We start from the raw sequence: 144,179 nt of genomic DNA, 5'->3' as shown, positions 1-144,179 counted from the left end.
GTAACCCTAACCGGATCTCTAACCCTAGCCCTCAACATAACCCTAACCCTAGGTCCAATCGTAACCCTAACCAGATCTCTAACCCTAGCCCTCAACATAACCCTAACCCTAGGTCCAATCGCGACCCTAACCGGATCTCTAAACCTAGCCCTCAACATAACCCTAACCCTAGGTCCAATCGCGACCCTAACCGGATCTCTAACCCTAGCCCTCAACATAACCCTAACCCTAGGTCCAATCGTAACCCTAACCGGATCTCTAACCCTAGCCCTCAACATAACCCTAACCCTAGGTCCAATTGTAACCCTAACCGGATCTCTAACCCTAGCCCTCAACATAACCCTAACCCTAGGTCCAATCGTAACCCTAACCGGATCTCTAACCCTAGCCCTCAACATAACCCTAACCCGAGGTCCAATCGCGACCCTAACCGGATCTCTAACCCTAGCCCTCAACATAACCCTAACCCTAGGTCCAATCGTAACCCTAACCGGATCTCTAACACTAGCCCTCAACAAAACCCTAACCCTAGGTCAAATCGTAACCCTAACCGGATCTCTAACCCTAGCCCTCAACATAACCCTAACCCTAGATCCAATCGTAACCCTAACCAGATCTCTAACCCTAGCCCTCAACATAACCCTAACCCTAGGTCCAATTGCGACCCTAACCGGATCTCTAAACCTAGCCCTCAACATAACCCTAACCCTAGGTCCAATCGCGACCCTAACCGGATCTCTAACCCTAGCCCTCAACATAACCCTAACCCTCGGTCCAATCGCGACCCTAACCGGGTCTCTAACCCTAGCCCTCAACATAACCCTAACCCTAGGTCCAATCGTAACCCTAACCGGATCTCTAACACTAGCCCTCAACAAAACCCTAACCCTAGGTCCAATCGTAACCCTAACCGGATATCTAACCCTAGCCCTCAACATAACCCTAACCCTAGGTCCAATCGTGACCCTAACCGGATCTCTAACCCTAGCCCTCAACATAACCCTAACCCTAGGTCCAATCGTGACCCTAACCGGATCTCTAACCCTAGCCCTCAACATAACCCTAACACTAGGTCCAATCGTGACCCTAACCGGATCTCTAACCCTAGCCCTCAACATAACCCTAACCCTAGGTCCAATCGTAACCCTAACCGGATCTCTAACCCTAGCCCTCACCATACCCCTAACCCTAGGTCCAATCGTGACCCTAACCGGATGTCTAACCCTAGCCCTCAACATAACCCTAACCCTAGGTTCAATCGTGACCCTAACCGGATGTCGAACCCTAGCCCTCAACATAACCCTAACCCTAGGTCCAATCGTGACCCTAACCGGATGTCTAACCCTAGCCCTCAACATAACCCTAACCCTAGGTCCAATCGTAACCCCAACCGTATCTCTAAACCTAGCCCTCAACATAACCCTAACCCTAGTTCCAATCGTAACCCTAACCGGATCTCTAACCCTAGGCCTCAACATAACCCTAACCCTAGGTCCAATCGTAACCCTAAACGGATCTCTAACCCTAGCCCTCAACATAACCCTAACCCTAGTTCCAATCGTGACCCTAACCGGATCTCTAACCCTAGCATTCAACATAACCCTAACCCTAGGTCCAATCGTGACCCTAACCGGATGTCTAACCCTAGCCCTCAACATAACCCTAACCCTAGGTTCAATCGTGACCCTAACCGGATGTCGAACCCTAGCCCTCAATATAACCCTAACCCTAGGTCCAATCGTGACCCTAACCGGATCTCTAACCCTAGCCCTCAACATAACCCTAACCCTAGGTCCAATCGTGACCCTAACCGGATCTCTAACCCTAGCCCTCAACATAACCCTAACCCTACGTCCAATCGTAACCCCAAGCGCATGTCTAACCCTAGCCCTCAACATAACCCTAACCCTAGTTCCAATCGTAACCCTAACCGGATCTCTAACCCTAGCCCTCAACATAACCCTAACCCTAGGTACAATCGTAACCCTAACCGGATCTCTAACCCTAGCCCTCAACATAACCCTAACCCTAGGTCCAATCGTAACCCTAACCGGATCTCTAACCCTAGCCCTCAACAAAACCCTATCCCTAGGTCCAATCGTAACCCTAACCGGATCTCTAACCCTAGCCCTCAACATAACCCTAACCCTAGGTCCAATCGTAACCCTAACGGGATCTCTAACTCTAGCCCTCAACAGAACCCTAACCTTAGGTCCAATCGTAACCCTCACCGGATCTCTAACCCTAGCCCTCAACATAACCCTAACCCTAGTTCCAATCGTGACCCTAACCGGATCTCTAACCCTAGCCCTCAACATAACCCTAAGCCTAGGTCCAATCGTCACCCTAACCGGATCTCTAACCCTAGCCCTCAACATAACCCTAACCCTAGGTCCAATCGTGACCCTAACCGGATCTCTAACCCTAGCCCTCAACATAACCCTAACCCTAGGTCCAATCGTGACCCTAACCGGTCTCTAACCCTAGCCCTCAACATAACCCTAACACTAGGTCCAATCGTGACCCTAACCGGATCTCTAACCCTAGCCCTCAACATAACCCTAACCCTAGGTCCAATCGTAACCCTAACCGGATCTCTAACCCTAGCCCTCAACATAACCCTAACCCTAGGTCCAATCGTGACCCTAACCGGATGTCTAACCCTAGCCCTCAACATAACCCTAACCCTAGGTTCAATCGTGACCCTAACCGGATGTCGAACCCTAGCCCTCAACATAACCCTAACCCTAGGTCCAATCGTGACCCTAACCGGATCTCTAACCCTAGCCCTCAACATAACCCTAACCCTAGGTCCAATCGTGACCCTAAACGGATCTCTAACCCTAGCCCTCAACATAACCCTAACCCTACGTACAATCGTAACCCCAACCGGATCTCTAACCCTAGCCCTCAACATAACCCTAACCCTAGTTCCAATCGTAACCCTAACCGGATCTCTAACCCTAGCCCTCAACATAACCCTAACCCTAGGTCCAATCGTAACCCTAACCGGCTCTCTAACCCTAGCCCTCAACATAACCCTAACCCTAGGTCCAATCGTAACCCTAACCGGATCTCTAACCCTAGCCCTCAACATAACCCTAACCCTAGGTCCAATCGTAACCCTAACCGGGTCTCTAACCCTAGCCCTCAACATAACCCTAACCCTAGGTCCAATCGTAACCCTAACCGGGTCTCTAACCCTAGCCCTCAACATAACCCTAACCCTAGGTCCAATCGTAACCCTAACCGGATCTCTAACCCTAGCCCTCAACATAACCCTAACCCTAGGTCCATTCGTAACCCTAACCGGATCTCTAATCCTAGCCCTCAACATAACCCTAACCCTAGGTCCAATCGTAACCCTAACCGGATCTCTAACCCTAGCCCTCAACATAACCCTAACCCTAGGTCCTATCATAACCCTAACCGGATCTCTAACCCTAGCCCTCAACATAACCCTAACCCTAGGTCCAATCGCGACCCTAACCGGATCTCTAACCCTAGCCCTCAACATAACCCTAACCCTAGGTCCAATCGTAACTCTAACCGGATCTCTAACCCTAGCCCTCAACATAACCCTAACCCTAGGTCCAATCGTAACCCCAACCGGATCTCTAACCCTAGCCCTCAACATAACCCTAACCCTAGGTCCAATCGTAACCCTAACCGGGTCTCTAACCCTAGCCTTCAACATAACCCTAACCCTAGGTCCAATCGTAACCCTAACCGGATCTCTAACCCTAGCCCTCAACATAACCCTAACCCTAGGTCCAATCGTAACCCTAACCGGGTCTCTAACCCTAGCCCTCAACATAACCCTAACCCTAGGTCCAATCGTAACCCTAACCGGATCTCTAACCCTAGCCCTCAACATAACCCTAACCCTAGGTCCAATCGTAACCCTAACCGGATCTCTAACCCTAGCCCTCAACATAACATTAACCCTAGGTCCAATCGTAACCCTAACCGGATCTCTAACCCTAGCCCTCAACATAACCCTAACCCTAGGTCCAATCGTAACCCTAACCGGATCTCTAACCCTAGCCCTCAACATAACCCTAACCCTAGGTCCAATCGCGGCCCTAACCGGATCTCTAACCCTAGCCCTCAACATAACCCTAACCCTAGGTCCAATCGTAACCCTAACCGGATCTCTAACCCTAGCCCTCAACATAACCCTAACCCTAGGTCCAATCGTAACCCTAACAGGATCTCTAACCCTAGCTCTCAACATAACCCTAACCCTAGGTCCAATCGTAACCCTAAGCGGATCTCTAACCCTAGCCCTGAACATAACCCTAACCCTAGGTCCAATCGTAACCCTAACCGGATCTCTAACCCTAGCCCTCAACATAACCCTAACCCTAGGTCCAATCGTAACCCTCACCGGATCTCTAACCCTAGCCCTCAACATAACCCTAACCCTAGGTCCAATCGTAACCCTAACCGGATCTCTAACCCTAGCCCTCAACATAACCCTAACCCTAGGTCCAATCGTAAACCTAACCGGATCTCTAACCCTAGCCCTCAACATAACCCTAACCCTAGGTCCAATCGTAACCCTACACGGATCTCTAACCCTAGCCCTCAACATAACCCTAACCCTAGGTCCAATTGTAACCCTAACCGGATCTCTAACCCTAGCGCTCAACATAACCCTAACCCTAGGTCCAATCGTAACCCTAACCGGATCTCTAACCCTAGCCCTCAACATAACCCTAACCCTAGGTCCAATCCTAACCCTAACCGGATCTCTAACCCTAGCCCTCAACATAACCCTAACCCAAGGTCCAATCGTAACCCTAACCGGATCTCTAACCCTAGCCCTCAACATAACCCTAACCCTAGTTCCAATCGTAACCCTAACCGGGTCTCTAACCCTAGCCCTCAACATAACCCTAACCCTAGGTCCAATCGTAACCCTAACCGGATCTCTAACCCTAGCCCTCAACATAACCCTAACCCTAGGTCCAATCGTAACCCTAACCGGATCTCTAACCCTAGCCCTCAACATAACCCTAACCCTAGTTCCAATCGTAACCCTAACCGGGTCTCTAACCCTAGCCCTCAACATAACCCTAACCCTAGGTCCAATCGTAACCCTAACCGGATCTCTAACCCTAGCCCTCAACATAACCCTAACCCTAGGTCCAATCGTAACCCTAACCGGATCTCTAACCCTAGCCCTCAATATAACCCTAACCCTAGGTCCAATCGTAACCCTAACCGGATCTCTAACCCTAGCCCTCAACATAACCCTAACCCTAGGTCCAATCGTAACCCTAACCGGATCTCTAACCCTAGCCCTCAACATAACCCTAACCCTAGGTCCAATCGTAACCCTAAGCAGATCTCTAACCCTAGCCCTCAACATAACCCTAACCCTAGGTCCAATCGCGACCCTAACCGGATCTCTAAACCTAGCCCTCAACATAACCCTTACCCTAGGTCCAAAAGCTACCCTAACCGGATCTCTAACCCTAGCCCTCAACATAACCCTAACCCTATGTCCAATCGTAACCCTAACCGGATCTCTAACCCTAGCCATAAACATAACCCTAACCCTAGGTCCAACCGTAACCCTAACCGGATCTCTAACCCTAGCCCTCAACATAACCCTAACCCTAGGTCCAATCGTAACCCTAACCGGATCTCTAACCCTAGCCCTCAACATAACCCTAACCCTAGGTCCAATCGTAACCCTAACCGGATCTCTAACCCTAGCGCTCAACATAACCCTAACCCTAGGTCCAATCTTAACCCTAACCGGATCTCTAACCCTAGCCCTCAACATAACCCTAACCCTAGGTCCAATCGTAACCCTAACCGGATCTCTAACCCTAGCCCTCAACATAACCCTAACCCTAGGTCCAATCGTAACCCTAACCGGGTCTCTAACCCTAGCCCTCAACATAACCCTAACCCTAGGTCCAATCGTAACCCTAACCGGATCTCTAACCCTAGCCCTCAACATAACCCTAACCCTAGGTCCAATCGTAACCCTAACCGGATCTCTAACCCTAGCCCTCAACATAACATTAACCCTAGGTCCAATCGTAACCCTAACCGGATCTCTAACCCTAGCCCTCAACATAACCCTAACCCTAGGTCCAATCGTAACCCTAACCGGATCTCTAACCCTAGCCCTCAACATAACCCTAACCCTAGGTCCAATCGCGGCCCTAACCGGATCTCTAACCCTAGCCCTCAACATAACCCTAACCCTAGGTCCAATCGTAACCCTAACCGGATCTCTAACCCTAGCCCTCAACATAACCCTAACCCTAGGTCCAATCGTAACCCTAACCGGATCTCTAACCCTAGCCCTCAACATAACCCTAACCCTAGGTCCAATCGTAACCCTAAGCGGATCTCTAACCCTAGCCCTGAACATAACCCTAACCCTAGGTCCAATCGTAACCCTAACCGGATCTCTAACCCTAGCCCTCAACATAACCCTAACCCTAGGTCCAATCGTAACCCTCACCGGATCTCTAACCCTAGCCCTCAACATAACCCTAACCCTAGGTCCAATCGTAACCCTAACCGGATCTCTAACCCTAGCCCTCAACATAACCCTAACCCTAGGTCCAATCGTAAACCTAACCGGATCTCTAACCCTAGCCCTCAACATAACCCTAACCCTAGGTCCAATCGTAACCCTAACCGGATCTCTAACCCTAGCCCTCAACATAACCCTAACCCTAGGTCCAATTGTAACCCTAACCGGATCTCTAACCCTAGCGCTCAACATAACCCTAACCCTAGGTCCAATCGTAACCCTAACCGGATCTCTAACCCTAGCCCTCAACATAACCCTAACCCTAGGTCCAATCCTAACCCTAACCGGATCTCTAACCCTAGCCCTCAACATAACCCTAACCCAAGGTCCAATCGTAACCCTAACCGGATCTCTAACCCTAGCCCTCAACATAACCCTAACCCTAGTTCCAATCGTAACCCTAACCGGGTCTCTAACCCTAGCCCTCAACATAACCCTAACCCTAGGTCCAATCGTAACCCTAACCGGATCTCTAACCCTAGCCCTCAACATAACCCTAACCCTAGGTCCAATCGTAACCCTAACCGGATCTCTAACCCTAGCCCTCAACATAACCCTAACCCTAGTTCCAATCGTAACCCTAACCGGGTCTCTAACCCTAGCCCTCAACATAACCCTAACCCTAGGTCCAATCGTAACCCTAACCGGATCTCTAACCCTAGCCCTCAACATAACCCTAACCCTAGGTCCAATCGTAACCCTAACCGGATCTCTAACCCTAGCCCTCAATATAACCCTAACCCTAGGTCCAATCGTAACCCTAACCGGATCTCTAACCCTAGCCCTCAACATAACCCTAACCCTAGGTCCAATCGTAACCCTAACCGGATCTCTAACCCTAGCCCTCAACATAACCCTAACCCTAGGTCCAATCGTAACCCTAAGCAGATCTCTAACCCTAGCCCTCAACATAACCCTAACCCTAGGTCCAATCGCGACCCTAACCGGATCTCTAAACCTAGCCCTCAACATAACCCTTACCCTAGGTCCAAAAGCTACCCTAACCGGATCTCTAACCCTAGCCCTCAACATAACCCTAACCCTATGTCCAATCGTAACCCTAACCGGATCTCTAACCCTAGCCATAAACATAACCCTAACCCTAGGTCCAACCGTAACCCTAACCGGATCTCTAACCCTAGCCCTCAACATAACCCTAACCCTAGGTCCAATCGTAACCCTAACCGGATCTCTAACCCTAGCCCTCAACATAACCCTAACCCTAGGTCCAATCGTAACCCTAACCGGATCTCTAACCCTAGCGCTCAACATAACCCTAACCCTAGGTCCAATCTTAACCCTAACCGGATCTCTAACCCTAGCCCTCAACATAACCCTAACCCTAGGTCCAATCGTAACCCTAACCGGATCTCTAACCCTAGCCCTCAACATAACCCTAACCCTGGGTCCAATCGTAACCCTAACCGGATCTCTAACCCTAGCCCTCAACATAACCCTAACCCTAGGTCCAATCGCAACCCTAAACGGATCTCTAACCCTAGCCCTCAACATAACCCTAACCCTAGGTCCAATCGTAACCCTAACCGGATCTCTAACCCTAGCCCTCAACATAACCCTAACCCTAACCCTAACCCTAACCCTAACCGGATCTCTAACCCTAGCCCTCAACATAACCCTAACCCTAGGTCCAATCGTAACCCTAACCAGATCTCTAACCCTAGCCCTCAACATAACCCTAACCCTAGGTCCAATCGCGACCCTAACCGGATCTCTAACCCTAGCCCTCAACATAACCCTAACCCTAGGTCCAATCGTAACCCTAACCGGATCTCTAACCCTAGCCCTCAACATAACCCTAACCCTAGGTCCAATCGTAACCCTAACCGGATCTCTAACCCTAGCCCTCAACATAACCCTAACCCTAGGTCCAATCGTGACCCTAACCGGATCTCTTTGCCTAGCCCTCAACATAACCCTAACCCTAGGTCCAATCGTGACCCTAACCGGATCTCTAACCCTGCCCTCAACATAACCCTAACCCTAGGTCCAATCGTGACCCTAACCGGATCTCTAACCCTAGCCCTCAACATAACCCTAACCCTAGGTCCAATCATAACCCTAACCGGATCTCTAACCCTAGCCCTCAACATAACCCTAACCCTAGGTCCAATCGTGACCCTAATCGGATCTCTAACCCTAGCCCTCAACATAACCCTAACCCTAGGTCCAATCGTGACCCTAACCGGATCTCTAACCCTAGCCCTCAACATAACCCTAACCCTAGGTCCAATCGTAACCCTAACCGGATCTCTAACCCTAGCCCTCAACATAACCCTAACCCTAGGTCCAATCGTGACCCTAACTGGATCTCTAACCCTAGCCCTCAACATAACCCTAACCCTAGGTCCAATCGTGACCCTAACCGGATCTCTAACCCTAGCCCTAACATAACCCTAACCCTAGGTCCAATCGTAACCCTAACGGGATCTCTAACCGTAGCCCTCAACATAACCCTAACCCTAGGTCCAATCGTAACGCTAACGGGATCTCTAACCCTAGCCCTCAACATAACCCTAACCCTAGGTCCAATCGTAACCCTAACCGGATCTCTAACCCTAGCCCTCAACATAACCCTAACCCTAGGTCCAATCGTAACCCTAACCGGATCTCTAACCCTAGCCCTCAACATAACCCTAACCCTAGGTCCAATCGTAACCCTAACCGGATCTCTAACCCTAGCCCTCAACATAACCCTAACCCTAGGTCCAATCGTAACCCTAACCGGATCTCTAACCCTAGCCCTCAACATAACCCTAACCCTAGGTCCAATCGTAACCCTAACCGGATCTCTAACCCTAGCCCTCAACATAACCCTAACCCTAGGTCCAATCGTAACCCTAACCGGATCTCTAACCCTAGCGCTCAACATAACCCTAACCCTAGGTCCAATCGTAACCCTAACCGGATCCCTAACCCTAGCCCTCAACATAACCCTAACCCTATGTCCAATCGTAACCCTAACCGGATCTCTAACCCTAGCCCTCAACATAACCCTAACCCTAGGTCCAATCGTAACCCTAACCGGGTCTCTAACCCTAGCCCTCAACATAACCCTAACCCTAGGTCCAATCGTAACCCTAACCGGATCTCTAACCCTAGCTCTCAACATAACCCTAACCCTAGGTCCAATTGTAACCCTAACCGGATCTCTAACCCTAGCCCTCAACATAACATTAACCCTAGGTCCAATCGTAACCCTAACCGCATCTCTAACCCTAGCCCTCAACATAACCCTAACCCTAGGTCCAATCGTAACCCTAACCGGATCTCTAACCCTAGCCCTCAACATAACCCTAACCCTAGGTCCAATCGCGACCCTAACCGGATCTCTAACCCTAGCCCTCAACATAACCCTAACCCTAGGTCCAATCGTAACCCTAACCGGATCTCTAACCCTAGCCCTCAACATAACCCTAACCCTAGGTCCAATCGTAACCCTAACCGGATCTCTAACCCTAGCCCTCAACATAACCCTAACCCTAGGTCCAATCGTAACCCTCACCGGATCTCTAACCCTAGCCCTCAACATAACCCTAACCCTAGGTCCAATCGTAACCCTAACCGGATCTCTAACCCTAGCCCTCAACATAACCCTAACCCTAGGTCCAATCGTAACCCTAACCGGATCTCTAACCCTAGCCCTCAACATAACCCTAACCCTAGGTCCAATCGTAACCCTAACCGGATCTCTAACCCTAGCCCTCAACATAACCCTAACCCTAGGTCCAATCGTAACCCTAACCGGATCTCTAACCCTAGCGCTCAACATAACCCTAACGCTAGGTCCAATCGTAACCCTAACCGGATCTCTAACCCTAGCCCTCAACATAACCCTAACCCTAGGTCCAATCCTAACCCTAACCGGATCTCTAACCCTAGCCCTCAACATAACCCTAACCCTAGGTCCAATCGTAACCCTAACCGGATCTCTAACCCTAGCCCTCAACATAACCCTAACCCTAGGTCCAATCGTAACCCTAACCGCATCTCTAACCCTAGCCCTCAACATAACCCTAACCCTAGGTCCAATCGTAACCCTAACCGGATCTCTAAACCTAGCGCTCAACATAACCCTAACCCTAGGTCCAATCGTAACCCTAACCGGATCTCTAACCCTAGCCCTCAACATAACCCTAACCCTCGGTCCAATCGTAACCCTAACCGGATCTCTAACCCTAGCCCTCAACATAACCCTAACCCTAGGTCCAATCGTAACCCTAACCGGATCTCTAACCCTAGCCCTCAACATAACCCTAACCCTAGGTCCAATCGTAACCCTAACCGGATCTCTAACCCTAGCCCTCAACATAACCCTAACCCTGGGTCCAATCGTAACCCTAACCGGATATCTAACCATAGCCCTCAACATAACCCTAACCCTAGGTCCAATCGTAACCCTAACCGGGTCTCTAACCCTAGCCCTCAACATAACCCTAACCCTAGGTCCAATCGTAACCCTAACCGGATCTCTAACCCTAGCCCTCAACATAACCCTAACCCTAGGTCCAATCGTAACCCTAACCGGATCTCTAACCCTAGCCCTCAAAATAACCCTAACCCTAGGTCCAATCGTAACCCTAACCGGATCTCTAACCCTAGCCCAAAACATAACCCTAACCCTAGGTCCAATCGTAACCCTAACCGGATCTCTAACCCTAGCCCTCAACATGACCCTAACCCTAGGTCCAATCGTAACCCTAACCGGGTCTCTAACCCTAGCCCTCAACATAACCCTAACCCTAGGTCCAATCGTAACCCTAACCGGATCTCTAACCCTAGCCCTCAACATAACCCTAACCCTAGGTCCAATCGTAACCTTAACCGGATCTCTAACCCTAGCCCTCAACATAACCCTAACCCTAGGTCCAATCGTAACCCTATCCGGATCTCTAACCCTAGCCCTCAACATAACCCTAACCAAGGTCCAATCGTAACCCTAACCGGATCTCTAACCCTAGCCCTCAACATAACCCTAACCGTAGGTCCTATCGTAACCCTAACCGGATCTCTAACCCTAGCCCTCAACATAACCCTAACCCTAGGTCCAATCGCGACCCTAACCGGATCTCTAACCCTAGCCCTCAACATAACCCTAACCCTAGGTCCAATCGTAACCCTAACCGGATCTCTAACCCTAGCCCTCAACATAACCCTAACCCTAGGTCCAATCGTAACCCTAACCGGATCTCTAACCCTAGCCCTCAACATAACCCTAACCCTAGGTCCAATCGTAACCCTAACCGGATCTCTAACCCTAGCCCAAAACATAACCCTAACCCTAGGTCCAATCGTAACCCTAACCGGATCTCTAACCCTAGCCCTCAACATAACCCTAACCCTAGGTCCAATCGTAACCCTAACCGGGTCTCTAACCCTAGCTCTCAACATAACCCTAACCCTAGGTCCAATTGTAACCCTAACCGGATCTCTAACCCTAGCCCTCAACATAACATTAACCCTAGGTCCAATCGTAACCCTAACCGGATCTCTAACCCTAGCCCTCAACATAACCCTAACCCTAGGTCCAATCGTAACCCTAACCGGATATCTAACCATAGCCCTCAACATAACCCTAACCCTAGGTCCAATCGTAACCCTAACCGGGTCTCTAACCCTAGCCCTCAACATAACCCTAACCCTAGGTCCAATCGTAACCCTAACCGGATCTCTAACCCTAGCCCTCAACATAACCCTAACCCTAGGTCCAATCGTAACCCTAAACGGATCTCTAACCCTAGCCCTCAACATAACCCTAACCCTAGGTCCAATCGTAACCCTAACCGGATCTCTAACCCTAGCCCAAAACATAACCCTAACCCTAGGTCCAATCGTAACCCTAACCGGATCTCTAACCCTAGCCCTCAACATAACCCTAACCCTAGGTCCAATCGTAACCCTAACCGGGTCTCTAACCCTAGCCCTCAACATAACCCTAACCCTAGGTCCAATCGTAACCCTAACCGGATCTCTAACCCTAGCCCTCAACATAACCCTAACCCTAGGTCCAATCGTAACCCTAACCGGATCTCTAACCCTAGCCCTCAACATAACCCTAACCCTAGGTCCATTCGTAACCCTAACCGGATCTCTAACCCTAGCCCTCAACATAACCCTAACCAAGGTCCAATCGTAACCCTAACCGGATCTCTAACCCTAGCCCTCAACATAACCCTAACCCTAGGTCCAATCTTAACCCTAACCAGATCTCTAACCCTAGCCCTCAACATAACCCTAACCCTAGGTCCAATCGCGACCCTAACCGGATCTCTAAACCTAGCCCTCAACATAACCCTAAACCTAGGTCCAATCGCGACCCTAACCGGATCTCTAACCCTAGCCCTCAACATAACCCTAACCCTAGGTCCAATCGTAACCCTAACCGGATCTCTAACCCTAGCCCTAAACATAACCCTAACCCTAGGTCCAATCGTAACCCTAACCGGATCTCTAACCCTAGCCCAAAACATAACCCTAACCCTAGGTCCAATCGTAACCCTAACCGGATCTCTAACCCTAGCCCTCAACATAACCCTAACCCTAGGTCCAATCGTAACCCTAACCGGGTCTCTAACCCTAGCTCTCAACATAACCCTAACCCTAGGTCCAATTGTAACCCTAACCGGATCTCTAACCCTAGCCCTCAACATAACATTAACCCTAGGTCCAATCGTAACCCTAACCGGATCTCTAACCCTAGCCCTCAACATAACCCTAACCCTAGGTCCAATCGTAACCCTAACCGGATATCTAACCATAGCCCTCAACATAACCCTAACCCTAGGTCCAATCGTAACCCTAACCGGGTCTCTAACCCTAGCCCTCAACATAACCCTAACCCTAGGTCCAATCGTAACCCTAACCGGATCTCTAACCCTAGCCCTCAACATAACCCTAACCCTAGGTCCAATCGTAACCCTAAACGGATCTCTAACCCTAGCCCTCAACATAACCCTAACCCTAGGTCCAATCGTAACCCTAACCGGATCTCTAACCCTAGCCCAAAACATAACCCTAACCCTAGGTCCAATCGTAACCCTAACCGGATCTCTAACCCTAGCCCTCAACATAACCCTAACCCTAGGTCCAATCGTAACCCTAACCGGGTCTCTAACCCTAGCCCTCAACATAACCCTAACCCTAGGTCCAATCGTAACCCTAACCGGATCTCTAACCCTAGCCCTCAACATAACCCTAACCCTAGGTCCAATCGTAACCCTAACCGGATCTCTAACCCTAGCCCTCAACATAACCCTAACCCTAGGTCCATTCGTAACCCTAACCGGATCTCTAACCCTAGCCCTCAACATAACCCTAACCAAGGTCCAATCGTAACCCTAACCGGATCTCTAACCCTAGCCCTCAACATAACCCTAACCCTAGGTCCAATCTTAACCCTAACCAGATCTCTAACCCTAGCCCTCAACATAACCCTAACCCTAGGTCCAATCGCGACCCTAACCGGATCTCTAAACCTAGCCCTCAACATAACCCTAAACCTAGGTCCAATCGCGACCCTAACCGGATCTCTAACCCTAGCCCTCAACATAACCCTAACCCTAGGTCCAATCGTAACCCTAACCGGATCTCTAACCCTAGCCCTAAACATAACCCTAACCCTAGGTCCAATCGTAACCCTAACCGGATCTCTAACCCTAGCCCTCAACATAACCCTAACCCTAGGTCCAATCGTAACCCTAACCGCATCTCTAACCTTAGCCCTCAACATAACCCTAACCCTAGGTCCAATCGTAACCCTAACCGGATCTCTAACCCTAGCGCTCAACATAACCCTAACCCTAGGTCCAATCGTAACCCTAACCGGATCTCTAACCCTAGCCCTCAACATAACCCTAACCCTAGGTCCAATCGTAACCCTAACCGGATCTCTAACCCTAGCCCTCAACATAACCCTAACCCTAGGTCCAATCGTAACCCTAACCGGATCTCTAACCCTAGCCCTCAACATAACCCTAACCCTAGGTCCAATCGTAACCCTAACCGGATCTCTAACCCTAGCCCTCAACATAACCCTAACCCTGGGTCCAATCGTAACCCTAACCGGATCTCTAACCCTAGCCCTCAACATAACCCTAACCCTAGGTCCAATCGTAACCCTAACCGGGTCTCTAACCCTAGCTCTCAACATAACCCTAACCCTAGGTCCAATTGTAACCCTAACCGGATCTCTAACCCTAGCCCTCAACATAACATTAACCCTAGGTCCAATCGTAACCCTAACCGGATCTCTAACCCTAGCCCTCAACATAACCCTAACCCTAGGTCCAATCGTAACCCAAACCTATCTCTAACCCTAGCCCTCAACATAACCCTAACCCTAGGTCCAATCGCGACCCTAACCGGATCTCTAACCCTAGCCCTCAACATAACCCTAACCCTAGGTCCAATCGTAACCCTAACCGGATCTCTAACCCTAGCCCTAAACATAACCCTAACCCTAGGTCCAATCGTAACCCTAACCGGATCTCTAACCCTAGCCCTCAACATAACCCTAACCCTAGGTCCAATCGTAACCCTAACCGCATCTCTAACCCTAGCCCTCAACATAACCCTAACCCTAGGTCCAATCGTAACCCTAACCGGATCTCTAACCCTAGCGCTCAACATAACCCTAACCCTAGGTCCAATCGTAACCCTAACCGGATCTCTAACCCTAGCCCTCAACATAACCCTAACCCTAGGTCCAATCGTAACCCTAACCGGATCTCTAACCCTAGCCCTCAACATAACCCTAACCCTAGGTCCAATCGTAACCCTAACCGGATCTCTAACCCTAGCCCTCAACATAAACCTAACCCTAGGTCAAATCGTAACCCTAACCGGATCTCTAACCCTAGCCCTCAACATAACCCTAACCCTAGGTCCAATCGTAACCCTAACCGGATCTCTAACCCTAGCCCTCAACATAACCCTAACCCTAGGTCCAATCGTAACCCTAACCGGGTCTCTAACCCTAGCCCTCAACATAACCCTAACCCTAGGTCCAATCGTAACCCTAACCGGATCTCTAACCCTAGCCCTCAACATAACCCTAACCCTAGGTCCAATCGTAACCCTAACCGGATCTCTAACCCTAGCCCTCAACATAACCCTAACCCTAGGTCCAATCGTAACCCTAACCGGATCTCTAACCCTAGCCCTCAACATAACCCTAACCCTAGGTCCAATCGTAACCCTAACCGGATCTCTAACCCTAGCCCTCAACATAACCCTAACCCTGGGTCCAATCGTAACCCTAACCGGATATCTAACCATAGCCCTCAACATAACCCTAACCCTAGGTCCAATCGTAACCCTAACCGGGTCTCTAACCTTGGCCCTCAACATAACCCTAACCCTAGGTCCAATCGTAACCCTAACCGGATCTCTAACCCTAGCCCTCAACATAACCCTAACCCTAGGTCCAATCGTAACCCTAACCGGATCTCTAACCCTAGCCCTCAACATAACCCTAACCCTAGGTCCAATCGTAACCCTAACCGGATCTCTAACCCTAGCCCAAAACATAACCCTAACCCTAGGTCCAATCGTAACCCTAACCGGATCTCTAACCCTAGCCCTCAACATAACCCTAACCCTAGGTCCAATCGTAACCCTAACCGGGTCTCTAACCCTAGCCCTCAACATAACCCTAACCCTAGGTCCAATCGTAACCCTAACCGGATCTCTAACCCTAGCCCTCAACATAACCCTAACCCTAGGTCCAATCGTAACCCTAACCGGATCTCTAACCCTAGCCCTCAACATAACCCTAACCCTAGGTCCAATAGTAACCCTAACCGGATCTCTAACCCTAGCCCTCAACATAACCCTAACCAAGGTCCAATCGTAACCCTAACCGGATCTCTAACCCTAGCCCTCAACATAACCCTAACCGTAGGTCCTATCGTAACCCTAACCGGATCTCTAACCCTAGCCCTCAACATAACCCTAACCCTAGGTCCAATCGCGACCCTAACCGGATCTCTAAACCTAGCCCTCAACATAACCCTAAACCTAGGTCCAATCGCGACCCTAACCGGATCTCTAACCCTAGCCCTCAACATAACCCTAACCCTAGGTCCAATCGTAACCCTAACCGGATCTCTAACCCTAGCCCTAAACATAACCCTAACCCTAGGTCCAATCGTAACCCTAACCGGATCTCTAACCCTAGCCCTCAACATAACCCTAACCCTAGGTCCAATCGTAACCCTAACCGCATCTCTAACCCTAGCCCTCAACATAACCCTAACCCTAGGTCCAATCGTAACCCTAACCGGATCTCTAACCCTAGCGCTCAACATAACCCTAACCCTAGGTCCAATCGTAACCCTAACCGGATCTCTAACCCTAGCCCTCAACATAACCCTAACCCTAGGTCCAATCGTAACCCTAACCGGATCTCTAACCCTAGCCCTCAACATAACCCTAACCCTAGGTCCAATCGTAACCCTAACCGGATCTCTAACCCTCGCCCTCAACATAACCCTAACCCTAGGTCCAATCGTAACCCTAACCGGATCTCTAACCCTAGCCCTCAACATAACCCTAACCCTGGGTCCAATCGTAACCCTAACCGGATATCTAACCATAGCCCTCAACATAACCCTAACCCTAGGTCCAATCGTAACCCTAACCGGGTCTCTAACCCTAGCCCTCAACATAACCCTAACCCTAGGTCCAATCGTAACCCTAACCGGATCTCTAACCCTAGCCCTCAACATAACCCTAACCCTAGGTCCAATCGTAACCCTAACCGGATCTCTAACCCTAGCCCTCAACATAACCCTAACCCTAGGTCCAATCGTAACCCTAACCGGATCTCTAACCCTAGCCCAAAACATAACCCTAACCCTAGGTCCAATCGTAACCCTAACCGGATCTCTAACCCTAGCCCTCAACATAACCCTAACCCTAGGTCCAATCGTAACCCTAACCGGGTCTCTAACCCTAGCCCTCAACATAACCCTAACCCTAGGTCCAATCGTAACCCTAACCGGATCTCTAACCCTAGCCCTCAACATAACCCTAACCCTAGGTCCAATCGTAACCCTAACCGGATCTCTAACCCTAGCCCTCAACATAACCCTAACCCTAGGTCCAATCGTAACCCTAACCGGATCTCTAACCCTAGCCCTCAACATAACCCTAACCAAGGTCCAATCGTAACCCTAACCGGATCTCTAACCCTAGCCCTCAACATAACCCTAACCGTAGGTCCTATCGTAACCCTAACCGGATCTCAAACCCTAGCCCTCAACATAACCCTAACCCTAGGTCCAATCGCGACCCTAACCGGATCTCTAACCCTAGCCCTCAACATAACCCTAACCCTAGGTCCAATCGTAACCCTAACCGGATCTCTAACCCTAGCCCTCAACATAACCCTAACCCTAGGTCCAATCGTAACCCTAACCGGATCTCTAACCCTAGCCCTCAACATAACCCTAACCCTAGGTCCAATCGTAACCCTAACCGGATCTCTAATCCTAGCCCTCAACATAACCCTAACCCTAGGTCCAATCGTAACCCTAACCGGATCTCTAACCCTAGCCCTCAACATAACCCTAACCCTAGGTCCAATCGTAACCCTAACCGGGTCTCTAACCCTAGCTCTCAACATAACCCTAACCCTAGGTCCAATTGTAACCCTAACCGGATCTCTAACCCTAGCCCTCAACATAACATTAACCCTAGGTCCAATCGTAACCCTAACCGGATCTCTAACCCTAGCCCTCAACATAACCCTAACCCTAGGTCCAATCGTAACCCAAACCTATCTCTAACCCTAGCCCTCAACATAACCCTAACCCTAGGTCCAATCGCGACCCTAACCGCATCTCTAACCCTAGCCCTCAACATAACCCTAACCCTAGGTCCAATCGCGACCCTAACCGGATCTCTAACCCTAGCCCTCAACATAACCCTAACCCTAGGTCCAATCGTAACCCTAACCGGATCTCTAACCCTAGCTCTCAACATAACCCTAACCCTAGGTCCAATTGTAACCCTAACCGGATCTCTAACCCTAGCCCTCAACATAACATTAACCCTAGGTCCAATCGTAACCCTAACCGGATCTCTAACCCTAGCGCTCAACATAACCCTAACCCTAGGTCCAATCGTAAACCTAACCGGATCTCTAACCCTAGCCCTCAACATAACCCTAACCCTAGGTCCAATCGTAACCCTAACCGGATCTCTAACCCTAGCCCTCAACATAAACCTAACCCTAGGTCCAATCGTAACCCTAACCGGATCTCTAACCCTAGCTCTCAACATAACCCTAACCCTAGGTCCAATTGTAACCCTAACCGGATCTCTAACCATAGCCCTCAACATAATCCTAACCCTAGGTCCAATCGTAACCCTAACCGGGTCTCTAACCCTAGCCCTCAACATAACCCTAACCCTAGGTCCAATCGTAACCCTAACCGGATCTCTAACCCTAGCCCTCAACATAACCCTAACCCTAGGTCCAATCGTAACCCTAACCGGGTCTCTAACCCTAGCCCTCAACATAACCCTAACCCTAGGTCCAATCGTAACCCTAACCGGATCTCTAACCCTAGCCCTCAACATAACCCTAACCCTAGGTCCAATCGTAACCCTAACCGGATCTCTAACCCTAGCCCTCAACATAACCCTAACCCTAGGTCCAATCGTAACCCTAACCGGATCTCTAACCCTAGCCCAAAACATAACCCTAACCCTAGGTCCAATCGTAACCCTAACCGGATCTCTAACCCTAGCCCTCAACATAACCCTAACCCTAGGTCCAATCGTAACCCTAACCGGATCTCTAACCCTAGCCCTCAACATAACCCTAACCCTAGGTCCAATCGTAACCCTAACCGGATCTCTAACCCTAGGCCTCAACATAACCCTAACCCTAGGTCCAATCGTAACCCTAACCGGATCTCTAACCCTAGCCCAAAACATAACCCTAACCCTAGGTCCAATCGTAACCCTAACCGGATCTCTAACCCTAGCCCTCAACATAACCCTAACCCTAGGTCCAATCGTAACCCTAACCGGATCTCTAACCCTAGCCCTCAACATAACCCTAACCAAGGTCCAATCGTAACCCTAACCGGATCTCTAACCCTAGCCCTCAACATAACCCTAACCCTAGGTCCTATCGTAACCCTAACCGGATCTCTAACCCTAGCCCTCAACATAACCCTAACCCTAGGTCCAATCGCGACCCTAACCGGATCTCTAACCCTAGCCCTCAACATAACCCTAACCCTAGGTCCAATCGTAACTCTAACCGGATCTCTAACCCTAGCCCTCAACATAACCCTAACCCTAGGTCCAATCGTAACCCTAACCGGATCTCTAACCCTAGCCCTCAACATAACCCTAACCCTAGGTCCAATCGTAACCCTAACCGGATCTCTAACCCTAGCCCTCAACATAACCCTAACCCTAGGTCCAATCTTAACCCTAACCAGATCTCTAACCCTAGCCCTCAACATAACCCTAACCCTAGGTCCAATCGCGACCCTAACCGGATCTCTAAACCTAGCCCTCAACATAACCCTAAACCTAGGTCCAATCGCGACCCTAACCGGATCTCTAACCCTAGCCCTCAACATAACCCTAACCCTAGGTCCAATCCTAACCCTAACCCTAACCCTAACCCTAGCCCTCAACATAACCCTAACCCTGGGTCCAATCGTAACCCTAACCGGGTCTCTAACCCTAGCCCTCAACATAACCCTAACCCTAGGTCCAATCGTAACCCTAACCGGATCTCTAACCCTAGCCCTCAACATAACCCTAACCAAGGTCCAATCGTAACCCTAACCGGATCTCTAACCCTAGCCCTCAACATAACCCTAACCCTAGGTCCTATCGTAACCCTAACCGGATCTCTAACCCTAGCCCTCAACATAACCCTAACCCTAGGTCCAATCGCGACCCTAACCGGATCTCTAACCCTAGCCCTCAACATAACCCTAACCCTAGGTCCAATCGTAACTCTAACCGGATCCCTAACCCTAGCCCTCAACATAACCCTAACCCTAGGTCCAATCGTAACCCTAACCGGATCTCTAACCCTAGCCCTCAACATAACCCTAACCCTAGGTCCAATCGTAACCCTAACCGGATCTCTAACCCTAGCCCTCAACATAACCCTAACCCTAGGTCCAATCTTAACCCTAACCAGATCTCTAACCCTAGCCCTCAACATAACCCTAACCCTAGGTCCAATCGCGACCCTAACCGGATCTCTAAACCTAGCCCTCAACATAACCCTAAACCTAGGTCCAATCGCGACCCTAACCGGATCTCTAACCCTAGCCCTCAACATAACCCTAACCCTAGGTCCAATCGTAACCCTAACCGGATCTCTAACCCTAGCCCTAAACATAACCCTAACCCTAGGTCCAATCGTAACCCTAACCGGATCTCTAACCCTAGCCCTCAACATAACCCTAAGCCTAGGTCCAATCGTAACCCTAACCGCATCTCTAACCCTAGCCCTCAACATAACCCTAACCCTAGGTCCAATCGTAACCCTAACCGGATCTCTAACCCTAGCGCTCAACATAACCCTAACCCTAGGTCCAATCGTAACCCTAACCGGATCTCTAACCCTAGCCCTCAACATAACCCTAACCCTAGGTCCAATCGTAACCCTAACCGGATCTCTAACCCTAGCCCTCAACATAACCCTAACCCTAGGTCCAATCGTAACCCTAACCGGATCTCTAACCCTAGCCCTCAACATAACCCTAACCCTAGGTCCAATCGTAACCCTAACCGGATCTCTAACCCTAGCCCTCAACATAACCCTAACCCTAGGTCCAATCGTAACCCTAACCGGATCTCTAACCCTAGGCCTCAACATAACCCTAACCCTAGGTCCAATCGTAACCCTAACCGGATCTCTAACCCTAGCCCAAAACATAACCCTAACCCTAGGTCCAATCGTAACCCTAACCGGATCTCTAACCCTAGCCCTCAACATAACCCTAACCCTAGGTCCAATCGTAACCCTAACCGGATCTCTAACCCTAGCCCTCAACATAACCCTAACCAAGGTCCAATCGTAACCCTAACCGGATCTCTAACCCTAGCCCTCAACATAACCCTAACCCTAGGTCCTATCGTAACCCTAACCGGATCTCTAACCCTAGCCCTCAACATAACCCTAACCCTAGGTCCAATCGCGACCCTAACCGGATCTCTAACCCTAGCCCTCAACATAACCCTAACCCTAGGTCCAATCGTAACTCTAACCGGATCTCTAACCCTAGCCCTCAACATAACCCTAACCCTAGGTCCAATCGTAACCCTAACCGGATCTCTAACCCTAGCCCTCAACATAACCCTAACCCTAGGTCCAATCGTAACCCTAACCGGATCTCTAACCCTAGCCCTCAACATAACCCTAACCCTAGGTCCAATCTTAACCCTAACCAGATCTCTAACCCTAGCCCTCAACATAACCCTAACCCTAGGTCCAATCGCGACCCTAACCGGATCTCTAAACCTAGCCCTCAACATAACCCTAAACCTAGGTCCAATCGCGACCCTAACCGGATCTCTAACCCTAGCCCTCAACATAACCCTAACCCTAGGTCCAATCCTAACCCTAACCCTAACCCTAACCCTAGCCCTCAACATAACCCTAACCCTGGGTCCAATCGTAACCCTAACCGGGTCTCTAACCCTAGCCCTCAACATAACCCTAACCCTAGGTCCAATCGTAACCCTAACCGGATCTCTAACCCTAGCCCTCAACATAACCCTAACCAAGGTCCAATCGTAACCCTAACCGGATCTCTAACCCTAGCCCTCAACATAACCCTAACCCTAGGTCCTATCGTAACCCTAACCGGATCTCTAACCCTAGCCCTCAACATAACCCTAACCCTAGGTCCAATCGCGACCCTAACCGGATCTCTAACCCTAGCCCTCAACATAACCCTAACCCTAGGTCCAATCGTAACTCTAACCGGATCCCTAACCCTAGCCCTCAACATAACCCTAACCCTAGGTCCAATCGTAACCCTAACCGGATCTCTAACCCTAGCCCTCAACATAACCCTAACCCTAGGTCCAATCGTAACCCTAACCGGATCTCTAACCCTAGCCCTCAACATAACCCTAACCCTAGGTCCAATCTTAACCCTAACCAGATCTCTAACCCTAGCCCTCAACATAACCCTAACCCTAGGTCCAATCGCGACCCTAACCGGATCTCTAAACCTAGCCCTCAACATAACCCTAAACCTAGGTCCAATCGCGACCCTAACCGGATCTCTAACCCTAGCCCTCAACATAACCCTAACCCTAGGTCCAATCGTAACCCTAACCGGATCTCTAACCCTAGCCCTAAACATAACCCTAACCCTAGGTCCAATCGTAACCCTAACCGGATCTCTAACCCTAGCCCTCAACATAACCCTAAGCCTAGGTCCAATCGTAACCCTAACCGCATCTCTAACCCTAGCCCTCAACATAACCCTAACCCTAGGTCCAATCGTAACCCTAACCGGATCTCTAACCCTAGCGCTCAACATAACCCTAACCCTAGGTCCAATCGTAACCCTAACCGGATCTCTAACCCTAGCCCTCAACATAACCCTAACCCTAGGTCCAATCGTAACCCTAACCGGATCTCTAACCCTAGCCCTCAACATAACCCTAACCCTAGGTCCAATCGTAACCCTAACCGGATCTCTAACCCTAGCCCTCAACATAACCCTAACCCTAGGTCCAATCGTAACCCTAACCGGATCTCTAACCCTAGCCCAAAACATAACCCTAACCCTAGGTCCAATCGTAACCCTAACCGGATCTCTAACCCTAGCCCTCAACATAACCCTAACCCTAGGTCCAATCGTAACCCTAAACGGATCTCTAACCCTAGCCCTCAACATAACCCTAACCCTAGGTCCAATCGTAACCCTAACCGGATCTCTAACCCTAGCCCTCAACATAACCCTAACCCTAGGTCCAATCGTAACCCTAACCGGATCTCTAACCCTAGCCCTCAACATAACCCTAACCCTAGGTCCAATCGTAACCCTAACCGGGTCTCTAACCCTAGCCCTCAACATAACCCTAACCCTAGGTCCAATTGTAACCCTAACCGGATCTCTAACCCTAGCCCTCAACATAACCCTAACCCTAGGTCCAATCGTAACCCTAACCGGATCTCTAACCCTAGCCCTCAACATAACCCTAACCCTAGGTCCAATCGTAACCCTAACCGGATCTCTAACCCTAGCCCTCAACATAACCCTAACCCTAGGTCCAATCGTAACCCTAACCGGATCTCTAACCCTAGCCCTCAACATAACCCTAACCCTAGGTCCAATCGTAACCCTAACCGGATCTCTAACCCTAGCCCTCAACATAACCCTAACCCTAGGTCCAATCGTAACCCTAACCGGATCTCTAACCCTAGCCCTCAACATAACCCTAACCCTGGGTCCAATCGTAACCCTAACCGGATATCTAACCATAGCCCTCAACATAACCCTAACCCTAGGTCCAATCGTAACCCTAACCGGGTCTCTAACCCTAGCCCTCAACATAACCCTAACCCTAGGTCCAATCGTAACCCTAACCGGATCTCTAACCCTAGCCCTCAACATAACCCTAACCCTAGGTCCAATCGTAACCCTAACCGGATCTCTAACCCTAGCCCTCAACATAACCCTAACCCTAGGTCCAATCTTAACCCTAACCAGATCTCTAACCCTAGCCCTCAACATAACCCTAACCCTAGGTCCAATCGCGACCCTAACCGGATCTCTAAACCTAGCCCTCAACATAACCCTAAACCTAGGTCCAATCGCGACCCTAACCGGATCTCTAACCCTAGCCCTCAACATAACCCTAACCCTAGGTCCAATCGTAACCCTAACCGGATCTCTAACCCTAGCCCTAAACATAACCCTAACCCTAGGTCCAATCGTAACCCTAACCGGATCTCTAACCCTAGCCCTCAACATAACCCTAAGCCTAGGTCCAATCGTAACCCTAACCGCATCTCTAACCCTAGCCCTCAACATAACCCTAACCCTAGGTCCAATCGTAACCCTAACCGGATCTCTAACCCTAGCGCTCAACATAACCCTAACCCTAGGTCCAATCGTAACCCTAACCGGATCTCTAACCCTAGCCCTCAACATAACCCTAACCCTAGGTCCAATCGTAACCCTAACCGGATCTCTAACCCTAGCCCTCAACATAACCCTAACCCTAGGTCCAATCGTAACCCTAACCGGATCTCTAACCCTAGCCCTCAACATAACCCTAACCCTAGGTCCAATCGTAACCCTAACCGGATCTCTAACCCTAGCCCTCATCATAACCCTAACCCTGGGTCCAATCGTAACCCTAACCGGATATCTAACCATAGCCCTCAACATAACCCTAACCCTAGGTCCAATCGTAACCCTAACCGGGTCTCTAACCCTAGCCCTCAACATAACCCTAACCCTAGGTCCAATCGTAACCCTAACCGGATCTCTAACCCTAGCCCTCAACATAACCCTAACCCTAGGTCCAATCGTAACCCTAACCGGATCTCTAACCCTAGCCCTCAACATAACCCTAACCCTAGGTCCAATCGTAACCCTAACCGGATCTCTAACCCTAGCCCAAAACATAACCCTAACCCTAGGTCCAATCGTAACCCTAACCGGATCTCTAACCCTAGCCCTCAACATAACCCTAACCCTAGGTCCAATCGTAACCCTAACCGGATCTCTAACCCTAGCCCTCAACATAACCCTAACCCTAGGTCCAATCGTAACCCTAACCGGATCTCTAACCCTAGCCCTCAACATAACCCTAACCCTAGGTCCAATCGTAACCCTAACCGGATCTCTAACCCTAGCCCTCAACATAACCCTAACCCTAGGTCCAATCGTAACCCTAACCGGATCTCTAACCCTAGCCCTCAACATAACCCTAACCCTAGGTCCAATCCTAACCCTAACCGGATCTCTAACCCTAGCCCTCAACATAACCCTAACCCTAGGTCCAATCGTAACCCTAACCGGATCTCTAACCCTAGCCCTCAACATAACCCTAACCCTGGGTCCAATCGTAACCCTAACCGGATATCTAACCATAGCCCTCAACATAACCCTAACCCTAGGTCCAATCGTAACCCTAACCGGGTCTCTAACCCTAGCCCTCAACATAACCCTAACCCTAGGTCCAATCGTAACCCTAACCGGATCTCTAACCCTAGCCCTCAACATAACCCTAACCCTAGGTCCAATCGTAACCCTAACCGGATCTCTAACCCTAGCCCTCAACATAACCCTAACCCTAGGTCCAATCTTAACCCTAACCAGATCTCTAACCCTAGCCCTCAACATAACCCTAACCCTAGGTCCAATCGCGACCCTAACCGGATCTCTAAACCTAGCCCTCAACATAACCCTAAACCTAGGTCCAATCGCGACCCTAACCGGATCTCTAACCCTAGCCCTCAACATACCCCTAACCCTAGGTCCAATCGTAACCCTAACCGGATCTCTAACCCTAGCCCTAAACATAACCCTAACCCTAGGTCCAATCGTAACCCTAACCGGATCTCTAACCCTAGCCCTCAACATAACCCTAAGCCTAGGTCCAATCGTAACCCTAACCGCATCTCTAACCCTAGCCCTCAACATAACCCTAACCCTAGGTCCAATCGTAACCCTAACCGGATCTCTAACCCTAGCGCTCAACATAACCCTAACCCTAGGTCCAATCGTAACCCTAAACGGATCTCTAACCCTAGCCCTCAACATAACCCTAACCCTAGGTCCAATCGTAACCCTAACCGGATCTCTAACCCTAGCCCTCAACATAACCCTAACCCTAGGTCCAATCGTAACCCTAACCGGATCTCTAACCCTAGCCCTCAACATAACCCTAACCCTAGGTCCAATCGTAACCCTAACCGGATCTCTAACCCTAGCCCTCATCATAACCCTAACCCTGGGTCCAATCGTAACCCTAACCGGATATCTAACCATAGCCCTCAACATAACCCTAACCCTGGGTCCAATCGTAACCCTAACCGGGTCTCTAACCCTAGCCCTCAACATAACCCTAACCCTAGGTCCAATCGTAACCCTAACCGGATCTCTAACCCTAGCCCTCAACATAACCCTAACCCTAGGTCCAATCGTAACCCTAACCGGATCTCTAACCCTAGCCCTCAACATAACCCTAACCCTAGGTCCAATCGTAACCCTAACCGGATCTCTAACCCTAGCCCAAAACATAACCCTAACCCTAGGTCCAATCGTAACCCTAACCGGATCTCTAACCCTAGCCCTCAACATAACCCTAACCCTAGGTCCAATCGTAACCCTAACCGGATCTCTAACCCTAGCCCTCAACATAACCCTAACCCTAGGTCCAATCGTAACCCTAACCGGATCTCTAACCCTAGCCCTCAACATAACCCTAACCCTAGGTCCAATCGTAACCCTAACCGGATCTCTAACCCTAGCCCTCAACATAACCCTAACCCTAGGTCCAATCGTAACCCTAACCGGATCTCTAACCCTAGCCCTCAACATAACCCTAACCCTAGGTCCAATCGTAACCCTAACCGGGTCTCTAACCCTAGCTCTCAACATAACCCTAACCCTAGGTCCAATTGTAACCCTAACCGGATCTCTAACCCTAGCCCTCAACATAACATTAACCCTAGGTCCAATCGTAACCCTAACCGGATCTCTAACCCTAGCCCTCAACATAAACCTAACCCTAGGTCCAATCGTAACCCAAACCTATCTCTAACCCTAGCCCTCAACATAACCCTAACCCTAGGTCCAATCGCGACCCTAACCGGATCTCTAACCCTAGCCCTCAACATAACCCTAACCTTAGGTCCAATCGTAACCCTAACCGGATCTCTAACCCTAGCTCTCAACATAACCCTAACCCTAGGTCCAATTGTAACCCTAACCGGATCTCTAACCCTAGCCCTCAACATAACATTAACCCTAGGTCCAATCGTAACCCTAACCGGATCTCTAACCCTAGCCCTCAACATAACCCTAACCCTAGGTCCAATCGTAACCCTAACCGGATCTCTAACCCTAGCCCTCAACATAACCCTAACCCTAGGTCCAATAGTAACCCTAACCGGATCTCTAACCCTAGCCCTCAACATAACCCTAACCCTAGGTCCAATCGTAACCCTAACCGGGTCTCTAACCCTAGCTCTCAACATAACCCTAACCCTAGGTCCAATTGTAACCCTAACCGGATCTCTAACCCTAGCCCTCAACATAACATTAACCCTAGGTCCAATCGTAACCCTAAACGGATCTCTAACCCTAGCCCTCAACATAACCCTAACCCTAGGTCCAATCGTAACCCTAACCGGATCTCTAACCATAGCCCTCAACATAACCCTAACCCTAGGTCCAATCGTAACCCTAACCGGGTCTCTAACCCTAGCCCTCAACATAACCCTAACCCTAGGTCCAATCGCGACCCTAACCGGATCTCTAACCCTAGCCCAAAACATAACCCTAACCCTAGGTCCAATCGTAACCCTAACCGGATCTCTAACCCTAGCCCTCAACATAACCCTAACCCTAGGTCCAATCGTAACCCTAACCGGATCTCTAACCCTAGCCCTCAACATAACCCTAACCCTAGGTCCAATCGTAACCCTAACCGGATCTCTAACCCTAGCCCTCAACATAACCCTAACCCTAGGTCCAATCGTAACCCTAACCGGATCTCTAACCCTAGCCCTCAACATAACCCTAACCCTAGGTCCAATCGTAACCCTAACCGGATCTCTAACCCTAGCCCTCAACATAACCCTAACCCTAGGTCCAATCGTAACCCTAACCGGATCTCTAACCCTAGCCCTCAACATAACCCTAACCAAGGTCCAATCGTAACCCTAACCGGATCTCTAACCCTAGCCCTCAACATAACCCTAACCCTAGGTCCTATCGTAACCCTAACCGGATCTCTAACCCTAGCCCTCAACATAACCCTAACCCTAGGTCCAATCGCGACCCTAACCGGATCTCTAACCCTAGCCCTCAACATAACCCTAACCCTAGGTCCAATCGTAACTCTAACCGGATCTCTAACCCTAGCCCTCAACATAACCCTAACCCTAGGTCCAATCGTAACCCTAACCGGATCTCTAACCCTAGCCCTCAACATAACCCTAACCCTAGGTCCAATCGTAACCCTAACCGGATCTCTAACCCTAGCCCTCAACATAACCCTAACCCTAGGTCCAATCTTAACCCTAACCAGATCTCTAACCCTAGCCCTCAACATAACCCTAACCCTAGGTCCAATCGCGACCCTAACCGGATCTCTAAACCTAGCCCTCAACATAACCCTAAACCTAGGTCCAATCGCGACCCTAACCGGATCTCTAACCCTAGCCCTCAACATAACCCTAACCCTAGGTCCAATCGTAACCCTAACCGGATCTCTAACCCTAGCCCTAAACATAACCCTAACCCTAGGTCCAATCGTAACCCTAACCGGATCTCTAACCCTAGCCCTCAACATAACCCTAAGCCTAGGTCCAATCGTAACCCTAACCGCATCTCTAACCCTAGCCCTCAACATAACCCTAACCCTAGGTCCAATCGTAACCCTAACCGGATCTCTAACCCTAGCGCTCAACATAACCCTAACCCTAGGTCCAATCGTAACCCTAACCGGATCTCTAACCCTAGCCCTCAACATAACCCTAACCCTAGGTCCAATCGTAACCCTAACCGGATCTCTAACCCTAGCCCTCAACATAACCCTAACCCTAGGTCCAATCGTAACCCTAACCGGATCTCTAACCCTAGCCCTCAACATAACCCTAACCCTAGGTCCAATCGTAACCCTAACCGGATCTCTAACCCTAGCCCTCAACATAACCCTAACCCTGGGTCCAATCGTAACCCTAACCGGATATCTAACCATAGCCCTCAACATAACCCTAACCCTAGGTCCAATCGTAACCCTAACCGGGTCTCTAACCCTAGCCCTCAACATAACCCTAACCCTAGGTCCAATCGTAACCCTAACCGGATCTCTAACCCTAGCCCTCAACATAACCCTAACCCTAGGTCCAATCGTAACCCTAACCGGATCTCTAACCCTAGCCCTCAACATAACCCTAACCCTAGGTCCAATCGTAACTCTAACCGGATCTCTAACCCTAGCCCAAAACATAACCCTAACCCTAGGTCCAATCGTAACCCTAACCGGATCTCTAACCCTAGCCCTCAACATAACCCTAACCCTAGGTCCAATCGTAACCCTAACCGGATCTCTAACCCTAGCCCTCAACATAACCCTAACCCTAGGTCCAATCGTAACCCTAACCGGATCTCTAACCCTAGCCCTCAACATAACCCTAACCCTAGGTCCAATCGTAACCCTAACCGGATCTCTAACCCTAGCCCTCAACATAACCCTAACCCTAGGTCCAATCGTAACCCTAACCGGGTCTCTAACCCTAGCTCTCAACATAACCCTAACCCTAGGTCCAATTATAACCCTAACCGGATCTCTAACCCTAGCCCTCAACATAACATTAACCCTAGGTCCAATCGTAACCCTAACCGGATCTCTAACCCTAGCCCTCAACATAAACCTAACCCTAGGTCCAATCGTAACCCAAACCTATCTCTAACCCTAGCCCTCAACATAACCCTAACCCTAGGTCCAATCGCGACCCTAACCGGATCTCTAACCCTAGCCCTCAACATAACCCTAACCCTAGGTCCAATCGTAACCCTAACCGGATCTCTAACCCTAGCTCTCAACATAACCCTAACCCTAGGTCCAATTGTAACCCTAACCGGATCTCTAACCCTAGCCCTCAACATAACATTAACCCTAGGTCCAATCGTAACCCTAACCGGATCTCTAACCCTAGCCCTCAACATAACCCTAACCCTAGGTCCAATCGTAACCCTAACCGGATCTCTAACACTAGCCCTCAACATAACCCTAACCCTAGGTCCAATCGTAACCCTAACCGGATCTCTAACCCTAGCCCTCAACATAACCCTAACCCTAGGTCCAATCGTAACCCTAACCGGGTCTCTAACCCTAGCTCTCAACATAACCCTAACCCTAGGTCCAATTGTAACCCTAACCGGATCTCTAACCCTAGCCCTCAACATAACATTAACCCTAGGTCCAATCGTAACCCTAACCGGATCTCTAACCCTAGCCCTCAACATAACCCTAAGCCTAGGTCCAATCGTAACCCTAACCGCATCTCTAACCCTAGCCCTCAACATAACCCTAACCCTAGGTCCAATCGTAACCCTAACCGGATCTCTAACCCTAGCGCTCAACATAACCCTAACCCTAGGTCCAATCGTAACCCTAACCGGATCTCTAACCCTAGCCCTCAACATAACCCTAACCCTAGGTCCAATCGTAACCCTAACCGGATCTCTAACCCTAGCCCTCAACATAACCCTAACCCTAGGTCCAATCGTAACCCTAACCGGATCTCTAACCCTAGCCCTCAACATAACCCTAACCCTAGGTCCAATCGTAACCCTAACCGGATCTCTAACCCTAGCCCTCAACATAACCCTAACCCTGGGTCCAATCGTAACCCTAACCGGATATCTAACCATAGCCCTCAACATAACCCTAACCCTAGGTCCAATCGTAACCCTAACCGGGTCTCTAACCCTAGCCCTCAACATAACCCTAACCCTAGGTCCAATCGTAACCCTAACCGGATCTCTAACCCTAGCCCTCAACATAACCCTAACCCTAGGTCCAATCGTAACCCTAACCGGATCTCTAACCCTAGCCCTCAACATAACCCTAACCCTAGGTCCAATCGTAACCCTAACCGGATCTCTAACCCTAGCCCAAAACATAACCCTAACCCTAGGTCCAATCGTAACCCTAACCGGATCTCTAACCCTAGCCCTCAACATAACCCTAACCCTAGGTCCAATCGTAACCCTAACCGGATCTCTAACCCTAGCCCTCAACATAACCCTAACCCTAGGTCCAATCGTAACCCTAACCGGATCTCTAACCCTAGCCCTCAACATAACCCTAACCCTAGGTCCAATCGTAACCCTAACCGGATCTCTAACCCTAGCCCTCAACATAACGCTAACCCTAGGTCCAATCGTAACCCTAACCGGGTCTCTAACCCTAGCTCTCAACATAACCCTAACCCTAGGTCCAATTGTAACCCTAACCGGATCTCTAACCCTAGCCCTCAACATAACATTAACCCTAGGTCCAATCGTAACCCTAACCGGATCTCTAACCCTAGCCCTCAACATAAACCTAACCCTAGGTCCAATCGTAACCCAAACCTATCTCTAACCCTAGCCCTCAACATAACCCTAACCCTAGGTCCAATCGCGACCCTAACCGGATCTCTAACCCTAGCCCTCAACATAACCCTAACCCTAGGTCCAATCGTAACCCTAACCGGATCTCTAACCCTAGCTCTCAACATAACCCTAACCCTAGGTCCAATTGTAACCCTAACCGGATCTCTAACCCTAGCCCTCAACATAACATTAACCCTAGGTCCAATCGTAACCCTAACCGGATCTCTAACCCTAGCCCTCAACATAACCCTAACCCTAGGTCCAATCGTAACCCTAACCGGATCTCTAACCCTAGCCCTCAACATAACCCTAACCCTAGGTCCAATCGTAACCCTAACCGGATCTCTAACCCTAGCCCTCAACATAACCCTAACCCTAGGTCCAATCGTAACCCTAACCGGGTCTCTAACCCTAGCTCTCAACATAACCCTAACCCTAGGTCCAATTGTAACCCTAACCGGATCTCTAACCCTAGCCCTCAACATAACATTAACCCTAGGTCCAATCGTAACCCTAACCGGATCTCTAACCCTAGCCCTCAACATAACCCTAACCCTAGGTCCAATCGTAACCCTAACCGGATCTCTAACCATAGCCCTCAACATAACCCTAACCCTAGGTCCAATCGTAACCCTAACCGGGTCTCTAACCCTAGCCCTCAACATAACCCTAACCCTAGGTCCAATCGTAACCCTAACCGGATCTCTAACCCTAGCCCTCAACATAACCCTAACCCTAGGTCCAATCGTAACCCTAAACGGATCTCTAACCCTAGCCCTCAACATAACCCTAACCCTAGGTCCAATCGTAACCCTAACCGGATCTCTAACCCTAGCCCAAAACATAACCCTAACCCTAGGTCCAATCGTAACCCTAACCGGATCTCTAACCCTAGCCCTCAACATAACCCTAAACCTAGGTCCAATCGTAACCCTAACCGGATCTCTAACCCTAGCCCTCAACATAACCCTAACCCTAGGTCCAATCGTAACCCTAACCGGATCTCTAACCCTAGCCCTCAACATAACCCTAACCCTAGGTCCAATCGTAACCCTAACCGGATCTCTAACCCTAGCCCTCAACATAACCCTAACCCTAGGTCCAATCGTAACCCTAACCGGATCTCTAACCCTAGCCCTCAACATAACCCTAACCCTAGGTCCAATCGTAACCCTAACCGGATCTCTAACCCTAGCCCTCAACATAACCCTAACCAAGGTCCAATCGTAACCCTAACCGGATCTCTAACCCTAGCCCTCAACATAACCCTAACCCTAGGTCCTATCGTAACCCTAACCGGATCTCTAACCCTAGCCCTCAACATAACCCTAACCCTAGGTCCAATCGCGACCCTAACCGGATCTCTAACCCTAGCCCTCAACATAACCCTAACCCTAGGTCGAATCGTAACTCTAACCGGATCTCTAACCCTAGCCCTCAACATAACCCTAACCCTAGGTCCAATCGTAACCCTAACCGGATCTCTAACCCTAGCCCTCAACATAACCCTAACCCTAGGTCCAATCGTAACCCTAACCGGATCTCTAACCCTAGCCCTCAACATAACCCTAACCCTAGGTCCAATCTTAACCCTAACCAGATCTCTAACCCTAGCCCTCAACATAACCCTAACCCTAGGTCCAATCGCGACCCTAACCGGATCTCTAAACCTAGCCCTCAACATAACCCTAAACCTAGGTCCAATCGCGACCCTAACCGGATCTCTAACCCTAGCCCTCAACATAACCCTAACCCTAGGTCCAATCGTAACCCTAACCGGATCTCTAACCCTAGCCCTAAACATAACCCTAACCCTAGGTCCAATCGTAACCCTAACCGGATCTCTAACCCTAGCCCTCAACATAACCCTAAGCCTAGGTCCAATCGTAACCCTAACCGCATCTCTAACCCTAGCCCTCAACATAACCCTAACCCTAGGTCCAATCGTAACCCTAACCGGATCTCTAACCCTAGCGCTCAACATAACCCTAACCCTAGGTCCAATCGTAACCCTAACCGGATCTCTAACCCTAGCCCTCAACATAACCCTAACCCTAGGTCCAATCGTAACCCTAACCGGATCTCTAACCCTAGCCCTCAACATAACCCTAACCCTAGGTCCAATCGTAACCCTAACCGGATCTCTAACCCTAGCCCTCAACATAACCCTAACCCTAGGTCCAATCGTAACCCTAACCGGATCTCTAACCCTAGCCCTCAACATAACCCTAACCCTGGGTCCAATCGTAACCCTAACCGGATATCTAACCATAGCCCTCAACATAACCCTAACCCTAGGTCCAATCGTAACCCTAACCGGGTCTCTAACCCTAGCCCTCAACATAACCCTAACCCTAGGTCCAATCGTAACCCTAACCGGAACTCTAACCCTAGCCCTCAACATAACCCTAACCCTAGGTCCAATCGTAACCCTAACCGGATCTCTAACCCTAGCCCTCAACATAACCCTAACCCTAGGTCCAATCGTAACCCTAACCGGATCTCTAACCCTAGCCCAAAACATAACCCTAACCCTAGGTCCAATCGTAACCCTAACCGGATCTCTAACCCTAGCCCTCAACATAACCCTAACCCTAGGTCCAATCGTAACCCTAACCGGATCTCTAACCCTAGCCCTCAACATACCCCTAACCCTAGGTCCAATCGTAACCCTAACCGGATCTCTAACCCTAGCCCTCAACATAACCCTAACCCTAGGTCCAATCGTAACCCTAACCGGATCTCTAACCCTAGCCCTCAACATAACCCTAACCCTAGGTCCAATCGTAACCCTAACCGGATCTCTAACCCTAGCCCTCAACATAACCCTAACCCTAGGTCCAATCGTAACCCTAACCGGATCTCTAACCCTAGCCCTCAACATAACCCTAACCCTAGGTCCAATCGTAACCCTAACCGGATCTCTAACCCTAGCCCTCAACATAACCCTAACCCTGGGTCCAATCGTAACCCTAACCGGATATCTAACCATAGCCCTCAACATAACCCTAACCCTAGGTCCAATCGTAACCCTAACCGGGTCTCTAACCCTAGCCCTCAACATAACCCTAACCCTAGGTCCAATCGTAACCCTAACCGGATCTCTAACCCTAGCCCTCAACATAACCCTAACCCTAGGTCCAATCGTAACCCTAACCGGATCTCTAACCCTAGCCCTCAACATAACCCTAACCCTAGGTCCAATCGTAACCCTAACCGGATCTCTAACCCTAGCCCAAAACATAACCCTAACCCTAGGTCCAATCGTAACCCTAACCGGATCTCTAACCCTAGCCCTCAACATAACCCTAACCCTAGGTCCAATCGTAACCCTAACCGGATCTCTAACCCTAGCCCTCAACATAACCCTAACCCTAGGTCCAATCGTAACCCTAACCGGATCTCTAACCCTAGCCCTCAACATAACCCTAACCCTAGGTCCAATCGTAACCCTAACCGGATCTCTAACCCTAGCCCTCAACATAACGCTAACCCTAGGTCCAATCGTAACCCTAACCGGGTCTCTAACCCTAGCTCTCAACATAACCCTAACCCTAGGTCCAATTGTAACCCTAACCGGATCTCTAACCCTAGCCCTCAACATAACATTAACCCTAGGTCCAATCGTAACCCTAACCGGATCTCTAACCCTAGCCCTCAACATAAACCTAACCCTAGGTCCAATCGTAACCCAAACCTATCTCTAACCCTAGCCCTCAACATAACCCTAACCCTAGGTCCAATCGCGACCCTAACCGGATCTCTAACCCTAGCCCTCAACATAACCCTAACCCTAGGTCCAATCGTAACCCTAACCGGATCTCTAACCCTAGCTCTCAACATAACCCTAACCCTAGGTCCAATTGTAACCCTAACCGGATCTCTAACCCTAGCCCTCAACATAACATTAACCCTAGGTCCAATCGTAACCCTAACCGGATCTCTAACCCTAGCCCTCAACATAACCCTAACCCTAGGTCCAATCGTAACCCTAACCGGATCTCTAACCCTAGCCCTCAACATAACCCTAACCCTAGGTCCAATCGTAACCCTAACCGGATCTCTAACCCTAGCCCTCAACATAACCCTAACCCTAGGTCCAATCGTAACCCTAACCGGGTCTCTAACCCTAGCTCTCAACATAACCCTAACCCTAGGTCCAATTGTAACCCTAACCGGATCTCTAACCCTAGCCCTCAACATAACATTAACCCTAGGTCCAATCGTAACCCTAACCGGATCTCTAACCCTAGCCCTCAACATAACCCTAACCCTAGGTCCAATCGTAACCCTAACCGGATCTCTAACCATAGCCCTCAACATAACCCTAACCCTAGGTCCAATCGTAACCCTAACCGGGTCTCTAACCCTAGCCCTCAACATAACCCTAACCCTAGGTCCAATCGTAACCCTAACCGGATCTCTAACCCTAGCCCTCAACATAACCCTAACCCTAGGTCCAATCGTAACCCTAAACGGATCTCTAACCCTAGCCCTCAACATAACCCTAACCCTAGGTCCAATCGTAACCCTAACCGGATCTCTAACCCTAGCCCAAAACATAACCCTAACCCTAGGTCCAATCGTAACCCTAACCGGATCTCTAACCCTAGCCCTCAACATAACCCTAAACCTAGGTCCAATCGTAACCCTAACCGGATCTCTAACCCTAGCCCTCAACATAACCCTAACCCTAGGTCCAATCGTAACCCTAACCGGATCTCTAACCCTAGCCCTCAACATAACCCTAACCCTAGGTCCAATCGTAACCCTAACCGGATCTCTAACCCTAGCCCTCAACATAACCCTAACCCTAGGTCCAATCGTAACCCTAACCGGATCTCTAACCCTAGCCCTCAACATAACCCTAACCCTAGGTCCAATCGTAACCCTAACCGGATCTCTAACCCTAGCCCTCAACATAACCCTAACCAAGGTCCAATCGTAACCCTAACCGGATCTCTAACCCTAGCCCTCAACATAACCCTAACCCTAGGTCCTATCGTAACCCTAACCGGATCTCTAACCCTAGCCCTCAACATAACCCTAACCCTAGGTCCAATCGCGACCCTAACCGGATCTCTAACCCTAGCCCTCAACATAACCCTAACCCTAGGTCCAATCGTAACTCTAACCGGATCTCTAACCCTAGCCCTCAACATAACCCTAACCCTAGGTCCAATCGTAACCCTAACCGGATCTCTAACCCTAGCCCTCAACATAACCCTAACCCTAGGTCCAATCGTAACCCTAACCGGATCTCTAACCCTAGCCCTCAACATAACCCTAACCCTAGGTCCAATCTTAACCCTAACCAGATCTCTAACCCTAGCCCTCAACATAACCCTAACCCTAGGTCCAATCGCGACCCTAACCGGATCTCTAAACCTAGCCCTCAACATAACCCTAAACCTAGGTCCAATCGCGACCCTAACCGGATCTCTAACCCTAGCCCTCAACATAACCCTAACCCTAGGTCCAATCGTAACCCTAACCGGATCTCTAACCCTAGCCCTAAACATAACCCTAACCCTAGGTCCAATCGTACCCCTAACCGGATCTCTAACCCTAGCCCTCAACATAACCCTAAGCCTAGGTCCAATCGTAACCCTAACCGCATCTCTAACCCTAGCCCTCAACATAACCCTAACCCTAGGTCCAATCGTAACCCTAACCGGATCTCTAACCCTAGCGCTCAACATAACCCTAACCCTAGGTCCAATCGTAACCCTAACCGGATCTCTAACCCTAGCCCTCAACATAACCCTAACCCTAGGTCCAATCGTAACCCTAACCGGATCTCTAACCCTAGCCCTCAACATAACCCTAACCCTAGGTCCAATCGTAACCCTAACCGGATCTCTAACCCTAGCCCTCAACATAACCCTAACCCTAGGTCCAATCGTAACCCTAACCGGATCTCTAACCCTAGCCCTCAACATAACCCTAACCCTGGGTCCAATCGTAACCCTAACCGGATATCTAACCATAGCCCTCAACATAACCCTAACCCTAGGTCCAATCGTAACCCTAACCGGGTCTCTAACCCTAGCCCTCAACATAACCCTAACCCTAGGTCCAATCGTAACCCTAACCGGATCTCTAACCCTAGCCCTCAACATAACCCTAACCCTAGGTCCAATCGTAACCCTAACCGGATCTCTAACCCTAGCCCTCAACATAACCCTAACCCTAGGTCCAATCGTAACCCTAACCGGATCTCTAACCCTAGCCCAAAACATAACCCTAACCCTAGGTCCAATCGTAACCCTAACCGGATCTCTAACCCTAGCCCTCAACATAACCCTAACCCTAGGTCCAATCGTAACCCTAACCGGATCTCTAACCCTAGCCCTCAACATACCCCTAACCCTAGGTCCAATCGTAACCCTAACCGGATCTCTAACCCTAGCCCTCAACATAACCCTAACCCTAGGTCCAATCGTAACCCTAACCGGATCTCTAACCCTAGCCCTCAACATAACCCTAACCCTAGGTCCAATCGTAACCCTAACCGGATCTCTAACCCTAGCCCTCAACATAACCCTAACCCTAGGTCCAATCGTAACCCTAACCGGGTCTCTAACCCTAGCTCTCAACATAACACTAACCCTAGGTCCAATTGTAACCCTAACCGGATCTCTAACCCTAGCCCTCAACATAACATTAACCCTAGGTCCAATCGTAACCCTAACCGGATCTCTAACCCTAGCCCTCAACATAAACCTAACCCTAGGTCCAATCGTAACCCAAACCTATCTCTAACCCTAGCCCTCAACATAACCCTAACCCTAGGTCCAATCGCGACCCTAACCGGATCTCTAACCCTAGCCCTCAACATAACCCTAACCCTAGGTCCAATCGTAACCCTAACCGGATCTCTAACCCTAGCTCTCAACATAACCCTAACCCTAGGTCCAATTGTAACCCTAACCGGATCTCTAACCCTAGCCCTCAACATAACATTAACCCTAGGTCCAATCGTAACCCTAACCGGATCTCTAACCCTAGCCCTCAACATAACCCTAACCCTAGGTCCAATCGTAACCCAAACCTATCTCTAACCCTAGCCCTCAACATAACCCTAACCCTAGGTCCAATCGCGACCCTAACCGGATCTCTAACCCTAGCCCTCAACATAACCCTAACCCTAGGTCCAATTGTAACCCTAACCGGATCTCTAACCCTAGCGCTCAACATAACCCTAACCCTAGGTCCAATCGTAACCCTAACCGGATCTCTAACCCTTGCCCTCAACATAACCCTAACCCTAGGTCCAATCGTAACCCTAACCGGATCTCTAACCCTAGCCCTCAACATAACCCTAACCCTAGGTCCAATCGTAACCCTAACCGGATCTCTAACCCTAGCCCTCAACATAAACCTAACCCTAGGTCCAATCGTAACCCTAACCGGATCTCTAACCCTAGCCCTCAACATAACCCTAACCCTAGGTCCAATCGTAACCCTAACCGGATCTCTAACCATAGCCCTCAACATAACCCTAACCCTAGGTCCAATCGTAACCCTAACCGGGTCTCTAACCCTAGCCCTCAACATAACCCTAACCCTAGGTCCAATCGTAACCCTAACCGGATCTCTAACCCTAGCCCTCAACATAACCCTAACCCTAGGTCCAATCGTAACCCTAACCGGATCTCTAACCCTAGCCCTCAACATAACCCTAACCCTAGGTCCAATCGTAACCCTAACCGGATCTCTAACCCTAGCCCTCAACATAACCCTAACCCTAGGTCCAATCGTAACCCTCACCGGATCTCTAACCCTAGCGCTCAACATAACCCTAACCCTAGGTCCAATCGTAACCCTAACCGGATCTCTAACCCTAGCCCTCAACATAACCCTAACCCTAGGTCCAATCCTAACCCTAACCGGATCTCTAACCCTAGCCCTCAACATAACCCTAACCCTAGGTCCAATCGTAACCTTAACCGGGTCTCTAACCCTAGCCCTCAACATAACCCTAACCCTAGGTCCAATCGTAACCCTAACCGGATCTCTAACCCTAGCCCTCAACATAACCCTAACCCTAGGTCCAATCGTAACCCTAACCGGATCTCTAACCCTAGCCCTCAACATAACCCTAACCCTAGGTCCAATCGTAACCCTAACCGGATCTCTAACCATAGCCCTCAACATAACCCTAACCCTAGGTCCAATCGTAACCCTAACCGGGTCTCTAACCCTAGCCCTCAACATAACCCTAACCCTAGGTCCAATCGTAACCCTAACCGGATCTCTAACACTAGCCCTCAACAAAACCCTAACCCTAGGTCAAATCGTAACCCTAACCGGATCTCTAACCCTAGCCCTCAACATAACCCTAACCCTAGGTCCAATCGTAACCCTAACCAGATCTCTAACCCTAGCCCTCAACATAACCCTAACCCTAGGTCCAATCGCGACCCTAACCGGATCTCTAAACCTAGCCCTCAACATAACCCTAACCCTAGGTCCAATCGCGACCCTAACCGGATCTCTAACCCTAGCCCTCAACATAACCCTAACCCTAGGTCCAATCGTAACCCTAACCGGATCTCTAACCCTAGCCCTAAACATAACCCTAACCCTAGGTCCAATCGTAACCCTAACCGGATCTCTAACCCTAGCCCTCAACATAACCCTAACCCTAGGTCCAATCGTAACCCTAACCGCATCTCTAACCCTAGCCCTCAACATAACCCTAACCCTAGGTCCAATCGTAACCCTAACCGGATCTCTAACCCTAGCGCTCAACATAACCCTAACCCTAGGTCCAATCGTAACCCTAACCGGATCTCTAACCCTAGCCCTCAACATAACCCTAACCCTAGGTCCAATCGTAACCCTAACCGGATCTCTAACCCTAGCCCTCAACATAACCCTAACCCTAGGTCCAATCGTAACCCTAACCGGATCTCTAACCCTAGCCCTCAACATAAACCTAACCCTAGGTCCAATCGTAACCCTAACCGGATCTCTAACCCTAGCCCTCAACATAACCCTAACCCTAGGTCCAATCGTAACCCTAACCGGATCTCTAACCATAGCCCTCAACATAACCCTAACCCTAGGTCCAATCGTAACCCTAACCGGGTCTCTAACCCTAGCCCTCAACATAACCCTAACCCTAGGTCCAATCGTAACCCTCACCGGATCTCTAACCCTAGCCCTCAACATAACCCTAACCCTAGGTCCAATCGTAACTCTAACCGGATCTCTAACCCTAGCCCTCAACATAACCCTAACCCTAGGTCCAATCGTAACCCTAACCGGATCTCTAACCCTAGCCCTCAACATAACCCTAACCCTAGGTCCAATCGTAACCCTAACCGGATCTCTAACCCTAGCCCTCAACATAACCCTAACCCTAGGTCCAATCGTAACCCTAACCGGATCTCTAACCCTCGCCCTCAACATAACCCTAAGCCTAGGTCCAATCGTAACCCTAACCGGGTCTCTAACCCTAGCCCTCAACATAACCCTAACCCTAGGTCCAATCGTAACCCTAACCGGATCTCTAACCCTAGCTCTCAACATAACCCTAACCCTAGGTCCAATTGTAACCCTAACCGGATCTCTAACCCTAGCCCTCAACATAACATTAACCCTAGGTCCAATTGTAACCCTAACGGGATCTCTAACCCTAGCCCTCAACATAACCCTAACCCTAGGTCCAATCGTAACCCTAACCGGATCTCTAACCCTAGCCCTCAACATAACCCTAACCCTAGGTCCAATCGCGACCCTAACCGGATCTCTAACCCTAGCCCTCAACATAACCCTAACCCTAGGTCCAATCGTAACCCTAACAGGATCTCTAACCCTAGCCCTCAACATAACCCTAACCCTAGGTCCAATCGTAACCCTAACCGGATCTCTAACCCTAGCCCTCAACATAACCCTAACCCTAGGTCCAATCGTAACCCTAACCGGATCTCTAACCCTAGCCCTCAACATAACCCTAACCCTAGGTCCAATCGTAACCCTAACCGGATCTCTAAACCTAGCCCTCAACATAACCCTAACCCTAGGTCCAATCGTAACCCTCACCGGATCTCTAACCCTAGCCCTCAACATAACCCTAACCCTAGGTCCAATCGTAACCCTAACCGGATCTCTAACCCTAGCCCTCAACATAACCCTAACCCTAGGTCCAATCGTAACCCTAACCGGATCTCTAACCCTAGCCCTCAACATAACCTTAACCCTAGGTCCAATCGTAACCCTAACCGGATCTCTAACCCTAGCCCTCAACATAACCCTAACCCTAGGTCCAATCGTAACCCTAACCGGATCTCTAACCCTAGCGCTCAACATAACCCTAACCCTAGGTCCAATCGTAACCCTAACCGGATCTCTAACCCTAGCCCTCAACATAACCCTAACCCTAGGTCCAATCGTAACCCTAAACGGATCTCTAACCCTAGCCCTCAACATAACCCTAACCCTAGGTCCAATCGTAACCCTAACCGGATCTCTAACCCTAGCCCTCAACATAACCCTAACCCTGGTTCCAATCGTAACCCTAACCGGATCTCTAACCATAGCCCTCAACATAACCCTAACCCTAGGTCCAATCGTAACCCTAACCGGGTCTCTAACCCTAGCCCTCAACATAACCCTAACCCTAGGTCCAATCGTAACCCTAACCGGATCTCTAACCCTAGCCCTCAACATAACCCTAACCCTAGGTCCAATCGTAACCCTAACCGGATCTCTAACCCTAGCCCTCAACATAACCCTAACCCTAGGTCCAATCGTAACCCTAACCGGATCTCTAACCCTAGCCCAAAACATAACCCTAACCCTAGGTCCAATTGTAACCCTAACCGGATCTCTAACCCTAGCCCTCAACATAACCCTAACCCTAGGTCCAATCGTAACCCTAACCGGGTCTCTAACCCTAGCCCTCAACATAACCCTAACCCTAGGTCCAATCGTAACCCTAACCGGATCTCTAACCCTAGCCCTCAACATAACCCTAACCCTAGGTCCAATCGTAACCCTAACCGGATCTCTAACCCTAGGCCTCTACATAACCCTAACCCTAGGTCCAATCGTAACCCTAACCGGATCTCTAACCCTAGCCCTCAACATAACCCTAACCAAGGTCCAATCGTAACCCTAACCGGATCTCTAACCCTAGCCCTCAACATAACCCTAACCCTAGGTCCTATCGTAACCCTAACCGGATCTCTAACCCTAGCCCTCAACATAACCCTAACCCTAGGTCCAATCGCGACCCTAACCGGATCTCTAACCCTAGCCCTCAACATAACCCTAACCCTAGGTCCAATCGTAACTCTAACCGGATCTCTAACCCTAGCCCTCAACATAACCCTAACCCTAGGTCCAATCGTAACCCTAACCGGATCTCTAACCCTAGCCCTCAACATAACCCTAACCCTAGGTCCAATCGTAACCCTAACCGGATCTCTAACCCTAGCCCTCAACATAACCCTAACCCTAGGTCCAATCGTAACCCTAACCGGATCTCTAACCCTAGCCCTCAACATAACCCTAACCCTAGGTCCAATCGTAACCCTAACCGGGTCTCTAACCCTAGCCCTCAACATAACCCTAACCCTAGGTCCAATCGTAACCCTAACCGGATCTCTAACCCTAGCTCTCAACATAACCCTAACCCTAGGTCCAATTGTAACCCTAACCGGATCTCTAACCCTAGCCCTCAACATAACATTAACCCTAGGTCCAATCGTAACCCTAACCGCATCTCTAACCCTAGCCCTCAACATAACCCTAACCCTAGGTCCAATCGTAACCCAAACCGGATCTCTAACCCTAGCCCTCAACATAACCCTAACCCTAGGTCCAATCGCGACCCTAACCGGATCTCTAACCCTAGCCCTCAACATAACCCTAACCCTAGGTCCAATCGTAACCCTAACCGGATCTCTAACCCTAGCCCTCAACATAACCCTAACCCTAGGTCCAATCGTAACCCTAACCGGATCTCTAACCCTAGCCCTCAACATAACCCTAACCCTAGGTCCAATCGTAACCCTAACCGGATCTCTAACCCTAGTCCTCAACATAACCCTAACCCTAGGACCTATCGTAACCCTAACCGGATCTCTAACCCTAGCCCTCAACATAACCCTAACCCTAGGTCCAATCGTAACCCTCACCGGATCTCTAACCCTAGCCCTCAACATAACCCTAACCCTAGGTCCAATCGTAACCCTCACCGGATCTCTAACCCTAGCCCTCAACATAACCCTAACCCTAGGTCCAATCGTAACCCTAACCGGATCTCTAACCCTAGCCCTCAACATAACCCTAACCCTAGGTCCAATCGTAACCCTAACCGGATCTCTAACCCTAGCCCTCAACATAACCCTAACCCTAGGTCCAATCGTAACCCTAACCGGATCTCTAACCCTAGCCCTCAACATAACCCTAACCCTAGGTCCAATCCTAACCCTAACCGGATCTCTAACCCTAGCCCTCAACATAACCCTAACCCTAGGTCCAATCGTAACCCTAACCGGATCTCTAACCCTAGCCCTCAACATAACCCTAACCCTAGGTCCAATCGTAACCCTAACCGGGTCTCTAACCCTAGCCCTCAACATAACCCTAACCCTAGGTCCAATCGTAACCCTAACCGGATCTCTAACCCTAGCCCTCAACATAACCCTAACCCTAGGTCCAATCGTAACCCTAACCGGATCTCTAACCCTAGCCCTCAACATAACCCTAACCCTAGGTCCAATCGTAACCCTAACCGGGTCTCTAACCCTAGCCCTCAACATAACCCTAACCCTAGGTCCAATCGTAACCCTAACCGGATCTCTAACACTAGCCCTCAACAAAACCCTAACCCTAGGTCCAATCGTAACCCTAACCGGATCTCTAACCCTAGCCCTCAACATAACCTTAACCCTAGGTCCAATCGTAACCCTAACCAGATCTCTAACCCTAGCCCTCAACATAACCCTAACCCTAGGTCCAATCGCGACCCTAACCGGATCTCTAAACCTAGCCCTCAACATAACCCTAACCCTAGGTCCAATCGCGACCCTAACCGGATCTCTAACCCTAGCCCTCAACATAACCCTAACCCTAGGTCCAATCGTAACCCTAACCGGATCTCTAACCCTAGCCCTAAACATAACCCTAACCCTAGGTCCAATCGTAACCCTAACCGGATCTCTAACCCTAGCCCTCAACATAACCCTAACCCTAGGTCCAATCGTAACCCTAACCGCATCTCTAACCCTAGCCCTCAACATAACCCTAACCCTAGGTCCAATCGTAACCCTAACCGGATCTCTAACCATAGCCCTCAACATAACCCTAACCCTAGGTCCAATCGTAACCCTAACCGGGTCTCTAACCCTAGGCCTCAACATAACCCTAACCCTAGGTCCAATCGTAACCCTAACCGGATCTCTAACCCTAGCCCTCAACATAACCCTAACCCTAGGTCCAATCGTAACCCTAACCGGATCTCTAACCCTAGCCCTCAACATAACCCTAACCCTAGGTCCAATCGTAACCCTAACCGGATCTCTAACCCTAGCCCTCTACATAACCCTAACCCTAGGTCCAATCGTAACCCTAACCGGATCTCTAACCCTAGCCCTCAACATAACCCTAACCAAGGTCCAATCGTAACCCTAACCGGATCTCTAACCCTAGCCCTCAACATAACCCTAACCCTAGGTCCTATCGTAACCCTAACCGGATCTCTAACCCTAGCCCTCAACATAACCCTAACCCTAGGTCCAATCGCGACCCTAACCGGATCTCTAACCCTAGCCCTCAACATAACCCTAACCCTAGGTCCAATCGTAACTCTAACCGGATCTCTAACCCTAGCCCTCAACATAACCCTAACCCTAGGTCCAATCGTAACCCTAACCGGATCTCTAACCCTAGCCCTCAACATAACCCTAACCCTAGGTCCAATCGTAACCCTAACCGGATCTCTAACCCTAGCCCTCAACATAACCCTAACCCTAGGTCCAATCGTAACCCTAACCGGATCTCTAACCCTAGCCCTCAACATAACCCTAACCCTAGGTCCAATCGTAACCCTAACCGGGTCTCTAACCCTAGCCCTCAACATAACCCTAACCCTAGGTCCAATCGTAACCCTAACCGGATCTCTAACCCTAGCTCTCAACATAACCCTAACCCTAGGTCCAATCGTAACCCTAACCGGATCTCTAACCCTAGCCCTCAACATAACATTAACCCTAGGTCCAATCGTAACCCTAACCGCATCTCTAACCCTAGCCCTCAACATAACCCTAACCCTAGGTCCAATCGTAACCCAAACCGGATCTCTAACCCTAGCCCTCAACATAACCCTAACCCTAGGTCCAATCGCGACCCTAACCGGATCTCTAACCCTAGCCCTCAACATAACCCTAACCCTAGGTCCAATCGTAACCCTAACCGGATCTCTAACCCTAGCCCTCAACATAACCCTAACCCTAGGTCCAATCGTAACCCTAACCGGATCTCTAACCCTAGCCCTCAACATAACCCTAACCCTAGGTCCAATCGTAACCCTAACCGGATCTCTAACCCTAGTCCTCAACATAACCCTAACCCTAGGTCCTATCGTAACCCTAACCGGATCTCTAACCCTAGCCCTCAACATAACCCTAACCCTAGGTCCAATCGTAACCCTCACCGGATCTCTAACCCTAGCCCTCAACATAACCCTAACCCTAGGTCCAATCGTAACCCTCACCGGATCTCTAACCCTAGCCCTCAACATAACCCTAACCCTAGGTCCAATCGTAACCCTAACCGGATCTCTAACCCTAGCCCTCAACATAACCCTAACCCTAGGTCCAATCGTAACCCTAACTGGATCTCTAACCCTAGCCCTCAACATAACCCTAACCCTAGGTCCAATCGTAACCCTAACCGGATCTCTAACCCTAGCGCTCAACATAACCCTAACCCTAGGTCCAATCGTAACCCTAACCGGATCTCTAACCCTAGCCCTCAACATAACCCTAACCCTAGGTCCAATCCTAACCCTAACCGGATCTCTAACCCTAGCCCTCAACATAACCCTAACCCTAGGTCCAATCGTAACCCTAACCGGATCTCTAACCCTAGCCCTCAACATAACCCTAACCCTAGGTCCAATCGTAACCCTAACCGGGTCTCTAACCCTAGCCCTCAACATAACCCTAACCCTAGGTCCAATCGTAACCCTAACCGGATCTCTAACCCTAGCCCTCAACATAACCCTAACCCTAGGTCCAATCGTAACCCTATCCGGATCTCTAACCCTAGCCCTCAACATAACCCTAACCCTAGGTCCAATCGTAACCCTAACCGGGTCTCTAACCCTAGCCCTCAACATAACCCTAACCCTAGGTCCAATCGTAACCCTAACCGGATCTCTAACACTAGCCCTCAACAAAACCCTAACCCTAGGTCAAATCGTAACCCTAACCGGATCTCTAACCCTAGCCCTCAACATAACCCTAACCCTAGGTCCAATCGTAACCCTAACCAGATCTCTAACCCTAGCCCTCAACATAACCCTAACCCTAGGTCCAATCGCGACCCTAACCGGATCTCTAAACCTAGCCCTCAACATAACCCTAACCCTAGGTCCAATCGCGACCCTAACCGGATCTCTAACCCTAGCCCTCAACATAACCCTAACCCTAGGTCCAATCGTAACCCTAACCGGATCTCTAACCCTAGCCCTAAACATAACCCTAACCCTAGGTCCAATCGTAACCCTAACCGGATCTCTAACCCTAGCCCTCAACATAACCCTAACCCTAGGTCCAATCGTAACCCTAACCGCATCTCTAACCCTAGCCCTCAACATAACCCTAACCCTAGGTCCAATCGTAACCCTAACCGGATCTCTAACCATAGCCCTCAACATAACCCTAACCCTAGGTCCAATCGTAACCCTAACCGGGTCTCTAACCCTAGCCCTCAACATAACCCTAACCCTAGGTCCAATCGTAACCCTAACCGGATCTCTAACCCTAGCCCTCAACATAACCCTAACCCTAGGTCCAATCGTAACCCTAACCGGATCTCTAACCCTAGCCCAAAACATAACCCTAACCCTAGGTCCAATCGTAACCCTAACCGGATCTCTAACCCTAGCCCTCAACATAACCCTAACCCTAGGTCCAATCGTAACCCTAACCGGGTCTCTAACCCTAGCCCTCAACATAACCCTAACCCTAGGTCCAATCGTAACCCTAACCGGATCTCTAACCCTAGCCCTCAACATAACCAAAACCCTAGGTCCAATCGTAACCCTAACCGGATCTCTAACCCTAGCCCTCAACATAACCCTAACCCTAGGTCCAATCGTAACCCTAACCGGATCTCTAACCCTAGCCCTCAACATAACCCTAACCCTAGGTCCAATTGTAACCCTAACCGGATCTCTAACCGAGCCCTCAACATAACCCTAACCCTAGGTCCAATCGTAACCCTAACCGGATCTCTAACCCTAGCCCTCAACATAACCCTAACCCTAGGTCCAATCGTAACCCTAACCGGATCTCTAACCCTAGCCCTCAACATAACCCTAACCCTAGGTCCAATCGTAACCCTAACCGGATCTCTAACCCTAGCCCTCAACATAACCCTAACCCTAGGTCCAATCGTAACCCTAACCGGATCTCTAACCCTAGCCCTCTACATAACCCTAACCCTAGGTCCAATCGTAACCCTAACCGGGTCTCTATCCCTAGCCCTCAACATAACCCTAACCCTAGGTCCAATCGTAACCCTAACCGGATCTCTAACCCTAGCCCTCTACATAACCCTAACCCTAGGTCCAATCGTAACCCTAACCGGGTCTCTATCCCTAGCCCTCAACATAACCCTAACCCTAGGTCCAATCGTAACCCTAACCGGATCTCTAACCCTAGCCCTCAACATAACCCTAACCCTAGGTCCAATCTTAACCCTAACCAGATCTCTAACCCTAGCCCTCAACATAACCCTAACCCTAGGTCCAATCGCGACCCTAACCGGATCTCTAAACCTAGCCCTCAACATAACCCTAAACCTAGGTCCAATGGCGACCCTAACCGGATCTCTAACCCTAGCCCTCAACATAACCCTAACCCTAGGTCCAATCGTAACCCTAACCGGATCTCTAACCCTAGCCCTAAACATAACCCTAACCCTAGGTCCAATCGTAACCCTAACCGGATCTCTAACCCTAGCCCTCAACATAACCCTAAGCCTAGGTCCAATCGTAACCCTAACCGCATCTCTAACCCTAGCCCTCAACATAACCCTAACCCTAGGTCCAATCGTAACCCTAACCGGATCTCTAACCCTAGCGCTCAACATAACCCTAACCCTAGGTCCAATCGTAACCCTAACCGGATCTCTAACCCTAGCCCTCAACATAACCCTAACCCTAGGTCCAATCGTAACCCTAACCGGATCTCTAACCCTAGCCCTCAACATAACCCTAACCCTAGGTCCAATCGTAACCCTAACCGGATCTCTAACCCTAGCCCTCAACATAACCCTAACCCTAGGTCCAATCGTAACCCTAACCGGATCTCTAACCCTAGCCCTCAACATAACCCTAACCCTGGGTCCAATCGTAACCCTAACCGGATATCTAACCATAGCCCTCAACATAACCCTAACCCTAGGTCCAATCGTAACCCTAACCGGGTCTCTAACCCTAGCCCTCAACATAACCCTAACCCTAGGTCCAATCGTAACCCTAACCGGATCTCTAACCCTAGCCCTCAACATAACCCTAACCCTAGGTCCAATCGTAACCCTAACCGGATCTCTAACCCTAGCCCTCAACATAACCCTAACCCTAGGTCCAATCGTAACCCTAACCGGATCTCTAACCCTAGCCCAAAACATAACCCTAACCCTAGGTCCAATCGTAACCCTAACCGGATCTCTAACCCTAGCCCTCAACATAACCCTAACCCTAGGTCCAATCGTAACCCTAACGGGATCTCTAACCCTAGCCCTCAACATAACCCTAACCCTAGGTCCAATCGTAACCCTAACCGGATCTCTAACCCTAGCCCTCAACATAACCCTAACCCTAGGTCCAATCGTAACCCTAACCGGATCTCTAACCCTAGCCCTCAACATAACCCTAACCCTAGGTCCAATCGTAACCCTAACCGGATCTCTAACCCTAGCCCTCAACATAACCCTAACCCTTGGTCCAATCGTAACCCTAACCGGGTCTCTAACCCTAGCTCTCAACATAACACTAACCCTAGGTCCAATTGTAACCCTAACCGGATCTCTAACCCTAGCCCTCAACATAACATTAACCCTAGGTCCAATCGTAACCCTAACCGGATCTCTAACCCTAGCCCTCAACATAAACCTAACCCTAGGTCCAATCGTAACCCAAACCTATCTCTAACCCTAGCCCTCAACATAACCCTAACCCTAGGTCCAATCGCGACCCTAACCGGATCTCTAACCCTAGCCCTCAACATAACCCTAACCCTAGGTCCAATCGTAACCCTAACCGGATCTCTAACCCTAGCTCTCAACATAACCCTAACCCTAGGTCCAATTGTAACCCTAACCGGATCTCTAACCCTAGCCCTCAACATAACATTAACCCTAGGTCCAATCGTAACCCTAACCGGATCTCTAACCCTAGCCCTCAACATAACCCTAACCCTAGGTCCAATCGTAACCCAAACCTATCTCTAACCCTAGCCCTCAACATAACCGTAACCCTAGGTCCAATCGCGACCCTAACCGGATCTCTAACCCTAGCCCTCAACATAACCCTAACCCTAGGTCCAATCGTAACCCTAACCGGATCTCTAACCCTAGCCCTCAACATAACCCTAACCCTAGGTCCAATCGTAACCCTAACCGGATCTCTAACCCTAGCCCTCAACATAACCCTAACCCTAGGTCCAATCGTAACCCTAACCGGATCTCTAACCCTAGCCCTCAACATAACCCTAACCCTAGGTCCAATCGTAACCCTCACCGGATCTCTAACCGTAGCCCTCAACATAACCCTAACCCTAGCTCCAATCGTAACCCTAACCGGATCTCTAACCCTAGCCCTCAACATAACCCTAACCCTAGGTCCAATCGTAACCCTAACCGGATCTCTAACCCTAGCCCTCAACATAACCCTAACCCTAGGTCCAATCGTAACCCTAACCGGATCTCTAACCCTAGCGCTCAACATAACCCTAACCCTAGGTCCAATCGTAACCCTAACCGGATCTCTAACCCTAGCCCTCAACATAACCCTAACCCTAGGTCCAATCCTAACCCTAACCGGATCTCTAACCCTAGCCCTCAACATAACCCTAACCCTAGGTCCAATCGTAACCCTAACCGGATCTCTAACCCTAGCCCTCAACATAACCCTAACCCTAGGTCCAATCGTAACCTTAACCGGGTCTCTAACCCTAGCCCTCAACATAACCCTAACCCTAGGTCCAATCGTAACCCTAACCGGATCTCTAACCCTAGCCCTCAACATAACCCTAACCCTAGGTCCAATCGTAACCCTAACCGGATCTCTAACCCTAGCCCTCAACATAACCCTAACCCTAGGTCCAATCGTAACCCTAACCGGATCTCTAACCATAGCCCTCAACGTAACCCTAACCCTAGGTCCAATCGTAACCCTAACCGGGTCTCTAACCCTAGCCCTCAACATAACCCTAACCCTAGGTCCAATCGTAACCCTAACCGGATCTCTAACACTAGCCCTCAACAAAACCCTAACCCTAGGTCAAATCGTAACCCTAACCGGATCTCTAACCCTAGCCCTCAACATAACCCTAACCCTAGGTCCAATCGTAACCCTAACCAGATCTCTAACCCTAGCCCTCAACATAACCCTAACCCTAGGTCCAATCGCGACCCTAACCGGATCTCTAAACCTAGCCCTCAACATAACCCTAACCCTAGGTCCAATCGCGACCCTAACCGGATCTCTAACCCTAGCCCTCAACATAACCCTAACCCTAGGTCCAATCGTAACCCTAACCGGATCTCTAACCCTAGCCCTAAACATAACCCTAACCCTAGGTCCAATCGTAACCCTAACCGGATCTCTAACCCTAGCCCTCAACATAACCCTAACCCTAGGTCCAATCGTAACCCTAACCGCATCTCTAACCCTAGCCCTCAACATAACCCTAACCCTAGGTCCAATCGTAACCCTAACCGGATCTCTAACCCTAGCGCTCAACATAACCCTAACCCTAGGTCCAATCGTAACCCTAACCGGATCTCTAACCCTAGCCCTCAACATAACCCTAACCCTAGGTCCAATCGTAACCCTAACCGGATCTCTAACCCTAGCCCTCAACATAACCCTAACCCTAGGTCCAATCGTAACCCTAACCGGATCTCTAACCCTAGCCCTCAACATAAACCTAACCCTAGGTCCAATCGTAACCCTAACCGGATCTCTAACCCTAGCCCTCAACATAACCCTAACCCTAGGTCCAATCGTAACCCTAACCGGATCTCTAACCATAGCCCTCAACATAACCCTAACCCTAGGTCCAATCGTAACCCTAACCGGGTCTCTAACCCTAGCCCTCAACATAACCCTAACCCTAGGTCCAATCATAACCCTAACCGGATCTCTAACCCTAGCCCTCAACATAACCCTAACCCTACGTCCAATCGTAACTCTAACCGGATCTCTAACCCTAGCCCTCAACATAACCCTAACCCTAGGTCCAATCGTAACCCTAACCGGATCTCTAACCCTAGCCCTCAACATAACCCTAACCCTAGGTCCAATCGTAACCCTAACCGGATCTCTAACCCTAGCCCTCAACATAACCCTAACCCTAGGTCCAATCGTAACCCTAACCGGATCTCTAACCCTCGCCCTCAACATAACCCTAAGCCTAGGTCCAATCGTAACCCTAACCGGGTCTCTAACCCTAGCCCTCAACATAACCCTAACCCTAGGTCCAATCGTAACCCTAACCGGATCTCTAACCCTAGCTCTCAACATAACCCTAACCCTAGGTCCAATTGTAACCCTAACCGGATCTCTAACCCTAGCCCTCAACATAACATTAACCCTAGGTCCAATCGTAACCCTAACGGGATCTCTAACCCTAGCCCTCAACATAACCCTAACCCTAGGTCCAATCGTAACCCTAACCGGATCTCTAACCCTAGCCCTCAACATAACCCTAACCCTAGGTCCAATCGCGACCCTAACCGGATCTCTAACCCTAGCCCTCAACATAACCCTAACCCTAGGTCCAATCGTAACCCTAACAGGATCTCTAACCCTAACCCTCAACATAACCCTAACCCTAGGTCCAATCGTAACCCTAACCGGATCTCTAACCCTAGCCCTCAACATAACCCTAACCCTAGGTCCAATCGTAACCCTAACCGGATCTCTAACCCTAGCCCTCAACATAACCCTAACCCTAGGTCCAATCGTAACCCTAACCGGATCTCTAACCCTAGCCCTCAACATAACCCTAACCCTAGGTCCAATCGTAACCCTCACCGGATCTCTAACCCTAGCCCTCAACATAACCCTAACCCTAGGTCCAATCGTAACCCTAACCGGATCTCTAACCCTAGCCCTCAACATAACCCTAACCCTAGGTCCAATCGTAACCCTAACCGGATCTCTAACCCTAGCCCTCAACATAACCTTAACCCTAGGTCCAATCGTAACCCTAACCGGATCTCTAACCCTAGCCCTCAACATAACCCTAACCCTAGGTCCAATCGTAACCCTAACCGGATCTCTAACCCTAGCGCTCAACATAACCCTAACCCTAGGTCCAATCGTAACCCTAACCGGATCTCTAACCCTAGCCCTCAACATAACCCTAACCCTAGGTCCAATCGTAACCCTAAACGGATCTCTAACCCTAGCCCTCAACATAACCCTAACCCTAGGTCCAATCGTAACCCTAACCGGATCTCTAACCCTAGCCCTCAACATAACCCTAACCCTGGTTCCAATCGTAACCCTAACCGGATCTCTAACCATAGCCCTCAACATAACCCTAACCCTAGGTCCAATCGTAACCCTAACCGGGTCTCTAACCCTAGCCCTCAACATAACCCTAACCCTAGGTCCAATCGTAACCCTAACCGGATCTCTAACCCTAGCCCTCAACATAACCCTAACCCTAGGTCCAATCGTAACCCTAACCGGATCTCTAACCCTAGCCCTCAACATAACCCTAACCCTAGGTCCAATCGTAACCCTAACCGGATCTCTAACCCTAGCCCAAAACATAACCCTAACCCTAGGTCCAATCGTAACCCTAACCGGATCTCTAACCCTAGCCCTCAACATAACCCTAACCCTAGGTCCAATCGTAACCCTAACCGGGTCTCTAACCCTAGCCCTCAACATAACCCTAACCCTAGGTCCAATCGTAACCCTAACCGGATCTCTAACCCTAGCCCTCAACATAACCCTAACCCTAGGTCCAATCGTAACCCTAACCGGATCTCTAACCCTAGCACTCAACATAACCCTAACCCTAGGTCCAATCGTAACCCTAACCGGATCTCTAACCCTAGCCCTCAACATAACCCTAACCAAGGTCCAATCGTAACCCTAACCGGATCTCTAACCCTAGCCCTCAACATAACCCTAACCCTAGGTCCTATCGTAACCCTAACCGGATCTCTAACCCTAGCCCTCAACATAACCCTAACCCTAGGTCCAATCGCGACCCTAACCGGATCTCTAACCCTAGCCCTCAACATAACCCTAACCCTAGGTCCAATCGTAACTCTAACCGGATCTCTAACCCTAGCCCTCAACATAACCCTAACCCTAGGTCCAATCGTAACCCAAACCTATCTCTAACCCTAGCCCTCAACATAACCGTAACCCTAGGTCCAATCGCGACCCTAACCGGATCTCTAACCCTAGCCCTCAACATAACCCTAACCCTAGGTCCAATCGTAACCCTAACCGGATCTCTAACCCTAGCCCTCAACATAACCCTAACCCTAGGTCCAATCGTAACCCAAACCTATCTCTAACCCTAGCCCTCAACATAACCGTAACCCTAGGTCCAATCGCGACCCTAACCGGATCTCTAACCCTAGCCCTCAACATAACCCTAACCCTAGGTCCAATCGTAACCCTAACCGGATCTCTAACCCTAGCCCTCAACATAACCCTAACCCTAGGTCCAATCGTAACCCTAACCGGATCTCTAACCCTAGCCCTCAACATAACCCTAACCCTAGGTCCAATCGTAACCCTAACCGGATCTCTAACCCTAGCCCTCAACATAACCCTAACCCTAGGTCCAATCGTAACCCTCACCGGATCTCTAACCGTAGCCCTCAACATAACCCTAACCCTAGCTCCAATCGTAACCCTAACCGGATCTCTAACCCTAGCCCTCAACATAACCCTAACCCTAGGTCCAATCGTAACCCTAACCGGATCTCTAACCCTAGCCCTCAACATAACCCTAACCCTAGGTCCAATCGTAACCCTAACCGGATCTCTAACCCTAGCGCTCAACATAACCCTAACCCTAGGTCCAATCGTAACCCTAACCGGATCTCTAACCCTAGCCCTCAACATAACCCTAACCCTAGGTCCAATCCTAACCCTAACCGGATCTCTAACCCTAGCCCTCAACATAACCCTAACCCTAGGTCCAATCGTAACCCTAACCGGATCTCTAACCCTAGCCCTCAACATAACCCTAACCCTAGGTCCAATCGTAACCTTAACCGGGTCTCTAACCCTAGCCCTCAACATAACCCTAACCCTAGGTCCAATCGTAACCCTAACCGGATCTCTAACCCTAGCCCTCAACATAACCCTAACCCTAGGTCCAATCGTAACCCTAACCGGATCTCTAACCCTAGCCCTCAACATAACCCTAACCCTAGGTCCAATCGTAACCCTAACCGGATCTCTAACCATAGCCCTCAACGTAACCCTAACCCTAGGTCCAATCGTAACCCTAACCGGGTCTCTAACCCTAGCCCTCAACATAACCCTAACCCTAGGTCCAATCGTAACCCTAACCGGATCTCTAACACTAGCCCTCAACAAAACCCTAACCCTAGGTCAAATCGTAACCCTAACCGGATCTCTAACCCTAGCCCTCAACATAACCCTAACCCTAGGTCCAATCGTAACCCTAACCAGATCTCTAACCCTAGCCCTCAACATAACCCTAACCCTAGGTCCAATCGCGACCCTAACCGGATCTCTAAACCTAGCCCTCAACATAACCCTAACCCTAGGTCCAATCGCGACCCTAACCGGATCTCTAACCCTAGCCCTCAACATAACCCTAACCCTAGGTCCAATCGTAACCCTAACCGGATCTCTAACCCTAGCCCTAAACATAACCCTAACCCTAGGTCCAATCGTAACCCTAACCGGATCTCTAACCCTAGCCCTCAACATAACCCTAACCCTAGGTCCAATCGTAACCCTAACCGCATCTCTAACCCTAGCCCTCAACATAACCCTAACCCTAGGTCCAATCGTAACCCTAACCGGATCTCTAACCCTAGCGCTCAACATAACCCTAACCCTAGGTCCAATCGTAACCCTAACCGGATCTCTAACCCTAGCCCTCAACATAACCCTAACCCTAGGTCCAATCGTAACCCTAACCGGATCTCTAACCCTAGCCCTCAACATAACCCTAACCCTAGGTCCAATCGTAACCCTAACCGGATCTCTAACCCTAGCCCTCAACATAAACCTAACCCTAGGTCCAATCGTAACCCTAACCGGATCTCTAACCCTAGCCCTCAACATAACCCTAACCCTAGGTCCAATCGTAACCCTAACCGGATCTCTAACCATAGCCCTCAACATAACCCTAACCCTAGGTCCAATCGTAACCCTAACCGGGTCTCTAACCCTAGCCCTCAACATAACCCTAACCCTAGGTCCAATCATAACCCTAACCGGATCTCTAACCCTAGCCCTCAACATAACCCTAACCCTACGTCCAATCGTAACTCTAACCGGATCTCTAACCCTAGCCCTCAACATAACCCTAACCCTAGGTCCAATCGTAACCCTAACCGGATCTCTAACCCTAGCCCTCAACATAACCCTAACCCTAGGTCCAATCGTAACCCTAACCGGATCTCTAACCCTAGCCCTCAACATAACCCTAACCCTAGGTCCAATCGTAACCCTAACCGGATCTCTAACCCTCGCCCTCAACATAACCCTAAGCCTAGGTCCAATCGTAACCCTAACCGGGTCTCTAACCCTAGCCCTCAACATAACCCTAACCCTAGGTCCAATCGTAACCCTAACCGGATCTCTAACCCTAGCTCTCAACATAACCCTAACCCTAGGTCCAATTGTAACCCTAACCGGATCTCTAACCCTAGCCCTCAACATAACATTAACCCTAGGTCCAATCGTAACCCTAACGGGATCTCTAACCCTAGCCCTCAACATAACCCTAACCCTAGGTCCAATCGTAACCCTAACCGGATCTCTAACCCTAGCCCTCAACATAACCCTAACCCTAGGTCCAATCGCGACCCTAACCGGATCTCTAACCCTAGCCCTCAACATAACCCTAACCCTAGGTCCAATCGTAACCCTAACAGGATCTCTAACCCTAACCCTCAACATAACCCTAACCCTAGGTCCAATCGTAACCCTAACCGGATCTCTAACCCTAGCCCTCAACATAACCCTAACCCTAGGTCCAATCGTAACCCTAACCGGATCTCTAACCCTAGCCCTCAACATAACCCTAACCCTAGGTCCAATCGTAACCCTAACCGGATCTCTAACCCTAGCCCTCAACATAACCCTAACCCTAGGTCCAATCGTAACCCTCACCGGATCTCTAACCCTAGCCCTCAACATAACCCTAACCCTAGGTCCAATCGTAACCCTAACCGGATCTCTAACCCTAGCCCTCAACATAACCCTAACCCTAGGTCCAATCGTAACCCTAACCGGATCTCTAACCCTAGCCCTCAACATAACCTTAACCCTAGGTCCAATCGTAACCCTAACCGGATCTCTAACCCTAGCCCTCAACATAACCCTAACCCTAGGTCCAATCGTAACCCTAACCGGATCTCTAACCCTAGCGCTCAACATAACCCTAACCCTAGGTCCAATCGTAACCCTAACCGGATCTCTAACCCTAGCCCTCAACATAACCCTAACCCTAGGTCCAATCGTAACCCTAAACGGATCTCTAACCCTAGCCCTCAACATAACCCTAACCCTAGGTCCAATCGTAACCCTAACCGGATCTCTAACCCTAGCCCTCAACATAACCCTAACCCTGGTTCCAATCGTAACCCTAACCGGATCTCTAACCATAGCCCTCAACATAACCCTAACCCTAGGTCCAATCGTAACCCTAACCGGGTCTCTAACCCTAGCCCTCAACATAACCCTAACCCTAGGTCCAATCGTAACCCTAACCGGATCTCTAACCCTAGCCCTCAACATAACCCTAACCCTAGGTCCAATCGTAACCCTAACCGGATCTCTAACCCTAGCCCTCAACATAACCCTAACCCTAGGTCCAATCGTAACCCTAACCGGATCTCTAACCCTAGCCCAAAACATAACCCTAACCCTAGGTCCAATCGTAACCCTAACCGGATCTCTAACCCTAGCCCTCAACATAACCCTAACCCTAGGTCCAATCGTAACCCTAACCGGGTCTCTAACCCTAGCCCTCAACATAACCCTAACCCTAGGTCCAATCGTAACCCTAACCGGATCTCTAACCCTAGCCCTCAACATAACCCTAACCCTAGGTCCAATCGTAACCCTAACCGGATCTCTAACCCTAGCACTCAACATAACCCTAACCCTAGGTCCAATCGTAACCCTAACCGGATCTCTAACCCTAGCCCTCAACATAACCCTAACCAAGGTCCAATCGTAACCCTAACCGGATCTCTAACCCTAGCCCTCAACATAACCCTAACCCTAGGTCCTATCGTAACCCTAACCGGATCTCTAACCCTAGCCCTCAACATAACCCTAACCCTAGGTCCAATCGCGACCCTAACCGGATCTCTAACCCTAGCCCTCAACATAACCCTAACCCTAGGTCCAATCGTAACTCTAACCGGATCTCTAACCCTAGCCCTCAACATAACCCTAACCCTAGGTCCAATCGTAACCCTAACCGGATCTCTAACCCTAGCCCTCAACATAACCCTAACCCTAGGTCCAATCGTAACCCTAACCGGATCTCTAACCCTAGCCCTCAACATAACCCTAACCCTAGGTCCAATCGTAACCCTAACCGGATCTCTAACCCTAGCCCTCAACATAACCCTAACCCTAGGTCCAATCGTAACCCTAACCGGGTCTCTAACCCTAGCCCTCAACATAACCCTAACCCTAGGTCCAATCGTAACCCTAACCGGATCTCTAACCCTAGCTCTCAACATAACCCTAACCCTAGGTCCAATTGTAACCCTAACCGGATCTCTAACCCTAGCCCTCAACATAACATTAACCCTAGGTCCAATCGTAACCCTAACCGGATCTCTAACCCTAGCCCTCAACATAACCCTAACCCTAGGTCCAATCGTAACCCAAACCGGATCTCTAACCCTAGCCCTCAACATAACCCTAACCCTAGGTCCAATCGCGACCCTAACCGGATCTCTAACCCTAGCCCTCAACATAACCCTAACCCTAGGTCCAATCGTAACCCTAACCGGATCTCTAACCCTAGCCCTCAACATAACCCTAACCCTAGGTCCAATCGTAACCCTAACCGGATCTCTAACCCTAGCCCTCAACATAACCCTAACCCTAGGTCCAATCGTAACCCTAACCGGATCTCTAACCCTAGTCCTCAACATAACCCTAACCCTAGGTCCTATCGTAACCCTAACCGGATCTCTAACCCTAGCCCTCAACATAACCCTAACCCTAGGTCCAATCGTAACCCTCACCGGATCTCTAACCCTAGCCCTCAACATAACCCTAACCCTAGGTCCAATCGTAACCCTCACCGGATCTCTAACCCTAGCCCTCAACATAACCCTAACCCTAGGTCCAATCGTAACCCTAACCGGATCTCTAACCCTAGCCCTCAACATAACCCTAACCCTAGGTCCAATCGTAACCCTAACCGGATCTCTAACCCTAGCCCTCAACATAACCCTAACCCTAGGTCCAATCGTAACCCTAACCGGATCTCTAACCCTAGCGCTCAACATAACCCTAACCCTAGGTCCAATCGTAACCCTAACCGGATCTCTAACCCTAGCCCTCAACATAACCCTAACCCTAGGTCCAATCCTAACCCTAACCGGATCTCTAACCCTAGCCCTCAACATAACCCTAACCCTAGGTCCAATCGTAACCCTAACCGGATCTCTAACCCTAGCCCTCAACATAACCCTAACCCTAGGTCCAATCGTAACCCTAACCGGGTCTCTAACCCTAGCCCTCAACATAACCCTAACCCTAGGTCCAATCGTAACCCTAACCGGATCTCTAACCCTAGCCCTCAACATAACCCTAACCCTAGGTCCAATCGTAACCCTAACCGGATCTCTAACCCTAGCCCTCAACATAACCCTAACCCTAGGTCCAATCGTAACCCTAACCGGGTCTCTAACCCTAGCCCTCAACATAACCCTAACCCTAGGTCCAATCGTAACCCTAACCGGATCTCTAACACTAGCCCTCAACAAAACCCTAACCCTAGGTCAAATCGTAACCCTAACCGGATCTCTAACCCTAGCCCTCAACATAACCCTAACCCTAGGTCCAATCGTAACCCTAACCAGATCTCTAACCCTAGCCCTCAACATAACCCTAACCCTAGGTCCAATCGCGACCCTAACCGGATCTCTAAACCTAGCCCTCAACATAACCCTAACCCTAGGTCCAATCGCGACCCTAACCGGATCTCTAACCCTAGCCCTCAACATAACCCTAACCCTAGGTCCAATCGTAACCCTAACCGGATCTCTAACCCTAGCCCTAAACATAACCCTAACCCTAGGTCCAATCGTAACCCTAACCGGATCTCTAACCCTAGCCCTCAACATAACCCTAACCCTAGGTCCAATCGTAACCCTAACCGCATCTCTAACCCTAGCCCTCAACATAACCCTAACCCTAGGTCCAATCGTAACCCTAACCGGATCTCTAACCATAGCCCTCAACATAACCCTAACCCTAGGTCCAATCGTAACCCTAACCGGGTCTCTAACCCTAGGCCTCAACATAACCCTAACCCTAGGTCCAATCGTAACCCTAACCGGATCTCTAACCCTAGCCCTCAACATAACCCTAACCCTAGGTCCAATCGTAACCCTAACCGGATCTCTAACCCTAGCCCTCAACATAACCCTAACCCTAGGTCCAATCGTAACCCTAACCGGATCTCTAACCCTACCCCAAAACATAACCCTAACCCTAGGTCCAATCGTAACCCTAACCGGATCTCTAACCCTAGCCCTCAACATAACCCTAACCCTAGGTCCAATCGTAACCCTAACCGGGTCTCTAACCCTAGCCCTCAACATAACCCTAACCCTAGGTCCAATCGTAACCCTAACCGGATCTCTAACCCTAGCCCTCAACATAACCAAAACCCTAGGTCCAATCGTAACCCTAACCGGATCTCTAACCCTAGCCCTCAACATAACCCTAACCCTAGGTCCAATCGTAACCCTAACCGGATCTCTAACCCTAGCCCTCAACATAACCCTAACCCTAGGTCCAATTGTAACCCTAACCGGATCTCTAACCGAGCCCTCAACATAACCCTAACCCTAGGTCCTATCGTAACCCTAACCGGATCTCTAACACTAGCCCTCAACATAACCCTAACCCTAGGTCCAATCGCGACCCTAACCGTATCTCTAACCCTAGCCCTCAACATAACCCTAACCCTAGGTCCAATCGTAACCCTAACCGGATCTCTAACCCTAGCCCTCAACATAACCCTAACCCTAGGTCCAATCGTAACCCTAACCGGATCTCTAACCCTAGCCCTCAACATAACCCTAACCCTAGGTCCAATCGTAACCCTAACCGGATCTCTAACCCTAGCCCTCAACATAACCCTAACCCTAGGTCCAATCGTAACCCTAACCGGATCTCTAACCCTAGCCCTCTACATAACCCTAACCCTAGGTCCAATCGTAACCCTAACCGGGTCTCTATCCCTAGCCCTCAACATAACCCTAACCCTAGGTCCAATCGTAACCCTAACCGGATCTCTAACCCTAGCCCTCAACATAACCCTAACCCTAGGTCCAATCGTAACCCTAACCGGATCTCTAACCCTAGCCCTCAACATAACATTAACCTAGGTCCAATCGTAACCCTAACCGGATCTCTAACCCTAGCCCTCAACATAACCCTAACCCTAGGTCCAATCGTAACAATAACCGGATCTCTATCCCTAGCCCTCAACATAACCCTAACCCTAGGTCCAATCGCGACCCTAACCGGATCTCTAACCCTAGCCCTCAACATAACCCTAACCCTAGGTCCAATCGTAACCCTAACCGGATCTCTAACCCTAGCCCTCAACATAACCCTAACCCTAGGTCCAATCGTAACCCTAACCGGATCTCTAACCCTAGCCCTCAACATAACCCTAACCCTAGGTCCAATCGTAACCCTAACCGGATCTCTAACCCTAGCCCTCAACATAACCCTAACCCTAGGTCCAATCGTAACCCTAACCAGATCTCTAACCCTAGCCCTCAACATAACCCTAACCCTAGGTCCAATCACGACCCTAACCGGATCTCTAAACCTAGCCCTCAACATAACCCTAACCCTAGGTCCATTCGCGACCCTAACCGGATCTCTAACCCTAGCCCTCAACATAACCCTAACCCTAGGTCCAATCGTAACCCTAACCGGATCTCTAACCCTAGCCCTAAACATAACCCTAACCCTAGGTCCAATCGTAACCCTAACCGCATCTCTAACCCTAGCCCTCAACATAACCCTAACCCTAGGTCCAATCGTAACCCTAACCGCATCTCTAACCCTAGCCCTCAACATAACCCTAACCCTAGGTCCAATCGTAACCCTAACCGGATCTCTAACCCTAGCGCTCAACATAACCCTAACCCTAGGTCCAATCGTAACCCTAACCGGATCTCTAACCCTAGCCCTCAACATAACCCTAACCTTAGGTCCAATCGTAACCCTAACCGGATCTCTAACCCTAGCCCTCAACATAACCCTAACCCTAGGTCCAATCGTAACCCTAACCGGATCTCTAACCCTAGCCCTCAACATAACCCTAACCCTAGGTCCAATCGTAACCCTAACCGGATCTCTAACCCTAGCCCTCAACATAACCCTAACCCTAGGTCCAATCGTAACCCTAACCGGATCTCTAACCCTAGCCCTCAACATAACCCTAACCCTAGGTCCAATCGTAACCCTAACCGGATCTCTAACCCTAGCCCTCAACATAACCCTAACCCTAGGTCCAATCGTAACCCTAACCGGATCTCTAACCCTAGCCCTCAACATAACCCTAACCCGAGGTCCAATCGTAACCCTAACCGGATCTCTAACCCTAGCCCTCAACATAACCCTAACCCGAGGTCCAATCGTAACCCTAACTGGATCTCTAACCCTAGCCCTCAACATAACCCTAACCCTAGGTCCAATCGTAACCCTAACCGGGTCTCTAACCCTAGCCCTCAACATAACCCTAACCGTAGGTCCAATCGTAACCCTAACCGGATCTCTAACCCTAGCCCTCAACATAACCCTAACCCTAGGTCCAATCGTAACCCTAACCGGATCTCTAACCCTAGCCCTCAACATAACATTAACCATAGGTCCAATCGTAACCCTAACCGGATCTCTAACCCTAGCGCTCAACATAACCCTAACCCTAGGTCCAATCGTAACCCTAACAGGATCTCTAACCCTAGCCCTCAACATAACCCTAACCCTAGGTCTAATCGTAACCCTAACCGGATCTCTAACCCTAGCCCTCAACATAACCCTAACCCTAGGTCCAATCGTAACCCTAACCGGATCTCTAACCTTAGCCCTCAACATAACCCTAACCCTAGGTCCAATCGTAACCCTATCCGGATCTCTAACCCTAGCCCTCAACATAACCAAAACCCTAGGTCCAATCGTAACCCTAACCGGATCTCTAACCCTAGCCCTCAACATAACCCTAACCCTAGGTCCAATCGTAACCCTAACCGGATCTCTAACCCTAGCCCTCAACATAACCCTAACCCTAGGTCCAATTGTAACCCTAACCGGATCTCTAACCGAGCCCTCAACATAACCCTAACCCTAGGTCCTTTCGTAACCCTAACCGGATCTCTAACACTAGCCCTCAACATAACCCTAACCCTAGGTCCAATCGCGACCCTAACCGGATCTCTAACCCTAGCCCTCAACATAACCCTAACCCTAGGTCCAATCGTAACCCTAACCGGATCTCTAACCCTAGCCCTCAACATAACCCTAACCCTAGGTCCAATCGTAACCCTAACCGGATCTCTAACCCTAGCCCTCAACATAACCCTAACCCTAGGTCCAATCGTAACCCTAACCGGATCTCTAACCCTAGCCCTCAACATAACCCTAACCCTAGGTCCAATCGTAACCCTAACCGGATCTCTAACCCTAGCCCTCTACATAACCCTAACCCTAGGTCCAATCGTAACCCTAACCGGGTCTCTATCCCTAGCCCTCAACATAACCCTAACCCTAGGTCCAATCGTAACCCTAACCGGATCTCTAACCCTAGCCCTCAACATAACCCTAACCCTAGGTCCAATCGTAACCCTAACCGGATCTCTAACCCTAGCCCTCAACATAACATTAACCTAGGTCCAATCGTAACCCTAACCGGATCTCTAACCCTAGCCCTCAACATAACCCTAACCCTAGGTCCAATCGTAACCCTAACCGGATCTCTAACCCTAGCCCTCAACATAACCCTAACCCTAGGTCCAATTGTAACCCTAACCGGATCTCTAACCGAGCCCTCAACATAACCCTAACCCTAGGTCCTATCGTAACCCTAACCGGATCTCTAACACTAGCCCTCAACATAACCCTAACCCTAGGTCCAATCGCGACCCTAACCGGATCTCTAACCCTAGCCCTCAACATAACCCTAACCCTAGGTCCAATCGTAACCCTAACCGGATCTCTAACCCTAGCCCTCAACATAACCCTAACCCTAGGTCCAATCGTAACCCTAACCGGATCTCTAACCCTAGCCCTCAACATAACCCTAACCCTAGGTCCAATCGTAACCCTAACCGGATCTCTAACCCTAGCCCTCAACATAACCCTAACCCTAGGTCCAATCGTAACCCTAACCGGATCTCTAACCCTAGCCCTCTACATAACCCTAACCCTAGGTCCAATCGTAACCCTAACCGGGTCTCTATCCCTAGCCCTCAACATAACCCTAACCCTAGGTCCAATCGTAACCCTAACCGGATCTCTAACCCTAGCCCTCAACATAACCCTAACCCTAGGTCCAATCGTAACCCTAACCGGATCTCTAACCCTAGCCCTCAACATAACATTAACCTAGGTCCAATCGTAACCCTAACCGGATCTCTAACCCTAGCCCTCAACATAACCCTAACCCTAGGTCCAATCGTAACCCTAACCGGATCTCTATCCCTAGCCCTCAACATAACCCTAACCCTAGGTCCAATCGCGACCCTAACCGGATCTCTAACCCTAGCCCTCAACATAACCCTAACCCTAGGTCCAATCGTAACCCTAACCGGATCTCTAACCCTAGCCCTCAACATAACCCTAACCCTAGGTCCAATCGTAACCCTAACCGGATCTCTAACCCTAGCCCTCAACATAACCCTAACCCTAGGTCCAATCGTAACCCTAACCGGATCTCTAACCCTAGCCCTCAACATAACCCTAACCCTAGGTCCAATCGTAACCCTAACCAGATCTCTAACCCTAGCCCTCAACATAACCCTAACCCTAGGTCCAATCGCGACCCTAACCGGATCTCTAAACCTAGCCCTCAACATAACCCTAACCCTAGGTCCATTCGCGACCCTAACCGGATCTCTAACCCTAGCCCTCAACATAACCCTAACCCTAGGTCCAATCGTAACCCTAACCGGATCTCTAACCCTAGCCCTAAACAAAACCCTAACCCTAGGTCCAATCGTAACCCTAACCGCATCTCTAACCCTAGCCCTCAACATAACCCTAACCCTAGGTCCAATCGTAACCCTAACCGCATCTCTAACCCTAGCCCTCAACATAACCCTAACCCTAGGTCCAATCGTAACCCTAACCGGATCTCTAACCCTAGCGCTCAACATAACCCTAACCCTAGGTCCAATCGTAACCCTAACCGGATCTCTAACCCTAGCCCTCAACATAACCCTAACCTTAGGTCTAATCGTAACCCTAACCGGATCTCTAACCCTAGCCCTCAACATAACCCTAACCCTAGGTCCAATCGTAACCATAACCGGATCTCTAACCCTAGCCCTCAACATAACCCTAACCCTAGGTCCAATCGTAACCCTAACCGGATCTCTAACCCTAGCCCTCAACATAACCCTAACCCTAGGTCCAATCGTAACCCTAACCGGATCTCTAACCCTAGCCCTCAACATAACCCTAACCCTAGGTCCAATCGTAACCCTAACCGGATCTCTAACCCTAGCCCTCAACATAACCCTAACCCTAGGTCCAATCGTAACCCTAACCGGATCTCTAACCCTAGCCCTCAACATAACCCTAACCCGAGGTCCAATCGTAACCCTAACCGGATCTCTAACCCTAGCCCTCAACATAACCCTAACCCGAGGTCCAATCGTAACCCTAACTGGATCTCTAACCCTAGCCCTCAACATAACCCTAACCCTAGGTCCAATCGTAACCCTAACCGGGTCTCTAACCCTAGCCCTCAACATAACCCTAACCGTAGGTCCAATCGTAACCCTAACCGGATCTCTAACCCTAGCCCTCAACATAACCCTAACCCTAGGTCCAATCGTAACCCTAACCGGATCTCTAACCCTAGCCCTCAACATAACATTAACCATAGGTCCAATCGTAACCCTAACAGGATCTCTAACCCTAGCGCTCAACATAACCCTAACCCTAGGTCCAATCGTAACCCTAACAGGATCTCTAACCCTAGCCCTCAACATAACCCTAACCCTAGGTCCAATCGTAACCCTAACCGGATCTCTAACCCTAGCCCTCAACATAACCCTAACCCTAGGTCCAATCGTAACCCTAACCGGATCTCTAACCTTAGCCCTCAACATAACCCTAACCCTAGGTCCAATCGTAACCCTAACCGGATCTCTAACCCTAGCCCTCAACATAACCAAAACCCTAGGTCCAATCGTAACCCTAACCGGATCTCTAACCCTAGCCCTCAACATAACCCTAACCCTAGGTCCAATCGTAACCCTAACCGGATCTCTAACCCTAGCCCTCAACATAACCCTAACCCTAGGTCCAATTGTAACCCTAACCGGATCTCTAACCGAGCCCTCAACATAACCCTAACCCTAGGTCCTATCGTAACCCTAACCGGATCTCTAACACTAGCCCTCAACATAACCCTAACCCTAGGTCCAATCGCGACCCTAACCGGATCTCTAACCCTAGCCCTCAACATAACCCTAACCCTAGGTCCAATCGTAACCCTAACCGGATCTCTAACCCTAGCCCTCAACATAACCCTAACCCTAGGTCCAATCGTAACCCTAACCGGATCTCTAACCCTAGCCCTCAACATAACCCTAACCCTAGGTCCAATCGTAACCCTAACCGGATCTCTAACCCTAGCCCTCAACATAACCCTAACCCTAGGTCCAATCGTAACCCTAACCGGATCTCTAACCCTAGCCCTCTACATAACCCTAACCCTAGGTCCAATCGTAACCCTAACCGGGTCTCTATCCCTAGCCCTCAACATAACCCTAACCCTAGGTCCAATCGTAACCCTAACCGGATCTCTAACCCTAGCCCTCAACATAACCCTAACCCTAGGTCCAATCGTAACCCTAACCGGATCTCTAACCCTAGCCCTCAACATAACATTAACCTAGGTCCAATCGTAACCCTAACCGGATCTCTAACCCTAGCCCTCAACATAACCCTAACCCTAGGTCCAATCGTAACCCTAACCGGATCTCTATCCCTAGCCCTCAACATAACCCTAACCCTAGGTCCAATCGCGACCCTAACCGGATCTCTAACCCTAGCCCTCAACATAACCCTAACCCTAGGTCCAATCGTAACCCTAACCGGATCTCTAACCCTAGCCCTCAACATAACCCTAACCCTAGGTCCAATCGTAACCCTAACCGGATCTCTAACCCTAGCCCTCAACATAACCCTAACCCTAGGTCCAATCGTAACCCTAACCGGATCTCTAACCCTAGCCCTCAACATAACCCTAACCCTAGGTCCAATCGTAACCCTAACCAGATCTCTAACCCTAGCCCTCAACATAACCCTAACCCTAGGTCCAATCGCGACCCTAACCGGATCTCTAAACCTAGCCCTCAACATAACCCTAACCCTAGGTCCATTCGCGACCCTAACCGGATCTCTAACCCTAGCCCTCAACATAACCCTAACCCTAGGTCCAATCGTAACCCTAACCGGATCTCTAACCCTAGCCCTAAACATAACCCTAACCCTAGGTCCAATCGTAACCCTAACCGCATCTCTAACCCTAGCCCTCAACATAACCCTAACCCTAGGTCCAATCGTAACCCTAACCGCATCTCTAACCCTAGCCCTCAACATAACCCTAACCCTAGGTCCAATCGTAACCCTAACCGGATCTCTAACCCTAGCGCTCAACATAACCCTAACCCTAGGTCCAATCGTAACCCTAACCGGATCTCTAACCCTAGCCCTCAACATAACCCTAACCTTAGGTCCAATCGTAACCCTAACCGGATCTCTAACCCTAGCCCTCAACATAACCCTAACCCTAGGTCCAATCGTAACCCTAACCGGATCTCTAACCCTAGCCCTCAACATAACCCTAACCCTAGGTCCAATCGTAACCCTAACCGGATCTCTAACCCTAGCCCTCAACATAACCCTAACCCTAGGTCCAATCGTAACCCTAACCGGATCTCTAACCCTAGCCCTCAACATAACCCTAACCCTAGGTCCAATCGTAACCCTAACCGGATTTCTAACCCTAGCCCTCAACATAACCCTAACCCTAGGTCCAATCGTAACCCTAACCGGATCTCTAACCCTAGTCCTCAACATAACCCTAACCCTAGGTCCAATCGTAACCCTAACCGGATCTCTAACCCTAGCCCTCAACATAACCCTAACCCGAGGTCCAATCGTAACCGTAACTGGATCTCTAACCCTAGCCCTCAACATAACCCTAACCCTAGGTCCAATCGTAACCCTAACCGGGTCTCTAACCCTAGCCCTCAACATAACCCTAACCGTAGGTCCAATCGTAACCCTAACCGGATCTCTAACCCTAGCCCTCAACATAACCCTAACCCTAGGTCCAATCGTAACCCTAACCGGATCTCTAACCCTAGCCCTCAACATAACATTAACCATAGGTCCAATCGTAACCCTAACCGGATCTCTAACCCTAGCGCTCAACATAACCCTAACCCTAGGTCCAATCGTAACCCTAACAGGATCTCTAACCCTAGCCCTCAACATAACCCTAACCCTAGGTCCAATCGTAACCCTAACCGGATCTCTAACCCTAGCCCTCAACATAACCCTAACCCTAGGTCCAATCGTAACCCTAACCGGATCTCTAACCTTAGCCCTCAACATAACCCTAACCCTAGGTCCAATCGTAACCCTAACCGGGTCTCTAACCCTAGCCCTCAACATAACCCTAACCCTAGGTCCAATCGTAACCCTAACCGGATCTCTAACCCTAGCCCTCAACATAACCCTAACCCTAGGTCCAATCGTAACCCTAACCGGATCTCTAACCCTAGCCCTCAACATAACCCTAACCCTAGGTCCAATCGTAACCCTAACCGGATCTCTAACCATCGCCCTCAACATAACCCTAACCCTAGGTCCAATCGTAACCCTAACCGGGTCTCTAACCCTAGCCCTCAACATAACCCTAACCCTAGGTCCAATCGTAACCCTAACCGGAACTCTAACCCTAGCCCTCAACATAACCCTAACCCTAGGTCCAATCGTAACCCTAACCGGATCTCTAACCCTAGCCCTCAACATAACCCTAACCCTAGGTCCAATCGTAACCCTAACCGGATCTCTAACCCTAGCCCAAAACATAACCCTAACCCTAGGTCCAATCGTAACCCTAACCGGATCTCTAACCCTAGCCTTCAACATAAACCTAACCCTAGGTCCAATCGTAACCCTAACCGGGTCTCTAACCCTAGCCCTCAACATAACCCTAACCCTAGGTCCAATCGTAACCCTAACCGGATCTCTAACCCTAGCCCTCAACATAACCCTAACCCTAGGTCCAATCGTAACCCTAACCGGATCTCTAACCCTAGCCCTCAACATAACCCTAACCCTAGGTCCAATCGTAACCCTAACCGGATCTCTAACCCTAGCCCTCAACATAACCCTAACCCTAGGTCCAATTGTAACCCTAACCGGATCTCTAACCCTAGCCCTCAACATAACCCTAACCCTAGGTCCAATCGTAACCCTAACCGGGTCTCTAACCCTAGCCCTCAACATAACCCTAACCCTAGGTCCAATCGCGACCCTAACCGGATCTCTAACCCTAGCCCTCAACATAACCCTAACCCTAGGTCCAATCGTAACCCTAACCGGATCTCTAACCCTAGCCCTCAACATAACCCTAACCCTAGGTCCAATCGTAACCCTAACCGGATATCTAACCCTAGCCCTCAACATAACCCTAACCCTAGGTCCAATCGTAACCCTAACCGGATCTCTAACCCTAGCCCTCAACATAACCCTAACCCGAGGTCCAATCGTAACCCTAACCGGATGTCTAAGCCTAGCCCTCAACATAACCCTAACCCGAGGTCCAATCGTAACCCTAACCGGATCTCTAACCCTAGCCCTCAACATAACCCTAACCCGAGGTCCAATCGTAACCCTAACCGGATCTCTAACCCTAGCCCCCAACATAACCCTAACCCTAGGTCCAATCGTAACCCTAACCGGATCTCTAACCCTAGCCCTCAACATAACCCTAACCCTAGGACCAATCTTAACCCTAACCGGATCTCTAACCCTAGCCCTCAACATAACCCTAACCCTAGGTCCAATCGTAACCCTAACCGGATCTCTAACCATAGCCCTCAACATAACCCTAACCCTAGGTCCAATCGTAACCCTAAAAGGGTCTCTAACCCTAGCCCTCAACATAACCCTAACCCTAGGTCCAATCGCGACCCTAACCGGATCTCTAACCCTAGCCCTCAACATAAACCTAACCCTAGGTCCAATCGTAACCCTAACCGGATCTCTAACACTAGCCCTCAACAAAACCCTAACCCTAGGTCAAATCGTAACCCTAACCAGATCTCTAACCCTAGCCCTCAACATAACCCTAACCCTAGGTCCAATCGTAACCCTAACCAGATCTCTAACCCTAGCCCTCAACATAACCCTAACCCTAGGTCCAATCGCGACCCTAACCGGATCTCTAAACCTAGCCCTCAACATAACCCTAACCCTAGGTCCAATCGTAACCCTAACCGGATCTCTAACCCTAGCCCTCAACATAACCCTAACCCTAGGTCCAATCGTAACCCTAACCGGATCTCTAACCCTAGCCCTCAACATAACCCTAACCCTAGGTCCAATTGTAACCCTAACCGGATCTCTAACCCTAGCCCTCAACATAACCCTAACCCTAGGTCCTATCGTAACCCTAACCGGATCTCTAACCCTAGCCCTCAACATAACCCTAACCCTAGGTCCAATCGTAACCCTAACCGGATCTCTAACACTAGCCCTCAACAAAACCCTAACCCTAGGTCAAATCGTAACCCTAACCAGATCTCTAACCCTAGCCCTCAACATAACCCTAACCCTAGGTCCAATCGTAACCCTAACCAGATCTCTAACCCTAGCCCTCAACATAACCCTAACCCTAGGTCCAATCGCGACCCTAACCGGATCTCTAAACCTAGCCCTCAACATAACCCTAACCCTAGGTCCAATCGTAACCCTAACCGGATCTCTAACCCTAGCCCTCAACATAACCCTAACCCTAGGTCCAATCGTAACCCTAACCGGATCTCTAACCCTAGCCCTCAACATAACCCTAACCCTAGGTCCAATTGTAACCCTAACCGGATCTCTAACCCTAGCCCTCAACATAACCCTAACCCTAGGTCCTATCGTAACCCTAACCGGATCTCTAACCCTAGCCCTCAACATAACCCTAACCCTAGGTCCAATCGCGACCCTAACCGGATCTCTAACCCTAGCCCTCAACATAACCCTAACCCTAGGTCCAATCGTAACCCTAACCGGATCTCTAACCCTAGCCCTCAACATAACCCTAACCCTAGGTCCAATCGTAACCCTAACCGGGTCTCTAACCCTAGCCCTCAACATAACCCTAACCCTAGGTCCAATCGTAACCCTAACCGGATCTCTAACCCTAGCCCTCAACATAACCCTAACCCTAGGTCCAATCGTAACCCTAACCGGATCTCTAACCCTAGCCCTCAACATAACCCTAACCCTAGGTCCAATCGTAACCCTAACCGGATCTCTAACCCTAGCCCTCAACATAACCCTAACCCTAGGTCCAATTGTAACCCTAACCGGATCTCTAACCCTAGCCCTCAACATAACCCTAACCCTAGGTCCTATCGTAACCCTAACCGGATCTCTAACCCTAGCCCTCAACATAACCCTAACCCTAGGTCCAATCGCGACCCTAACCGGATCTCTAACCCTAGCCCTCAACATAACCCTAACCCTAGGTCCAATCGTAACCCTAACCGGATCTCTAACCCTAGCCCTCAACATAACCCTAACCCTAGGTCCAATCGTAACCCTAACCGGATCTCTAACCCTAGCCCTCAACATAACCCTAACCCTAGGTCCAATCGTAACCCTAACCGGATCTCTAACCCTAGCCCTCAACATAACCCTAACCCTAGGTCCAATCGTAACCCTAACCTGATCTCTAATCCTAGCCCTCAACATAACCCTAACCCTAGGTCCAATCGTAACCCTAACCGGGTCTCTATCCCTAGCCCTCAACATAACCCTAACCCTAGGTCCAATCGTAACCCTAACCGGATCTCTAACCCTAGCCCTCAACATAACCCTAACCCTAGGTCCAATCGTAACCCTAACCGGATCTCTAACCCTAGCCCTCAACATAACATTAACCCTAGGTCCAATCGTAACCCTAACCGGATCTCTAACCCTAGCCCTCAACATAACCCTAACCCTAGGTCCAATCGTAACCCTAACCGGATCTCAAACCCTAGCCTTCAACATAACCCAAACCCTAGGTCCAATCGCGACCCTAACCGGATCTCTAACCCTAGCCCTCAACATAACCCTAACCCTAGGTCCGATCGTAACCCTAACCGGATCTCTAACCCTAGCCCTCAACATAACCCTAACCCTAGGTCCAATCGTAACCCTAACCGGATCTCTAACCCTAGCCCTCAACATAACCCTAACCCTAGGTCCAATCGTAACCCTAACCAGATCTCTAACCCTAGCCCTCAACATAACCCTAACCCTAGGTCCAATCGTAACCCTAACCGGATCTCTAACCCTAGCCCTCAACATAACCCTAACCCGCGGTCCAATCGTAACCCTAACCGGATGTCCAAGCCTAGCCCTCAACATAACCCTAACCCGAGGTCCAATCGTAACCCTAACCGGATCTCTAACCCTAGCCCTCAACATAACCCTAACCCGAGGTCCAATCGTAACCCTAACCGGATCTCTAACCCTAGCCCTCAACATAACCCTAACCCTAGGTCCAATCGTAACCCTAACCGGATCTCTAACCCTAGCCCTCAACATAACCCTAACCCTAGGACCAATCTTAACCCTAACCGGATCTCTAACCCTAGCCCTCAACATAACCCTAACCCTAGGTCCAATCGTAACCCTAACCGGATCTCTAACCCTAGCCCTCAACATAACCCTAACCCTAGGTCCAATCGTAACCCTAAAAGGGTCTCTAACCCTAGCCCTCAACATAACCCTAACGCTAGGTCCAATCGCGACCCTAACCGGATCTCTAACCCTAGCCCTCAACATAACCCTAACCCTAGGTCCAATCGTAACCCTAACCGGATCTCTAACCCTAGCCCTCAACATAACCCTAACCCTAGGTCCAATCGTAACCCTAACCGGATCTCTAACCCTAGCCCTCAACATAACCCTAACCCTAGGTCCAATCGTAACCCTAACCTGATCTCTAACCCTAGCCCTCAACATAACCCTAACCCTAGGTCCAATCGTAACCCTAACCGGATCTCTAACCCTAGCCCTCAACATAACCCTAACCCTAGGTCCAATCGTAACCCTAACCGGATCTCTAACCCTAGCCCTCAACATAACCCTAACCCTAGGTCCAATCGTAACCCTAACCTGATCTCTAACCCTAGCCCTCAACATAACCCTAACCCTAGGTCCAATCGTAACCCTAACCGGATCTCTAACCCTAGCCCTCAACATAACCCTAACCCTAGGTCCAATCGCGACCCTAACCGGATCTCTAACCCTAGCCCTCAACATAATCCTAACCCTAGGTCCGATCGTAACCCTAACCGGATCTCTAACCCTAGCCCTCAACATAACCCTAACCCTAGGTCCGATCGTAACCCTAACCGGATCTCTAACCCTAGCCCTCAACATAACCCTAACCCTAGGTCCAATCGTAACCCTAACCGGATCTCTAACCCTAGCCTTCAACATAACCCTAACCCTAGGTCCAATCGCGACCCTAACCGGATCTCTAACCCTAGCCCTCAACATAACCCTAACCCTAGGTCCGATCGTAACCCTAACCGGATCTCTAACCCTAGCCCTCAACATAACCCTAACCCTAGGTCCAATCGTAACCCTAACCGGATCTCTAACCCTAGCCCTCAACATAACCCTAACCCTAGGTCCAATCGTAACCCTAACCGGATCTCTAACCCTAGCCCTCAACATAACCCTAACCCTAGGTCCAATCGTAACCCTAACCGGATCTCTAACCCTAGCCCTCAACATAACCCTAACCCTAGGTCCAATCGTAACCCTAACCGGATCTCTAACCCTAGCCCTCAACATAACCCTAACCCTAGGACCAATCTTAACCCTAACCGGATCTCTAACCCTAGCCCTCAACATAACCCTAACCCTAGGTCCAATCGTAACCCTAACCGGATCTCTAACCCTAGCCCTCAACATAACCCTAACCCTAGGTCCAATCGTAACCCTAACCGGATCTCTAACCCTAGCCCTCAACATAACCCTAACGCTAGGTCCAATCGCGACCCTAACCGGATCTCTAACCCTAGCCCTCAACATAACCCTAACCCTAGGTCCAATCGTAACCCTAACCGGATCTCTAACCCTAGCCCTCAACATAACCCTAACCCTAGGTCCAATCGCGACCCTAACCGGATCTCTAACCCTAGCCCTCAACATAACCCTAACCCTAGGTCCAATCGTAACCCTAACCTGATCTCTAACCCTAGCCCTCAACATAACCCTAACCCTAGGTCCAATCGTAACCCTAACCGGATCTCTAACCCTAGCCCTCAACATAACCCTAACCCTAGGTCCAATCGCGCCCCTAACCGGATCTCTAACCCTAGCCCTCAACATAACCCTAACCCTAGGTCCAATCGTAACCCTAACCTGATCTCTAACCCTAGCCCTCAACATAACCCTAACCCTAGGTCCAATCGTAACCCTAACCGGATCTCTAACCCTAGCCCTCAACATAACCCTAACCCTAGGTCCAATCGCGACCCTAACCGGATCTCTAACCCTAGCCCTCAACATAACCCTAACCCTAGGTCCGATCGTAACCCTAACCGGATCTCTAACCCTAGCCCTCAACATAACCCTAACCCTAGGTCCGATCGTAACCCTAACCGGATCTCTAACCCTAGCCCTCAACATAACCCTAACCCTAGGTCCAATCGTAACCCTAACCGGATCTCTAACCCTAGCCATCAACATAACCCTAACCCTAGGTCCAATCGTAACCCTAACCGGATCTCTAACCCTAGCCCTCAACATAACCCTAACCCGAGGTCCAATCGTAACCCTAACCGGATGTCTAAGCCTAGCCCTCAACATAACCCTAACCCGAGGTCCAATCGTAACCCTAACCGGATCTCTAACCCTAGCCCTCAACATAACCCTAACCCGAGGTCCAATCGTAACCCTAACCGGATCTCTAACCCTCGCCCTCAACATAACCCTAACCCTAGGTCCAATCGTAACCCTAACCGGATCTCTAACCCTAGCCCTCAACATAACACTAACCCTAGGTCCAATCGCGACCCTAACCGGATCTCTAACCCTAGCCCTCAACATAACCCTAACCCTAGGTCCGATCGTAACCCTAACCGGATCTCTAACACTAGCCCTCAACAAAACCCTAACCCTAGGTCAAATCGTAACCCTAACCAGATCTCTAACCCTAGCCCTCAACATAACCCTAACCCTAGGTCCAATCGTAACCCTAAAAGGTCTCTAACCCTAGCCCTCAACATAACCCTAACCCTAGGTCCAATCGCGACCCTAACCGGATCTCTAACCCTAGCCCTCAACATAACCCTAACCCTAGGTCCAATCGTAACCCTAACCGGATCTCTAACACTAGCCCTCAACAAAACCCTAACCCTAGGTCCAATCGTAACCCTAACCTGATCTCTAACCCTAGCCCTCAACATAACCCTAACCCTAGGTCCAATCGTAACCCTAACCGGGTCTCTATCCCTAGCCCTCAACATAACCCTAACCCTAGGTCCAATCGTAACCCTAACCGGATCTCTAACCCTAGCCCTCAACATAACCCTAACCCTAGGTCCAATCGTAACCCTAACCGGATCTCTAACCCTAGCCCTCAACATAACATTAACCCTAGGTCCAATCGTAACCCTAACCGGATCTCTAACCCTAGCCCTCAACATAACCCTAACCCTAGGTCCAATCGTAACCCTCACCGGATCTCAAACCCTAGCCTTCAACATAACCCTAACCCTAGGTCCAATCGCGACCCTAACCGGATCTCTAACCCTAGCCCTCAACATAACCCTAACCCTAGGTCCGATCGTAACCCTAACCGGATCTCTAACCCTAGCCCTCAACATAACCCTAACCCTAGGTCCGATCGTAACCCTAACCGGATCTCTAACCCTAGCCCTCAACATAACCCTAACCCTAGGTCCAATCGTAACCCTAACCGGATCTCTAACCCTAGCCCTCAACATAACCCTAACCCTAGGTCCAATCGTAACCCTAACCGGATCTCTAACCCTAGCCCTCAACATAACCCTAACCTTAGGTCCAATCGTAACCCTAACCGGATCTCTAACCCTAGCCCTCAACATAACCCTAACCCGAGGTCCAATCGTAACCCTAACCGGATGTCCAAGCCTAGCCCTCAACATAACCCTAACCCGAGGTCCAATCGTAACCCTAACCGGATCTCTAACCATAGCCCTCAACATAACCCTAACCCTAGGTCCAATCGCGCCCCTAACCGGATCTCTAACCCTAGCCCTCAACATAACCCTAACCCTAGGTCCGATCGTAACCCTAACCGGATCTCTAACCCTAGCCCTCAACATAACCCTAACCCTAGGTCCAATCGTAACCCTAACCGGATCTCTAACCCTAGCCCTCAACATAACCCTAACCCTAGGTCCAATCGTAACCCTAACCGGATCTCTAACCCTAGCCCTCAACATAACCCTAACCCGAGGTCCAATCGTAACCCTAACCGGATGTCTAAGCCTAGCCCTCAACATAACCCTAACCCGAGGTCCAATCGTAACCCTAACCAGATCTCTAACCCTAGCCCTCAACATAACCCTAACCCGAGGTCCAATCGTAACCCTAACCGGATCTCTAACCCTAGCCCTCAACATAACCCTAACCCTAGGTCCAATCGTAACCCTAACCGGATCTCTAACCCTAGCCCTCAACATAACCCTAACCCTAGGACCAATCTTAACCCTAACCGGATCTCTAACACTAGCCCTCAACAAAACCCTAACCCTAGGTCAAATCGTAACCCTAACCAGATCTCTAACCCTAGCCCTCAACATAACCCTAACCCTAGGTCCAATCGTAACCCTAACCAGATCTCTAACCCTAGCCCTCAACATAACCCTAACCCTAGGTCCAATCGCGACCCTAACCGGATCTCTAAACCTAGCCCTCAACATAACCCTAACCCTAGGTCCAATCGTAACCCTAACCGGATCTCTAACCCTAGCCCTCAACATAACCCTAACCCTAGGTCCAATCGTAACCCTAACCGGATCTCTAACCCTAGCCCTCAACATAACCCTAACCCTAGGTCCAATTGTAACCCTAACCGGATCTCTAACCCTAGCCCTCAACATAACCCTAACCCTAGGTCCTATCGTAACCCTAACCGGATCTCTAACCCTAGCCCTCAACATAACCCTAACCCTAGGTCCAATCGCGACCCTAACCGGATCTCTAACCCTAGCCCTCAACATAACCCTAACCCTAGGTCCAATCGTAACCCTAACCGGATCTCTAACCCTAGCCCTCAACATAACCCTAACCCTAGGTCCAATCGTAACCCTAACCGGATCTCTAACCCTAGCCCTCAACATAACCCTAACCCTAGGTCCAATCGTAACCCTAACCGGATCTCTAACCCTAGCCCTCAACATAACCCTAACCCGAGGTCCAATCGTAACCCTAACCGGATGTCTAAGCCTAGCCCTCAACATAACCCTAACCCGAGGTCCAATCGTAACCCTAACCGGATCTCTAACCCTAGCCCTCAACATAACCCTAACCCGAGGTCCAATCGTAACCCTAACCGGATCTCTAACCCTAGCCCTCAACATAACCCTAACCCTAGGTCCAATCGTAACCCTAACCGGATCTCTAACCCTAGCCCTCAACATAACCCTAACCCTAGGACCAATCTTAACCCTAACCGGATCTCTAACCCTAGCCCTCAACATAACCCTAACCCTAGGTCCAATCGTAACCCTAACCGGATCTCTAAACCTAGCCCTCAACATAACCCTAACCCTAGGTCCAATCGTAACCCTAAAAGGGTCTCTAACCCTAGCCCTCAACATAACCCTAACCCTAGGTCCAATCGCGACCCTAACCGGATCTCTAACCCTAGCCCTCAACATAAACCTAACCCTAGGTCCAATCGTAACCCTAACCGGATCTCTAACACTAGCCCTCAACAAAACCCTAACCCTAGGTCAAATCGTAACCCTAACCAGATCTCTAACCCTAGCCCTCAACATAACCCTAACCCTAGGTCCAATCGTAACCCTAACCAGATCTCTAACCCTAGCCCTCAACATAACCCTAACCCTAGGTCCAATCGCGACCCTAACCGGATCTCTAAACCTAGCCCTCAACATAACCCTAACCCTAGGTCCAATCGTAACCCTAACCGGATCTCTAACCCTAGCCCTCAACATAACCCTAACCCTAGGTCCAATCGTAACCCTAACCGGATCTCTAACCCTAGCCCTCAACATAACCCTAACCCTAGGTCCAATTGTAACCCTAACCGGATCTCTAACCCTAGCCCTCAACATAACCCTAACCCTAGGTCCTATCGTAACCCTAACCGGATCTCTAACCCTAGCCCTCAACATAACCCTAACCCTAGGTCCAATCGTAACCCTAACCGGATCTCTAACACTAGCCCTCAACAAAACCCTAACCCTAGGTCAAATCGTAACCCTAACCAGATCTCTAACCCTAGCCCTCAACATAACCCTAACCCTAGGTCCAATCGTAACCCTAACCAGATCTCTAACCCTAGCCCTCAACATAACCCTAACCCTAGGTCCAATCGCGACCCTAACCGGATCTCTAAACCTAGCCCTCAACATAACCCTAACCCTAGGTCCAATCGTAACCCTAACCGGATCTCTAACCCTAGCCCTCAACATAACCCTAACCCTAGGTCCAATCGTAACCCTAACCGGATCTCTAACCCTAGCCCTCAACATAACCCTAACCCTAGGTCCAATTGTAACCCTAACCGGATCTCTAACCCTAGCCCTCAACATAACCCTAACCCTAGGTCCTATCGTAACCCTAACCGGATCTCTAACCCTAGCCCTCAACATAACCCTAACCCTAGGTCCAATCGCGACCCTAACCGGATCTCTAACCCTAGCCCTCAACATAACCCTAACCCTAGGTCCAATCGTAACCCTAACCGGATCTCTAACCCTAGCCCTCAACATAACCCTAACCCTAGGTCCAATCGTAACCCTAACCGGGTCTCTAACCCTAGCCCTCAACATAACCCTAACCCTAGGTCCAATCGTAACCCTAACCGGATCTCTAACCCTAGCCCTCAACATAACCCTAACCCTAGGTCCAATCGTAACCCTAACCGGATCTCTAACCCTAGCCCTCAACATAATCCTAACCCTAGGTCCGATCGTAACCCTAACCGGATCTCTAACCCTAGCCCTCAACATAACCCTAACCCTAGGTCCAATCGTAACCCTAACCGGATCTCTAACCCTAGCCCTCAACATAACCCTAACCCTAGGTCCAATCGTAACCCTAACCGGATCTCTAACCCTAGCCCTCAACATAACCCTAACCCTAGGTCCGATCGTAACCCTAACCGGATCTCTAACCCTAGCCCTCAACATAACCCTAACCCTAGGTCCAATCGTAACCCTAACCGGATCTCTAACCCTAGCCCAAAACATAACCCTAACCCTAGGTCCAATCGTAACCCTAACCGGATCTCTAACCCTAGCCCTCAACATAACCCTAACCCTAGGTCCAATCGTAACCCTAACCGGGTCTCTAACCCTAGCCCTCAACATAACCCTAACCCTAGGTCCAATCGTAACCCTAACCGGATCTCTAACCCTAGCCCTCAACATAACCCTAACCCTAGGTCCAATCGTAACCCTAACCGGATCTCTAACCCTAGCCCTCAACATAACCCTAACCCTAGGTCCAATCGCGACCCTAACCGGATCTCTAACCCTAGCCCTCAACATAACCCTAACCCTAGGTCCAATCGTAACCCTAACCGGATCTCTAACCCTAGCCCTCAACATAACCCTAACCCTAGGTCCAATCGTAACCCTAACCGGATCTCTAACCCTAGCCCTCAACATAACCCTAACCTTAGGTCCAATCGTAACCCTAACCGGATCTCTAACCCTAGCCCTCAACATAACCCTAACCCTAGGTCTAATCGTAACCCTAACCTGATCTCTAACCCTAGCCCTCAACATAACCCTAACCCTAGGTCCAATCGTAACCCTAACCGGGTCTCTATCCCTAGCCCTCAACATAACCCTAACCCTAGGTCCAATCGTAACCCTAACCGGATCTCTAACCCTAGCCCTCAACATAACCCTAACCGTAGGTCCAATCGTAACCCTAACCGGATCTCTAACCCTAGCCCTCAACATAACATTAACCCTAGGTCCAATCGTAACCCTAACCGGATCTCTAACCCTAGCCCTCAACATAACCCTAACCCTAGGTCCAATCGTAACCCTAACCGGATCTCTAACCCTAGCCCTCAACATAACCCTAACCCTAGGTCCAATCGCGACCCTAACCGGATCTCTAACCCTAGCCCTCAACATAACCCTAACCCTAGGTCCGATCGTAACCCTAACCGGATCTCTAACCCTAGCCCTCAACATAACCCTAACCCTAGGTCCGATCGTAACCCTAACCGGATCTCTAACCCTAGCCCTCAACATAACCCTAACCCTAGGTCCAATCGTAACCCTAACCGGATCTCTAACCCTAGCCCTCAACATAACCCTAACCTTAGGTCCGATCGTAACCCTAACCGGATCTCTAACCCTAGCCCTCAACATAACCCTAACCCTAGGTCCAATCGTAACCCTAACCGGATCTCTAACCCTAGCCCAAAACATAACCCTAACCCTAGGTCCAATCGTAACCCTAACCGGATCTCTAACCCTAGCCCTCAACATAACCCTAACCCTAGGTCCAATCGTAACCTTAACCGGGTCTCTAACCCTAGCCCTCAACATAACCCTAACCCTAGGTCCAATCGTAACCCTAACCGGATCTCTAACCCTAGCCCTCAACATAACCCTAACCCTAGGTCCAATCGTAACCCTAACCGGATCTCTAACCCTAGCCCTCAACATAACCCTAACCCTAGGTCCAATCGTAACCCTAACCGGATCTCTAACCCTAGCCCTCAACATAACCCTAACCCTAGGTGCAATTGTAACCCTAACCGGATCTCTAACCCTAGCCCTCAACATAACCCTAACCCTAGGTCCTATCGTAACCCTAACCGGATCTCTAACCCTAGCCCTCAACATAACCCTAACCCTAGGTCCAATCGCGACCCTAACCGGATCTCTAACCCTAGCCCTCAACATAACCCTAACCCTAGGTCCAATCGTAACCCTAACCGGATCTCTAACCCTAGCCCTCAACATAACCCTAACCCTAGGTCCAATCGTAACCCTAACCGGATCTCTAACCCTAGCCCTCAACATAACCCTAACCTTAGGTCCAATCGTAACCCTAACCGGATCTCTAACCCTAGCCCTCAACATAACCCTAACCCTAGGTCCAATCGTAACCCTAACCTGATCTCTAACCCTAGCCCTCAACTTAACCCTAACCCTAGGTCCAATCGTAACCCTAACCGGGTCTCTATCCCTAGCCCTCAACATAACCCTAACCCTAGGTCCAATCGTAACCCTAACCGGATCTCTAACCCTAGCCCTCAACATAACCCTAACCCTAGGTCCAATCGTAACCCTAACCGGATCTCTAACCCTAGCCCTCAACATAACATTAACCCTAGGTCCAATCGTAACCCTAACCGGATCTCTAACCCTAGCCCTCAACATAACCCTAACCCTAGGTCCAATCGTAACCCTAACAGGATCTCTAACCCTAGCCCTCAACATAACCCTAACCCTAGGTCCGATCGCGACCCTAACCGGATCTCTAACCCTAGCCCTCAACATAACCCTAACCCTAGGTCCGATCGTAACCCTAACCGGATCTCTAACCCTAGCCCTCAACATAACCCTAACCCTAGGTCCGATCGTAACCCTAACCGGATCTCTAACCCTAGCCCTCAAAATAACCCTACCCCTAGGTCCAATCGTAACCCTAACCGGATCTCTAACCCTAGCCCTCAACATAACCCTAACCCTAGGTCCAATCGTAACCCTAACCGGATCTCTAACCCTAGCCCTCAACATAACCCTAACCCGAGGTCCAATCGTAACCCTAACCGGATGTCTAAGCCTAGCCCTCAACATAACCCTAACCCGAGGTCCAATCGTAACCCTAACCGGATCTCTAACCCTAGCCCTCAACATAACCCTAACCCGAGGTCCAATCGTAACCCTAACCGGATCTCTAACCCTAGCCCTCAACATAACCCTAACCCGAGGTCCAATCGTAACCCTAACCGGATCTCTAACCCTAGCCCTCAACATAACCCTAACCCGAGGTCCAATCGTAACCCTAACCGGATCTCTAACCCTAGCCCTCAACATAACCCTAACCCTAGGACCAATCTTAACCCTAACCGGATCTCTAACCCTAGCCCTCAACATAACCCTAACCCTAGGTCCAATAGTAACCCTAACCGGATCTCTAACCCTAGCCCTCAACATAACCCTAACCCTAGGTCCAATCGTAACCCTAAAAGGGTCTCTAACCCTAGCCCTCAACATAACCCTAACCCTAGGTCCAATCGCGACCCTAACCGGATCTCTAACCCTAGCCCTCAACATAACCCTAACCCTAGGTCCAATCGTAACCCTAACCGGGTCTCTAACACTAGCCCTCAATAAAACCCTAACCCTAGGTCAAATCGTAACCCTAACCAGATCTCTAACCCTAGCCCTCAACATAACCCTAACCCTAGGTCCAATCGTAACCCTAACCGGATCTCTAACCCTAGCCCTCAACATAACCCTAACCCTAGGTCCAATCGTAACCCTAACCGGATCTCTAACCCTAGCCCTCAACATAACCCTAACCTTAGGTCCAATCGTAACCCTAACCGGATCTCTAACCCTAACCCTCAACATAACCCTAACCCTAGGTCCAATCGTAACCCTAACCGGGTCTCTATCCCTAGCCCTCAACATAACCCTAACCCTAGGTCCAATCGTAACCCTAACCGGATCTCTAACCCTAGCCCTCAACATAACCCTAACCCTAGGTCCAATCGTAACCCTAACCGGATCTCTAACCCTAGCCCTCAACATAACATTAACCCTAGGTCCAATCGTAACCCTAACCGGATCTCTAACCCTAGCCCTCAACATAACCCTAACCCTAGGTCCAATCGTAACCCTAACCGGATCTCTAACCCTAGCCCTCAACATAACCCTAACCCTAGGTCCAATCGCGACCCTAACCGGATCTCTAACCCTAGCCCTCAACATAACCCTAACCCTAGGTCCGATCGTAACCCTAACCGGATCTCTAACCCTAGCCCTCAACATAACCCTAACCCTAGGTCCGATCGTAACCCTAACCGGATCTCTAACCCTAGCCCTCAACATAACCCTAACCCTAGGTCCAATCGTAACCCTAACCGGATCTCTAACCCTAGCCCTCAACATAACCCTAACCCTAGGTCCGATCGTAACCCTAACCGGATCTCTATCCCTAGCCCTCAACATAACCCTAACCCTAGGTCCAATCGTAACCCTAACCGGATCTCTAACCCTAGCCCTCAACATAACCCTAACCCTAGGTCCAATCGTAACCCTAACCGGATCTCTAACCCTAGCCCTCAACATAACATTAACCCTAGGTCCAATCGTAACCCTAACCGGATCTCTAACCCTAGCCCTCAACATAACCCTAACCCTAGGTCCGATCGTAACCCTAACCGGATCTCTAACCCTAGCCCTCAACATAACCCTAACCCTAGGTCCAATCGCGACCCTAACCGGATCTCTAACCCTAGCCCTCAACATAACCCTAACCCTAGGTCCGATCGTAACCCTAACCGGATCTCTAACCCTAGCCCTCAACATAACCCTAACCCTAGGTCCGATCGTAACCCTAACCGGATCTCTAACCCTAGCCCTCAACATAACCCTAACCCTAGGTCCAATCGTAACCCTAACCGGATCTCTAACCCTAGCCCTCAACATAACATTAACCCTAGGTCCAATCGTAACCCTAACCGGATCTCTAACCCTAGCCCTCAACATAACCCTAACCCTAGGTCCAATCGTAACCCTAACCGGATCTCTAACCCTAGCCCTCAACATAACCCTAACCCTAGGTCCAATCGCGACCCTAACCGGATCTCTAACCCTAGCCCTCAACATAACCCTAACCCTAGGTCCGATCGTAACCCTAACCGGATCTCTAACCCTAGCCCTCAACATAACCCTAACCCTAGGTCCGATCGTAACCCTAACCGGATCTCTAACCCTAGCCCTCAACATAACCCTAACCCTAGGTCCAATCGTAACCCTAACCGGATCTCTAACCCTAGCCCTCAACATAACATTAACCCTAGGTCCAATCGTAACCCTAACCGGATCTCTAACCCTAGCCCTCAACATAACCCTAACCCTAGGTCCAATCGTAACCCTAACCGGATCTCTAACCCTAGCCCTCAACATAACCCTAACCCTAGGTCCAATCGCGACCCTAACCGGATCTCTAACCCTAGCCCTCAACATAACCCTAACCCTAGGTCCGATCGTAACCCTAACCGGATCTCTAACCCTAGCCCTCAACATAACCCTAACCCTAGGTCCGATCGTAACCCTAACCGGATCTCTAACCCTAGCCCTCAACATAACCCTAACCCTAGGTCCAATCGTAACCCTAACCGGATCTCTAACCCTAGCCCTCAACATAACCCTAACCCTAGGTCCGATCGTAACCCTAACCGGATCTCTATCCCTAGCCCTCAACATAACCCTAACCCTAGGTCCAATCGTAACCCTAACCGGATCTCTAACCCTAGCCCTCAACATAACCCTAACCCTAGGTCCAATCGTAACCCTAACCGGATCTCTAACCCTAGCCCTCAACATAACATTAACCCTAGGTCCAATCGTAACCCTAACCGGATCTCTAACCCTAGCCCTCAACATAACCCTAACCCTAGGTCCGATCGTAACCCTAACCGGATCTCTAACCCTAGCCCTCAACATAACCCTAACCCTAGGTCCAATCGCGACCCTAACCGGATCTCTAACCCTAGCCCTCAACATAACCCTAACCCTAGGTCCGATCGTAACCCTAACCGGATCTCTAACCCTAGCCCTCAACATAACCCTAACCCTAGGTCCAATCGTAACCCTAACCGGATCTCTAACCCTAGCCCAAAACATAACCCTAACCCTAGGTCCAATCGTAACCCTAACCGGATCTCTAACCCTAGCCCTCAACATAACCCTAACCCTAGGTCCAATCGTAACCCTAACCGGGTCTCTAACCCTAGCCCTCAACATAACCCTAACCCTAGGTCCAATCGTAACCCTAACCGGATCTCTAACCCTAGCCCTCAACATAACCCTAACCCTAGGTCCAATCGTAACCCTAACCGGATCTCTAACCCTAGCCCTCAACATAACCCTAACCCTAGGTCCAATCGTAACCCTAACCGGATCTCTAACCATAGCCCTCAACATAACCCTAACCCTAGGTCCAATTGTAACCCTAACCGGATCTCTAACCCTAGCCCTCAACATAACCCTAACCCTAGGTCCTATCGTAACCCTAACCGGATCTCTAACCCTAGCCCTCAACATAACCCTAACCCTAGGTCCAATCGCGACCCTAACCGGATCTCTAACCCTAGCCCTCAACATAACCCTAACCCTAGGTCCAATCGTAACCCTAACCGGATCTCTAACCCTAGCCCTCAACATAACCCTAACCCTAGGTCCAATCGTAACCCTAACCGGATCTCTAACCCTAGCCCTCAACATAACCCTAACCTTAGGTCCAATCGTAACCCTAACCGGATCTCTAACCCTAGCCCTCAACATAACCCTAACCCTAGGTCTAATCGTAACCCTAACCTGATCTCTAACCCTAGCCCTCAACATAACCCTAACCCTAGGTCCAATCGTAACCCTAACCGGGTCTCTATCCCTAGCCCTCAACATAACCCTAACCCTAGGTCCAATCGTAACCCTAACCGGATCTCTAACCCTAGCCCTCAACATAACCCTAACCCTAGGTCCAATCGTAACCCTAACCGGATCTCTAACCCTAGCCCTCAACATAACATTAACCCTAGGTCCAATCGTAACCCTAACCGGATCTCTAACCCTAGCCCTCAACATAACCCTAACCCTAGGTCCAATCGTAACCCTAACCGGATCTCTAAACCTAGCCCTCAACATAACCCTAACCCTAGGTCCAATCGCGACCCTAACCGGATCTCTAACCCTAGCCCTCAACATAACCCTAACCCTAGGTCCGATCGTAACCCTAACCGGATCTCTAACCCTAGCCCTCAACATAACCCTAACCCTAGGTCCGATCGTAACCCTAACCGGATCTCTAACCCTAGCCCTCAACATAACCCTAACCCTAGGTCCAATCGTAACCCTAACCGGATCTCTAACCCTAGCCCTCAACATAACCCTAACCTTAGGTCCGATCGTAACCCTAACCGGATCTCTAACCCTAGCCCTCAACATAACCCTAACCCTAGGTCCAATCGTAACCCTAACCGGATCTCTAACCCTAGCCCAAAACATAACCCTAACCCTAGGTCCAATCGTAACCCTAACCGGATCTCTAACCCTAGCCCTCAATATAACCCTAACCCTAGGTCCAATCGTAACCCTAACCGGGTCTCTAACCCTAGCCCTCAACATAACCCTAACCCTAGGTCCAATCGTAACCCTAACCGGATCTCTAACCCTAGCCCTCAACATAACCCTAACCCTAGGTCCAATCGTAACCCTAACCGGATCTCTAACCCTAGCCCTCAACATAACCCTAACCCTAGGTCCAATCGTAACCCTAACCGGATCTCTAACCCTAGCCCTCAACATAACATTAACCCTAGGTCCAATCGTAACCCTAACCGGATCTCTAACCCTAGCCCTCAACATAACCCTAACCCTAGGTCCGATCGTAACCCTAACCGGATCTCTAACCCTAGCCCTCAACATAACCCTAACCCTAGGTCCAATCGCGACCCTAACCGGATCTCTAACCCTAGCCCTCAACATAACCCTAACCCTAGGTCCGATCGTAACCCTAACCGGATCTCTAACCCTAGCCCTCAACATAACCCTAACCCTAGGTCCAATCGTAACCCTAACCGGATCTCTAACCCTAGCCCAAAACATAACCCTAACCCTAGGTCCAATCGTAACCCTAACCGGATCTCTAACCCTAGCCCTCAACATAACCCTAACCCTAGGTCCAATCGTAACCCTAACCGGATCTCTAACCATAGCCCTCAACATAACCCTAACCCTAGGTCCAATCGTAACCCTAACCGGGTCTCTATCCCTAGCCCTCAACATAACCCTAACCCTAGGTCCAATCGTAACCCTAACCGGATCTCTAACCCTAGCCCTCAACATAACCCTAACCCTAGGTCCAATCGTAACCCTAACCGGATCTCTAACCCTAGCCCTCAACATAACATTAACCCTAGGTCCAATCGTAACCCTAACCGGATCTCTAACCCTAGCCCTCAACATAACCCTAACCCTAGGTCCAATCGTAACCCTAACCGGATCTCTAAACCTAGCCCTCAACATAACCCTAACCCTAGGTCCAATCGCGACCCTAACCGGATCTCTAACCCTAGCCCTCAACATAACCCTAACCCTAGGTCCGATCGTAACCCTAACCGGATCTCTAACCCTAGCCCTCAACATAACCCTAACCCTAGGTCCGATCGTAACCCTAACCGGATCTCTAACCCTAGCCCTCAACATAACCCTAACCCTAGGTCCAATCGTAACCCTAACCGGATCTCTAACCCTAGCCCTCAACATAACCCTAACCTTAGGTCCGATCGTAACCCTAACCGGATCTCTAACCCTAGCCCTCAACATAACCCTAACCCTAGGTCCGATCGTAACCCTAACCGGATCTCTAACCCTAGCCCAAAACATAACCCTAACCCTAGGTCCAATCGTAACCCTAACCGGATCTCTAACCCTAGCCCTCAATATAACCCTAACCCTAGGTCCAATCGTAACCCTAACCGGGTCTCTAACCCTAGCCCTCAACATAACCCTAACCCTAGGTCCAATCGTAACCCTAACCGGATCTCTAACCCTAGCCCTCAACATAACCCTAACCCTAGGTCCAATCGTAACCCTAACCGGATCTCTAACCCTAGCCCTCAACATAACCCTAACCCTAGGTCCAATCGTAACCCTAACCGGATCTCTAACCCTAGCCCTCAACATAACATTAACCCTAGGTCCAATCGTAACCCTAACCGGATCTCTAACCCTAGCCCTCAACATAACCCTAACCCTAGGTCCGATCGTAACCCTAACCGGATCTCTAACCCTAGCCCTCAACATAACCCTAACCCTAGGTCCAATCGCGACCCTAACCGGATCTCTAACCCTAGCCCTCAACATAACCCTAACCCTAGGTCCGATCGTAACCCTAACCGGATCTCTAACCCTAGCCCTCAACATAACCCTAACCCTAGGTCCAATCGTAACCCTAACCGGATCTCTAACCCTAGCCCAAAACATAACCCTAACCCTAGGTCCAATCGTAACCCTAACCGGATCTCTAACCCTAGCCCTCAACATAACCCTAACCCTAGGTCCAATCGTAACCCTAACCGGGTCTCTAACCCTAGCCCTCAACATAACCCTAACCCTAGGTCCAATCGTAACCCTAACCGGATCTCTAACCCTAGCCCTCAACATAACCCTAACCCTAGGTCCAATCGTAACCCTAACCGGATCTCTAACCCTAGCCCTCAACATAACCCTAACCCTAGGTCCAATCGTAACCCTAACCGGATCTCTAACCATAGCCCTCAACATAACCCTAACCCTAGGTCCAATTGTAACCCTAACCGGATCTCTAACCCTAGCCCTCAACATAACCCTAACCCTAGGTCCTATCGTAACCCTAACCGGATCTCTAACCCTAGCCCTCAACATAACCCTAACCCTAGGTCCAATCGCGACCCTAACCGGATCTCTAACCCTAGCCCTCAACATAACCCTAACCCTAGGTCCAATCGTAACCCTAACCGGATCTCTAACCCTAGCCCTCAACATAACCCTAACCCTAGGTCCAATCGTAACCCTAACCGGATCTCTAACCCTAGCCCTCAACATAACCCTAACCTTAGGTCCAATCGTAACCCTAACCGGATCTCTAACCCTAGCCCTCAACATAACCCTAACCCTAGGTCTAATCGTAACCCTAACCTGATCTCTAACCCTAGCCCTCAACATAACCCTAACCCTAGGTCCAATCGTAACCCTAACCGGGTCTCTATCCCTAGCCCTCAACATAACCCTAACCCTAGGTCCAATCGTAACCCTAACCGGATCTCTAACCCTAGCCCTCAACATAACCCTAACCGTAGGTCCAATCGTAATCCTAACCGGATCTCTAACCCTAGCCCTCAACATAACATTAACCCTAGGTCCAATCGTAACCCTAACCGGATCTCTAACCCTAGCCCTCAACATAACCCTAACCCTAGGTCCAATCGTAACCCTAACCGGATCTCTAACCCTAGCCCTCAACATAACCCTAACCCTAGGTCCAATCGCGACCCTAACCGGATCTCTAACCCTAGCCCTCAACATAACCCTAACCCTAGGTCCGATCGTAACCCTAACCGGATCTCTAACCCTAGCCCTCAACATAACCCTAACCCTAGGTCCGATCGTAACCCTAACCGGATCTCTAACCCTAGCCCTCAACATAACCCTAACCCTAGGTCCAATCGTAACCCTAACCGGATCTCTAACCCTAGCCCTCAACATAACCCTAACCTTAGGTCCGATCGTAACCCTAACCGGATCTCTAACCCTAGCCCTCAACATAACCCTAACCCTAGGTCCAATCGTAACCCTAACCGGATCTCTAACCCTAGCCCAAAACATAACCCTAACCCTAGGTCCAATCGTAACCCTAACCGGATCTCTAACCCTAGCCCTCAATATAACCCTAACCCTAGGTCCAATCGTAACCCTAACCGGGTCTCTAACCCTAGCCCTCAACATAACCCTAACCCTAGGTCCAATCGTAACCCTAACCGGATCTCTAACCCTAGCCCTCAACATAACCCTAACCCTACGTCCAATCGTAACCCTAACCGGATCTCTAACCCTAGCCCTCAACATAACCCTAACCCTAGGTCCAATCGTAACCCTAACCGGATCTCTAACCCTAGCCCTCAACATAACCCTAACCCTAGGTGCAATTGTAACCCTAACCGGATCTCTAACCCTAGCCCTCAACATAACCCTAACCCTAGGTCCTATCGTAACCCTAACCGGATCTCTAACCCTAGCCCTCAACATAACCCTAACCCTAGGTCCAATCGCGACCCTAACCGGATCTCTAACCCTAGCCCTCAACATAACCCTAACCCTAGGTCCAATCGTAACCCTAACCGGATCTCTAACCCTAGCCCTCAACATAACCCTAACCCTAGGTCCAATCGTAACCTTAACCGGATCTCTAACCCTAGCCCTCAACATAACCCTAACCTTAGGTCCAATCGTAACCCTAACCGGATCTCTAACCCTAGCCCTCAACATAACCCTAACCCTAGGTCCAATCGTAACCCTAACCTGATCTCTAACCCTAGCCCTCAACTTAACCCTAACCCTAGGTCCAATCGTAACCCTAACCGGGTCTCTATCCCTAGCCCTCAACATAACCCTAACCCTAGGTCCAATCGTAACCCTAACCGGATCTCTAACCCTAGCCCTCAACATAACCCTAACCCTAGGTCCAATCATAACCCTAACCGGATCTCTAACCCTAGCCCTCAACATAACATTAACCCTAGGTCCAATCGTAACCCTAACCGGATCTCTAACCCTAGCCCTCAACATAACCCTAACCCTAGGTCCAATCGTAACCCTAACCGGATCTCTAACCCTAGCCCTCAACATAACCCTAACCCTAGGTCCGATCGCGACCCTAACCGGATCTCTAACCCTAGCCCTCAACATAACCCTAACCCTAGGTCCGATCGTAACCCTAACCGGATCTCTAACCCTAGCCCTCAACATAACCCTAACCCTAGGTCCGATCGTAACCCTAACCGGATCTCTAACCCTAGCCCTCAACATAACCCTACCCCTAGGTCCAATCGTAACCCTAACCGGATCTCTAACCCTAGCCCTCAACATAACCCTAACCCTAGGTCCAATCGTAACCCTAACCGGATCTCTAACCCTAGCCCTCAACATAACCCTAACCCGAGGTCCAATCGTAACCCTAACCGGATGTCTAAGCCTAGCCCTCAACATAACCCTAACCCGAGGTCCAATCGTAACCCTAACCGGATCTCTAACCCTAGCCCTCAACATAACCCTAACCCGAGGTCCAATCGTAACCCTAACCGGATCTCTAACCCTAGCCCTCAACATAACCCTAACCCGAGGTCCAATCGTAACCCTAACCGGATCTCTAACCCTAGCCCTCAACATAACCCTAACCCCAGGACCAATCTTAACCCTAACCGGATCTCTAACCCTAGCCCTCAACATAACCCTAACCCTAGGTCCAATCGTAACCCTAACCGGATCTCTAACCCTAGCCCTCAACATAACCCTAACCCTAGGTCCAATCGTAACCCTAAAAGGGTCTCTAACCCTAGCCCTCAACATAACCCTAACCCTAGGTCCAATCGCGACCCTAACCGGATCTCTAACCCTAGCCCTCAACATAACCCTAACCCAAGGTCCAATCGTAACCCTAACCGGATCTCTAACCCTAGCCCTCAACATAACCCTAACCCTAGGTGCAATTGTAACCCTAACCGGATCTCTAACCCTAGCCCTCAACATAACCCTAACCCTAGGTCCTATCGTAACCCTAACCGGATCTCTAACCCTAGCCCTCAACATAACCCTAACCCTAGGTCCAATCGCGACCCTAACCGGATCTCTAACCCTAGCCCTCAACATAACCCTAACCCTAGGTCCAATCGTAACCCTAACCGGATCTCTAACCCTAGCCCTCAACATAACCCTAACCCTAGGTCCAATCGTAACCCTAACCGGATCTCTAACCCTAGCCCTCAACATAACCCTAACCTTAGGTCCAATCGTAACCCTAACCGGATCTCTAACCCTAGCCCTCAACATAACCCTAACCCTAGGTCCAATCGTAACCCTAACCTGATCTCTAACCCTAGCCCTCAACTTAACCCTAACCCTAGGTCCAATCGTAACCCTAACCGGGTCTCTATCCCTAGCCCTCAACATAACCCTAACCCTAGGTCCAATCGTAACCCTAACCGGATCTCTAACCCTAGCCCTCAACATAACCCTAACCCTAGGTCCAATCGTAACCCTAACCGGATCTCTAACCCTAGCCCTCAACATAACATTAACCCTAGGTCCAATCGTAACCCTAACCGGATCTCTAACCCTAGCCCTCAACATAACCCTAACCCTAGGTCCAATCCTAACCCTAACCGGATCTCTAACCCTAGCCCTCAACATAACCCTAACCCTAGGTCCGATCGCGACCCTAACCGGATCTCTAACCCTAGCCCTCAACATAACCCTAACCCTAGGTCCGATCGTAACCCTAACCGGATCTCTAACCCTAGCCCTCAACATAACCCTAACCCTAGGTCCGATCGTAACCCTAACCGGATCTCTAACCCTAGCCCTCAACATAACCCTACCCCTAGGTCCTATCGTAACCCTAACCGGATCTCTAACCCTAGCCCTCAACATAACCCTAACCCTAGGTCCGATCGTAACCCTAACCGGATCTCTAACCCTAGCCCTCAACATAACCCTAACCCGAGGTCCAATCGTAACCCTAACCGGATGTCTAAGCCTAGCCCTCAACATAACCCTAACCCGAGGTCCAATCGTAACCCTAACCGGATCTCTAACCCTAGCCCTCAATATAACCCTAACCCGAGGTCCAATCGTAACCCTAACCGGATCTCTAACCCTAGCCCTCAACATAACCCTAACCCGAGGTCCAATCGTAACCCTAACCGGATCTCTAACCCTAGCCCTCAACATAACCCTAACCCTAGGACCAATCTTAACCCTAACCGGATCTCTAACCCTAGCCCTCAACATAACCCTAACCCTAGGTCCAATCGTAACCCTAACCGGATCTCTAACCCTAGCCCTCAACATAACCCTAACCCTAGGTCCAATCGTAACCCTAAAAGGGTCTCTAACCCTAGCCCTCAACATAACCCTAACCCTAGGTCCAATCGCGACCCTAACCGGATCTCTAACCCTAGCCCTCAACATAACCCTAACCCTAGGTCCAATCGTAACCCTAACCGGATCTCTAACACTAGCCCTCAACAAAACCCTAACCCTAGGTCAAATCGTAACCCTAACCAGATCTCTAACCCTAGCCCTCAACATAACCCTAACCCTAGGTCCAATCGTAACCCTAACCGGATCTCTAACCCTAGCCCTCAACATAACCCTAACCCTAGGTCCAATCGTAACCCTAACCGGATCTCTAACCCTAGCCCTCAACATAACCCTAACCTTAGGTCCAATCGTAACCCTAAACGGATCTCTAACCCTAGCCCTCAACATAACCCTAACCCTAGGTCCAATCGTAACCCTAACCGGGTCTCTATCCCTAGCCCTCAACATAACCCTAACCCTAGGTCCAATCGTAACCCTAACCGGATCTCTAACCCTAGCCCTCAACATAACCCTAACCCTAGGTCCAATCGTAACCCTAACCGGATCTCTAACCCTAGCCCTCAACATAACATTAACCCTAGGTCCAATCGTAACCCTAACCGGATCTCTAACCCTAGCCCTCAACATAACCCTAACCCTAGGTCCAATCGTAACCCTAACCGGATCTCTAACCCTAGCCCTCAACATAACCCTAACCCTAGGTCCAATCGCGACCCTAACCGGATCTCTAACCCTAGCCCTCAACATAACCCTAACCCTAGGTCCGATCGTAACCCTAACCGGATCTCTAACCCTAGCCCTCAACATAACCCTAACCCTAGGTCCGATCGTAACCCTAACCGGATCTCTAACCCTAGCCCTCAACATAACCCTAACCCTAGGTCCGATCGTAACCCTAACCGGATCTCTAACCCTAGCCCTCAACATAACCCTAACCCTAGGTCCGATCGTAACCCTAACCGGATCTCTATCCCTAGCCCTCAACATAACCCTAACCCTAGGTCCAATCGTAACCCTAACCGGATCTCTAACCCTAGCCCTCAACATAACCCTAACCCTAGGTCCAATCGTAATCCTAACCGGATCTCTAACCCTAGCCCTCAACATAACATTAACCCTAGGTCCAATCGTAACCCTAACCGGATCTCTAACCCTAGCCCTCAACATAACCCTAACCCTAGGTCCGATCGTAACCCTAACCGGATCTCTAACCCTAGCCCTCAACATAACCCTAACCCTAGGTCCGATCGTGACCCTAACCGGATCTCTAACCCTAGTCCTCAACATAACCCTAACCCTAGGTCCGATCGTAACCCTAACCGGATCTCTAACCCTAGCCCTCAACATAACCCTAACCCTAGGTCCGATCGTAACCCTAACCGGATCTCTAACCCTAGTCCTCAACATAACCCTAACCCTAGGTCCAATCGTAACCCTAACCGGATCTCTAACCCTAGCCCTCAACATAACCCTAACCCTAGGTCCAATCGTAACACTAACCGGATCTCTAACCCTAGCCCTCAACATAACCCTAACCCGAGGTCCAATCGTAACCCTAACCGGATGTCTAAGCCTAGCCCTCAACATAACCCTAACCCGAGGTCCAATCGTAACCCTAACCGGATCTCTAACCCTAGCCCTCAACATAACCCTAACCCGAGGTCCAATCGTAACCCTAACCGGATCTCTAACCCTAGCCCTCAACATAACCCTAACCCTAGGTCCAATCGTAACCCTAACCGGATCTCTAACCCTAGCCCTCAACATAACCCTAACCCTAGGACCAATCTTAACCCTAACCGGATCTCTAACCCTAGCCCTCAACGTAACCCTAACCCTAGGTCCAATCGTAACCCTAACCGGATCTCTAACCCTAGCCCTCAACATAACCCTAACCCTAGGTCCAATCGTAACCCTAAAAGGGTCTCTAACCCTAGCCCTAAACATAACCCTAACCCTAGGTCCAAACGCGACCCTAACCGGATCTCTAACCCTAGCCCTCAACATAACCCTAACCCTAGGTCCAATCGTAACCCTAACCGGATCTCTAACACTAGCCCTCAACAAAACCCTAACCCTAGGTCAAATCGTAACCCTAACCAGATCTCTAACCCTAGCCCTCAACATAACCCTAACCCTAGGTCCAATCGTAACCCTAACCAGATCTCTAACCCTAGCCCTCAACATAACCCTAACCCTAGGTCCAATCGCGACCCTAACCGGATCTCTAAACCTAGCCCTCAACATAACCCTAACCCTAGGTCCAATCGTAACCCTAACCGGATCTCTAACCCTAGCCCTCAACATAACCCTAACCCTAGGTCCAATCGTAACCCTAACCGGATCTCTAACCCTAGCCCTCAACATAACCCTAACCCTAGGTCCAATTGTAACCCTAACCGGATCTCTAACCCTAGCCCTCAACATAACCCTAACCCTAGGTCCTATCGTAACCCTAACCGGATCTCTAACCCTAGCCCTCAACATAACCCTCACCCTAGGTCCAATCGTAACCCTAACCGGGTCTCTATCCCTAGCCCTCAACATAACCCTAACCCTAGGTCCAATCGTAACCCTAACCGGATCTCTAACCCTAGCCCTCAACATAACCCTAACCCTAGGTCCAATCGTAACCCTAACCGGATCTCTAACCCTAGCCCTCAACATAACATTAGCCCTAGGTCCAATCGTAACCCTAACCGGATCTCTAACCCTAGCCCTCAACATAACCCTAACCCTAGGTCCAATCGTAACCCTAACCGGATCTCTAACCCTAGCCCTCAACATAACCCTAACCCTAGGTCCAATCGCGACCCTAACCGGATCTCTAACCCTAGCCCTCAACATAACCCTAACCCTAGGTCCGATCGTAACCCTAACCGGATCTCTAACCCTAGCCCTCAACATAACCCTAACCCTAGGTCCAATCGTAACCCTAACCGGATCTCTAACCCTAGCCCAAAACATAACCCTAACCCTAGGTCCAATCGTAACCCTAACCGTATCTCTAACCCTAGCCCTCAATATAACCCTAACCCTAGGTCCAATCGTAACCCTAACCGAGTCTCTAACCCTAGCCCTCAACATAACCCTAAACCTAGGTCCAATCGTAACCCTAACCGGATCTCTAACCCTAGCCCTCAACATAACCCTAACCCTAGGTCCAATCGTAACCCTAACCGGATCTCTAACCCTAGCCCTCAACATAACCCTAACCCTAGGTCCAATCGTAACCCTAACCGGATCTCTAACCCTAGCCCTCAACATAACCCTAACCCTAGGTCCAATCGTAACCCTAACCGGATCTCTAACCCTAGCCCTCAACATAACCCTAACCCTAGGTCCTATCGTAACCCTAACCGGATCTCTAACCCTAGCCCTCAACATAACCCTAACCCTAGGTCCAATCGCGACCCTAACCGGATCTCTAACCCTAGCCCTCAACATAACCCTAACCCTAGGTCCAATCGTAACCCTAACCGGATCTCTAACCCTAGCCCTCAACATAACCCTAACCCTAGGTCCAATCGTAACCCTAACCGGATCTCTAACCCTAGCCCTCAACATAACCCTAACCTTAGGTCCAATCGTAACCCTAACCGGATCTCAAACCCTAGCCCTCAACATAACCCTAACCCTAGGTCCAATCGTAACCCTAACCGGGTCTCTATCCCTAGCCCTCAACATAACCCTAACCCTAGGTCCAATCGTAACCCTAACCGGATCTCTAACCCTAGCCCTCAACATAACCCTAACCCTAGGTCCAATCGTAACCCTAACCGGATCTCTAACCCTAGCCCTCAACATAACATTAACCCTAGGTCCAATCGTAACCCTAACCGGATCTCTAACCCTAGCCCTCAACATAACCCTAACCCTAGGTCCAATCGTAACCCTAACCGGATCTCTAACCCTAGCCCTCAACATAACCCTAACCCTAGGTCCAATCGTAACCCTAACCGGGTCTCTATACCTAGCCCTCAACATAACCCTAACCCTAGGTCCAATCGTAACCCTAACCGGATCTCTAACCCTAGCCCTCAACATAACCCTAACCCTAGGTCCAATCGTAACCCTAACCGGATCTCTAACCCTAGCCCTCAACATAACATTAACCCTAGGTCCAATCGTAACCCTAACCGGATCTCTAAACCTAGCCCTCAACATAACCCTAACCCTAGGTCCAATCGTAACCCTAACCGGATCTCTAACCCTAGCCCTCAACATAACCCTAACCCTAGGTCCAATCGCGACCCTAACCGGATCTCTAACCCTAGCCCTCAACATAACCCTCACCCTAGGTCCGATCGTAACCCTAACCGGATCTCTAACCCTAGCCCTCAACATAACCCTAACCCTAGGTCCGATCGTAACCCTAACCGGATCTCTAACCCTAGTCCTCAACATAACCCTAACCCTAGGTCCAATCGTAACCCTAACCGGATCTCTAACCCTAGCCCTCAACATAACCCTAACCCTAGGTCCAATCGTAACCCTAACCGGATCTCTAACCCTAGCCCTCAACATTACCCTAACCCGAGGTCCAATCGTAACCCTAACCGGATGTCTAAGCCTAGCCCTCAACATAACCCTAACCCGAGGTCCAATCGTAACCCTAACCGGATCCCTAACCCTAGCCCTCAACATAACCCTAACCCGAGGTCCAATCGTAACCCTAACCGGATCTCTAACCCTAGCCCTCAACATAACCCTAACCCTAGGTCCAATCGTAACCCTAACCGGATCTCTAACCCTATCCCTCAACATAACCCTAACCCTAGGACCAATCTTAACCCTAACCGGATCTCTAACCCTAGCCCTCAACATAACCCTAACCCTAGGTCCAATCGTAACCCTAACCGGATCTCTAACCCTAGCCCTCAACATAACCCTAACCCTAGGTCCAATCGTAACCCTAAAAGGGTCTCTAACCCTAGCCCTCAACATAACCCTAACCCTAGGTCCAATCGCGACCCTAACCGGATCTCTAACCCTAGCCCTCAACATAACCCTAACCCTAGGTCCAATCGTAACCCTAACCGGATCTCTAACACTAGCCCTCAACAAAACCCTAATCCTAGGTCAAATCGTAACCCTAACCAGATCTCTAACCCTAGCCCTCAACATAACCCTAACCCTAGGTCCAATCGTAACCCTAACCAGATCTCTAACCCTAGCCCTCAACATAACCCTAACCCTAGGTCCAATCGCGACCCTAACCGGATCTCTAAACCTAGCCCTCAACATAACCCTAACCCTAGGTCCAATCGTAACCCTAACCGGATCTCTAACCCTAGCCCTCAACATAACCCTAACCCTAGGTCCAATCGTAACCCTAACCGGATCTCTAACCCTAGCCCTCAACATAACCCTAACCCTAGGTCCAATTGTAACCCTAACCGGATCTCTAACCCTAGCCCTCAACATAACCCTAACCCTAGGTCCTATCGTAACCCTAACCGGATCTCTAACCCTAGCCCTCAACATAACCCTAACCCTAGGTCCAATCGCGACCCTAACCGGATCTCTAACCCTAGCCCTCAACATAACGCTAACCCTAGGTCTAATCGTAACCCTAACCGGATCTCTAAACCTAGCCCTCAACATAACCCTAACCCTAGGTCCAATCGTAACCCTAACCGGATCTCTAACCCTAGCCCTCAACATAACCCTAACCCTAGGTCCAATCGTAACCCTAACCGGATCTCTAACCCTAGCCCTCAACATAACCCTAACCCTAGGTCCAATCGTAACCCTAACCGGGTCTCTAACCCTAGCCCTCAACATAACCCTAACCCTAGGTCCAATCGTAACCCTAACCGGATCTCTAACCCTAGCCCTCAACATAACCCTAACCCTAGGTCCAATCGTAACCCTAACCGGATCTCTAATCCTAGCCCTCAACATAACCCTAACCCTAGGTCCAATCGTAACCCTAACCGGATCTCTAACCCTAGCCCTCAACATAACCCTAACCCTAGGTCCAATTGTAACCCTAACCGGATCTCTAACCCTAGCCCTCAACATAACCCTAACCCTAGGTCCTATCGTAACCCTAACCGGATCTCTAACCCTAGCCCTCAACATAACCCTAACCCTAGGTCCAATCGCGACCCTAACCGGATCTCTAACCCTAGTCCTCAACATAACCCTAACCCTAGGTCCAATCGTAACCCAAACCGATCTCTAACCCTAGCCCTCAACATAACCCTAACCCTAGGTCCAATCGTAACCCTAACCGGATCTCTAACCCTAGCCCTCAACATAACCCTAACCCTAGGTCCAATCGTAACCCTAACCGGATCTCTAACCCTAGCCCTCAACATAACCCTAACCCTAGGTCCAATCGTAACCCTAACCGGATCTCTAACCCTAGCCCTCAACATAACCCTAACCCTAGGTCCAATCGTAACCCTAACCGGATCTCTAACCCTAGCCCTCAACATAACCCTAACCCTAGGTCCAATTGTAACCCTAACCGGATCTCTAACCCTAGCCCTCAACATAACCCTAACCCTAGGTCCTATCGTAACCCTAACCGGATCTCTAACCCTAGCCCTCAACATAACCCTAACCCTAGGTCCAATCGCGACCCTAACCGGATCTCTAACCCTAGCCCTCAACATAACCCTAACCCTAGGTCCAATCGTAACCCAAACCGGATCTCTAACCCTAGCCCTCAACATAACCCTAACCCTAGGTCCAATCGTAACCCTAACCGGATCTCTAACCCTAGCCCTCAACATAACCCTACCCTAGGTCCAATCGTAACCCTAACCGGATCTCTAACCCTAGCCCTCAACATAACCCTAACCCTAGGTCCAATCGTAACCCTAACCGGATCTCTAACCCTAGCCCTCAACATAACCCTAACCCTAGGTCCTATCGTAACCCTAACCGGATCTCTAACCCTAGCCCTCAACATAACCCTAACCCTAGGTCCAATCGCGACCCTAACCGGATCTCTAACCCTAGCCCTCAACATAACCCTAACCCTAGGTCCAATCGTAACCCTAACCGGATCTCTAACCCTAGCCCTCAACATAACCCTAACCCTAGGTCCAATCGTAACCCTAACCGGATCTCTAACCCTAGCCCTCAACATAACCCTAACCTTAGGTCCAATCGTAACCCTAACCGGATCTCTAACCCTAGCCCTCAACATAACCCTAACCCTAGGTCCAATCGTAACCCTAACCGGGTCTCTATCCCTAGCCCTCAACATAACCCTAACCCTAGGTCCAATCGTAACCCTAACCGGATCTCTAACCCTAGCCCTCAACATAACCCTAACCCTAGGTCCAATCGTAACCCTAACCGGATCTCTAACCCTAGCCCTCAACATAACATTAACCCTAGGTCCAATCGTAACCCTAACCGGATCTCTAACCCTAGCCCTCAACATAACCCTAACCCTAGGTCCAATCGTAACCCTAACCGGATCTCTAACCCTAGCCCTCAACATAACCCTAACCCTAGGTCCAATCGTAACCCTAACCGGGTCTCTATACCTAGCCCTCAACATAACCCTAACCCTAGGTCCAATCGTAACCCTAACCGGATCTCTAACCCTAGCCCTCAACATAACCCTAACCCTAGGTCCAATCGTAACCCTAACCGGATCTCTAACCCTAGCCCTCAACATAACATTAACCCTAGGTCCAATCGTAACCCTAACCGGATCTCTAAACCTAGCCCTCAACATAACCCTAACCCTAGGTCCAATCGTAACCCTAACCGGATCTCTAACCCTAGCCCTCAACATAACCCTAACCCTAGGTCCAATCGCGACCCTAACCGGATCTCTAACCCTAGCCCTCAACATAACCCTCACCCTAGGTCCGATCGTAACCCTAACCGGATCTCTAACCCTAGCCCTCAACATAACCCTAACCCTAGGTCCGATCGTAACCCTAACCGGATCTCTAACCCTAGTCCTCAACATAACCCTAACCCTAGGTCCAATCGTAACCCTAACCGGATCTCTAACCCTAGCCCTCAACATAACCCTAACCCTAGGTCCAATCGTAACCCTAACCGGATCTCTAACCCTAGCCCTCAACATTACCCTAACCCGAGGTCCAATCGTAACCCTAACCGGATGTCTAAGCCTAGCCCTCAACATAACCCTAACCCGAGGTCCAATCGTAACCCTAACCGGATCTCTAACCCTAGCCCTCAACATAACCCTAACCCGAGGTCCAATCGTAACCCTAACCGGATCTCTAACCCTAGCCCTCAACATAACCCTAACCCTAGGTCCAATCGTAACCCTAACCGGATCTCTAACCCTATCCCTCAACATAACCCTAACCCTAGGACCAATCTTAACCCTAACCGGATCTCTAACCCTAGCCCTCAACATAACCCTAACCCTAGGTCCAATCGTAACCCTAACCGGATCTCTAACCCTAGCCCTCAACATAACCCTAACCCTAGGTCCAATCGTAACCCTAAAAGGGTCTCTAACCCTAGCCCTCAACATAACCCTAACCCTAGGTCCAATCGCGACCCTAACCGGATCTCTAACCCTAGCCCTCAACATAACCCTAACCCTAGGTCCAATCGTAACCCTAACCGGATCTCTAACCCTAGCCCTCAACATAACATTAACCCTAGGTCCAATCGTAACCCTAACCGGATCTCTAACCCTAGCCCTCAACATAACCCTAACCCTAGGTCCAATCGTAACCCTAACCGGATCTCTAACCCTAGCCCTCAACATAACCCTAACCCTAGGTCCAATCGCGACCCTAACCGGATCTCTAACCCTAGCCCTCAACATAACCCTAACCCTAGGTCCGATCGTAACCCTAACCGGATCTCTAACCCTAGCCCTCAACATAACCCTAACCCTAGGTCCAATCGTAACCCTAACCGGATCTCTAACCCTAGCCCAAAACATAACCCTAACCCTAGGTCCAATCGTAACCCTAACCGGATCTCTAACCCTAGCCCTCAACATAACCCTAACCCTAGGTCCAATCGTAACCCTAACCGGGTCTCTAACCCTAGCCCTCAACATAACCCTAACCCTAGGTCCAATCGTAACCCTAACCGGATCTCTAACCCTAGCCCTCAACATAACCCTAACCCTAGGTCCAATCGTAACCCTAACCGGATCTCTAACCCTAGCCCTCAACATAACCCTAACCCTAGGTCCAATCGTAACCCTAACCGGATCTCTAACCATAGCCCTCAACATAACCCTAACCCTAGGTCCAATTGTAACCCTAACCGGATCTCTAACCCTAGCCCTCAACATAACCCTAACCCTAGGTCCTATCGTAACCCTAACCGGATCTCTAACCCTAGCCCTCAACATAACCCTAACCCTAGGTCCAATCGCGACCCTAACCGGATCTCTAACCCTAGCCCTCAACATAACCCTAACCCTAGGTCCAATCGTAACCCTAACCGGATCTCTAACCCTAGCCCTCAACATAACCCTAACCCTAGGTCCAATCGTAACCCTAACCGGATCTCTAACCCTAGCCCTCAACATAACCCTAACCTTAGGTCCAATCGTAACCCTAACCGGATCTCTAACCCTAGCCCTCAACATAACCCTAACCCTAGGTCTAATCGTAACCCTAACCTGATCTCTAACCCTAGCCCTCAACATAACCCTAACCCTAGGTCCAATCGTAACCCTAACCGGGTCTCTATCCCTAGCCCTCAACATAACCCTAACCCTAGGTCCAATCGTAACCCTAACCGGATCTCTAACCCTAGCCCTCAACATAACCCTAACCGTAGGTCCAATCGTAACCCTAACCGGATCTCTAACCCTAGCCCTCAACATAACATTAACCCTAGGTCCAATCGTAACCCTAACCGGATCTCTAACCCTAGCCCTCAACATAACCCTAACCCTAGGTCCAATCGTAACCCTAACCGGATCTCTAACCCTAGCCCTCAACATAACCCTAACCCTAGGTACAATCGCGACCCTAACCGGATCTCTAACCCTAGCCCTCAACATAACCCTAACCCTAGGTCCGATCGTGACCCTAACCGGATCTCTAACCCTAGCCCTCAACATAACCCTAACCCTAGGTCCGATCGTAACCCTAACCGGATCTCTAACCCTAGCCCTCAACATAACCCTAACCCTAGGTCCAATCGTAACCCTAACCGGATCTCTAACCCGAGCCCTCAACATAACCCTAACCTTAGGTCCGATCGTAACCCTAACCGGATCTCTAACCCTAGCCCTCAACATAACCCTAACCCTAGGTCCAATCGTAACCCTAACCGGATCTCTAACCCTAGCCCAAAACATAACCCTAACCCTAGGTCCAATCGTAACCCTAACCGGATCTCTAACCCTAGCCCTCAACATAACCCTAACCCTAGGTCCAATCGTAACCCTAACCGGGTCTCTAACCCTAGCCCTCAACATAACCCTAACCCTAGGTCCAATCGTAACCCTAACCGGATCTCTAACCCTAGCCCTCAACATAACCCTAACCCTAGGTCCAATCGTAACCCTAACCGGATCTCTAACCCTAGCCCTCAACATAACCCTAACCCTAGGTCCAATCGTAACCCTAACCGGATCTCTAACCCTAGCCCTCAACATAACCCTAACCCTAGGTGCAATTGTAACCCTAACCGGATCTCTAACCCTAGCCCTCAACATAACCCTAACCCTAGGTCCTATCGTAACCCTAACCGGATCTCTAACCCTAGCCCTCAACATAACCCTAACCCTAGGTCCAATCGCGACCCTAACCGGATCTCTAACCCTAGCCCTCAACATAACCCTAACCCTAGGTCCAATCGTAACCCTAACCGGATCTCTAACCCTAGCCCTCAACATAACCCTAACCCTAGGTCCAATCGTAACCCTAACCGGATCTCTAACCCTAGCCCTCAACATAACCCTAACCTTAGGTCCAATCGTAACCCTAACCGGATCTCTAACCCTAGCCCTCAACATAACCCTAACCCTAGGTCCAATCGTAACCCTAACCTGATCTCTAACCCTAGCCCTCAACTTAACCCTAACCCTAGGTCCAATCGTAACCCTAACCGGGTCTCTATCCCTAGCCCTCAACATAACCCTAACCCTAGGTCCAATCGTAACCCTAACCGGATCTCTAACCCTAGCCCTCAACATAACCCTAACCCTAGGTCCAATCGTAACCCTAACCGGATCTCTAACCCTAGCCCTCAACATAACATTAACCCTAGGTCCAATCGTAACCCTAACCGGATCTCTAACCCTAGCCCTCAACATAACCCTAACCCTAGGTCCAATCGTAACCCTAACAGGATCTCTAACCCTAGCCCTCAACATAACCCTAACCCTAGGTCCGATCGCGACCCTAACCGGATCTCTAACCCTAGCCCTCAACATAACCCTAACCCTAGGTCCGATCGTAACCCTAACCGGATCTCTAACCCTAGCCCTCAACATAACCCTAACCCTAGGTCCGATCGTAACCCTAACCGGATCTCTAACCCTAGCCCTCAACATAACCCTACCCCTAGGTCCAATCGTAACCCTAACCGGATCTCTAACCCTAGCCCTCAACATAACCCTAACCCTAGGTCCAATCGTAACCCTAACCGGATCTCTAACCCTAGCCCTCAACATAACCCTAACCCGAGGTCCAATCGTAACCCTAACCGGATGTCTAAGCCTAGCCCTCAACATAACCCTAACCCGAGGTCCAATCGTAACCCTAACCGGATCTCTAACCCTAGCCCTCAACATAACCCTAACCCGAGGTCCAATCGTAACCCTAACCGGATCTCTAACCCTAGCCCTCAACATAACCCTAACCCGAGGTCCAATCGTAACCCTAACCGGATCTCTAACCCTAGCCCTCAACATAACCCTAACCCTAGGACCAATCTTAACCCTAACCGGATCTCTAACCCTAGCCCTCAACATAACCCTAACCCTAGGTCCAATCGTAACCCTAACCGGATCTCTAACCCTAGCCCTCAACATAACCCTAACCCTAGGTCCAATCGTAACCCTAAAAGGGTCTCTAACCCTAGCCCTCAACATAACCCTAACCCTAGGTCCAATCGCGACCCTAACCGGATCTCTAACCCTAGCCCTCAACATAACCCTAACCCTAGGTCCAATCGTAACCCTAACCGGGTCTCTAACACTAGCCCTCAACAAAACCCTAACCCTAGGTCAAATCGTAACCCTAACCAGATCTCTAACCCTAGCCCTCAACATAACCCTAACCCTAGGTCCAATCGTAACCCTAACCGGATCTCTAACCCTAGCCCTCAACATAACCCTAACCCTAGGTCCAATCGTAACCCTAACCGGATCTCTAACCCTAGCCCTCAACATAACCCTAACCTTAGGTCCAATCGTAACCCTAACCGGATCTCTAACCCTAGCCCTCAACATAACCCTAACCCTAGGTCCAATCGTAACCCTAACCGGGTCTCTATCCCTAGCCCTCAACATAACCCTAACCCTAGGTCCAATCGTAACCCTAACCGGATCTCTAACCCTAGCCCTCAACATAACCCTAACCCTAGGTCCAATCGTAACCCTAACCGGATCTCTAACCCTAGCCCTCAACATAACATTAACCCTAGGTCCAATCGTAACCCTAACCGGATCTCTAACCCTAGCCCTCAACATAACCCTAACCCTAGGTCCAATCGTAACCCTAACCGGATCTCTAACCCTAGCCCTCAACATAACCCTAACCCTAGGTCCAATCGCGACCCTAACCGGATCTCTAACCCTAGCCCTCAACATAACCCTAACCCTAGGTCCGATCGTAACCCTAACCGGATCTCTAACCCTAGCCCTCAACATAACCCTAACCCTAGGTCCGATCGTAACCCTAACCGGATCTCTAACCCTAGCCCTCAACATAACCCTAACCCTAGGTCCAATCGTAACCCTAACCGGATCTCTAAACCTAGCCCTCAACATAACCCTAACCCTAGGTCCGATCGTAACCCTAACCGGATCTCTATCCCTAGCCCTCAACATAACCCTAACCCTAGGTCCAATCGTAACCCTAACCGGATCTCTAACCCTAGCCCTCAACATAACCCTAACCCTAGGTCCAATCGTAACCCTAACCGGATCTCTAACCCTAGCCCTCAACATAACATTAACCCTAGGTCCAATCGTAACCCTAACCGGATCTCTAACCCTAGCCCTCAACATAACCCTAACCCTAGGTCCGATCGTAACCCTAACCGGATCTCTAACCCTAGCCCTCAACATAACCCTAACCCTAGGTCCAATCGCGACCCTAACCGGATCTCTAACCCTAGCCCTCAACATAACCCTAACCCTAGGTCCGATCGTAACCCTAACCGGATCTCTAACCCTAACCCTCAACATAACCCTAACCCTAGGTCCAATCGTAACCCTAACCGGATCTCTAACCCTAGCCCAAAACATAACCCTAACCCTAGGTCCAATCGTAACCCTAACCGGATCTCTAACCCTAGCCCTCAACATAACCCTAACCCTAGGTCCAATCGTAACCCTAACCGGGTCTCTAACCCTAGCCCTCAACATAACCCTAACCCTAGGTCCAATCGTAACCCTAACCGGATCTCTAACCCTAGCCCTCAACATAACCCTAACCCTAGGTCCAATCGTAACCCTAACCGGATCTCTAACCCTAGCCCTCAACATAACCCTAACCCTAGGTCCAATCGTAACCCTAACCGGATCTCTAACCATAGCCCTCAACATAACCCTAACCCTAGGTCCAATTGTAACCCTAACCGGATCTCTAACCCTAGCCCTCAACATAACCCTAACCCTAGGTCCTATCGTAACCCTAAGCGGATCTCTAACCCTAGCCCTCAACATAACCCTAACCCTAGGTCCAATCGCGACCCTAACCGGATCTCTAACCCTAGCCCTCAACATAACCCTAACCCTAGGTCCAATCGTAACCCTAACCGGATCTCTAACCCTAGCCCTCAACATAACCCTAACCCTAGGTCCAATCGTAACCCTAACCGGATCTCTAACCCTAGCCCTCAACATAACCCTAACCTTAGGTCCAATCGTAACCCTAACCGGATCTCTAACCCTAGCCCTCAACATAACCCTAACCCTAGGTCTAATCGTAACCCTAACCTGATCTCTAACCCTAGCCCTCAACATAACCCTAACCCTAGGTCCAATCGTAACCCTAACCGGGTCTCTATCCCTAGCCCTCAACATAACCCTAACCCTAGGTCCAATCGTAACCCTAACCGGATCTCTAACCCTAGCCCTCAACATAACCCTAACCGTAGGTCCAATCGTAACCCTAACCGGATCTCTAACCCTAGCCCTCAACATAACATTAACCCTAGGTCCAATCGTAACCCTAACCGGATCTCTAACCCTAGCCCTCAACATAACCCTAACCCTAGGTCCAATCGTAACCCTAACCGGATCTCTAAACCTAGCCCTCAACATAACCCTAACCCTAGGTCCAATCGCGACCCTAACCGGATCTCTAACCCTAGCCCTCAACATAACCCTAACCCTAGGTCCGATCGTAACCCTAACCGGATCTCTAACCCTAGCCCTCAACATAACCCTAACCCTAGGTCCGATCGTAACCCTAACCGGATCTCTAACCCTAGCCCTCAACATAACCCTAACCCTAGGTCCAATCGTAACCCTAACCGGATCTCTAACCCTAGCCCTCAACATAACCCTAACCTTAGGTCCGATCGTAACCCTAACCGGATCTCTAACCCTAGCCCTCAACATAACCCTAACCCTAGGTCCAATCGTAACCCTAACCGGATCTCTAACCCTAGCCCAAAACATAACCCTAACCCTAGGTCCAATCGTAACCCTAACCGGATCTCTAACCCTAGCCCTCAATATAACCCTAACCCTAGGTCCAATCGTAACCCTAACCGGGTCTCTAACCCTAGCCCTCAACATAACCCTAACCCTAGGTCCAATCGTAACCCTAACCGGATCTCTAACCCTAGCCCTCAACATAACCCTAACCCTAGGTCCAATCGTAACCCTAACCGGATCTCTAACCCTAGCCCTCAACATAACCCTAACCCTAGGTCCAATCGTAACCCTAACCGGATCTCTAACCCTAGCCCTCAACATAACATTAACCCTAGGTCCAATCGTAACCCTAACCGGATCTCTAACCCTAGCCCTCAACATAACCCTAACCCTAGGTCCGATCGTAACCCTAACCGGATCTCTAACCCTAGCCCTCAACATAACCCTAACCCTAGGTCCAATCGCGACCCTAACCGGATCTCTAACCCTAGCCCTCAACATAACCCTAACCCTAGGTCCGATCGTAACCCTAACCGGATCTCTAACCCTAGCCCTCAACATAACCCTAACCCTAGGTCCAATCGTAACCCTAACCGGATCTCTAACCCTAGCCCAAAACATAACCCTAACCCTAGGTCCAATCGTAACCCTAACCGGATCTCTAACCCTAGCCCTCAACATAACCCTAACCCTAGGTCCAATCGTAACCCTAACCGGGTCTCTAACCCTAGCCCTCAACATAACCCTAACCCTAGGTCCAATCGTAACCCTAACCGGATCTCTAACCCTAGCCCTCAACATAACCCTAACCCTAGGTCCAATCGTAACCCTAACCGGATCTCTAACCCTAGCCTTCAACATAACCCTAACCCTAGGTCCAATCGTAACCCTAACCGGATCTCTAACCATAGCCCTCAACATAACCCTAACCCTAGGTCCAATTGTAACCCTAACCGGATCTCTAACCCTAGCCCTCAACATAACCCTAACCCTAGGTCCTATCGTAACCCTAACCGGATCTCTAACCCTAGCCCTCAACATAACCCTAACCCTAGGTCCAATCGCGACCCTAACCGGATCTCTAACCCTAGCCCTCAACATAACCCTAACCCTAGGTCCAATCGTAACCCTAACCGGATCTCTAACCCTAGCCCTCAACATAACCCTAACCCTAGGTCCAATCGTAACCCTAACCGGATCTCTAACCCTAGCCCTCAACATAACCCTAACCTTAGGTCCAATCGTAACCCTAACCGGATCTCTAACCCTAGCCCTCAACATAACCCTAACCCTAGGTCTAATCGTAACCCTAACCTGATCTCTAACCCTAGCCCTCAACATAACCCTAACCCTAGGTCCAATCGTAACCCTAACCGGGTCTCTATCCCTAGCCCTCAACATAACCCTAACCCTAGGTCCAATCGTAACCCTAACCGGATCTCTAACCCTAGCCCTCAACATAACCCTAACCGTAGGTCCAATCGTAACCCTAACCGGATCTCTAACCCTAGCCCTCAACATAACATTAACCCTAGGTCCAATCGTAACCCTAACCGGATCTCTAACCCTAGCCCTCAACATAACCCTAACCCTAGGTCCAATCGTAACCCTAACCGGATCTCTAACCATAGCCCTCAACATAACCCTAACCCTAGGTCCAATCGCGATCCTAACCGGATCTCTAACCCTAGCCCTCAACATAACCCTAACCCTAGGTCCGATCGTAACCCTAACCGGATCTCTAACCCTAGCCCTCAACATAACCCTAACCCTAGGTCCGATCGTAACCCTAACCGGATCTCTAACCCTAGCCCTCAACATAACCCTAACCCTAGGTCCAATCGTAACCCTAACCGGATCTCTAACCCTAGCCCTCAACATAACCCTAACCTTAGGTCCGATCGTAACCCTAACCGGATCTCTAACCCTAGCCCTCAACATAACCCTAACCCTAGGTCCAATCGTAACCCTAACCGGATCTCTAACCCTAGCCCAAAACATAACCCTAACCCTAGGTCCAATCGTAACCCTAACCGGATCTCTAACCCTAGCCCTCAATATAACCCTAACCCTAGGTCCAATCGTAACCCTAACCGGGTCTCTAACCCTAGCCCTCAACATAACCCTAACCCTAGGTCCAATCGTAACCCTAACCGGATCTCTAACCCTAGCCCTCAACATAACCCTAACCCTAGGTCCAATCGTAACCCTAACCGGATCTCTAACCCTAGCCCTCAACATAACCCTAACCCTAGGTCCAATCGTAACCCTAACCGGATCTCTAACCCTAGCCCTCAACATAACCCTAACCCTAGGTGCAATTGTAACCCTAACCGGATCTCTAACCCTAGCCCTCAACATAACACTAACCCTAGGTCCTATCGTAACCCTAACCGGATCTCTAACCCTAGCCCTCAACATAACCCTAACCCTAGGTCCAATCGCGACCCTAACCGGATCTCTAACCCTAGCCCTCAACATAACCCTAACCCTAGGTCCAATCGTAACCCTAACCGGATCTCTAACCCTAGCCCTCAACATAACCCTAACCCTAGGTCCAATCGTAACCTTAACCGGATCTCTAACCCTAGCCCTCAACATAACCCTAACCTTAGGTCCAAAGGTAACCCTAACCGGATCTCTAACCCTAGCCCTCAACATAACCCTAACCCTAGGTCCAATCGTAACCCTAACCTGATCTCTAACCCTAGCCCTCAACTTAACCCTAACCCTAGGTCCAATCGTAACCCTAACCGGGTCTCTATCCCTAGCCCTCAACATAACCCTAACCCTAGGTCCAATCGTAACCCTAACCGGATCTCTAACCCTAGCCCTCAACATAACCCTAACCCTAGGTCCAATCGTAACCCTAACCGGATCTCTAACCCTAGCCCTCAACATAACATTAACCCTAGGTCCAATCGTAACCCTAACCGGATCTCTAACCCTAGCCCTCAACATAACCCTAACCCTAGGTCCAATCGTAACCCTAACCGGATCTCTAACCCTAGCCCTCAACATAACCCTAACCCTAGGTCCGATCGCGACCCTAACCGGATCTCTAACCCTAGCCCTCAACATAACCCTAACCCTAGGTCCGATCGTAACCCTAACCGGATCTCTAACCCTAGCCCTCAACATAACCCTAACCCTAGGTCCGATCGTAACCCTAACCGGATCTCTAACCCTAGCCCTCAACATAACCCTACCCCTAGGTCCAATCGTAACCCTAACCGGATCTCTAACCCTAGCCCTCAACATAACCCTAACCCTAGGTCCAATCGTAACCCTAACCGGATCTCTAACCCTAGCCCTCAACATAACCCTAACCCGAGGTCCAATCGTAACCCTAACCGGATGTCTAAGCCTAGCCCTCAACATAACCCTAACCCGAGGTCCAATCGTAACCCTAACCGGATCTCTAACCCTAGCCCTCAACATAACCCTAACCCGAGGTCCAATCGTAACCCTAACCGGATCTCTAACCCTAGCCCTCAACATAACCCTAACCCGAGGTCCAATCGTAACCCTAACCGGATCTCTAACCCTAGCCCTCAACATAACCCTAACCCTAGGACCAATCTTAACCCTAACCGGATCTCTAACCCTAGCCCTCAACATAACCCTAACCCTAGGTCCAATCGTAACCCTAACCGGATCTCTAACCCTAGCCTTCAACATAACCCTAACCCTAGGTCCAATCGTAACCCTAAAAGGGTCTCTAACCCTAGCCCTCAACATAACCCTAACCCTAGGTCCAATCGCGACCCTAACCGGATCTCTAACCCTAGCCCTCAACATAACCCTAACCCAAGGTCCAATCGTAACCCTAACCGGATCTCTAACCCTAGCCCTCAACATAACCCTAACCCTAGGTGCAATTGTAACCCTAACCGGATCTCTAACCCTAGCCCTCAACATAACCCTAACCCTAGGTCCTATCGTAACCCTAACCGGATCTCTAACCCTAGCCCTCAACATAACCCTAACCCTAGGTCCAATCGCGACCCTAACCGGATCTCTAACCCTAGCCCTCAACATAACCCTAACCCTAGGTCCAATCGTAACCCTAACCGGATCTCTAACCCTAGCCCTCAACATAACCCTAACCCTAGGTCCAATCGTAACCCTAACCGGATCTCTAACCCTAGCCCTCAACATAACCCTAACCTTAGGTCCAATCGTAACCCTAACCGGATCTCTAACCCTAGCCCTCAACATAACCCTAACCCTAGGTCCAATCGTAACCCTAACCTGATCTCTAACCCTAGCCCTCAACTTAACCCTAACCCTAGGTCCAATCGTAACCCTAACCGGGTCTCTATCCCTAGCCCTCAACATAACCCTAACCCTAGGTCCAATCGTAACCCTAACCGGATCTCTAACCCTAGCCCTCAACATAACCCTAACCCTAGCTCCAATCGTAACCCTAACCGGATCTCTAACCCTAGCCCTCAACATAACATTAACCCTAGGTCCAATCGTAACCCTAACCGGATCTCTAACCCTAGCCCTCAACATAACCCTAACCCTAGGTCCAATCGTAACCCTAACCGGATCTCTAACCCTAGCCCTCAACATAACCCTAACCCTAGGTCCGATCGCGACCCTAACCGGATCTCTAACCCTAGCCCTCAACATAACCCTAACCCTAGGTCCGATCGTAACCCTAACCGGATCTCTAACCCTAGCCCTCAACATAACCCTAACCCTAGGTCCGATCGTAACCCTAACCGGATCTCTAACCCTAGCCCTCAACATAACCCTACCCCTAGGTCCCATCGTAACCCTAACCGGATCTCTAACCCTAGCCCTCAACATAACCCTAACCCTAGGTCCAATCGTAACCCTAACCGGATCTCTAACCCTAGCCCTCAACATAACCCTAACCCGAGGTCCAATCGTAACCCTAACCGGATGTCTAAGCCTAGCCCTCAACATAACCCTAACCCGAGGTCCAATCGTAACCCTAACCGGATCTCTAACCCTAGCCCTCAACATAACCCTAACCCGAGGTCCAATCGTAACCCTAACCGGATCTCTAACCCTAGCCCTCAACATAACCCTAACCCGAGGTCCAATCGTAACCCTAACCGGATCTCTAACCCTAGCCCTCAACATAACCCTAACCCTAGGACCAATCTTAACCCTAACCGGATCTCTAACCCTAGCCCTCAACATAACCCTAACCCTAGGTCCAATCGTAACCCTAACCGGATCTCTAACCCTAGCCCTCAACATAACCCTAACCCTAGGTCCAATCGTAACCCTAAAAGGGTCTCTAACCCTAGCCCTCAACATAACCCTAACCCTAGGTCCAATCGCGACCCTAACCGGATCTCTAACCCTAGCCCTCAACATAACCCTAACCCTAGGTCCAATCGTAACCCTAACCGGATCTCTAACACTAGCCCTCAACAAAACCCTAACCCTAGGTCAAATCGTAACCCTAACCAGATCTCTAACCCTAGCCCTCAACATAACCCTAACCCTAGGTCCAATCGTAACCCTAACCGGATCTCTAACCCTAGCCCTCAACATAACCCTAACCCTAGGTCCAATCGTAACCCTAACCGGATCTCTAACCCTAGCCCTCAACATAACCCTAACCTTAGGTCCAATCGTAACCCTAAACGGATCTCTAACCCTAGCCCTCAACATAACCCTAACCCTAGGTCCAATCGTAACCCTAACCGGGTCTCTATCCCTAGCCCTCAACATAACCCTAACCCTAGGTCCAATCGTAACCCTAACCGGATCTCTAACCCTAGCCCTCAACATAACCCTAACCCTAGGTCCAATCGTAACCCTAACCGGATCTCTAACCCTAGCCCTCAACATAACATTAACCCTAGGTCCAATCGTAACCCTAACCGGATCTCTAACCCTAGCCCTCAACATAACCCTAACCCTAGGTCCAATCGTAACCCTAACCGGATCTCTAACCCTAGCCCTCAACATAAACCTAACCCTAGGTCCAATCGCGACCCTAACCGGATCTCTAACCCTAGCCCTCAACATAACCCTAACCCTAGGTCCGATCGTAACCCTAACCGGATCTCTAACCCTAGCCCTCAACATAACCCTAACCCTAGGTCCGATCGTAACCCTAACCGGATCTCTAACCCTAGCCCTCAACATAACCCTAACCCTAGGTCCAATCGTAACCCTAACCGGATCTCTAACCCTAGCCCTCAACATAACCCTAACCCTAGGTCCGATCGTAACCCTAACCGGATCTCTATCCCTAGCCCTCAACATAACCCTAACCCTAGGTCCAATCGTAACCCTAACCGGATCTCTAACCCTAGCCCTCAACATAACCCTAACCCTAGGTCCAATCGTAACCCTAACCGGATCTCTAACCCTAGCCCTCAACATAACATTAACCCTAGGTCCAATCGTAACCCTAACCGGATCTCTAACCCTAGCCCTCAACATAACCCTAACCCTAGGTCCGATCGTAACCCTAACCGGATCTCTAACCCTAGCCCTCAACATAACCCTAACCCTAGGTCCGATCGTGACCCTAACCGGATCTCTAACCCTAGTCCTCAACATAACCCTAACCCTAGGTCCGATCGTAACCCTAACCGGATCTCTAACCCTAGCCCTCAACATAACCCTAACCCTAGGTCCGATCGTAACCCTAACCGGATCTCTAACCCTAGTCCTCAACATAACCCTAACCCTAGGTCCAATCGTAACCCTAACCGGATCTCTAACCCTAGCCCTCAACATAACCCTAACCCTAGGTCCAATCGTAACCCTAACCGGATCTCTAACCCTAGCCCTCAACATAACCCTAACCCGAGGTCCAATCGTAACCCTAACCGGATGTCTAAGCCTAGCCCTCAACATAACCCTAACCCGAGGTCCAATCGTAACCCTAACCGGATCTCTAACCCTAGCCCTCAACATAACCCTAACCCGAGGTCCAATCGTAACCCTAACCGGATCTCTAACCCTAGCCCTCAACATAACCCTAACCCTAGGTCCAATCGTAACCCTAACCGGATCTCTAACCCTAGCCCTCAACATAACCCTAACCCTAGGACCAATCTTAACCCTAACCGGATCTCTAACCCTAGCCCTCAACATAACCCTAACCCTAGGTCCAATCGTAACCCTAACCGGATCTCTAACCCTAGCCCTCAACATAACCCTAACCCTAGGTCCAATCGTAACCCTAAAAGGGTCTCTAACCCTAGCCCTAAACATAACCCTAACCCTAGGTCCAAACGCGACCCTAACCGGATCTCTAACCCTAGCCCTCAACATAACCCTAACCCTAGGTCCAATCGTAACCCTAACCGGATCTCTAACACTAGCCCTCAACAAAACCCTAACCCTAGGTCAAATCGTAACCCTAACCAGATCTCTAACCCTAGCCCTCAACATAACCCTAACCCTAGGTCCAATCGTAACCCTAACCAGATCTCTAACCCTAGCCCTCAACATAACCCTAACCCTAGGTCCAATCGCGACCCTAACCGGATCTCTAAACCTAGCCCTCAACATAACCCTAACCCTAGGTCCAATCGTAACCCTAACCGGATCTCTAACCCTAGCCCTCAACATAACCCTAACCCTAGGTCCAATCGTAACCCTAACCGGATCTCTAACCCTAGCCCTCAACATAACCCTAACCCTAGGTCCAATTGTAACCCTAACCGGATCTCTAACCCTAGCCCTCAACATAACCCTAACCCTAGGTCCTATCGTAACCCTAACCGGATCTCTAACCCTAGCCCTCAACATAACCCTCACCCTAGGTCCAATCGTAACCCTAACCGGGTCTCTATCCCTAGCCCTCAACATAACCCTAACCCTAGGTCCAATCGTAACCCTAACCGGATCTCTAACCCTAGCCCTCAACATAACCCTAACCCTAGGTCCAATCGTAACCCTAACCGGATCTCTAACCCTAGCCCTCAACATAACATTAGCCCTAGGTCCAATCGTAACCCTAACCGGATCTCTAACCCTAGCCCTTAACATAACCCTAACCCTAGGTCCAATCGTAACCCTAACCGGATCTCTAACCCTAGCCCTCAACATAACCCTAACCCTAGGTCCAATCGCGACCCTAACCGGATCTCTAACCCTAGCCCTCAACATAACCCTAACCCTAGGTCCGATCGTAACCCTAACCGGATCTCTAACCCTAGCCCTCAACATAACCCTAACCCTAGGTCCAATCGTAACCCTAACCGGATCTCTAACCCTAGCCCAAAACATAACCCTAACCCTAGGTCCAATCGTAACCCTAACCGTATCTCTAACCCTAGCCCTCAATATAACCCTCACCCTAGGTCCAATCGTAACCCTAACCGAGTCTCTAACCCTAGCCCTCAACATAACCCTAAACCTAGGTCCAATCGTAATCCTAACCGGATCTCTAACCCTAGCCCTCAACATAACCCTAACCCTAGGTCCAATCGTAACCCTAACCGGATCTCTAACCCTAGCCCTCAACATAACCCTAACCCTAGGTCCAATCGTAACCCTAACCGGATCTCTAACCCTAGCCCTCAACATAACCCTAACCCTAGGTCCAATCGTAACCCTAACCGGATCTCTAACCCTAGCCCTCAACATAACCCTAACCCTAGGTCCTATCGTAACCCTAACCGGATCTCTAACCCTAGCCCTCAACATAACCCTAACCCTAGGTCCAATCGCGACCCTAACCGGATCTCTAACCCTAGCCCTAAACATAACCCTAACCCTAGGTCCAATCGTAACCCTAACCGGATCTCTAACCCTAGCCCTCAACATAACCCTAACCCTAGGTCCAATCGTAACCCTAACCGGATCTCTAACCCTAGCCCTCAACATAACCCTAACCTTAGGTCCAATCGTAACCCTAACCGGATCTCTAACCCTAGCCCTCAACATAACCCTAACCCTAGGTCCAATCGTAACCCTAACCGGGTCTCTATCCCTAGCCCTCAACATAACCCTAACCCTAGGTCCAATCGTAACCCTAACCGGATCTCTAACCCTAGCCCTCAACATAACCCTAACCCTAGGTCCAATCGTAACCCTAACCGGATCTCTAACCCTAGCCCTCAACATAACATTAACCCTAGGTCCAATCGTAACCCTAACCGGATCTCTAACCCTAGCCCTCAACATAACCCTAACCCTAGGTCCAATCGTAACCCTAACCGGATCTCTAACCCTAGCCCTCAACATAACCCTAACCCTAGGTCCAATCGTAACCCTAACCGGGTCTCTATACCTAGCCCTCAACATAACCCTAACCCTAGGTCCAATCGTAACCCTAACCGGATCTCTAACCCTAGCCCTCAACATAACCCTAACCCTAGGTCCAATCGTAACCCTAACCGGATCTCTAACCCTAGCCCTCAACATAACATTAACCCTAGGTCCAATCGTAACCCTAACCGGATCTCTAAACCTAGCCCTCAACATAACCCTAACCCTAGGTCCAATCGTAACCCTAACCGGATCTCTAACCCTAGCCCTCAACATAACCCTAACCCTAGGTCCAATCGCGACCCTAACCGGATCTCTAACCCTAGCCCTCAACATAACCCTCACCCTAGGTCCGATCGTAACCCTAACCGGATCTCTAACCCTAGCCCTCAACATAACCCTAACCCTAGGTCCGATCGTAACCCTAACCGGATCTCTAACCCTAGTCCTCAACATAACCCTAACCCTAGGTCCAATCGTAACCCTAACCGGATCTCTAACCCTAGCCCTCAACATAACCCTAACCCTAGGTCCAATCGTAACCCTAACCGGATCTCTAACCCTAGCCCTCAACATTACCCTAACCCGAGGTCCAATCGTAACCCTAACCGGATGTCTAAGCCTAGCCCTCAACATAACCCTAACCCGAGGTCCAATCGTAACCCTAACCGGATCCCTAACCCTAGCCCTCAACATAACCCTAACCCGAGGTCCAATCGTAACCCTAACCGGATCTCTAACCCTAGCCCTCAACATAACCCTAACCCTAGGTCCAATCGTAACCCTAACCGGATCTCTAACCCTATCCCTCAACATAACCCTAACCCTAGGACCAATCTTAACCCTAACCGGATCTCTAACCCTAGCCCTCAACATAACCCTAACCCTAGGTCCAATCGTAACCCTAACCGGATCTCTAACCCTAGCCCTCAACATAACCCTAACCCTAGGTCCAATCGTAACCCTAAAAGGGTCTCTAACCCTAGCCCTCAACATAACCCTAACCCTAGGTCCAATCGCGACCCTAACCGGATCTCTAACCCTAGCCCTCAACATAACCCTAACCCTAGGTCCAATCGTAACCCTAACCGGATCTCTAACACTAGCCCTCAACAAAACCCTAATCCTAGGTCAAATCGTAACCCTAACCAGATCTCTAACCCTAGCCCTCAACATAACCCTAACCCTAGGTCCAATCGTAACCCTAACCAGATCTCTAACCCTAGCCCTCAACATAACCCTAACCCTAGGTCCAATCGCGACCCTAACCGGATCTCTAAACCTAGCCCTCAACATAACCCTAACCCTAGGTCCAATCGTAACCCTAACCGGATCTCTAACCCTAGCCCTCAACATAACCCTAACCCTAGGTCCAATCGTAACCCTAACCGGATCTCTAACCCTAGCCCTCAACATAACCCTAACCCTAGGTCCAATCGTAACCCTAACCGGGTCTCTAACCCTAGCCCTCAACATAACCCTAACCCTAGGTCCAATCGTAACCCTAACCGGATCTCTAACCCTAGCCCTCAACATAACCCTAACCCTAGGTCCAATCGTAACCCTAACCGGATCTCTAACCCTAGCCCTCAACATAACCCTAACCCTAGGTCCAATCGTAACCCTAACCGGATCTCTAACCCTAGCCCTCAACATAACCCTAACCCTAGGTCCAATTGTAACCCTAACCGGATCTCTAACCCTAGCCCTCAACATAACCCTAACCCTAGGTCCTATCGTAACCCTAACCGGATCTCTAACCCTAGCCCTCAACATAACCCTAACCCTAGGTCCAATCGCGACCCTAACCGGATCTCTAACCCTAGCCCTCAACATAACGCTAACCCTAGGTCTAATCGTAACCCTAACCGGATCTCTAAACCTAGCCCTCAACATAACCCTAACCCTAGGTCCAATCGTAACCCTAACCGGATCTCTAACCCTAGCCCTCAACATAACCCTAACCCTAGGTCCAATCGTAACCCTAACCGGATCTCTAACCCTAGCCCTCAACATAACCCTAACCCTAGGTCCAATCGTAACCCTAACCGGGTCTCTAACCCTAGCCCTCAACATAACCCTAACCCTAGGTCCAATCGTAACCCTAACCGGATCTCTAACCCTAGCCCTCAACATAACCCTAACCCTAGGTGCAATCGTAACCCTAACCGGATCTCTAACCCTAGCCCTCAACATAACCCTAACCCTAGGTCCAATCGTAACCCTAACCGGATCTCTAACCCTAGCCCTCAACATAACCCTAACCCTAGGTCCAATTGTAACCCTAACCGGATCTCTAACCCTAGCCCTCAACATAACCCTAACCCTAGGTCCTATCGTAACCCTAACCGGATCTCTAACCCTAGCCCTCAACATAACCCTAACCCTAGGTCCAATCGCGACCCTAACCGGATCTCTAACCCTAGTCCTCAACATAACCCTAACCCTAGGTCCAATCGTAACCCAAACCGGATCTCTAACCCTAGCCCTCAACATAACCCTAACCCTAGGTCCAATCGTAACCCTAACCGGATCTCTAACCCTAGCCCTCAACATAACCCTAACCCTAGGTCCAATCGTAACCCTAACCGGATCTCTAACCCTAGCCCTCAACATAACCCTAACCCTAGGTCCAATCGTAACCCTAACCGGATCTCTAACCCTAGCCCTCAACATAACCCTAACCCTAGGTCCAATCGTAACCCTAACCGGATCTCTAACCCTAGCCCTCAACATAACCCTAACCCTAGGTCCAATTGTAACCCTAACCGGATCTCTAACCCTAGCCCTCAACATAACCCTAACCCTAGGTCCTATCGTAACCCTAACCAGATCTCTAACCCTAGCCCTCAACATAACCCTAACCCTAGGTCCAATCGCGACCCTAACCGGATCTCTAACCCTAGCCCTCAACATAACCCTAACCCTAGGTCCAATCGTAACCCAAACCGGATCTCTAACCCTAGCCCTCAACATAACCCTAACCCTAGGTCCAATCGTGACCCTAACCGGATCTCTAACCCTAGCCCTCAACATAACCCTAACCCTAGGTCCAATCGTAACCCTAACCGGATCTCTAACCCTAGCCCTCAACATAACCCTAACCCTAGGTCCAATCGTAACCCTAACCGGATCTCTAACCCTAGCCCTCAACATAACCCTAACCCTAGGTCCTATCGTAACCCTAACCGGATCTCTAACCCTAGCCCTCAACATAACCCTAACCCTAGGTCCAATCGCGACCCTAACCGGATCTCTAAACCTAGCCCTCAACATAACCCTAACCCTAGGTCCAATCGTAACCCTAACCGGATCTCTAACCCTAGCCCTCAACATAACCCTAACCCTAGGTCCAATCGTAACCCTAACCGGATCTCTAACCCTAGCCCTCAACATAACCCTAACCTTAGGTCCAATCGTAACCCTAACCGGATCTCTAACCCTAGCCCTCAACATAACCCTAACCCTAGGTCCAATCGTAACCCTAACCGGGTCTCTATCCCTAGCCCTCAACATAACCCTAACCCTAGGTCCAATCGTAACCCTAACCGGATCTCTAACCCTAGCCCTCAACATAACCCTAACCCTATGTCCAATCGTAACCCTAACCGGGTCTCTATACCTAGCCCACAACATAACCCTAACCCTAGGTCCAATCGTAACCCTAACCGGATCTCTAACCCTAGCCCTCAACATAACCCTAACCCTAGGTCCAATCGTAACCCTAACCGGATCTCTAACCCTAGCCCTCAACATAACATTAACCCTAGGTCCAATCGTAACCCTAACCGGATCTCTAAACCTAGCCCTCAACATAACCCTAACCCTAGGTCCAATCGTAACCCTAACCGGATCTCTAACCCTAGCCCTCAACATAACCCTAACCCTAGGTCCTATCGTAACCCTAACCAGATCTCTAACCCTAGCCCTCAACATAACCCTAACCCTAGGTCCAATCGCGACCCTAACCGGATCTCTAACCCTAGCCCTCAACATAACCCTAACCCTAGGTCCTATCGTAACCCTAACCGGATCTCTAACCCTAGCCCTCAACATAACCCTAACCCTAGGTCCAATCGCGACCCTAACCGGATCTCTAACCCTAGCCCTCAACATAACCCTAACCCTAGGTCCAATCGCGACCCTAACCGGATCTCTAAACCTAGCCCTCAACATAACCCTAACCCTAGGTCCAATCGTAACCCTAACCGGATCTCTAACCCTAGCCCTCAACATAACCCTAACCCTAGGTCCAATCGTAACCCTAACCGGATCTCTAACCCTAGCCCTCAACATAACCCTAACCTTAGGTCCAATCGTAACCCTAACCGGATCTCTAACCCTAGCCCTCAACATAACCCTAACCCTAGGTCCAATCGTAACCCTAACCGGGTCTCTATCCCTAGCCCTCAACATAACCCTAACCCTAGGTCCAATCGTAACCCTAACCGGATCTCTAACCCTAGCCCTCAACATAACCCTAACCCTATGTCCAATCGTAACCCTAACCGGGTCTCTATACCTAGCCCACAACATAACCCTAACCCTAGGTCCAATCGTAACCCTAACCGGATCTCTAACCCTAGCCCTCAACATAACCCTAACCCTAGGTCCAATCGTAACCCTAACCGGATCTCTAACCCTAGCCCTCAACATAACATTAACCCTAGGTCCAATCGTAACCCTAACCGGATCTCTAAACCTAGCCCTCAACATAACCCTAACCCTAGGTCCAATCGTAACCCTAACCGGATCTCTAACCCTAGCCCTCAACATAACCCTAACCCTAGGTCCAATCGCGACCCTAACCGGATCTCTAACCCTAGCCCTCAACATAACCCTCACCCTAGGTCCGATCGTAACCCTAACCGGATCTCTAACCCTAGCCCTCAACATAACCCTAACCCTAGGTCCGATCGTAACCCTAACCGGATCTCTAACCCTAGTCCTCAACATAACCCTAACCCTAGGTCCAATCGTAACCCTAACCGGATCTCTAACCCTAGCCCTCAACATAACCCTAACCCTAGGTCCAATCGTAACCCTAACCGGATCTCTAACCCTAGCCCTCAACATTACCCTAACGCGAGGTCCAATCGTAACCCTAACCGGATGTCTAAGCCTAGCCCTCAACATAACCCTAACCCTAGGTCCAATCGTAACCCTAACCGGGTCTCTAACCCTAGCCCTCAACATAACCCTAACCCTAGGTCCAATCGTAACCCTAACCGGATCTCTAACCCTAGCCCTCAACATAACCCTAACCCTAGGTGCAATCGTAACCCTAACCGGATCTCTAACCCTAGCCCTCAACATAACCCTAACCCTAGGTCCAATCGTAACCCTAACCGGATCTCTAACCCTAGCCCTCAACATAACCCTAACCCTAGGTCCAATTGTAACCCTAACCGGATCTCTAACCCTAGCCCTCAACATAACCCTAACCCTAGGTCCTATCGTAACCCTAACCGGATCTCTAACCCTAGCCCTCAACATAACCCTAACCCTAGGTCCAATCGCGACCCTAACCGGATCTCTAACCCTAGTCCTCAACATAACCCTAACCCTAGGTCCAATCGTAACCCAAACCGGATCTCTAACCCTAGCCCTCAACATAACCCTAACCCTAGGTCCAATCGTAACCCTAACCGGATCTCTAACCCTAGCCCTCAACATAACCCTAACCCTAGGTCCAATCGTAACCCTAACCGGATCTCTAACCCTAGCCCTCAACATAACCCTAACCCTAGGTCCAATCGTAACCCTAACCGGATCTCTAACCCTAGCCCTCAACATAACCCTAACCCTAGGTCCTATCGTAACCCTAACCGGATCTCTAACCCTAGCCCTCAACATAACCCTAACCCTAGGTCCAATCGCGACCCTAACCGGATCTCTAACCCTAGCCCTCAACATAACCCTAACCCTAGGTCCAATCGTAACCCTAACCGGATCTCTAACCCTAGCCCTCAACATAACCCTAACCCTAGGTCCAATCGTAACCCTAACCGGATCTCTAACCCTAGCCCTCAACATAACCCTAACCCTAGGACCAATCTTAACCCTAACCGGATCTCTAACACTAGCCCTCAACAAAACCCTAACCCTAGGTCAAATCGTAACCCTAACCAGATCTCTAACCCTAGCCCTCAACATAACCCTAACCCTAGGTCCAATCGTAACCCTAACCAGATCTCTAACCCTAGCCCTCAACATAACCCTAACCCTAGGTCCAATCGCGACCCTAACCGGATCTCTAAACCTAGCCCTCAACATAACCCTAACCCTAGGTCCAATCGTAACCCTAACCGGATCTCTAACCCTAGCCCTCAACATAACCCTAACCCTAGGTCCAATCGTAACCCTAACCGGGTCTCTAACCCTAGCCCTCAACATAACCCTAACCCTAGGTCCAATCGTAACCCTAACCGGATCTCTAACCCTAGCCCTCAACATAACCCTAACCCTAGGTGCAATCGTAACCCTAACCGGATCTCTAACCCTAGCCCTCAACATAACCCTAACCCTAGGTCCAATCGTAACCCTCACCGGATCTCTAACCCTAGCCCTCAACATAACCCTAACCCTAGGTCCAATCGTAACCCTAACCGGATCTCTAACCCTAGCCCTCAACATAACATTAACCCTAGGTCCAATCGTAACCCTAACCGGATCTCTAACCCTAGCCCTCAACATAACCCTAACCCTAGGTCCAATCGTAACCCTAACCGGATCTCTAACCCTAGCCCTCAACATAACCCTAACCCTAGGTCCAATCGCGACCCTAACCGGATCTCTAACCCTAACCCTCAACATAACCCTAACCCTAGGTCCGATCGTAACCCTAACCGGATCTCTAACCCTAGCCCTCAACATAACCCTAACCCTAGGTCCAATCGTAACCCAAACCGGATCTCTAACCCTAGCCCTCAACATAACCCTAACCCTAGGTCCAATCGTAACCCTAACCGGATCTCTAACCCTAGCCCTCAACATAACCCTAACCCTAGGTCCAATCGTAACCCTAACCGGATCTCTAACCCTAGCCCTCAACATAACCCTAACCCGAGGTCCAATCGTAACCCTAACCGGATGTCTAAGCCTAGCCCTCAACATAACCCTAACCCGAGGTCCAATCGTAACCCTAACCGGATCTCTAACCCTAGCCCTCAACATAACCCTAACCCGAGGTCCAATCGTAACCCTAACCGGATCTCTAACCCTAGCCCTCAACATAACCCTAACCCGAGGTCCAATCGTAACCCTAACCGGATCTCTAACCCTAGCCCTCAACATAACCCTAACCCGAGGTCCAATCGTAACCCTAACCGGATCTCTAACCCTAGCCCTCAACATAACCCTAACCCGAGGTCCAATCGTAACCCTAACCGGATCTCTAACCCTAGCCCTCAACATAACCCTAACCCGAGGTCCAATCGTAACCCTAACCGGATCTCTAACCCTAGCCCTCAACATAACCTTAACCCTAGGTCCAATCGTAACCCTAACCGGGTCTCTATCCCTAGCCCTCAACATAACCCTAACCCTAGGTCCAATCGTAACCCTAACCGGATCTCTAACCCTAGCCCTCAACATAACCCTAACCCTAGGTCCAATCGTAACCCTAACCGGATCTCTAACCCTAGCCCTCAACATAACATTAACCCTAGGTCCAATCGTAACCCTAACCGGATCTCTAACCCTAGCCCTCAACATAACCCTAACCCTAGGTCCAATCGTAACCCTAACCGGATCTCTAATCCTAGCCCTCAACATAACCCTAACCCTAGGTCCAATCGTAACCCTAACCGGATCTCTAACCCTAGCCCTCAACATAACCCTAACCCTAGGTCCAATTGTAACCCTAACCGGATCTCTAACCCTAGCCCTCAACATAACCCTAACCCTAGGTCCTATCGTAACCCTAACCGGATCTCTAACCCTAGCCCTCAACATAACCCTAACCCTAGGTCCAATCGCGACCCTAACCGGATCTCTAACCCTAGCCCTCAACATAACCCTAACCCTAGGTCCAATCGTAACCCTAAAAGGGTCTCTAACCCTAGCCCTCAACATAACCCTAACCCTAGGTCCAATCGCGACCCTAACCGGATCTCTAACCCTAGCCCTCAACATAACCCTAACCCTAGGTCCAATCGTAACCCTAAAAGGGTCTCTAACCCTAGCCCTCAACATAAGCCTAACGCTAGGTCCAATCGCGACCCTAACCGGATCTCTAACCCTAGCCCTCAACATAACCCTAACCCTAGGTCCAATCGTAACCCTAACCGGGTCTCTATCCCTAGCCCTCAACATAACCCTAACCCTAGGTCCAATCGTAACCCTAACCGGATCTCTAACCCTAGCCCTCAACATAACCCTAACCCTAGGTCCAATCGTAACCCTAACCGGATCTCTAACCCTAGCCCTCAACATAACATTAACCCTAGGTCCAATCGTAACCCTAACCGGATCTCTAACCCTAGCCCTCAACATAACCCTAACCCTAGGTCCAATCGTAACCCTAACCGGATCTCTAACCCTAGCCCTCAACATAACCCTAACCCTAGGTCCAATCGCGACCCTAACCGGATCTCTAACCCTAACCCTCAACATAACCCTAACCCTAGGTCCGATCGTAACCCTAACCGGATCTCTAACCCTAGCCCTCAACATAACCCTAACCCTAGGTCCAATCGTAACCCAAACCGGATCTCTAACCCTAGCCCTCAACATAACCCTAACCCTAGGTCCAATCGTAACCCTAACCGGATCTCTAACCCTAGCCCTCAACATAACCCTAACCCTAGGTCCAATCGTAACCCTAACCGGATCTCTAACCCTAGCCCTCAACATAACCCTAACCCGAGGTCCAATCGTAACCCTAACCGGATGTCTAAGCCTAGCCCTCAACATAACCCTAACCCGAGGTCCAATCGTAACCCTAACCGGATCTCTAACCCTAGCCCTCAACATAACCCTAACCCGAGGTCCAATCGTAACCCTAACCGGATCTCTAACCCTAGCCCTCAACATAACCCTAACCCGAGGTCCAATCGTAACCCTAACCGGATCTCTAACCCTAGCCCTCAACATAACCCTAACCCGAGGTCCAATCGTAACCCTAACCGGATCTCTAACCCTAGCCCTCAACATAACCCTAACCCGAGGTCCAATCGTAACCCTAACCGGATCTCTAACCCTAGCCCTCAACATAACCCTAACCCGAGGTCCAATCGTAACCCTAACCGGATCTCTAACCCTAGCCCTCAACATAACCTTAACCCTAGGTCCAATCGTAACCCTAACCGGGTCTCTATCCCTAGCCCTCAACATAACCCTAACCCTAGGTCCAATCGTAACCCTAACCGGATCTCTAACCCTAGCCCTCAACATAACCCTAACCCTAGGTCCAATCGTAACCCTAACCGGATCTCTAACCCTAGCCCTCAACATAACATTAACCCTAGGTCCAATCGTAACCCTAACCGGATCTCTAACCCTAGCCCTCAACATAACCCTAACCCTAGGTCCAATCGTAACCCTAACCGGATCTCTAACCCTAGCCCTCAACATAACCCTAACCCTAGGTCCAATCGTAACCCTAACCGGATCTCTAACCCTAGCCCTCAACATAACCCTAACCCTAGGTCCAATTGTAACCCTAACCGGATCTCTAACCCTAGCCCTCAACATAACCCTAACCCTAGGTCCTATCGTAACCCTAACCGGATCTCTAACCCTAGCCCTCAACATAACCCTAACCCTAGGTCCAATCGCGACCCTAACCGGATCTCTAACCCTAGCCCTCAACATAACGCTAACCCTAGGTCTAATCGTAACCCTAACCGGATCTCTAAACCTAGCCCTCAACATAACCCTAACCCTAGGTCCAATCGTAACCCTAACCGGATCTCTAACCCTAGCCCTCAACATAACCCTAACCCTAGGTCCAATCGTAACCCTAACCGGATCTCTAACCCTAGCCCTCAACATAACCCTAACCCTAGGTCCAATCGTAACCCTAACCGGGTCTCTAACCCTAGCCCTCAACATAACCCTAACCCTAGGTCCAATCGTAACCCTAACCGGATCTCTAACCCTAGCCCTCAACATAACCCTAACCCTAGGTCCAATCGTAACCCTAACCGGATCTCTAACCCTAGCCCTCAACATAACCCTAACCCTAGGTCCAATCGTAACCCTAACCGGATCTCTAACCCTAGCCCTCAACATAACCCTAACCCTAGGTCCAATTGTAACCCTAACCGGATCTCTAACCCTAGCCCTCAACATAACCCTAACCCTAGGTCCTATCGTAACCCTAACCGGATCTCTAACCCTAGCCCTCAACATAACCCTAACCCTAGGTCCAATCGCGACCCTAACCGGATCTCTAACCCTAGTCCTCAACATAACCCTAACCCTAGGTCCAATCGTAACCCAAACCGGATCTCTAACCCTAGCCCTCAACATAACCCTAACCCTAGGTCCAATCGTAACCCTAACCGGATCTCTAACCCTAGCCCTCAACATAACCCTAACCCTAGGTCCAATCGTAACCCTAACCGGATCTGTAACCCTAACCCTCAACATAACCCTTACCCTAGGTCCAATCGTAACCCTAACCTGATCTCTAACCCTAGCCCTCAACATAACCCTAACCATAGGTCCAATCGTAACCCTAACAGGGTCTCTATCCCTAGCCCTCAACATAACCCTAACCCTAGGTCCAATCGTAACCCTAACCGGATCTCTAACCCTAGCCCTCAACATAACCCTAACCCTAGGTCCAATCGTAACCCTAACCGGATCTCTAACCCTAGCCCTCAACATAACATTAACCCTAGGTCCAATCGTAACCCTAACCGGATCTCTAACCCTAGCCCTCAACATAACCCTAACCCTAGGTCCAATCGTAACCCTAACCGGATCTCAAACCCTAGCCTTCAACATAACCCTAACCCTAGGTCCAATCGCGACCCTAACCGGATCTCTAACCCTAGCCCTCAACATAACCCTAAGCCTAGGTCCGATCGTAACCCTAACCGGATCTCTAACCCTAGCCCTCAACATAACCCTAACCCTAGGTCCAATCGTAACCCTAACCGGATCTCTAACCCTAGCCCTCAACATAACCCTAACCCTAGGTCCAATCGTAACCCTAACCGGATCTCTAACCCTAGCCCTCAACATAACCCTAACCCTAGGTCCAATCGTAACCCTAACCGGATCTCTAACCCTAGCCCTCAACATAACCCTAACCCGAGGTCCAATCGTAACCCTAACCGGATTTCCAAGCCTAGCCCTCAACATAACCCTAACCCGAGGTCCAATCGTAACCCTAACCGGATCTCTAACCCTAGCCCTCAACATAACCCTAACCCGAGGTCCAATCGTAACCCTAACCGGATCTCTAACCCTAGCCCTCAACATAACCCTAACCCTAGGTCCAATCGTAACCCTAACCGGATCTCTAACCCTAGCCCTCAACATAACCCTAACCCTAGGACCAATCTTAACCCTAACCGGATCTCTAAACTTAGCCCTCAACATAACCCTAACCCTAGGTCCAATCGTAACCCTAACCGGATCTCTAACCCTAGCCCTCAACATAACCCTAACCCTAGGTCCAATCGTAACCCTAAAAGGGTCTCTAACCCTAGCCCTCAACATAACCCTAACCCTAGGTCCAATCGCGACCCTAACCGGATCTCTAACCCTAGCCCTCAACATAACCCTAACCCTAGGTCCGATCGTAACCCTAACCGGATGTCTAACCCTAGCCCTCAACATAACCCTAACCCTAGGTCCAATCGTAACCCTAACCGGATCTCTAACCCTAGCCCTCAACATAACCCTAACCCTAGGTCCAATCGTAACCCTAACCGGATCTCTAACCCTAGCCCTCAACATAACCCTAACCCTAGGTCCAGTCGTAACCCTAACCGGATCTCTAACCCTAGCCCTCAACATAACCCTAACCCGAGGTCCAATCGTAACCCTAACCGGATGTCTAAGCCTAGCCCTCAACATAACCCTAACCCGAGGTCCAATCGTAACCCTAACCGGATCTCTAACCCTAGCCCTCAACATAACCCTAACCCGAGGTCCAATCGTAACCCTAACCGGATCTCTAACCCTAGCCCTCAACATAACCCTAACCCTAGGTCCAATCGTAACCCTAACCGGATCTCTAACCCTAGCCCTCAACATAACCCTAACCCGAGGTCCAATCTTAACCCTAACCGGATCTCTAACCCTAGCCCTCAACATAACCCTAACCCTAGGTCCAATCGTAACCCTAACCGGATCTCTAACCCTAGCCCTCAACATAACCCTAACCCTAGGTCCAATCGTAACCCTAACCGGATCTCTAACCCTAGCCCTCAACATAACCCTAACCCTAGGTCCAATCGTAACCCTAACCTGATCTCTAACCCTAGCCCTCAACATAACCCTAACCCTAGGTCAAATCGTAACCCTAACCGGGTCTCTATCCCTAGCCCTCAACATAACCCTAACCCTAGGTCCAATCGTAACCCTAACCGGATCTCTAACCCTAGCCCTCAACATAACCCTAACCCTAGGTCCAATCGTAACCCTAACCGGATCTCTAACCCTAGCCCTCAACATAACATTAACCCTAGGTCCAATCGTAACCCTAACCGGATCTCTAACCCTAGCCCTCAACATAACCCTAACCCTAGGTCCAATCGTAACCCTAACCGGATCTCTAACCCTAGCCCTCAACATAACCCTAACCCTAGGTCCAATCGCGACCCTAACCGGATCTCTAACCCTAGCCCTCAACATAACCCTAAGCCTAGGTCCGATCGTAACCCTAACCGGATCTCTAACCCTAGCCCTCAACATAACCCTAATCCTAGGTCCAATCGTAACCCTAACCGGATCTCTAACCCTAGCCCTCAACATAACCCTAACCCTAGGTCCAATCGTAACCCTAACCGGATCTCTAACCCTAGCCCTCAACATAACCCTAACCCTAGGTCCAATCGTAACCCTAACCGGATCTCTAACCCTAGCCCTCAACATAACCCTAACCCGAGGTCCAATCGTAACCCTAACCGGATGTCTAAGCCTAGCCCTCAACATAACCCTAACCCGAGGTCCAATCGTAACCCTAACCGGATCTCTAACCCTAGCCCTCAACATAACCCTAACCCGAGGTCCAATCGTAACCCTAACCGGATCTCTAACCCTAGCCCTCAACATAACCCTAACCCTAGGTCCAATCGTAACCCTAACCGGATCTCTAACCCTAGCCCTCAACATAACATTAACCCTAGGTCCAATCGTAACCCTAACCGGATCTCTAACCCTAGCCCTCAACATAACCCTAACCCTAGGTCCAATCGTAACCCTAACCGGATCTCTAACCCTAGCCCTCAACATAACCCTAACCCTAGGTCCAATCGCGACCCTAACCGGATCTCTAACCCTAGCCCTCAACATAACCCTAACCCTAGGTCCAATCGTAACCCTAAAAGGGTCTCTAACCCTAGCCCTCAACATAACCCTAACCCTAGGTCCAATCGCGACCCTAACCGGATCTCTAACCCTAGCCCTCAACATAACCCTAACCCTAGGTCCAATCGTAACCCTAAAAGGGTCTCTAACCCTAGCCCTCAACATAACCCTAACCCTAGGTCCAATCGCGACCCTAACCGGATCTCTAACCCTAGCCCTCAACATAACCCTAACCCTAGGTCCAATCGTAACCCTAAAAGGGTCTCTAACCCTAGCCCTCAACATAAGCCTAACGCTAGGTCCAATCGCGACCCTAACCGGATCTCTAACCCTAGCCCTCAACATAACCCTAACCCTAGGTCCAATCGTAACCCTAACCGGGTCTCTATCCCTAGCCCTCAACATAACCCTAACCCTAGGTCCAATCGTAACCCTAACCGGATCTCTAACCCTAGCCCTCAACATAACCCTAACCCTAGGTCCAATCGTAACCCTAACCGGATCTCTAACCCTAGCCCTCAACATAACATTAACCCTAGGTCCAATCGTAACCCTAACCGGATCTCTAACCCTAGCCCTCAACATAACCCTAACCCTAGGTCCAATCGTAACCCTAACCGGATCTCTAACCCTAGCCCTCAACATAACCCTAACCCTAGGTCCAATCGCGACCCTAACCGGATCTCTAACCCTAACCCTCAACATAACCCTAACCCTAGGTCCGATCGTAACCCTAACCGGATCTCTAACCCTAGCCCTCAACATAACCCTAACCCGAGGTCCAATCGTAACCCTAACCGGATGTCTAAGCCTAGCCCTCAACATAACCCTAACCCGAGGTCCAATCGTAACCCTAACCGGATCTCTAACCCTAGCCCTCAACATAACCCTAACCCGAGGTCCAATCGTAACCCTAACCGGATCTCTAACCCTAGCCCTCAACATAACCCTAACCCTAGGTCCAATCGTAACCCTAACCGGATCTCTAACCCTAGCCCTCAACATAACATTAACCCTAGGTCCAATCGTAACCCTAACCGGATCTCTAACCCTAGCCCTCAACATAACCCTAACCCTAGGTCCAATCGTAACCCTAACCGGATCTCTAACCCTAGCCCTCAACATAACCCTAACCCTAGGTCCAATCGCGACCCTAACCGGATCTCTAACCCTAGCCCTCAACATAACCCTAACCCTAGGTCCAATCGTAACCCTAAAAGGGTCTCTAACCCTAGCCCTCAACATAACCCTAACCCTAGGTCCAATCGCGACCCTAACCGGATCTCTAACCCTAGCCCTCAACATAACCCTAACCCTAGGTCCAATCGTAACCCTAAAAGGGTCTCTAACCCTAGCCCTCAACATAACCCTAACCCTAGGTCCAATCGCGACAATAACCGGATCTCTAACCCTAGCCCTCAACATAACCCTAACCCTAGGTCCAATCGTAACCCTAAAAGGGTCTCTAACCCTAGCCCTCAACATAAGCCTAACGCTAGGTCCAATCGCGACCCTAACCGGATCTCTAACCCTAGCCCTCAACATAACCCTAACCCTAGGTCCAATCGTAACCCTAAAAGGGTCTCTAACCCTAGCCCTCAACATAACCCTAACCCTAGGTCCAATCGCGACCCTAACCGGATCTCTAACCCTAGCCCTCAACATAACACTAACCCTAGGTCCAATCGTAACCCTAAAAGGGTCTCTAACCCTAGCCCTCAACATAACCCTAACCCTAGGTCCAATCGTAACCCTAACCGGATCTCTAACCCTAGCCCTCAACATAACCCTAACCCTAGGTCCAATCGTAACCCTAACCGGATCTCTAACCCTAGCCCTCAACATAACATTAACCCTAGGTCCAATCGTAACCCTAACCGGATCTCTAACCCTAGCCCTCAACATAACCCTAACCCTAGGTCCAATCGTAACCCTAACCGGATCTCTAACCCTAGCCCTCAACATAACCCTAACCCTAGGTCCAATCGTAACCCTAACCGGATCTCTAACCCTAGCCCTCAACATAACCCTAACCCTAGGTCCAATTGTAACCCTAACCGGATCTCTAACCCTAGCCCTCAACATAACCCTAACCCTAGGTCCTATCGTAACCCTAACCGGATCTCTAACCCTAGCCCTCAACATAACCCTAACCCTAGGTCCAATCGCGACCCTAACCGGATCTCTAACCCTAGCCCTCAACATAACGCTAACCCTAGGTCTAATCGTAACCCTAACCGGATCTCTAAACCTAGCCCTCAACATAACCCTAACCCTAGGTCCAATCGTAACCCTAACCGGATCTCTAACCCTAGCCCTCAACATAACCCTAACCCTAGGTCCAATCGTAACCCTAACCGGATCTCTAACCCTAGCCCTCAACATAACCCTAACCCTAGGTCCAATCGTAACCCTAACCGGGTCTCTAACCCTAGCCCTCAACATAACCCTAACCCTAGGTCCAATCGTAACCCTAACCGGATCTCTAACCCTAGCCCTCAACATAACCCTAACCCTAGGTCCAATCGTAACCCTAACCGGATCTCTAACCCTAGCCCTCAACATAACCCTAACCCTAGGTCCAATCGTAACCCTAACCGGATCTCTAACCCTAGCCCTCAACATAACCCTAACCCTAGGTCCAATTGTAACCCTAACCGGATCTCTAACCCTAGCCCTCAACATAACCCTAACCCTAGGTCCTATCGTAACCCTAACCGGATCTCTAACCCTAGCCCTCAACATAACCCTAACCCTAGGTCCAATCGCGACCCTAACCGGATCTCTAACCCTAGTCCTCAACATAACCCTAACCCTAGGTCCAATCGTAACCCAAACCGGATCTCTAACCCTAGCCCTCAACATAACCCTAACCCTAGGTCCAATCGTAACCCTAACCGGATCTCTAACCCTAGCCCTCAACATAACCCTAACCCTAGGTCCAATCGTAACCCTAACCGGATCTGTAACCCTAACCCTCAACATAACCCTTACCCTAGGTCCAATCGTAACCCTAACCTGATCTCTAACCCTAGCCCTCAACATAACCCTAACCATAGGTCCAATCGTAACCCTAACAGGGTCTCTATCCCTAGCCCTCAACATAACCCTAACCCTAGGTCCAATCGTAACCCTAACCGGATCTCTAACCCTAGCCCTCAACATAACCCTAACCCTAGGTCCAATCGTAACCCTAACCGGATCTCTAACCCTAGCCCTCAACATAACATTAACCCTAGGTCCAATCGTAACCCTAACCGGATCTCTAACCCTAGCCCTCAACATAACCCTAACCCTAGGTCCAATCGTAACCCTAACCGGATCTCAAACCCTAGCCTTCAACATAACCCTAACCCTAGGTCCAATCGCGACCCTAACCGGATCTCTAACCCTAGCCCTCAACATAACCCTAAGCCTAGGTCCGATCGTAACCCTAACCGGATCTCTAACCCTAGCCCTCAACATAACCCTAACCCTAGGTCCAATCGTAACCCTAACCGGATCTCTAACCCTAGCCCTCAACATAACCCTAACCCTAGGTCCAATCGTAACCCTAACCGGATCTCTAACCCTAGCCCTCAACATAACCCTAACCCTAGGTCCAATCGTAACCCTAACCGGATCTCTAACCCTAGCCCTCAACATAACCCTAACCCGAGGTCCAATCGTAACCCTAACCGGATCTCCAAGCCTAGCCCTCAACATAACCCTAACCCGAGGTCCAATCGTAACCCTAACCGGATCTCTAACCCTAGCCCTCAACATAACCCTAACCCGAGGTCCAATCGTAACCCTAACCGGATCTCTAACCCTAGCCCTCAACATAACCCTAACCCTAGGTCCAATCGTAACCCTAACCGGATCTCTAACCCTAGCCCTCAACATAACCCTAACCCTAGGACCAATCTTAACCCTAACCGGATCTCTAAACTTAGCCCTCAACATAACCCTAACCCTAGGTCCAATCGTAACCCTAACCGGATCTCTAACCCTAGCCCTCAACATAACCCTAACCCTAGGTCCAATCGTAACCCTAAAAGGGTCTCTAACCCTAGCCCTCAACATAACCCTAACCCTAGGTCCAATCGCGACCCTAACCGGATCTCTAACCCTAGCCCTCAACATAACCCTAACCCTAGGTCCGATCGTAACCCTAACCGGATGTCTAACCCTAGCCCTCAACATAACCCTAACCCTAGGTCCAATCGTAACCCTAACCGGATCTCTAACCCTAGCCCTCAACATAACCCTAACCCTAGGTCCAATCGTAACCCTAACCGGATCTCTAACCCTAGCCCTCAACATAACCCTAACCCTAGGTCCAGTCGTAACCCTAACCGGATCTCTAACCCTAGCCCTCAACATAACCCTAACCCGAGGTCCAATCGTAACCCTAACCGGATGTCTAAGCCTAGCCCTCAACATAACCCTAACCCGAGGTCCAATCGTAACCCTAACCGGATCTCTAACCCTAGCCCTCAACATAACCCTAACCCGAGGTCCAATCGTAACCCTAACCGGATCTCTAACCCTAGCCCTCAACATAACCCTAACCCTAGGTCCAATCGTAACCCTAACCGGATCTCTAACCCTAGCCCTCAACATAACCCTAACCCTAGGACCAATCTTAACCCTAACCGGATCTCTAACCCTAGCCCTCAACATAACCCTAACCCTAGGTCCAATCGTAACCCTAACCGGATCTCTAACCCTAGCCCTCAACATAACCCTAACCCTAGGTCCAATCGTAACCCTAACCGGATCTCTAACCCTAGCCCTCAACATAACCCTAACCCTAGGTCCAATCGTAACCCTAACCTGATCTCTAACCCTAGCCCTCAACATAACCCTAACCCTAGGTCAAATCGTAACCCTAACCGGGTCTCTATCCCTAGCCCTCAACATAACCCTAACCCTAGGTCCAATCGTAACCCTAACCGGATCTCTAACCCTAGCCCTCAACATAACCCTAACCCTAGGTCCAATCGTAACCCTAACCGGATCTCTAACCCTAGCCCTCAACATAACATTAACCCTAGGTCCAATCGTAACCCTAACCGGATCTCTAACCCTAGCCCTCAACATAACCCTAACCCTAGGTCCAATCGTAACCCTAACCGGATCTCTAACCCTAGCCCTCAACATAACCCTAACCCTAGGTCCAATCGCGACCCTAACCGGATCTCTAACCCTAGCCCTCAACATAACCCTAAGCCTAGGTCCGATCGTAACCCTAACCGGATCTCTAACCCTAGCCCTCAACATAACCCTAATCCTAGGTCCAATCGTAACCCTAACCGGATCTCTAACCCTAGCCCTCAACATAACCCTAACCCTAGGTCCAATCGTAACCCTAACCGGATCTCTAACCCTAGCCCTCAACATAACCCTAACCCTAGGTCCAATCGTAACCCTAACCGGATCTCTAACCCTAGCCCTCAACATAACCCTAACCCGAGGTCCAATCGTAACCCTAACCGGATGTCTAAGCCTAGCCCTCAACATAACCCTAACCCGAGGTCCAATCGTAACCCTAACCGGATCTCTAACCCTAGCCCTCAACATAACCCTAACCCGAGGTCCAATCGTAACCCTAACCGGATCTCTAACCCTAGCCCTCAACATAACCCTAACCCTAGGTCCAATCGTAACCCTAACCGGATCTCTAACCCTAGCCCTCAACATAACATTAACCCTAGGTCCAATCGTAACCCTAACCGGATCTCTAACCCTAGCCCTCAACATAACCCTAACCCTAGGTCCAATCGTAACCCTAACCGGATCTCTAACCCTAGCCCTCAACATAACCCTAACCCTAGGTCCAATCGCGACCCTAACCGGATCTCTAACCCTAACCCTCAACATAACCCTAACCCTAGGTCCGATCGTAACCCTAACCGGATCTCTAACCCTAGCCCTCAACATAACCCTAACCCTAGGTCCAATCGTAACCCAAACCGGATCTCTAACCCTAGCCCTCAACATAACCCTAACCCTAGGTCCAATCGTAACCCTAACCGGATCTCTAACCCTAGCCCTCAACATAACCCTAACCCTAGGTCCAATCGTAACCCTAACCGGATCTCTAACCCTAGCCCTCAACATAACCCTAACCCGAGGTCCAATCGTAACCCTAACCGGATGTCTAAGCCTAGCCCTCAACATAACCCTAACCCGAGGTCCAATCGTAACCCTAACCGGATCTCTAACCCTAGCCCTCAACATAACCCTAACCCGAGGTCCAATCGTAACCCTAACCGGATCTCTAACCCTAGCCCTCAACATAACCCTAACCCGAGGTCCAATCGTAACCCTAACCGGATCTCTAACCCTAGCCCTCAACATAACCCTAACCCGAGGTCCAATCGTAACCCTAACCGGATCTCTAACCCTAGCTCTCAACATAACCCTAACCCGAGGTCCAATCGTAACCCTAACCGGATCTCTAACCCTAGCCCTCAACATAACCCTAACCCGAGGTCCAATCGTAACCCTAACCGGATCTCTAACCCTAGCCCTCAACATAACCTTAACCCTAGGTCCAATCGTAACCCTAACCGGGTCTCTATCCCTAGCCCTCAACATAACCCTAACCCTAGGTCCAATCGTAACCCTAACCGGATCTCTAACCCTAGCCCTCAACATAACCCTAACCCTAGGTCCAATCGTAACCCTAACCGGATCTCTAACCCTAGCCCTCAACATAACATTAACCCTAGGTCCAATCGTAACCCTAACCGGATCTCTAACCCTAGCCCTCAACATAACCCTAACCCTAGGTCCAATCGTAACCCTAACCGGATCTCTAACCCTAGCCCTCAACATAACCCTAACCCTAGGTCCAATCGTAACCCTAACCGGATCTCTAACCCTAGCCCTCAACATAACCCTAACCCTAGGTCCAATTGTAACCCTAACCGGATCTCTAACCCTAGCCCTCAACATAACCCTAACCCTAGGTCCTATCGTAACCCTAACCGGATCTCTAACCCTAGCCCTCAACATAACCCTAACCCTAGGTCCAATCGCGACCCTAACCGGATCTCTAACCCTAGCCCTCAACATAACGCTAACCCTAGGTCTAATCGTAACCCTAACCGGATCTCTAAACCTAGCCCTCAACATAACCCTAACCCTAGGTCCAATCGTAACCCTAACCGGATCTCTAACCCTAGCCCTCAACATAACCCTAACCCTAGGTCCAATCGTAACCCTAACCGGATCTCTAACCCTAGCCCTCAACATAACCCTAACCCTAGGTCCAATCGTAACCCTAACCGGGTCTCTAACCCTAGCCCTCAACATAACCCTAACCCTAGGTCCAATCGTAACCCTAACCGGATCTCTAACCCTAGCCCTCAACATAACCCTAACCCTAGGTCCAATCGTAACCCTAACCGGATCTCTAACCCTAGCCCTCAACATAACCCTAACCCTAGGTCCAATCGTAACCCTAACCGGATCTCTAACCCTAGCCCTCAACATAACCCTAACCCTAGGTCCAATTGTAACCCTAACCGGATCTCTAACCCGAGCCCTCAACATAACCCTAACCCTAGGTCCTATCGTAACCCTAACCGGATCTCTAACCCTAGCCCTCAACATAACCCTAACCCTAGGTCCAATCGCGACCCTAACCGGATCTCTAACCCTAGTCCTCAACATAACCCTAACCCTAGGTCCAATCGTAACCCAAACCGGATCTCTAACCCTAGCCCTCAACATAACCCTAACCCTAGGTCCAATCGTAACCCTAACCGGATCTCTAACCCTAGCCCTCAACATAACCCTAACCCTAGGTCCAATCGTAACCCTAACCGGATCTGTAACCCTAACCCTCAACATAACCCTTACCCTAGGTCCAATCGTAACCCTAACCTGATCTCTAACCCTAGCCCTCAACATAACCCTAACCATAGGTCCAATCGTAACCCTAACAGGGTCTCTATCCCTAGCCCTCAACATAACCCTAACCCTAGGTCCAATCGTAACCCTAACCGGATCTCTAACCCTAGCCCTCAACATAACCCTAACCCTAGGTCCAATCGTAACCCTAACCGGATCTCTAACCCTAGCCCTCAACATAACATTAACCCTAGGTCCAATCGTAACCCTAACCGGATCTCTAACCCTAGCCCTCAACATAACCCTAACCCTAGGTCCAATCGTAACCCTAACCGGATCTCAAACCCTAGCCTTCAACATAACCCTAACCCTAGGTCCAATCGCGACCCTAACCGGATCTCTAACCCTAGCCCTCAACATAACCCTAAGCCTAGGTCCGATCGTAACCCTAACCGGATCTCTAACCCTAGCCCTCAACATAACCCTAACCCTAGGTCCAATCGTAACCCTAACCGGATCTCTAACCCTAGCCCTCAACATAACCCTAACCCTAGGTCCAATCGTAACCCTAACCGGATCTCTAACCCTAGCCCTCAACATAACCCTAACCCGAGGTCCAATCGTAACCCTAACCGGATTTCCAAGCCTAGCCCTCAACATAACCCTAACCCGAGGTCCAATCGTAACCCTAACCGGATCTCTAACCCTAGCCCTCAACATAACCCTAACCCTAGGTCCAATCGTAACCCTAACCGGATCTCTAACCCTAGCCCTCAACATAACCCTAACCCTAGGACCAATCTTAACCCTAACCGGATCTCTAAACCTAGCCCTCAACATAACCCTAACCCTAGGTCCAATCGTAACCCTAACCGGATCTCTAACCCTAGCCCTCAACATAACCCTAACCCTAGGACCAATCTTAACCCTAACCGGATCTCTAAACCTAGCCCTCAACATAACCCTAACCCTAGGTCCAATCGTAACCCTAACCGGATCTCTAACCCTAGCCCTCAACATAACCCTAACCCTAGGTCCAATCGTAACCCTAAAAGGGTCTCTAACCCTAGCCCTCAACATAACCCTAACGCTAGGTCCAATCGCGACCCTAACCGGATCTCTAACCCTACCCCTCAACATAACCCTAACCCTAGGTCCAATCGTAACCCTAACCGGATCTCTAACCCTAGCCCTCAACATAACCCTAACCCTAGGTCCGATCGTAACCCTAACCGGATGTCTAACCCTAGCCCTCAACATAACCCTAACCCGAGGTCCAATCGTAACCCTAACCGGATCTCTAACCCTAGCCCTCAACATAACCCTAACCCGAGGTCCAATCGTAACCCTAACCGGATCTCTAACCCTAGCCCTCAACATAACCCTAACCCTAGGTCCAATCGTAACCCTAACCGGATCTCTAACCCTAGCCCTCAACATAACCCTAACCCTAGGTCCAATCGTAACCCTAACCGGATCTCTAACCCTAGCCCTCAACATAACATTAACCCTAGGTCCAATCGTAACCCTAACCGGATCTCTAACCCTAGCCCTCAACATAACCCTAACCCTAGGTCCAATCGTAACCCTAACCGGATCTCTAACCCTAGCCCTCAACATAACCCTAACCCTAGGTCCAATCGTAACCCTAACCGGATCTCTAACCCTAGCCCTCAACATAACCCTAACCCTAGGTCCAATTGTAACCCTAACCGGATCTCTAACCCTAGCCCTCAACATAACCCTAACCCTAGGTCCTATCGTAACCCTAACCGGATCTCTAACCCTAGCCCTCAACATAACCCTAACCCTAGGTCCAATCGCGACCCTAACCGGATCTCTAACCCTAGCCCTCAACATAACGCTAACCCTAGGTCTAATCGTAACCCTAACCGGATCTCTAAACCTAGCCCTCAACATAACCCTAACCCTAGGTCCAATCGTAACCCTAACCGGATCTCTAACCCTAGCCCTCAACATAACCCTAACCCTAGGTCCAATCGTAACCCTAACCGGATCTCTAACCCTAGCCCTCAACATAACCCTAACCCTAGGTCCAATCGTAACCCTAACCGGGTCTCTAACCCTAGCCCTCAACATAACCCTAACCCTAGGTCCAATCGTAACCCTAACCGGATCTCTAACCCTAGCCCTCAACATAACCCTAACCCTAGGTCCAATCGTAACCCTAACCGGATCTCTAACCCTAGCCCTCAACATAACCCTAACCCTAGGTCCAATCGTAACCCTAACCGGATCTCTAACCCTAGCCCTCAACATAACCCTAACCCTAGGTCCAATTGTAACCCTAACCGGATCTCTAACCCGAGCCCTCAACATAACCCTAACCCTAGGTCCTATCGTAACCCTAACCGGATCTCTAACCCTAGCCCTCAACATAACCCTAACCCTAGGTCCAATCGCGACCCTAACCGGATCTCTAACCCTAGTCCTCAACATAACCCTAACCCTAGGTCCAATCGTAACCCAAACCGGATCTCTAACCCTAGCCCTCAACATAACCCTAACCCTAGGTCCAATCGTAACCCTAACCGGATCTCTAACCCTAGCCCTCAACATAACCCTAACCCTAGGTCCAATCGTAACCCTAACCGGATCTGTAACCCTAACCCTCAACATAACCCTTACCCTAGGTCCAATCGTAACCCTAACCTGATCTCTAACCCTAGCCCTCAACATAACCCTAACCATAGGTCCAATCGTAACCCTAACAGGGTCTCTATCCCTAGCCCTCAACATAACCCTAACCCTAGGTCCAATCGTAACCCTAACCGGATCTCTAACCCTAGCCCTCAACATAACCCTAACCCTAGGTCCAATCGTAACCCTAACCGGATCTCTAACCCTAGCCCTCAACATAACATTAACCCTAGGTCCAATCGTAACCCTAACCGGATCTCTAACCCTAGCCCTCAACATAACCCTAACCCTAGGTCCAATCGTAACCCTAACCGGATCTCAAACCCTAGCCTTCAACATAACCCTAACCCTAGGTCCAATCGCGACCCTAACCGGATCTCTAACCCTAGCCCTCAACATAACCCTAAGCCTAGGTCCGATCGTAACCCTAACCGGATCTCTAACCCTAGCCCTCAACATAACCCTAACCCTAGGTCCAATCGTAACCCTAACCGGATCTCTAACCCTAGCCCTCAACATAACCCTAACCCTAGGTCCAATCGTAACCCTAACCGGATCTCTAACCCTAGCCCTCAACATAACCCTAACCCTAGGTCCAATCGTAACCCTAACCGGATCTCTAACCCTAGCCCTCAACATAACCCTAACCCGAGGTCCAATCGTAACCCTAACCGGATTTCCAAGCCTAGCCCTCAACATAACCCTAACCCGAGGTCCAATCGTAACCCTAACCGGATCTCTAACCCTAGCCCTCAACATAACCCTAACCCGAGGTCCAATCGTAACCCTAACCGGATCTCTAACCCTAGCCCTCAACATAACCCTAACCCTAGGTCCAATCGTAACCCTAACCGGATCTCTAACCCTAGCCCTCAACATAACCCTAACCCTAGGACCAATCTTAACCCTAACCGGATCTCTAAACCTAGCCCTCAACATAACCCTAACCCTAGGTCCAATCGTAACCCTAACCGGATCTCTAACCCTAGCCCTCAACATAACCCTAACCCTAGGTCCAATCGTAACCCTAAAAGGGTCTCTAACCCTAGCCCTCAACATAACCCTAACGCTAGGTCCAATCGCGACCCTAACCGGATCTCTAACCCTACCCCTCAACATAACCCTAACCCTAGGTCCAATCGTAACCCTAACCGGATCTCTAACCCTAGCCCTCAACATAACCCTAACCCTAGGTCCGATCGTAACCCTAACCGGATGTCTAACCCTAGCCCTCAACATAACCCTAACCCTAGGTCCAATCGTAACCCTAACCGGATCTCTAACCCTAGCCCTCAACATAACCCTAACCCTAGGTCCAATCGTAACCCTAACCGGATCTCTAACCCTAGCCCTCAACATAACCCTAACCCTAGGTCCAGTCGTAACCCTAACCGGATCTCTAACCCTAGCCCTCAACATAACCCTAACCCGAGGTCCAATCGTAACCCTAACCGGATGTCTAAGCCTAGCCCTCAACATAACCCTAACCCGAGGTCCAATCGTAACCCTAACCGGATCTCTAACCCTAGCCCTCAACATAACCCTAACCCGAGGTCCAATCGTAACCCTAACCGGATCTCTAACCCTAGCCCTCAACATAACCCTAACCCTAGGTCCAATCGTAACCCTAACCGGATCTCTAACCCTAGCCCTCAACATAACCCTAACCCTAGGACCAATCTTAACCCTAACCGGATCTCTAACCCTAGCCCTCAACATAACC

Source organism: Miniopterus schreibersii (assembly GCF_964146895.1).
Source record: "Miniopterus schreibersii genome assembly, chromosome: 6".
Lineage (NCBI taxonomy): Eukaryota > Metazoa > Chordata > Mammalia > Chiroptera > Miniopteridae > Miniopterus > Miniopterus schreibersii.
This window is presented reverse-complemented; position numbering follows the sequence as displayed.